Raw genomic sequence first — 144,179 nt, 5'->3', positions numbered from 1 at the left:
TTTTGAGAACGTTAAATACTCTAGCAAGACAATTTCCAGAATTATGTCCCCCTTGAACTTAGATTTTTTTTTCTTTTCACTCCAACGTCTTCATTCCTTATAGAATTTACTTTAAAATCCCACATCGTAATAATATGACAAGGTTGTATAAACATAATTTCCTTACAAGGCAGGGAAACTTAACACATTACTGTGATATGAACAAACTTAGAACTCAAAAGATTTAGGTTCATTCATGTCATTCATTCACTGGTAAAATTGAATGGTCAATGGCCTATCAGAATGTTGCTGGGGTTCTAACCGGTAGGGGACTTATGGATTGCTTGCAATACTGTGATAATTGCTTGTTTCATATATTTTTGGTTAAGGTTTTGAATTTAGCAATTCATTTACATGTATTGATATAGGCTGTATAAAATGTATCTTTGAATATAAAATTTGTTTATTGTTTAAAGATATACTATGCTAATCCTTGGATAAGATATTTTAATCAAAGAAATGTACTGAACTCTATGAAATTCTTACTTCATATGTGTCATTTTAATAAATGAATAAATAAACTACTATAGGCAGGTGTGTTCCCTATTACAGGTCAAGTAAAGTGAGTCATTTCTTAAAATCTGCCAGTGATTTAAATGCCACTATATATTCATATTGTGACCACCTATAGTGTATACAATTTTAAACATAACATATCTACTTTGTGAGAAGTCAAAATATGTTTATTTTATATTTACAAAGAAACTGTGTAGCAATTATCATTATTTTCTAGTATAAAATATGAGCATAGTATATCTTTAACTACCATGTTTAACTGAGCATTAAATGTTACAATATCTTTTGTTTCTGCAGGAATGATACATTTTATGTGAATTTTTATGCCCCCACATAGTGGGGGCATATAGCGTTGCACTTGTCCGTCCGTCTGTCCGACCGTCAGTCCGTACGTCCATCCGTACGTTTTTGTTGCGACCAAATTTAAAAGAATTATGGCCCTTTGTTGATTTTTTCACTATATACTATGTAGAAATTTTGTGAACGTAACTCCTCTTAAACCGGATGGCAGATTTGTTTAAACGTCCGGGGATGAACAACCTTAAAGGAACTCCACTGAGGTTTATAAGCCTAAAGCATAATATTTTATTTTTTCAAATAGATAAACATGAGAACTTCAAACAGAAATATAAATAAAATATAACTAAGAAAAACACAAGAAATACATTGAAAATCATATGTTTGTGCTATTTCCAATCCGATTTGAGTGAAACGCTTTTCAATTCTGGGTCATTTTTCACTGTTATAATATTTATTCTGGAAAAATGAAAGAGCGAGAATTATCTTAAAAATTACACATAAGTTTTTAGTATAGATCTACATCAAATGTAGTCATAATTTAAAAAAAATATTTCCAATCCCTTCATGTCAAAAAAACTCAGTTGAGTCCCTTTAATGTGTAGATGGTAGTAAAGGAAGGAATTTTTGCTTCTACCAAATTTAACAGAATTATGGTCCTTTGTTGATTTTTAGTTTTCAACTTGTGGCACTTGTAGTCAAATAAATATTTGACCTAGAGTCATAAGATTGACAGAACAGTGGCATGTGGGTGCATCCGTGTCCCATAGACACATTTCTATTTTTTCTGCAAGAATAATTTCCGAAGCCGACAAATCAAGTATTGATTTTTCTGCTTCTTTTTGTATTAACAGTATATGTTAATTTACCTTGTACACTATCTGTTTTTCGATAATGTTTTTTTGGATCGATTGTTGTTCGACAATGACTGTATACATTTTCTATTTGTATCTAAAGATTTTTTTTCTTCACACTTGACTCAAAAAGTTCACTACAACAAGGTGATTTGCCACAGATGCGTTTGCTAATAGGTCAATGTCACACTTGAAGGTAAAATGACAGACAAGTTCTTGTCCTTTAAAAAAAATATTCCCCATAAAAGATTTATCTTCATCAAACTTGGCTCAAATATTCACATCAACAAAGCAATGTGCAGAACTCATGCCGCCGTTGTGCCGACTCAAGGTCACATTTTAAAATAGGCGAATTAGTATTAGCTGAAAAGATCTTTTTGTCAATTTTAACGAATATTTTTCAAACTTTACTCAGATTTCAGTCAATAAAGAAAAGGTGAGCGGTTAAAGTGTGACATTACACACCTTGTTTGTAAATTTTACATGATATGTATTGTGTTATATTATTGATACAATTTGTTGTTCATATTGTTGTTCTAAGAAATGTTGTTGTTGTTGATGCTATGCTGTTCATCTTTGACAGATTAAAATGTGAAATTGAAATTGCTTTTTTATTTATAAATCATTATGTCTCTGCATACAGTAACAGAATCATCCGTCCCTATTTACTTCCACGGAGTAGAAATATTATGGATATCTCTGGTTCTTCAAAGAGCTTCTCTTACTCCGTCACCATCCCACTTTGAAAAGAGAAGTGTCTGTTTATCTTTTAGCTCACCTGTCACAAAGTGACAGGATGAGCTTTTGTGATCGCTTTCGTCCGTCGTCCGTCCTTCCGTCCATAAACTTTTACTTAAAATGACATCTCCTCATAAACCACTAAGCCAATTTCATCCAAACTTCACAAGAATTTTCCTTTGGTGGTCACCTTTAAAAATTGTTCAAAGAATTTAATTTCATGCATAACTCTGGTTGCCATGGCAACCGAAAGAAAAAAACTTTAAATATCTTCTTTTAAAAACCCAAAGAGCTAGAGCTTAGATATTTGGCATGAAACATCTTTGAGTGAGTGTCTACCAAGTTTGTTCAAATAAAAGCCCTGGGGTCAAAATTGGATCCTTCCTAGGGGGTCATTGATTTTCCCTATATGCATAAAGAAAAAAATTAAAAATTCTTCTTTTAAAAACCCATGAAACATCTTATAATGAATGTCTACCCTACCAAGTTTGTTGAAATAAAAGCCCTTGGGTCAAAATTGGCCCCGCCAGGGGGTCATTGATCTTCCTTATATGCATATAGTAAAACCTTGAAAAATCTTTTTATAAAGAACTCAAAGAGCTAGAGCTATGATATTTAGCATGAAACATGTTCTAATGGGTTTCTACCAAGTTTGTTCAAAGAAAAGCCCAGGCGTCAAAATTGGCCCCGCCCCAGGTGGTCATTGATTTTCCGTACATGTGTAAGGCAAAAACTTAAAAGATCATCTTTGAAAAAACCCAAATAGCTAGAGATTAGATATTACGCATGAAACATCTTCTAATAAGTGTCTAGATAAAAGCCTTGGGGTTAAAATAGGCCCCGCATGGGGGCCATTTATTTTCCTTATATGTGTATAGCAAAAACTTAAAAATCTTCTTTGAAAAAAAACCCAAATAGCTAGAGTTTAGATATTAAGCATGAAACATCTTTTGGTAAGTGTCTACAAAGTTTGTTAAAATTAGCCCTGGGGTCAAAATGGGCTAAAATTTGTCCTTTTGGGGGAGATCATTGTTTTTCATTATATTGGTGTACTAAAAACATCATGAAATATCTTCTAATGGGTGTCTTCCAAAGTTGTTAAAATAAAAGTCCTGGTGTTTAAACTGGCCCCGCTCCGGGGAGGGGGTATATACAGGTGAGCGACCTCAGGGCCATCATTGCCCACTTGTTTGAAAATGTATTTTTAGTTCTGTAAGTATCTTAGCCTTATACTTTACTGAACAAAATGAAAAGAAACGTTTACAAGGTTTGAATATAAATATTTCTTTAAAGACCAGTTAAACCTTAGAAACAAAAATGATGGTTTAAAAGCACGTCTGGCAATTATCAACAGAAGAAAGAAATGCTGTAAGTGAAACAATTTTTCATAGAAGTAGCGAAAGCTAAGCTACTATTAGGAGGTATTTTGACTAATATATGAGATACTAAATCACTATATATTTACTATATTCCTAGTTGCAAAAGATGATCTACCTATATAATCAATGAGCACATATTTTTAAAGCGTTCGTCCGTACGTCCCGCTGTCCTTCCGTCCGAATTTTGCCGTATCTATGTCATTAATGGATGTATTTTAAAATTGCTTTGTATTAATGTGTAGCGCATTTGGACAATGTGTCATGTGTAACATCTATATCTCGAGTTCAAAGGTCAAAGTTCTAACTTCAAAGGGAATTTTATAAAAATGCACTTATGTTCGTGTCTGATCAACAATTCTGTCATTGATGATTGGATATAAGAATGTTCGTGCATAGATAAGTTGGACATATTGATGATGTGCAGAGCGCAAATATTGGGTCCCTACCTCAAAGGTCAAGGTAACACTTAAAGATCAAAAGTCACGATACGAATGTTTATAAGAGTATACTGATGTTCGTGTCAACAATTTTTTCATTGATGGATATATTTTAGAAGCATAATGACGACGTACAGAGCGCAAGAATCAGGTTCATCCCAAAAGGTCAAGGTTTGACTTGTAGATCAAATGTCATGAAATGAATTTTTGTAAAATACACTTTAGTTCATGTCCGGTCAACAATTATGTTATTCCTTGATTAAAACATTAGTATGCATAAATGTGTTGGACATAGTGAATATGTGTACCAAGCATAAATCAGGTCCTTACGTCAAAGGTTAAGGCCACAATTCCAAATTCATATGATTTTGTTCTATGAAGTGCATTGATAATTGTTTCCATTCAACATTTCTGTTTTTCTTCAATTGATTTCAAAATAATTTGACATAAATGTGTCGCGCAAAATTTGACTCAGCATCCCAACGACCAAGTGTATTCTCAAATGTCAGTACATTGTCCAGTCATTGTCTGCTTGTCATTCCGTGACAGATAGTCACAGATAGTAAAGATTATCCTGTCATCAATTCTGTCATCCTTCAAATGGATTTTGAAATAACTAGGCATACCTCTTAGGAACATAAAACACTTTCGACAATTAAATAGATGATGGCAATACAATGTCAAATGTCTCGCTGCAGTAGTACCTTGTCCTAACTTATTAGTTTCTACTGACTCTTTAATAAAACCCAATCCGCGTAGCTGGAAGCTAAGGGATTATAGGAATTGCCATCGTCTTTCAATCTGTGCCTCCATAACACTTTCGTTTCAGCTGCAAAATTTTAAAACCGCTAAAAGAAATTAAAGTAACTTGACACAAGTGATCACTATCATAAGAGGATGTACAGAGCGCAATAACTCGGTTGCTACCCTCAAGTTCAATGTCACACTTGAAGGTCAAGTATTGAAAAGTCTACATTTCGTTCCTGCTCAATAACTTTTAAACGACTGAAAATAATTGAAATGACGAAAAACAAGTGGTCACCATTATGAGATGATGTGCATAGTTTAATAATTTGGTTGCTATCCCATAATGTCAATGTCACACTTGAAGGTCAAATGTTAAAAGTCTACATTTCATGTCCGCTCTCGAACCTGAAAAAAAAAATATTGAGAATAACTTGGCATAATTTTATCACTATGTTATGACGATGTGCACAGCGGAATCATTTTGTTCCTACCCCCAAGGTCAAAGTCACATGTAAAGGTCAAGTGTTAAAAAGTGTAAATGTCATGCCTAACCCATAACATTTATACCGCTGCAATGTTTTTAAGATAACTTGGCAGAAATAATGGCCGTTATGACAGTATGTGCAGAACACAACAACCAAGTCACTACCCTCAAGGTCAATGTCACACTTAAAGGTCAAAGGTCTAATGTCAAAACATTATTTTTTCATGTCCCCTTTATGACTAAGTGATAAATTAAAGGTTTAAAACATTAATCTCCTTCAGCAAAGTGGGTTGTCTTTCATTTCGTCCGTCTTTCCGTCCCTAACACTTCTGTGTCCGCTCCATAACTTTGAAACCACTGATTTTTAAAATAGCTTGACAAGAGTGATCACCATTATGAGACGATGTCCGGAGCGCAATGATTGGCTTGCTTTCCCCAATGCCAATGTCACACTCAAAGATCAAGTGTTAAAAAAGTATACATTTCGTGCCTCTGAAAAATTCTACTACAGTAGCGTGTGTTGTGCCCTGTCGTTTCATTTGTTCCTGTGTAGTTACATGTGTGACCCTACAACTACATGTTTGACCTTTCTATTACATCATTCCCCTGCCCCTGTCGATACAGCTATGCCATTGTAGTTACATTAATTTTGTTTTCTGACTTTGTAGTCACAATTGTGCTCTTGTAGGTACATCTGTGCCGTATCAGTTATAAATTAAGTTATAAATAAACTACAGTTACAACTATGTCACTGTCGTAACATATATGTCATGGCAGTAACTTTTGTGTCAATTATATCCGTGACCCTGCAATAATGTCTGCAATTACAATAACAGGTGTTCCCCTTCAGTAATAACTATGTCCATGACATTACATTTCTTTTCCGGCAGCTGCATCTGTAGCCCATGCACTTGTGATACAAATGTGTCCGTGCCCTTTCATGTGTGTCCTTCCATATACATTGCTATTTTGTAACTGTTCCCTTACTTCTATACAATGTCCTTACAATTTTTCATGATTCGATAACTGTTGTGTTCCTTATGGCTTTTTATATGATATATGCACAAAGGGAAAAAATTACCATATCTTTTCATAAATTTAGCTTATCTTTTATAATTAAAAATATTGAAATAGAGGGAAATAGAATCTCTAAAAAGTCCAAAGCAGCAAAATAGAAATTGTTGAAGCCTCGGTTTAATTAAACCAGTCCAGGGACAGTTTTTGACAGTACAAGCCCGACTAGGACCGACTTTTAAGCAGAATTCAACATTTAACTATGGTAATGGTGAAATTTTGAACTTGATCTTCTAGTAGTGGTATTAAGTTCGTAGGGTAATTTTCCCAAGAAACAAACCTGATATCTTAATTTATCATGGCCGATAAAGTCATAACTCATTTTAGTCAAAGTTAATAATAAAATTTTATTAGTGCCTATAGCATGGTGCATATCCATATCGGTACCCTCTTTGCGAAATCTACAAAAACGGTTCACTTTTTGCAAATGCATAGGTATCTGCTGAAAAGAAGTAGGCGATATACACCAATCTAGTAAATGTTCATTCTTCTGACCAAACGTGTTATGTTGAATAAAAGGGAAGTGTGCCACGGTAAATTACAATATTTAAACAATGTCTTTCTAACGAATCTGTCCATTTATCAATTACTGCAACGCCACACTGAGCTACACTGAATCGTGGTTTTTCGCCACACCCACCGCCGCTTCGTCATGTTCTTTGAGCCTAAATGAACCAATGATTTGATTATTAACATACCATACATTTTAAATGTACTCGGAAAAACTATAAATAAATAGTCAAAAATTGTATTTTAAATTCATTAAAACATCATACTTTTGGTTTCTCAGCGACACCGGTTACCTCTTTGGTATTGATTTTTCCTGTCTCTTAATTTCTTTAGAGCATCTCTGTAGCTTTGTATTAATTAAGTAATAGCAATTACTTAAGAATAACTTTCTTGAGAATAACTTTAAATGGCAGACCAAGTTTATTTGTTCAAATGGCGGGTAATTAAGAACTTCTGATTGGTAGAAATGCATCTGCAAATAGCAACATATCGACTCTTCCCGTCAATCTCCGGATAAGCTCGAATAAGGAATAATCGACGAAGAGTTTTGAAGAAAAAGGAGCAGCAAAATTTCGGGACACTGTTCACTCGGTCATATGATAGTGATTGGTGATATTACATGTGTATGATAAGGGTTGGCAATTAAGTCAGCTCGAAGGTCTCTTTGCAACTTAACATGAATAATCAAAGCACTTTTGAAATTGAACTTTCGAAGTTTCGAAACAATCCAAAATGAATAATACAAATTTGTTTCAATTATGAAATCTGTAATTGATGCGAAGGGACCTTAATTTTTTAGGATGTGTGTATAAATATATGGCAATGCGTTTATTGTATTAAATTCAATTAATTTATAACAAATTTTGCATTAATGGCTCATGTAATGGATGTTTTCGGCTGGTATTCACTTTATCAATCAAAATTGATCTTCTCCAAACTTTTTATTCCATGATTGTTGATATTATGTATATATGTTTATGTCATAGACTGTTCGTTATTGTACATGATTTATGTCCGCATGGGCTTTAAAGCCTATTGGAATAAAATAAAATGTCTACATAGCTAAAGCAATTACTGTTTCTATTTTTTGAAAACATGAAATAATACAACGCTGTTTAGAAAATCATTTTGCACAGTTTAAAAGACTAAAATGGAATGAACCACTGTTCCTAGTGTTAAATGAAACATAAACGATATCTTTCAATATTTCCTTTTACTAATTTATTCACCTCCATGTTATTTTTTCGCTTTCGTAAAGTATTGCATGGGATTAAAAATTTTTGTAGATTGGTTCTTATGATTTATAACTAGAAATGAGATTCATTAACGCAACACGGGCAATATTGTCGCAAAATACGCCCGTCATAAAAGTTCTTGATGTACATGTGGACATTATAGATATGCATAGCAATAAGCATAAGTGTGACCTTGACCTTTGACCTGGATCATGTGTGGAGCAATACATTTAATGGTGGTGAATATTTCTTTAAAGGATCAGAAATTTCTTGCATGCATGTAAGAGATAATTATGCTCCAGACAAAATCCAGATATTCCATGACCTTTATTGACCTTGATCTTGCATTAATTGACCTAAAATACTAGTGCCATGACGATAATCATGATAATGACCATATTTGTGTTACAATCCCTCTATAAATGATGTCTTAATGGTCCCTATACACATCTTAATTTTTATTGAACATGACCTTGAATTTAGCAACAAGGACCTGAATTTTGCGCTTGACACTCTGTCTCACAAAGGTGAACATCTGTGCCAAGTTAAATTGAAATCATTCTATGCATGTAGAAGTTTTTGTCCGGAGAAGCATTTATTTTTCAAGTGTGACATTGACATTTGACCTAGAGACCTGATTCATGCTCGCGACACAGATTCTCACTTCATAGAAATCGCTTCATGCACAGGAACTTGAAATTCTATCAAATAACCAATATTAATTATAATTTCCAAATATACCCCCTATATACTATAAAAAATCATCTTCCAAAATTTTATGCAACAATATCTCCATGTCAGTGTGAGACTCTTGAGTTAACATTATGTAGCTAGACTCTGATTTTGATTCTAAATTGTCTTCATTACATGTATTTGATATTGGTAGTTCTTTATTAATTAAACTTTTTTTTTTTTCAATTTGTTGATCTTCATTTGAAGTGTTTGATGTTAGTCTTTTAGTGAATCTATTAAAGGAATCTAAACAGGTTTTGCAAGTTTCAGTTTTGCCAAAGTATGGGAGAAGATTTTTACATGACTTTGAACGAGCTATCCTTTTTGAAGAGTTTTCATCGTTTACAGTTGATATGATTTCAGTTTGGAATGTTTTTGGAACTCCTCCATCATAACATACACCACTGCAGAGTCTTATATTTTGTAAGCCTATGATAATACCATCAATACTGTTTTGATTAAGAGTAAGCACATATTCAAGGGATATTGGTTGCTTTTCAACACAAATTTTTGTATGAGAGCTGGTTAATATTACAGTTGTTTTCATCTGCTTGCCATTGATTATTCTGTACATAGGCAGTTCAAATTTTAATATTGTATTTGTATGTTCTATTAAACTACAGTATGATGGTATGGTAAGAATGTTACTTTCTGACTCTTTCCTTGGTCGTATATTCTTATACACAATAGTCTTTTCTCCATTATGGTTTAAAATAGATGGTTGTACACCAAACAAACGGCTCACTACTTTTCCTACAACATCCTTGCTGGGAATGCATGAAAGACTTTTGCAAGTTTCATAAATTTCACCAATGGCTGTTGTGCTTCCTTGATGTACTTCAAAATGTACCCCCAACCTGTAAAGAATTAAATATAATTATTTGTAATTGTTTCATAATTATAAATTTCCTAAGAAGGTAGAATCCTGTTATATATGAACCCAACATTTTCATGATAGCTTAAAAATATGCTTTCATACAAAGATATATGTAGTAACAAGATAAAAAAAACAGAAATTGCAAATTTGAGCCGCGTCATGACAACACCAACATAGTGGGTTTGCGACCAGCATGGATCCAGACCAGCCTGAGCATCCACGCAGTCCGATCAGGATCCATGCTGTTCGCTCACCAACTCTATTGCAAGTAGAGAAACTGATAGCGAACAGCATGGATCCTGATCAGACTGCGGGGATGCGCAGGCTGGTCTGGATCCATGCTGGTTGCAAACCCACTATGTTGGTTTTGTCGTGACGCGGCTCATATCATATATACTCTATTAGATGCTCCTTTAGGGTGGGGTTATATTATTAAAGGTAGGTGTTTAAGTACAAAATGGTGAATATCTTTCAAAATATTTAGCGAAAAAATCTGTTTATCCCAGTCAGTATGTGATTACAACAGTCTAGGACACTGGCATAGTGTGATGATAAAATTCATTATGATTGGTGCAATGAAATTGCCTATAATAAGTTTACATATTTTCTGTTTTATGTTCTCTTAGGTTGGATTATGTATACTGGAAGTACCAGTTGTGTTTATTCTGTTTTTTTCCTGGGATTTACGAAAAATACAATGGTTTTGGTTAGTCAATTTCCTTCTAAATTTTGTCAAAAAGGGAGGGGGTTGTTTGTTAGGGGTTGGGTGTTATTAATAGAATATATAGAGTTTTTCATAGACATGGCATCTCTATTTCAAATTGGGTGATTCAGTTGGTGATTTCAGGAAATATATATTTTATCATGCTATTGACATTAAGAAATCAAAATCATCTCTTATTTGAATAGTTTAGATTTTCCCTTATCTTTTCAGACAAATAATAAGGCAACTATCTCAGTTGAAAAGAACAGTTGCTGTTACTGCTACCACAGGTATGGCTGCATTGGAGCTAGGTATGAACACATCCACTCTGCATCATTGGAGTGGCATTCTGGATGGCCGATATTCTGTAGAAAAATTAGAGGAGCTTTATCAGAATGATGACAAATTCTCTGCTGCTAAGCAGAGAATATTAGAAGCTGACTGCCTTATCATTGACGAGATAAGCATGTTGACACAAAAAATATTTGAACTGGTTGAATGTGTTTGTCGCAGTGTCAGAAAGAAAGATCAATGCTTTGGAGGTTTGCAGGTATTATTTTATTGAGTTTTTTATTTTCATTTTGAAATTAAAGAATTTCAGCTATAATGCATATAAATATGACTCGGGGTACTATTATATTTTACCAGAAATATTGCCTTTATTCTTATGATTAATGGTCATAAAGTAAAGCCTTAACTAATAGTAAATAATATGCAACTAATTTAATATTAAATTTAATACATGCAACTGATTAGTGATATTGTGCTGGTAACTCTGCCAGTCTAAAAAACTTTATTGATTATGATTGAAATACTGTACCTAAATAATACTAATTCACATGATTACTTGAATACATATCATTTTCAATGAAATGCAAATTAATGAAATACAATTCAATGCAATTTGTTCTTTTCAGGTCATTGGCTGTGGTGATTTCAAGCAGTTACCACCTGTTCCAGACAAGTTCTTAAATGATGAAGGGAAACATTGTTTTGAAAGTTCAATGTTTCAAAGTACATTTCCACACCATGTAAACTTAACAAAGGTACATCAGTTATCTTGACTTTTCGGATAAAATATTTAAAGATATTCAAAATTCGTATTTTAGAACAAACTTGATTTTTCAAACATTTTAAAGAAATTCATATTGTATAGGTCCAATTTCTACTGAATAATTTCTTGAGATCAAACAGAATGGAGGATCCTTTCCATACTATAAATGAAATGATGATAAAATACTTCTTTTGTACAATTCATTTTACATACACATGCTTATGCTTTTAATTTTGAGCACAACTATTCAGTAAAAATAAGTAGAGCTATCTTAGTCACCTGAGCGTCAGCGTTTTTTGAAACCAGTTGAAATTTTATTCACTTCTGCAGTCAATGAATTTAAGATTTTGAATTTACTAGCCTGAATTCCAGTTTTAAATTTATTCTACTATATATTTAACTAAATTTTCTTAAAATTTTCACTGGCCCGAACTATTTTTCACTGGCCATGGGCCACCTGGCCAGTGCTTAATTCGATGACTGCTTCTTTGAGAGCATAACAGGACTCTCTCCAAGGCCTATAACTGTAACATGGATATGAAAAACAAAATTGGACATTTTGTGAACATAGAAAATTTTACATTATCAAGGCTCTTTTACTATCAAGCACAAAGAATAGTTGAGCATGCCGTCCTACCGACAGCTCTTGTTCCATGTGTACTTTTTAAAATGTTTAACAAATTAATTCTAGGTTATAAGACAGACTGACCAGGATTTGGCCTTGGCAGTGAAAGAACTTTGTGATGGGTCACCGTCAGAACAAACAATACAGCTACTGAAAAGTTTAGACAAAGACCTAGACAGACCAGATGTTGTTAGACTCTATGGTACAAATTTTGATGTACGCTATGTCAATGAGGAGATGCTGGACATGATTGATAAAGAGGCTTATGTTTTCAAGGCAACTGATGAAGGTATTTATGTAAATATTTCACTTTCTTGATTCTTATTAAAGTAGTTAATTAAACACAAGTATTCCAAGGACAATAATTTATTTTCAGTTTTTTGGCATTAACAAAATATTTCTTCAATGAAATGTGATGAAACACATACAAGTATATGGACAAATGATCAGTAGCAAGTTTATATGTATTCGTTAAAACTGTTTAATGGCCATGATGACAGAACTTACTACTGTTAATGTAATCATATAGTTCTTTAGATGAGCACCAAATATGAAATAAATACCCCCAGGTAAAAACATAAACTGCACAAAAAGCCTCTTCTACAGAGTTTTTATTTGAAGCCATCTTTGTTATATGTAATTTAAAAGTAATTTATTTGTCAATTATTTTCTTTATCATAATTATTTTTGATTGATAAATTACAATAATACAGTTAAAGTCATTGATTATATTTATATATAATTAATTACTTTCAACTAACAGCAAAATTGTAATTAATTAAATTGTAAATGGACCCTCGACTGTTCTGTTGTGAACTCATTATATATAAGTGGCAGCATGGCCCAGTGGTTAACGCATGGGACTTTTAATCTAATGATCACTAGTCGCATGGGTTCAAAGCTCATTAGGGATAAGTCGTCGTTTCCCTGAGCAAGAAAATTTACACTCATTGCTCAGTACTGGTTGGTTCCAGGAAAGAATTGGAAAGTGTGTTTTTAAGCTTATAGCTATCTACACAATGGAACTGAAATGAATTCTGTATAAACCAACTCATTATATAATGTTTCAAATTTTCTTTTAATTTTCAGGATCCAAACAGCTTCTACTTAAGATGTCTGTTCCCAAAACTCTTCTGCTTAAAGAAGGAGCACCAGTTGTTCTTGTTAAGAATATAAGTAATCAGCTATTAAATGGACAAAGAGGTGTTGTTCATCAACTTTCAAGAGATTCCCCACCAGTAATTAATTTCAATGGTAACTTACATCAGGTGCATCCAGAAAGATTTGAGGTTTTTGATTGTACACAAAATAAGACTTTGGCATCCAGATTACAAATACCTCTCATGTTATGTTTTGCTATGACTGTTCATCGTGCCCAGGGACAAACTATAGAAAACCTATATGTTGACTGTTCTTCCTTTTTTGCACCTGGTCAAATGGGTGTAGCGATTGGGCGAGCAACAGCTAAAAATACACTGTGCATAAAGAACTTTTCTTTGGAAGCGGCAACATTAAAGCATCCAGATTCAGTTTATGAATTTTATACACAGCCATTTAGAGCAGTGGAAGAAGATTTGTCTTGTTGTTCTAAAAACATACCAACCACTATTTCTACAGTGTCTTCAGGTACAATTGTTTCATCAAGTGATGACTCAAGTGATGATGATTTTAGTATGGAAGTGATGCAAGGTAGTCCTTGTCCATATGATATCAAGGATTTTTTAGATGTCAATCATTCAGCCCAATTTGTATCTATTATTTCAGAAGATTTCATTTCTTCTGATGTATTTAAGAAGCATCTTGAATTTATATATCATCATGTTCAATTATTTGCTGGTAATTCTGAAACAAAAACAGTTTGGATGGAATCTTTCAAAAATCTTAATATGTTCTTGGTAGGAAATGATCATTTGCAATCAATTAAAACTCTATTCAGGACTTCAGAAATTTCAAAACTTCAAAACAAATTTTCGTCTAAGTTAGCTTTTTGGATTATGGATAAAATTATAGAGGATAAAACCAAACATTTAATATCAGAGCAGTCTTCATCAGCATCCTCCTCTACTGTTTCCGAGACATCAGATGTCGGATCGGCTAAGTTAAGATACATAGCAGGAGCATGTGTTAGAAAAATCAGGAAAAGGGTTAGAGAAACTGTTGATAGGACTATAGGAAAAACTGATAACAAAAGTAAATTAACTCGACAGTTGAACTACAAAAAGGACAAAATGTTAAAAATGCTTGCAGTTTCTGAAAGCAATGTTGATAGTAATGATGTGTCATTATCTGAAATACAAGTGAAACAGAACAAGTCTCATGGTTTAACAATAGTAAATGATGAAGTTTTTCACTTTTTTAAACAGTTAAATGGTGCATTACAGTTGCTTTTGACAAATGAAAGAATGCATTTAACTATTGATTTTATTCACAGGTCATGTCGCTCAAGTATAGATAGTAACAACAATTTATTATCAGATTGGATTAATTTGTTCTCTTCTGTCAACACTGAAACAGTTGAAGATGAAATATTTTTGGTTTTAATTGCAGATCTGTTTCAGTCTGTCACAGAACATTTTTTAAGGCTTTCAATTGTTGATAGTTTGAAACAATTTAAACGGACTCTTCCTAGAAAGAAAAAACAAGCATTACGTACAAAAAGTCAGGCTATTGGGGAGCGACAAAGTAAAAAAAAAGAAAATTGATGAAAATGAAACTTCACAGAATGTTACTGTTTGTCCTGTTTGTGAAAATGTTTGTGAAGAGGAGCCTTCTGATCAAAGTGGATACAGTATTGGCTGTGATATATGTAATAGCTGGTATCATTATGGCTGTGTAAATTTAACTGGAACTGAAGCCTTTCTGAAAAGTTCAAGGAGCAAATGGTTTTGTTCATCCTGTAATAAGAAAGGGAAAGGTAGGGGTAAAAAGTCAAAACAGTGATTTGTTAGAATGACTAATGGAAGAAAGTAATCGTGGTAGCCTGGTCTCCTGTGTTATTGGTTAAGGTTTTCATTGGTATTTATTTCTCAAAAACCATCAAAGACATACACTTGAAACCTTAAATTCTAGCTTATTCTATAAAGAGAAATCTATTTCAAAAGGGTGGGTAATCTTAAAGCAGCATGCCTTGAGATTCATGCTAATTTTTATGAAAATTTTTAAAATGTATTTGAATGTGTAAACAGCTCTTGTTTTTTTGATATTTGAATTAGAGTTAGACTCATACCTTTAGCACATATTTTTATCGAGTTAAATTCCTTTGGGTACTTTTGAAATTTTATATGTGTAATTTTTTTAATGTAAATTATATTTCCAAAATAACTAATTATATTCACATGAATCTCCATGCATGATTTCAGTACATGTATCATAATCATAAGTTTATGAGCAAGCATTATAACACTAGCATGGACTTTCCATTCAAAACATAGTTTGATAAAATTTGAACTTGAAACTTTAAAGCTGGATATACCTCATTATGTAGAATTAAGTGCCCTAGAGCCTTAACTGTCTTTGACATTATTTTTGGAGTTTTTGTCCTTTATCCAGAGCAGAACTCTAAAATTATTGGAGGTATACAACTTGAATCTTCATAGTTGGATAGATAGTAAAGAGAATGAAATGTATTGCTTAAGAACCATTATTTCCTATGGTATAATTTATGACTTACTATGTTTTGCAATTTTTCATACTTCATTTTGTTTACAGAGAATAACTTTGTCAATATAATGTATCAATAATATATTACCCTACTGACAAAGTGGCATGTGTATTATTGTAATTAGAAATAAACACTGTAAAGGTGTTTACTTTAAACGTAAATATATCATTGATATAGAATTTGGGTTATCATCTTATTAATAGTATAGGATTTTAGCTAAGAAGACATACATGTATCAGTTAAAAAATCTCATGAAATCATGAATGATGTTATATAAATTAGAATCATTTGGCACAACATTTGATATACAGATGTAAACATGTCAGATGTAGAATGTATTCATTGAAAATAAAGTACTATAATCCATTTATTAGTATGTAATATCTGACTGTCTTAAATCTTTGAACATAAGAAACTTGATTAATGTTTTGCAAATGGAAAGATTTAGGAAAGCAATGTGGTAATAGATGTAATGCATGTAAATAATACAATAGCATTTTACACATTTCTTATGCTAATTTTGTTGTATACCATTTTGTGGAAAATTGTGATTTGATATATCTTGAGCTGTGAAATAAATAAAATTAGATAAATTGTATAAATAATACAGATACATGTAATCGCATTCAAGTGTTTGTTTCTTTTTTATCCCCATCTTTTTCTTCTTTTTTTATTTTTTTTCTTAGTCTGTGCCATAACAGGTTGAAATAAACTTGCACTTTAGACAAAAGCTTCAACATGGCCTATCAAGCACTGCAAAGATTTAGCCCTTTAAGATCCAAAAAGGATAGTTTTTTCCTATCTAATAGTGGTTTTCATTGTTTTCTATGAGCTACGTGGTCGAGGGGTTAGAGTCAATGACTTCTAATCTAGGTACCTCTCTGGCGTGGGTTCGATCCCCGGGAGATGCTTTGGTAGTTTAGCGCGGAGGAAGGTTGTCTAGTACTGGTGTAACTCTCCAGGAACGATGGTTAGGAAACTACCAGCCTATATGACTGAAATACTGTTGAAAAAAGGCGTAAAATGAGACAAACAAACAAACAAACAAACAAACAATTTCATTTTTGAATAAGTGAAATTCAGTACTGGGTTAAGGCAACTATAATATACAGTCTACATTTGTTTAAAGTTTACCCAACTGTACCTTGCATAGACCATATATGGGATCAACTTCAGCTTGGTTAAAAATAGGTTTTTCTTTACACTTCCAATATTATTCAGGTAAGTAATTTTATAGAAGACATGTACTGATCATGTATATCAAAAAAACTTAATATAAGCCGTTTTGAAAAAAAATCATATTTCAACATCTATAAATAACATATTTCTATCAAATATATCTTGGAAATCACACATATAAATTTACCAATTCCCCAATTTTAATATCTGTCCTATAATGCAATCTATACTTTGCCAAACCTGTATTTTAAGCTGCAATTAACCGCTGTACAAGGTAAGACATCTAATCATTTTGGGTTCCCTGTCATTTCTTATTATCTTGTGATTGAATTGCAGCTTGTTTTGTTACAATCATTCAAAGGCACTGGGTAGAGTTAAACAAACATTCTAAGACTCTTTCATAAAATGCATCATAGTTTTGTTGACAACATTTATAAAACAACATGACACCAGCAGCACATTCAAATAGAACAGGGCCTTTCTATTTGAAAGACCCTGCATCACATAAACATCAAAACCATGTCATATTCACAGTAGATTTTACCACTCAATTTCGGTATATTATATCAATATTGACTAAAAGAATGGGTTTAAATTAGGAGTGACTGTTTTTATACATGTAGGACCAATGGGCCACCGGCCTGTGCTGATTTTTATGAATATGCAATAATAATTTGGTAACATGTTTGAAAGTAAAATACTGTCAAACTAGAATAAATGGCTAATTTCTTTCTTACCATATGGCTAAATTTATTTGTTGTGCCATATCAATAGAGAACTCAAAAATTTGTTTTAACGTATTTTGAATTTCCCGCAACTAATTCATAGAGTTGTCGTTCTTGTTTAGGGTTTCCCTTCCAAATGTATTTATAAAAGTAATTTGTTAAAAGGGTTTTACATAAAGATGTTTAAATTTTTTAACATAGAATAATTTATATAAAAAGTTTAATACATACCTGTTATTTTTTTGGAACTTGTTAAAAATAATTTTAAATAAATATTATTCTCCTCGAATCAGCATCCAGTGACGTCACGAAATGGAGTCGGCGACAAACTCGGATAGTGAGAAATAATCAGAAAATGTTGAATTATTCATTATTAGGTACGCGATTTAAAAAGTTATCAGTAGTGTTTGATGTATTTATGTATTGTTTATGGAAATGGCCCGATAGATTATTTTGATCCGTTGTTTTGTTGCTTTGTTCGAGGTAAATTATGTTGGGGTGGGGAAAAGGCGTTTCATTCCTTGTGTTTTTTTATAGTATATAGGGGGTATATTTGGATATTATAATTAATATTGGTTATTTGATAGAATTTCAAGTTCCTGTGGACAAATGCATAAGCTTTCAGAAAAATGTATTATTTTACCGATTTTGATATCTGGTTAAAAAGTTTTACTTGCTACAAGTTTTTGGTTTAGTAGGCACGCGTGATATTTTAACTGGCTAGGAAGTAGCCTATCTCTGTTATCTATGTCTCTGGATCTACCAATAATCTCTCTATGGAAAGGAATTTCACATTGAGTTGTTTTCCAGAGTGCGATAAATTTGTATGAATTATGCGAATTTATGGACAGGTCGGACCGTGAGACAGGGCAGACCGTACCAAGGCGGACCATATGTTTAGACGGGATGGTCCATATTTTTGGGACGGGGCTGACCGTGGCTCGAGACAAAGCCTGGCTGTGCTTAATTTCATTTCAAAATTATATACTTGCTATTTCACTTATCTTTTGATATCAATGTCATCATAAACATGTCATATATTTATGTCATAGATTTTTTTTTCTGCCAAAATATGATGTGATGTCATACAGTCATGTGACTTAAAATGGGATTTATGATGACAGGTCAGGACCTGTCATTTTTGTTTGTTTAGAAAGACCGATGTATGCAATGGTGGAAAAGGATAATATTAAATGAAAAATAAGCAGTCTTTGAAATTAAAGTTTAAAAATGGTTGTCATTTGGGCAGCCAACTCAAGAAAAGCTGGTTGTCCGAAGTAAAAACTGGTTGCCCGAATATTTTCATCAGAACATCTCCAAGCAATTATTGATCAAATCTGCAAACTTATCTTTAGTGTGAAACTATCATAAATGTAAGCAAACTAATTGTATTTGATATTTTGCATTTTTATCACTATTCGTTGACATTTTGATGAATACTTTCTGCAAATGTTAACTTGTCCATCGTCCATCGGACAAGTAAACTTTTAAAAATTGGTTGTCCGGATCAAAAAATGGACAATAGGACAGCTGCAAATTTCGCAGACTGAATAAGGAAGGATAAGTGAATTATTTTCATTAGAAACTTAACAAAAATATTGTAAAACTTTGAGATAGTGAATATTACTAGAGCATGTCAATGTAAACAGTTGGCAGGTTATGCTATCACGACAATATGGCGAGATATATGAATACACCGGTACCGTGGAGCCACTGGTATAGTGTGGTTTGAGTATACTATGCTCCTCTTAGTTCACAGCACTTAAAGCTTTGAAACAAGTAGGAGAATAAAAAATAAACTTACAGACCAGAAAATATTCATAAGCTGTAACATTTAGGTATTTTCTATTGTATGACACAAGGAAACAACAACATATTAAATCAATCAAAATCTAATTTAATGGGCAAGATGTAGACCATAGGTCGGCAATTTTGAAAACAGTATGTCATCATTTAAATGGCAGTAAGTGGTAATACCATGCATGCCTCTCTGCTGGGGGACAAACCCAACCCCCCCAATTGACATTGTTGGGCTAGACATTATATGAAATTAGGCAAAGCCTATGAACGGGGAAGTCAGTTAAAAAAAATCTTTAATTTTTATGTACTGCTTCCGTTTTCACTCAGTATACTTGACGATTATTATTAATCCGAAGAGTTGCGATTGTTCATTATCGGAATATCCCGTCTATAATCATTGAGTTACATTGAAAATGGCGGTGCTAGACTAGAACTGACACTGAAAATTTCATTGATATGTATAGAATTCTATATATTCTTAAGTATCTAGTGATAATTTTTTCTAACGCTGTTTATTTTCAGGAAGCTCTGAAACGTTTGAGAGTTGATGATGATAAAATTATATATCAGCTGAATGAAATTATACCAACCCCATCATTTTCTGGAAAAGTTAACACCACTGAACAATGTAAATCTTTGTATGAAAGGGTAAGATCTTTTCCCCACAAGATAGACTATATTTTCTCAAATATATTTACTAGGGCTGTGCATTGCCATTTTTTTCTGTCACAATACATATCACGATACTTGCATTTCCAAACGATGCAATTCACAATATGTATTGCATAATTTGATATTATGCGATGCATATTGCGATTCTTATGTTTCGATGCAATACGTATCACAATACTGACTTTCAGACTTTATCTATATAAAAAACTTGGTCATTTGTTCACAGCATGATTACGAATGTAATATAAAACTATTACAATAACAAAACAATAAACTCTTCAACTTGTTATTACAACTTATTTTCAAGTTTTGATCTTTCAACAATTTACATTACTTATTACTTAAGGATTTTTACTTTTTACTTAAGGATAAAGATATTTTTCATTATACCATAACTATTTGTGTATTGCGATACTTTCCCGCTATATCGATGCATCGGGTGGTGAAATGTGTATTGCATCCTGATATATTGGAATTTATAAATTCATTACGATGCATACATCGAGGACAGGGCAGATCGCGATGTATCAATGCATCGATGAATCGTTACACCTCTAATATTTACTACATTTTGATAAAATGAAAGCATAAATTTCTTTGAAAAAGAAAATAAAGGAACAAATCTAATATTGTTTTCTTTTTTACACCAAATGGGAGAGTTGTTTAAATAAATAAAATGTTAAGTATTGGATATATTTGTCAAGTTAGAAAACAAAAAGAACCAGCGATGATACAAATGTATGCTTTGCTCTAAAAATTACTGTAATGTAACAATGCATTTGTAAAGCTTTCATCCATGATATTTCAGTTCCATCTCACTTTCTTTCAATTAAGTATTAGAGAAGACCTTAAATGACTGTTTGGTATAGATGTTTCCATAGAAACAATATTATATTTAAAGATGGCTATAATTCTGCCTGTAGAATTTGCCCTAAGAAGCTACTGGTAATGACTAAAAATTTATATAGTATATATAAATTATATCAAAATACATTGTAAGGTAGAAAAGGTAGAAATACAACACGTCAACACCAGTGCAGGTTCAGTAATTCAATAACCTAACGGTTTTGGTTCGAATGAACCTTCATCAGGATATTAAAACATTTTACAAATTTTTGAGCTAATTATATGATAAAATGAACATATGCAAATTGATACACATATATTAATTTTATTTTATAGATGATGAGAACATATGATGGTCGTGAAAAAGCTATTCAACATTGTGTAATAAAGGCAAGAGAGGAAGTAGAACATTGGAGAAAATGCAGACTAGAAAACCGAGATGATGTAGAGGCTGAAAATATGCTCCGAAAATCACAACATAAGGTTAACCAAGTTTTCATGCTCGATTTTTCTTTCATATTTTTTTTATTCATTTGCAAACTCTTAAACATAAAGTAAACCTGAGTTTTCTTATTCATGTCTTATTCTTTATTCTTAATTGTTTGCAAAATCCTTAACCAAATTTTTCTTATCATATAAGATATTAATAGTTTTCAAAAAAGATTTTTAGAAAAGTCTTAGAAGAGTATAAGTAATGGAAAGAACATCCAAATATGAGGCTATCTGATTTGCACGAGGCTAAATGTGACCAATGAACAAGTATTTGAATGTGATAGATCTCTAGTCTTTTCTTTGTTGTCACAATAAGTAAACCCCAGAAAAATGGGCCAATCAATGGGCATACTCTTGAGTGCGGGTAACTAATACCTGCACTCCAGTTAACGCACTGTTCATGTTTATGTATACAATTTAACTCTGACACATTTTCAACAAATAGGTCCCCAAACTATGATACAAGTATGGTTAACCAATTGCTTAAATGGCTCATTTTTATTCCAGATCTGATTCAGGAATCACATCACCATTCTCTTTAAAATCATTAGTTTTAGTTTCACATTGTATGATGTTAGCTACAAACTTTTTAAAGCTTTGAATCAGTAACAGTGATTTCAGACTAGTGGCTTAATTGAAATATTTAGCTCTAGTATTGTTGCACAGTTTCCTTAACCTTTGGAAAACTTTTTTTGTTATTTTGATTAAAATGATTTATTAACACTATAGCAAGTGTGTTGTATTAACTATGGTGACAGTCATTTACCAGATCTAGACTCTATGCAAGGTTTAATTTGTTTTTATATTTGTTCACTTTCAGTTACGACTTATGCAGAGAGAGTTAGACATAGATAAAGTTGTGAAAGATAGATCATATAAGGTACTTTACAATACATTAATCACATATTTTATGTCTATACATTTGACACAGGGTCTTTCAAATATTTGAAAAACCCTGTTTGATAAGGCTAATTTCAAGCCCCAAATATTGATATTTTCCCCGAATCAAAAACAGAAATTCAAAACCCAGGATGTAGAGTTGTTGATAGATAAGTTATGTGCTTATTAGTCCCCTACCGGTTTAACCGGAGGGGACTTTAGGTTTACCCTCCGTCCGTCTGTCTGTCTGTCCGTCTGTCTGTCTGTCTGTCAGTCCGTCAGTCCGTCCGTCCACAAAACTGGATCCCGCGATAACGCAAAATGTACTGAAAATATTTTAATGAAACTTGATATATGGATAGATGGCAGTATGGAGATTATGCACGTCTTTTTTTTTTTCTTCTATGTGAAAATTCTGGTTGCTATGGCAACAAATAGCCTGAAAATATGGCAAATTGAACACATAAACTGGATCCCGCGATAACGCAAAAATTACTGAAAATATTTTTATGAAATTTGATATATGGATAGATGGCAGTATGGAGATTATGCACGTCTTTTTTTTTTCTTCTATGTGGAAAATTCTGGTTGCTATGTGGGCAACAAATAGCCTGAAAATATGGCAAATTGAACACATAAACTGGATCCCGCGATAACGCAAAAAGTACTGAAAATATTTTTATGAAACTTGATATATGGATAGATGGCAGTATGGAGATTATGCACGTCTTTGTTTTTTTCTTCCTATGTTGAAAATTCTGGTCGCTATGGCAACAAATAGCCTGAATTTCAAGATTTCTGATTTAAATTTTTTCAGCTTTTTCACTATAAGTTCTTTATTTCTTAAGGTGTTTACTTCAAACTTTAAATATAAGTTCTGGTCATCAACCACATCATATGTGACAAGGTTTACAACTCTAGCACAAAAATTATCAGTATTACCTCCCCGTGAACTTAGAATTTTTATGAAAACAATGTTAACTGTCTTTTTTAAATAACTTCTTTATTTCCTAATGTATCTCTAAAATTCATATATATTTTTCCCTTGTTATTTACTACAAACATTTTTGAAAGGTTAAATATTCCTGGCAAGAAAATTTCCAGATATTTCCCCTTAACCTTTAAAATTTTTTTTATTTGATCTAAAAGGGATTTATTACACTATCAAGTGTGTTTATTACTTATTTACTTTTAAATCGCACATCGAAATAATTTAATGTTGTCTATTTGCATTAAGTAACTTACTATGAAAGGGAGAATAATACAATGTTGTGATATAGGCATATAACTTAGAAGCCCCAGATTAATATTGATGTCATTCATTTCCACGCGGTTTTTAAAATTGAAAACTGGGCAATTTGCCCTCAGAAATTGATATTCCCGATCAAAACCGGAATAAAGGATTAGAGTTGTTGATGAGATAAGTTTAATGTGCTTATTTTTCTATGGCAAATAAATAAGAATATTTTATTAATTTTGTTAAGTTACCTATATATAAATTTAGTAAAACACCTTTAATTAATTATTTAAGCCAGTATTACAATTAAAAAGATATTTTCTAAAGTCTTTGTTAAATTTTATAACTTGACCTGTTTTGTGTATAAGAATATTTTCACAAAATACTGAGAAAAAACATGTTCAATCATCCCTTTCTATATATTTAAATCAAGCATTGCATTTCTGCATCTTAAAGACAATTATGAAGTCGCTACATGTATACATGTATATGTAACCGAAGAAGGTTCTACATGTATGTATCATTTATAGTCAAATTCATGTATGACAAGATTGATTAAAATGGTGTTTACCCATTTAAATCACTTATAAAAACCATGTAATATACATTATGTTCATTCAAAAAGTCAAATTAGCATGTTTTTAGCTTCACTTTTATAAGAAAAATTAATCCATTTTTGCACCAAAAAGTCAAAGGTCAAGGTCTGTTAGAATTCCATTTGATTTTATTTCTTGATTTGATAATGTACAGTTTTGATTTCCAGCACTGAGTAAAGGTGAACAACTAACAAGTTTTTCTTTTCATGATAATGTTTGGTTTAATTTATACTTTAATTCTAATAATTAATTTTGTTTTATTTTCAGATATTTTATGAGCGATGTAGAAATGCCTATACGCCCCCACATCGTCCGGTTGTATGACAACAGCCAAATCTAGGAGATTTTATAATACAATCAATGAATTGAAGTTACTGCCAAAACATGTAAATAGTGTTCTTTATGTTAAGTTCATTATTGGAGATGATTTGTTGATGTTTTGTGAATGGGCAAACTCACAGAACTGTTTAAGTATCCGAAAAGAAATACATAACATAGTTTACTCAGGACTTCAAAAACTTAAATATTTTTTTGTTTATCATACTTGTCACTTCTTCCTCTTGTCAGGATTCTAGTTTAAATTTTTGTTTTCTAAACTTTTGTTCAAATGTATTCAATACATGTGCTTTGAACAGATGTTTTCAATACATGTACTATGAACAGATGTTTTCAATACATGTACTATAAAAATGTTTTCAATACATGTATTGTTAACAGATGTTTTCAATATATGTGTTATGAACAAATGTTTTCAATACATGTACTATGAACTTAATACATGTACTATGAACAGATGTTTTCAATACATGTACTATGAACAGATGTTTTCAATACATGTACTTTGAACAGATATTTTCTGTACTATGACCAGATGTTTTCTGTACTATGAACAGATGTTTTCTGTACTACAAACATATGTTTTCTTTACTATAAACAGATGTTTTCAATACATGTACTATAAACAGATGTTTCAATATATGTACTATGAACAGATGTTTCCAATACATGTACTATAAACAGATGTTTTCAATACATGTATTTTGAACAGATGTTTTAAGTACATGTACTATGAACAAATGTTTTTACATGTACAATGGACAGATGTTTTTAATACATGAACTATGAACAGATGTTTTCAATACATGTACCATGAACAGATGTTTTCAATACACATACTTTAAACAGATGTTTTCAATACATGTACTATGAACAGATGTTTTTAATACACATACTATTACTTTAAACAGATGTTTTCAATACATGTACTATGAACAGATGTTTTCAATACACATACTTTAAACAGATGTTTTCAATACATGTACTATGAACAGATGTTTTCAATACACATACTATTACTTTAAACAGATGTTTTCAATACATGTACTATGAACAGATGTTTTCAATACACATACTTTAAACAGATGTTTTCAATACATGTATTATGAACAGATGTTTTCCATACATGTGCATGTGCTATGATGGACCAAAAATTTGAATTTAAAAGAAGTGAAAGATTAGTGTATTATATTTATTAAAAGAGTTGCAAGTGTATTGTGTGCTCTGCACAAAGTGAACATCATACCTTTAAACAATTTTGTGAGTTATAAAAGATAAATCAAAATTGACATTAATATGAAAATGCCATTTTCCAGGTTAAAAGAGTCTCTTTTTACAAATATTCATTTCTTTCATGTGAGGAAGCTATCCAGCTAGCTGACAGAATGTCGGTTTTTCTACTCATGTGCCTGTTTGTGCCTGAAATAATACAGAGAAGGGCACCAGAGGTCTTCACCAGTAAAGCTGGAAAGTTGCCATATGACCTATACTGTGTTGGTGCAACATAAAGCCAAACCAAAAAACAACACAAAAAAAAAACCCCAAAATATTCATTGGAAATGGCAAGTCCCTAATACAGTTATTTAGAAAGAAATTTGTGTAAGCATGTTTTTCCCCTTACTGTTTATTGCCTGTTCATAAAGTTTAAAGCAGAAAAGTCATACATCAATATTGAAGGCTTTTCAAGTTTTTTTTTTTTTGTGATTGAATGAAAATGTGTGAAATGTGTCTATTTGATACAAATTATGAATATAATTTCATTGTGATAATAAAAAAATGTTTATTTCTAGTTAGTTTTGTCTCTTGCTTTAAAACAGAGAACAACATACATCTGCTTAAAAAAGACCCTAAATGTGTACAAAGCTATGGAGTGTTCAGATGAAAAATGTGAAAATCAGAAACTACACTAGTGTTAAAACAGCATGTCTCCACATTCATGCTAATTTTCACGATTATTTTTGAAATGTATGAAGTGAACAAAGAATGTTATTTACACATTACAAACGGCACTTAAAATCAATGAAAATTCAATTGTCAAACATTGGTCAAAATATGCAAATTTAGTCCTTATTGCGGTTTTAATACAGTATAAATATGGTTATAAAAACTGCATAATCAGTCCTGAATGGCATATACATGTAGCACGTGAATCATTTCTTGAATTGTAATTATTTTTACTTTTCTTAAAATCTTAGTACATTTTTCTCAAGGTAGATTTTATTGAAATAGTTTGGCTCATCTGGAGGCATGCAACTTGTTTAAACCAAGACCGGAACAAATTCATTGGATAATAAAAGTAATGATGTTACAATTTTCAAATGGGGTTGATAAGTTGCTTATAGGGCTTTAGATATGCCAATGTTGCATTTAGTCTTATGTAATAATGATACAAAATGAACTGGTACTTCAAAATGGGTTACGACTTTTTTTTAGATTGAACTCTACTTCAACACATGCATGGATATCTGGTGCAAATTAAATTATCTATGGCCCTGGTTTAAGTTGTGAGGGTACTATTTTAGTGGATGCTAATGTACTAAGTTCTCTTACATCAGCAAAGCCCAATCCATTACACAATCAATCAAAACCCTAGGAACACTAGTTCAAGAAGTGATTTCTTGGTGACACTGTCATACTCTCATACTGTTGGTTTTGTTCCCTTGAAATTGCATGCATACTTTTGAAACGTTATACACATAATCTAAGAAAACACCTTGCGTGTCCACACAGGTGTTTTCATTGTTTTATATCAAGAAGTCTGAAGCTGAAGATAAAACTGATGTCTTGTAGCTCACTTTTCGAACAGATCTGGGGACTGTCCTTCAGCATTAAACCAACGTGACCGTTGGTTAAGGTTTGTGCGTACTTCATCATTAACCACGAACGCTTGCACATGTCTTCGGGATAAAAACTTCTTACCCATGAATGTTTGAATTATACTTTTGTGTGAATATTGAAAATTCGGGTTTTGCATGAAAGTTCATTCTCAACAAGTACTGAATAGTCCATTTGAAACTTTATACAATGTATATATATTCGGTCACAGTAAGGTGTAAACCATGTTTCACCAGACAACACCAGTACTGGTTACATTCAGGAAGCAGACGCAAGAGTGATTCAATGAAATTTTTTAACCTATCAAGCTCAATTAGTATGTCGAGTTACGCTTCTTTTAGTTCTGTTATTTTAAGCTTAATGTTTTGTCAATTTTAATTAAAACCCAGCATTGGCTTTTGATATAGAAGATATCAGTAATAGATCAGTTTATAATTGTAATAATTCATCAATTTGTTTGAGAATTTATCTAGTAACAAAATTGTTTGTAAGAACGTCTAAATTAATTGCCACAATTAGATTTAAAATGTGAGAACACAACTACGCATGCTGTATTTTACTTTCTGTCTCGGTTACTTCCCTTGCCTTCGCAAATGTTGAATATTGCTTAAGGCGGTGCTAGGGGGCGTGGACGGTAGTTTGCACTTGACAGTACCGTCCATGAACAGACTCAATCAAACCGAGCCTGCAACATTTTCAATTTTGCCGTTTTGGACTTTCTTTAGGGATTTTTATAACGAGCGTATTTAAACATTATCATGATGCATAACTTTACAATATCTAAACAGGGGTTTTCAATTTTCTATTTGAAAGACCCTGATCTAAATCATCAATTTTCAATATCTAATGGCATTTTTGATACAATTGACATTCTGAAGTGAAATCGATGCATATGTACTCGTAAATGAAAAATTGTGATCACTTTGTTTTCTTCAGATCACACTGTTAGTCAGTTGGATTTTTTCCAAAACAATAAGAACCTGAGAACAGCGTTGTCTTTATTGTAAAATAAATACTAGATGCAAGATTCATAATGTAGTTTTATTTGAATGAATTTGGTCGATCATAACTTTAATTAACTTACGTGTATATCAAATATCTTTTTTTAAAATAATAGGATAGGACTGATTATTCAGAAGAAAATCTGTAAGGTCTTACAATCATTTTTTCTTAATAATATGAAGGTATTGTATCAAAATTTAATTTAAAAAAAAACTTAACATATTCCTACAGATGTTTTTTTTATAAAATGAAATGTAAAAATATAACAGTAGGGTTCGCCAGATTTACTTACATAAGCCGTAAAGCAGTCTGCAACATCTTCAATATTGGCGAGAATCAACTTTTTCTTTTCTTGTCCTTGACCCACATTTCTCAGAATCTGACATTAGACGCAATAAACAGCTTGGTTATTGTTCACGTGTTTTCTAGATGATGAGTCATTTTACCTGTATCTTACCTTCTCTCAAATCCACACACCAGTCAATGTTCTACTTCCCACCCACCTGTTTAGATAATGCGCCCTGTTTTACACAGATGTCGACCACTTGCAAATTCATTTTTCATGCATTAGCACAATTATTAGGTGGATAGGTGTTAGTTATTGATATTGTTGTAATGAAAAATGACTTGTTTGGAAAATCCTTTACGAATGTATTATGATGATAGTTTGATAAAAATATATGGTAAAAATATAGAACTTCATTATTTTTTCTTCAAACTAAAAATTGTATAAAAAAAGATGTTGTGTCCATCTACCCATTCATGACCAAATCCTACAATATTTCCAATCCAATACTTACCATTACATTGATTTTCAGTTCAAGCATAAGCGCATAATTATTATAATAACCCTTTTACTGTGGTGATCAAATCTACTTTTGGGCGTCCGCGGTCGAGTGGTTAAGGTCGTTGACTTCGAACCACTTGTCCCTCACCGGCGCGGGTTTGAATCCCGGCAGGGATTCTTTCATGTGAGGATCCAGCAGGATTAATGAAAGTCGGTGGTTCTACTCAGGTGCCCGTGCCTGAAATACTACAAAGAGGAGCACTTGAGTTCTTCCTCCATCAGTAAAGCTGGACAGTCGCCATATGACCTTTACAGTGTTAGTGCGACGACCCCCCCCCCCCCCCCCCCCCAAAAAAAAAAAAAAAAATTAATAAATAAATAAAAATAATTATAATCGTGTACTGTTTAGGTTTAAAAAAAATCCAAGCAACAAATGAATCCAAAACAATAAGAGAATTAAAAAAATGTGTAAGAAGAAAAAAGAAATAATTATGAAAGCTGCTAAACTTGAATCAGTTTATTTTGTTGACATTTCCGCTTAATTGCATTGTCGCCCAGAGGAGTTTTGTTTTGTTTCAAAATAGCAACAATTGCCTCTATTTTACTGTTAGAGATTGTATTCTATTTTAAGATATCAAGTAATTTTCACTAGCTAGAAGTGCAATCTGTATCCGTTTCTATTTATCTTAGAAATATTTTTAGAATAATTACAATATGGATGCATCAAAATTTCGCCTACGTACGGTTTCGTTTTTTAATTAAGTCCTGTGCATGCAAGAAAGATGAAAGTTTTCTTTTCTCTATTTAAAGTTTTAAGCTATAACCAGTCACAATCGTCATCATGGACACATTTATGTTATCGTGTAAAAATAATATCCTTACAGATTTTTTATAGGGCACTTTTTTTTAAAGCGTCACGCCTTAAGCTGAGTTAAATTAATCTTAAAAAATTTAAAATTTAAAGCGTTGTCAAGTGGAGTTTTGTTTGTTTGTTGATGTTATATTCAGTATCGAAATTTTCTTATTTAACATAATTGAGCCACACCATGACAAAACCAACATAGTGCGTTTGCGACCAGCATGGATCCAGACCAGCCTGCGCATCCGTGCAGTCTGATCAGGATCCATGCTGTTCGCTTGCAAACCCTATTATAAGTAGAGAAACTGATAGCGAACAGCATGGATCCTGATCAGACTGTGCGGATACGCAGGCTGGTCTGGATCCATGCTGGTCGCAAATGCTCTATGTTGGTTTTGTCATGGCGTGGCTTATATAGATATCTCTATTTTCATTTACACCAACAATTTGACGGATTGCGACTTAATCTAATGTTGTAAGAACTTGTTGCCCAACCCATTTGCATTTTAATATATACTCATTATTTGTATGATATGTTTGTAAACATGTATTTAATGCAATAAAATATGCTTAAACGTTAAACATAATTACAATTAAAAGTTTCTAGATATAATTCTTATGCTGGACAATTTATTACATGTAGAATGATTTTAGGAATCAGTACACTCAATGCAACCTCTATATAACATCTTTGGAACATTTCAAAGCAAAACATAACAGTATAAGTTACATATGAATATTTTCGAAACATAACCATTTTCATATAGGTACTTCTATGTTTGAAAAAAAAGTCGTTTCGGTGTTTTGACCAATTTATGTCAACTTTGCTTGCATGCATTACCGATTGTTTTCATTCAGCACGTCCCACTTATCATCTTGGTAAAAACAAGTCAATTTTTAAGAAAACTGCAAAACTAATGCAATAAAATGACAAGAATACTATTACTTGACATAGGAAGAATATAATCATCAGAGTATCACGTGAACATGAATAATCTGAACACAACCTATTACTGTCCTTGACATAAAACATACAGCCTTTATTTTGGTTCTACTAACCTTGACATTGAAAGGCTTTTAATAAGGTTCTGTTGATCGTGACATAAATTGCGATTCTATTAATATTCAAGGGACGAGGACGGTAGCCTGCACCGTCCATGAACAGGCTTATTCTCACCGAGGCTGTAATATTTTTAATTTTGCCGTTATTGGCGTTTTTTAAGGTTTCCATTTCTTACTTGATATATAGTGATGCTTTATTCAGGTTCTATTGACCTTGACCTAGAACATGGCTTTTATTCTGGTTATGCAGACCGAGGACACTGTCTTCTATCACGGTTGTACTGTCATTGATATAAAGCTATACAAGTTAAAATTATGCTGATTCCATAACGTTATGGTCGATTCCCGACATTGTTGTTACAATGAATGTCTCGGCTATTTAATACACGTGAATATTGTAGGTAAACATAAAAAATTTTGCGGAACAAAATATTATGCTACTATTTTAAATAGAACTTTAATCGTTAAGCAATGATTTCATGCATGCACCATTCGCACTTACCTGCATTTCTTACATACGGGTATTTTGGATGTATTTTTTTTCCAAATAAAAACAGCAATTTGTAAACTTTTCTTATTGGCACAGTATTGATAGAACGTTTTGGACGAGGTTTTGGATGAGCTATAAGAGCTGTGACACCCGTTGCACGGCGTAGACGAATGGATTCCACCTCTAAAGGACTTCATATTTGCTGCGTTTTCGTTCTTGATCTGTTAGGAGGCTTAAAACAAAACACTTTAAACATCTTCTCATGTTCAATGGAACGATCATCTCTATCATTAATTAATGGTTTTGTATTAAGTTTGCTGATATGATTTTTATCCGTCTTTCGGTTCTCAGAAGATGGATTATCACCAAAGTTTGTGTTTATCATTCTTAGATTATGGCAACATACAAAATATATTGTGCATAGTGAGAACAAATAAAATAATGTGCTGCCAAGAGAATGTTTAAAAAAAAACATCTTTGACTTTTTTCATTGGCTTTAGGTTTCTTCTCTCTCTTTTTTTTTTAAATACAATGTAAAACTCATATTTACAGAATGCACACCTTAAGTTATTAACGGAAAATTTTCTGACATATCTTGGTAAAACATCAAATGTCTTACAGACATAACTCTTGACGTTTGATAGTCGTCGGCATGTAAAGGCCTTGTCAAAACAATTTTAGGAGTATGCCTTGAAGGTAAATCCACCAGGATTATTGTTTTATGTTGCAAATAGCAACAGTATTTCCCAGGAGCATGTATTGCTCTTCTCACAGCTAATGAACACTAAACACCAACCTTTCATCTGCTTAAGTATGTTGTATGTTGCAAGATAATGGTATTAAATATATCAAACATAGACAATATATAAAATATCAAAAATATCTTTATAAAGTAATTGCACTAAATGTATAAATATGATACGTGGCTTTGAAATGTCGCATTGGATAAGTCGATGTTAGGGGGCATGGGAGATGTTGCACTTTCCATTAACGCTCGTGAGAAGACTCGATAAAACCAAGCCTGCGATTTTCAGGTATTTGAGCCGCGTCATGACAAAACCAACATAATGGGTTTGCGAACAGCATGGATCCTGATCAGACTGAGCGGATGCGCAGGCTGGTCTGGATCCATGCTGGTCGCAAATGCATTATGTTGGTTTTGTCGTGACACGTTCATATTTAGATTAGATAAAACTATCATGAAGATAACAAGTGAATCAGACTCAATCATTCATAGTCTACAAGTTTCACATTTTCTGTTTGCATTTCTGTCAAGAAAACTACCAATGGAACCATTTTAAAGCTTATTTTCTTTCTGAACTAAATATTCAGATTAATATTCAAATGTTAAACCCAAAACATCCGAATGTCAAACCAAATATGCCCAAATGTGCAACCAAAATATTCAAATGTCAAACCAAAAAAATATTCAAACGTTATAAAATTAATCGAACAGCACTTCTCGATCTATAAATAGCATTGTATTGTAGTATGATACTAATCTTTAAAGTGACATGGACAGTGTTAAAGCAGATATTTTCAGACTAATTTTCTTGTTTAATAGCCATCCAGTAACTATTGTCTTGAATTACAGCTTTCTAATACATCAAAACGCCAGAATAAGTGTAATTTAGGCATTTCTTTCTATTTTTTTTAGTTTCTTTGTTATATATGCAATAACTTTACATTTTCGCTTTGTTTTAATTCAGTAGTAACACCCTTTGTTTATCATACAATGTTAAAAATATTACTCTAAATAAGAAAGGAACGTTTGATTCTTCTGGGAGGACAGGTATTTTATATAGCGTTGACGTCATGGATGACAATATGACATTTTATACTAAAACAATGAGCAATGTTTATTTGCTATTTTAAATATGGACTTGTTAGCATTATATAAACGATGCATTTGAAGCTTGGTTTAGTAAATGTGTTTTTCTTAATTGTAGGATTTTAATACCTGTAACATATTTACCATATCTAGGGTAATCTTAGCAATATTTTTGGTGCATTGAGAGGATTGTTTCGTGTTCAGAATTAGCTTGTTAATTTCCATAAGCCCTCCTGCTTAGCTAGCTCAGACCAAAGCATTCTTGAAAGCTTAAAAACACCATTTTTGAAATAAGTGTCTTATTCTAGCATTAAGTAATTGAGGCAAAATACACTTTTCTAGTACATCTTAGAAGCATTATTGTTCATAGATAAAGAAAACTATACTTTACATAAACAAAATTTTCTATTTTTATAAAATGAAGAACTGACAAAGAGACGTCGATTTTGAATAGTAGTCTTTTGTATTTATTTTGGCATATACCGGCAAGAAACCGCATAGTGCAGAAAATGGAGCGCGTTGACATATATTTTATCATCTCTTTTTATCTTATTTGACTGAATGATGCCAAACTCCAGGACAATCAACGGTATTCCTTGTTGTTTGTTTCAATAAATCTTTAATTTAGCACGTATCTGAACTATTTACGACTCACACAAAAACATTAGGATGAAATGGACTGTACTGTTAAAGCAGCAGTATACGATGTTGATTGGGAGTTTAGAGTTTGTTTCTTTTATATGCTGGCTAATGGTTTTTAAGATTATTTGATGAAAGAAATTAATGCAATCATTTTATTTCAATATGGATTATTTAATACCAAGATGCAACAAAAATAGCACAGATTAACATCTCTAAAGCATAAAACTAAATGTGTACGTTTTCTCTTTTTTCCGCCAATATTATACGTATCTTATTTATTTTCCTTAAGTCTTAGACATATTGACACTTTAACATGTAAGATCCTTACCCATAAAGCAACTGCGCTTTGACAGTTTAGCCAGACGAGCAGGTTATATGCCCTGGATACTAAGAGACAGAGTGATAGACATTTCAGGTCAAATTATGTGGAAATTTTACTGTTAATGAACATTGTTAGCAAAATTTACTGTAAGTTTCGACATCGACTACATCAGACAAAAATTATTTTAAGCATAAGAGTTAGTATTTCAAAAAAACAAAACAAAACAAAACACCCCTTTGAACCTGGGGTTTGGTAAGGCTTTGACCCATTTATAACACATATGTAGTATGTTTTATTAACAACGGTACTCATGTTCAGCTTCCCGTTTTGGAACTGTTTATTGTAAATTTTGAAATATCAAGATGAAAATTTAAAGGTAGTCAGCAAACAGTATACAGCATTGTCAGCCCACAAAAATGTGATAGCTTACGGAACGTCGGAGGTTCTACTCAGGTGCCCGTTCGTGCCTGAAATAATGCACGGAAGGGCACTCCACCAGTAAAGCTGGAACGTCGCCAAATGACCTATACTGTGTCGGTGTAACGTAAAACCCAAACAAACAAACAAACAAACAAACAAACAAAACAAAAATGTGTATGGTAGCCTGGCTTAATACTAGTGCAGTGGTAAAAGCTGTCCACCATTTGAAGGCAGGGTGAAATCAAGAATAAATACAGATAACACAAAACAATGATGTCAATGTATTTATTGCACTGTAAAGATTTTTCAATGTCTGTAACTAGCATGTCCAAATAAATGTCAAGTCATGTTATATTGACTGTTATACTTATTATATGGCTGAACACTTATTGTTATACGTTTATCCAAATTCTTTGGAGACGTGCTAACGCGTTACAACATCTGAGTCATTTCCTTAGGATGCTGACATTTTATGAAGAGTACATCAGATATTATAGCAACATTTCCCAGAGGACATGTACTTGGAAACAACAATTTGCGGTTGTTTTTGAGAAGAAAAAAATGTTTATAAAGTACATTTCTGTTCTTGGTATATCTTGTAAAAAAAACTTAATAGGGTTTCCTTACTGACGGTAAATGGAAATTTGTTTTCTTGATGTCAATTTAGATATACCGATAACTTAGTGGACATTACAGTTCCTTTTAAAATGCCAGCTTTGAATAATTAAGTTAAACAATTACAAACTAATATTTCCTCGAAGTTTGTATTTCAACCTTCATGCGATTAGCCAAAAAAAGTAAAAGGGCAATGGTGTACAGAATTATTAATTTTTTAAGACATGTAGATAAGAATATGTTTACTCTGAGGTCTAAAAAATATTACACATCACCTTTCTTCGAGACATCTTTGCCTCTATAAAACATGCAATTAAAAATCATTTTATTAAGACTAGCGAGTTCCCTTTTTTAATGCATTGTCTAATGCCCATATGCTAAAAAACCGAGAATGCAATTTTTTTCATTTTGTGGTCTCCCGCGACCTTCAGTTTTCTACTTTCCACCGCGGAGTTTACCTAGTTGAACACGGACAGGAGCGAAAGGGACGGGACACGAAAGGCGATGCCATCTTGTTGTTCGTCTTCATTCTGATATCATCGAATGCAAACATATTCCTTTTTTAGAGAGAGAAACATAACAACTTCGGACTGATTCCAGTAGAGACTTTTGTTCTTTTGCAAAATATACTTATATGTATGACTTTTTTTATAATAACATTAGATCAGATTGCATTTAAAACTTTTGCATTAATTGATTAACTGCATAACCCAAGTTAGCGACAAATTATTGGCTCGATATTCAATGAAATGTAAATCAAGTTGAAATGTTGGCAAGATTAAATTCTTTTATTTGGCTCTGCCCTACACATTTTCACTATATCCTAGACAATAAATAAAATAACACATCTTATATATTGTACAGCTGTCTTTTAATGATTAGTCATTGTTGCACCTGTATTATATAAGTTCATCGAGACCTCATGTGCTTTACATTTATCCACAGTTCATATTATGTAGTATTCATCAGGGTGAGTTGACACTATATTAAACTTAATCAAACATAAATAGCTGTAGAAACATTTTGTGATATATTTACAATATATTGATCATGAGTTACCATATTCAATATAAAACTTTTATAGAAGTAATGTTAATTTTTCATTTATATCTGCTGTATTTCAGTCCGATCCATTACTTGAGAATTTGATCAAGATAACCATAGTCTTATATCATTTTTTTTTCAAAAATCAGTTAAACATTTTTTCCCACTAATTTACTTTCTGTTCCGAAAAATCTTAAAGATCTCGGTTGATACATTACTAGTATTCTGGATACGGGATTTCGTCAGAGTTTTTCTTTCAACTTGGCATTAGTTCGTAACAGATTTTCTTTTTAACACGCCCCACTTATTTCAGTATAAATATGTCAAATAGATTTTTTGTATTGCAAAACAGATGAAATATAATGGCAAGAAGAATGTTAGACACACTAGTAGGTTAATTCAAGTTGTCAAATACAATGTACGTCAACCAAAAATGTATTTTTACTGGGTAAATACCGAGCGTTTTGGGCTTTCTGTAGTTCTGTTTTTCTCTATTTTGACATAAATATAAGCATTTCTATGATAAGATGTTATTGTATAGCAACTAAATGCTAGATATCTATAACAAAATTTATTTGCCTTTTGATTTGTTAATGCTCCGCGCCCACAGGCGCGGAGCTATTTGTGTTTACTATTTTTTTGTCCATGGGCCCGGATTTGATCAATAAATCCCTTCGATTTACAGCTAAAAATAAATCCGCATTCAAAAACTCCTTTCGATTTCTATATTGGTTTCTCCGTCGGTGATTCGCAGCATGTCATATTAATGAATGAGAACCGGAAAGCAGTTCTGCTGTACATGAATTCGAAAGCTATAAATAGCTATAAATGCTTTGATTTTTTACACTTAGGTTATAAATTTGTTATTTCCCTTTTTTAGTAGTACATGAAATTATAATTTGTTACATTTTGAATTACATTTACACACAGCATATCAATTATACTATTAGTGATTGAATTTGTCAATATAAAGAAGATTTCAGGCATAAAACTTTAACAATTTTGCTTTTGATAATTATTCTTAATTAATATTTATGAAATTAAATGTTTAATAATAACATGTTGATATATTGGTTGTTTTGAAATAATTAAACTTTAGTATATAAGGTTACATTTCATTCGCATCATTGGCATTGCATTTAAGGGCATGACTGGTGATATATCCGGGGTCCGTACTCGACAGCGAAAGCTGCATCACATGCGGCCTTACGAGCGGATGTACCCTCATTAAGCATAGGCTATAGATAGATATCATGATAACAACAGAAACTTTGATCTGCAGTTTGAACACGAAGTATAATGTTTTTTTTATGAATGGTTTTAAAGCAATTCAACAAAAAATATATATTGATCTCCCAATAAATCTCCCAATAAATCAATTAACAATAGCTTTTTATATATCACCAATGTCAAGTAGATTTTATATGTTTGACTCCCACGAACATGATGTTATTGAATTTCCTCATATCTGCCTAAAATTCAGGTAACAGTCTTCTCATGCTTCTATTATATTGATAAATACTGTATCACCATGTAATAAGTGTATAACAAACAAAAATTCCTGAATTTGGTCTTTTTGAAATTCTTCCATTTTTCCATTCCAGAGTGTGTTCTACTTTCAGTATTGAAAGAAACCTTTTTTTTTTATTTGACATGAAAAAAAATGCATGTAATACTATATTATAATATTAGTCCCTTTTGTTACTATTTGTATATGTGTTACAATTATAATAATAAAAAAACAGACTTTGATATTTTTATCATCTTATGTTACTTATTACAGTAGTGACACAAACAGAACACAGTACAGTCATGTGACATAACATTTACAAGTCTTGTAAGTCTTGTTTGTATTCAATAGAATTACTTTCCTTACCAGGTAGGCATCAGTGAAGCATTTTTTATATTAAATATCTTTCCCCTCTTTTTAATTATGGACAGTGCATAAGATAAGTATAATTATGCAAAAAATGGTTTACAAAACATTCGGAAAAAATCTACAATAGTACTTAATCTGAATATAACATGACCTGTGCGTAGGAATGATTTGGTAAGGTATCTGTAATGAGCGAATATTTTGCGCGGAGCTTCTCAATTGCTGCATTGCAGCAACATTTGTACTTGTCTATCATAGATAATTCATTTCAATTATTTTATCTAAAAGCGTAAGTCAAATGCGTTAGCTGTAATCTATACTTGATTAAAAGATATACACTGAATTAAAGTATGACATTTTTGCAAATGACTGTCAACTTTTATTGAAATATAATAAATTTATATACCAGACTCGGTTTGATTGAGTTTTTTTATGACTTGCACTGGTATATGCAAGCTACCGTCCAAACATCCTAGCACAGGTTTATGATATACGTGACACTGCCATTTCCAAACATGTGCTATAATATGACGTACTATATTTAATACTACTGTTCACCGTAGGAAAAATAACTCTTTTATAAACATTTTATCAAGTAATGATTTCTGACAATGAGATTAAATATGTGGTAAAGCAAAACTATTTACCGAAAGTCTTTTTGACAGACAAAAATTAGCTATTGTTATTGCAACACACATGTGCAAGACAACAAACACTTTACAGAACATTAACTGCTGTCTGTTGTTATGTTACAGTAATTTGTGGTAACTTCGTCGTCTCGAAAAACAAAACCATACAAAAAGCTTGTTGGTACAGTTATAAAGTCTTCAACAGACTTGGCAAGAACTCTTGCTCTGTCTGTGGAAATACTTTTCACTTGCAATATTAATACACCTGCCAGAATATATTGTGTTATGACGAAATAGATTATTGAAATATGATTGTTTTAGCGCTAGTTTCTTTACATTTATAATTTTTTGTTTTTTGTTTTCATAAGGCTCACATTATATAAGCGGTATGTTGGCTGTGATAACTTTGTTCACTATTAATTTTGCTTGAAATATTTTTATCTAAAGTATTTAAAATTTCTTTTAAATATTTTAGTGTTAATTAAATTAGAAATAAGGAAAACAGTTCCCAAAAGCGTTTAATGTTAATTGATTTGAGAATACAAGAAAACTATTGCCAATTTGGAAAATCATTTAGTATTACTTAGTTGAAGATGATATGCCTTTAATTATTCATCCGATTCCTAAAAAAAAGATTTTTACTTTTTTGAAGAAGCTATTGGTTGAGTGTATGGATTAGGTAGCTGCCAAATGCTATATACATGTTGTAGAATTTGTTAACAAGTTAAGATTGGCATTTAATCAAAGGAAGCAAGTTTCTTTTAACATTAAAAGGATATAATTTGATTAATTTCCCATTAAAAGCTATTTTTTATTTATCTTTAACTTTTTATCACTGTTTACTTGTTCGAGAAATTTGTGATTTTGTCTACATTTATCATATAAACTAATTAACATCAGAAGAGTAGAAGTGTTTATGTACTTTGATATGATTATGGTCTTTTCAACTTTATTGCTTTTTTTTTTTTGAAAATGAAACATTAATATAATTGTCGGAGAGTTCATTTAATAAATAATAAGTTGTACTATAATGAACGTAAATTCACGTCCCGAAAGTTATAAATCATATTTAAATATTGAATTCTGATTAAGTCGGTGCTAGGGACATGATCAGTAGATTGCATTAACAAATGTCGTTATGCACAGACTCAGTCCAACCAAGCCTGTTACTTTTTCATTTTGCAGTTTTAGTCGATATTCAATAATACTTTTCTCTCTTTTCTTGATAAAACGAGTAAAAATTAATTTCTCGTAAAGTTTCCAGAAATATATTACTGTCCAGTACCTAGTGTTAGGTGATATTCAATAATACTTTTCTCTCTTTTTAGATAAAACGGATGAAACGAGTGAAAATAAGTTTCTTGAAAGATTCCAGAAATTTATTACTGTCCAGTACATAGAGTTCAGTCCGTAAAACATTTAAGTGTAGTTTTGCATAGTCTTAGTAAGTTAAATAATCATGCAGTGCAGTCTGTAAACATAATTATGTAGTGCAGTAATACAATTAGAATTAATTGTACTGCACTGGACCACCTAGCTATAGGTTTAGTAACAGTTAATTAATTCTGCTAGACGGTGTACATGATCAGCCAGATTTACGAGGGAGACTTATCATCATGATCTATCAAAATGCACATTATCTCATTCTGATTAAGAAATTTAGACCTGATGTAATTTGAGAGCTTGTAATCAGAACAATATATATATATTCAAATATATATATATACTGTTGTTTACATATATATATATAAACTGTTGTTTACAGACTGCACTGTATATATATAAATATAAAATGGTCAGTCATTCTTGAGATTACCGTTGATATTCAAACCGTTTTTAATTAAAAAAAGATAAATGTTTTGTTTAGTTCCGTTTGTTTGGTAATGCGGCACACCAACACAAATTAGGCCATATGGCAGGAAAGATGATTTTGCCTTACTCTAGGTGTTACAGTCTTTAAACAACACCTGACAACAAAAACGCAAACATGTGTATGGTAGCATGGCTTAATAACAACTGTAATTACGCTCGGGTTAGGCAGGGTGAAATCAAGAAGAAATACAGATAACACACAATAATGTTTTCAATGTATTAAGTGCAGTGTAAAGATTTTTCGATGTCTGTAACTAGCATGTCTAAATAAATGTCAAGCCATGTTATATTGACTGTAATACGTTTTATATGGCTGAAAAATTATTGTCATACGTTTATCCAAATTCTTTTGAGACGTTCTAACGCGTAACAACATCTGAGTCATTTCCTTAGGATGCTGACATTTTGTGAAGAGTACATCAGATATTATAGCAACTTTTCCCAGAGGACATGTACTTAGAAACAACAATTTGGCGGTCGGTTGTTTTTGAGAAGAAGAAAATGTTTATAAAGTACATTTCTGTTCTTGTTATATCTTATAAAAAACTTAATAAGGTTTCATTACTGACGGTAAATGGAACTTTGTTTTCTTGATTTCAATTTAGATATATCGGTAACTTAGTTGACATTACAGTTCTTAAAATGCCAGCTTTGAATAATTAAGTACAACAATTACAAACTAATATTTCCTCGAAGTTTGTATTTTAACCTTCATGCGATTAGCCAAAAAAAGTAAAAGGGCAATGGTGTACAGGATTATTAATTTTTTAAGACATGTAGATAAGAATATGTTTACTCTGAGGTCTAAAAAATATTACACATCACCTTTCTTCGAGACATCTTTGCCTCTATAAAACATGCAATTAAAAATCATTTTATTAAGACTAGCGAGTTCCCCTTTTTAATGCATTGTCTAATGCCCATATGCTAAAAAACCGAGAATGCAATTTTTTTCATATTGTGGTCTCCCGCGACCTTCAGTTTTCTACTTTCTACCTCGGAGTTTACCTAGTTGAACACGGACCGGAGCCAAAGGGACGGGACACGAAAGGCGATGCCATCTTGTTGTTCGTCTTCATTCTGATATCATCGAATGCAAACATATTCCTTTTTTAGAGAGAGAAACATAACAACTTCGGACTGATTCCAGTAGATTATTGTGTTGACGGAGACTTTTGTTCTTTTGCAAAATATACTAATATGTATGACTTTTTTTATAATAACATTAGATAAGATTGCATTTAAAACTTTTGCATTAATTGATTAACTGCATAACCCAAGTTAGCGACAAATTTTTGGCTCGATATTCAATAAAATGTAAATCAAGTTGAAATGTTGGCAAGATTAAATTCTTTTATTTGGCTCTGCCCTACACATTTTCACAGATATCCTAGACAATAAATAAAATAACACATCTTATATATTGTACAGCTGTCTTTTTAATGATTAGTCATTGTTGCACCTGTAGTATATTTATCGAGACTTCATGTGCTTTACATTTATCCACAGTTTATATTATGTAGTATTCATCAGGGTGAGTTGTCACTATATTAAACTTAATCAAACAATAATAGCTATAGAAACATTTTCATTTATGATATATTTACAATATATTGTTCATGAGTTGACATATTCAATATAAAACTTTTATAGAAGTAATGCTAATTTTACATTTATATCTGCTGTATTTCAGTGCGATTCATGACTAGACAATTTGATCAAGATAACCATAGTCTTAAATCATTTTTTTTCTTCAAAAATCAGTTAAACATTTTTTCCCACTAATTTACTATCTGTTCCGAAAAATCTTAAAGATCTCGGTTGATACATTACTAGTAGTCTGGATACGGGATTTCGTCAGAGTTTTTCTTTCAACTTGGCATTAGTTCATAACAGATTTTCTTTTCAACACGCCCCACTTATTTCAGTATAAATATGTCAAATAGATTTTTTAGTGTATTGCAAAACAGATGAAATATAATGGCAAGAAGAATGTTTAACACACTAGTAGGTTAATTCAAGTTGTCAAATACAATGTACGTCAACCAAAAATGTATTTTTTTCTGGTTAAAAACCGAGCGTTTTGGGCTTTCTGTAGGGGTTCTGTTTTTTTCCTATTTTGATATAAATATAAGCATTTCAAAACTTAAAATCTATCATAGATAATTCATTGAAATTTTTTTATCTAAAAGCGTAAGTCAAATGCGTTAGCTGTAATTTATACATGATTATAAAAGATATACAATGAATTAAAGTATGACATTTTTGCAAATGACTGGCAATTTTATTATAATAAATTTATATACCAGACTCGGTTTGATTGAGTTTTTTATGACTTGCACTTGTATATGCAAGCTACCGTCCAAACATCCTAGCACAGGTTTATGATATACGTGACACTGCCATTTCCAAACATGTGCTATAATATGACGTACTATATTTAATACTACTGTTCACCGTAGGAAAAATAACTTTTTTTATAAACATTTTATCAAGTAATGATTTCTGACAATGAGATTAAATAAGTGGTAAAGCAAAACTATTTACCGAAAGTCTTTTTGACAGACAAAAATTAGCTATTGTTATTGCAACACACATGTGCAAGACAACAAACACTTTACAGAACATTTACTGCTGTCTTTTGTTATGTTACAGTAATTTGTGGTAACTTCGTCGTCTCGAAAAACAAAATCATACAAAAAGCTTGTTGGTACAGTTATAAACTCTTCAACAGACTTGGCAAGAACTCTTGCTCTGTCTGTGGAAATACTTTTCACTTGCAATATTAATTAATACACCTGCCAGAATATTGTGTTATGACGAAACAGATTATTGAAATATGATTGTTTTAGCGTTAGTTTCTTTGCATTTATATTTTTTTCTTTTTTGTTTTCATAAGGCTCACATTATATAAGCGGTATGTTAGCTGTGATAACTTTGTTCATTATCAATTTTGCTTGAAATATTTTATCTAAAGTATTTAAAATTTCTTTTAAATATTTTAGTGATAATTAAATTAGAAATAAGGAAAACAGTTCTAAAAGCGTTTAATGTTAATTGATTTGAGAATACAAGAAAAAAAAACTATTTCCAATTATGAAAATCTTGTCTTACTTAGTTGAAGATGATATGCCTTTAATTATTCATCCTATTCCTAAAAAAAGAAGAATTTTACTTGTTTGTAGAATCTATTGGTTGAGTATATGGATTAGGTAGCTGCCAAATGCTTTTGTAGAATTTGTTAACAAGTTTAGATTGGCATTTTATATCTTGTTAAATTAAATCAATGGAAGCAAATTGTTTTTGAAATTAAAAGAATATACTTTCGTTAATTTCCCATGAAAACGCTTTTTATTTGTCTTAAATTTTTTTTATCAATGTTAATTGTAATTTTGTGTAAATTTATCATATAAACTAATTAACATCAGAAGAGTAGAAGTGTATGTACTTTGATATGATTATGGTCTTTTCAACTTTATTGCTTTTTTTGAAAATATAATTAATATAAGTGTTGGAGAGTTCATTTAATAAATAATGAGAGTTGTACTATAATGACCGTACCTTCATGTCCCGAAAGTTATGAATAATATCTAATCATTAAATTCTGATTAAGCCGGTGCTAGGAGCATGATCAGTAGATTGCATTAACAAATGCCGTTATGCACAGACTCAGTCCAACCAAGCCTGTTTCATTTTCATTTTGCGGTGTTAGGTGATATTCAATAATACTTTTCTCTCTTTTTAGATAAAACGGATGAAACGAGTGAAAATAAGTTTCTTGAAAGATTCCAGAAATTTATTACTGTCCAGTACATAGAGTTCAGTCCGTAAAATATTTAAGTGTAGTTTTGCATAGTCTTAGTAAGTTAAATAATCATGTAGTGCAGTCTGTAAACATAATTACGTAGTGCAGTAATACAATTAGCACTGGACCACCTAGCTATAGGGTTAGTAACAGTTAATTAATCCTGCTAGACGGTGCAAATGATCGGCCATATTTACGAGGGAGACTTATCATCATGATCTGATCTTGTTTCCTAGCAAAATGCACAATACCTCATTCTGATTAAGAAATCTATATCTGATGAAATTTGATGGCTAGTAATCAGAACAATATATATATATATAATTGGTCAGTTCCGTTGATATTCATACCGTTTTTTAATTAAAAATAAGATAAATGTTTTGTTTAGTTCCGTTTGTTTGGTAATGCGGCACACCAGCACAGTTTAGGCCATATGACAGGAAAGATGATTTTGTCTTACTTTAGGTGTTACAGTCTTCAAAACAACACTAGGAGTCAAAACCACCCCACCTGCGGGAGCTAAGAGACTCCAGTTATTTAAACCTATTAAGTCCCCTCTTACGACCACACAGGAAGAAACGGTTGCTGCAGTTTTGATAAGGCAACCCATGAGCTACAAGGGGAAGATAGATGCTCCATTTAACCTTGAACGAATTAAATAATTGTTTAAAAAAACTATGTGATTTTCCTTTGTAAAATGTGTTTCACAGTCGTCATATCAGGATAAAACCTCTCGAAAGAAGTAAAAATCAAGCAATTAGTGGTTTGGAAAAAACAGGTATAACAGTTTCATTTTTTATAAAGACACATGAAAATCAACATCTATCACCGTCACGCTGAAATCATTTTATTGTTTGTGTCTGAGTTTTCCCCAAATATTATTCCATATGTCAATCTGCACTAAGAAACTAATGTAGTTAGTCGACTTAATTTTTTATTGTTGCATAAACTGATAATATTGAACAAAATCCCTGCACAGGAAAGCTACACACTTATTTCAAACATATTTTATTACAAATAGTCCGTATTTATTCAATTCGATTGTTAAGATAAACTGTTTCTTAGGGGATGTAGGGATCAAGTTAGACACAATTTGCTTTAAAGTAACCATTTACAGTGATTTGTCTTGAACTGACGCTTTTTAATATTTCAGAATGTCATAATTAAGCAAAATTTTATCCTACAAGATATCAGATAACGAATGTTTCTTCCCACAAATATAATACAGTATATCCGTTTAATTCATTAGGGACAGCAAAAGATCTATTGACCACATGTTGGGCATTGAATAGACAATTATATCTGCGAAATTCCCATATGACCTTTTGTTGAATGCAGTTCTTTTGGACTTCCCTCTGTCAGTCACCACCAACCCAATTGAAAACATAGAATTTTGTACTTTTAAACAGGAAATAAATTTATTTTACAGCAAAACTTTATAACTTTCAATTAAAATTCATCTATCTGAAGAATGTGTGGCCAATGATGACATAATATATATTGTTATGCGCAAAACATTTGAATGCAAATTAATTATGACGGTTATGACACAATGTTAATTTAAAAGATTGCAAACGTCATAAATTAAATTTTCGAATCAAAACCAGAATAATAAATGGCGACGACTGATATAAGTCATGTAAAAATAATAGTAACAAAGCTCATATCAATCTACTTTTATATTCATGTCAAATATTTATTGATGAGTTACGGGATGTAGGGAATTAATTACATATTTCGAGACAACAAATATACTATACGAAAATAAAGCTTTTTATTAAATGCTATATGAAATGACTTATAGAGGTTTTGTCTTGAATGGGTTATCCACCTGTTGATTCTTTTATAGTCAGTGTAGCTGTAACCTTGTTTTTTATATTGTGATATACTCTGTGACTTTGCTACTGTCTATTCCAAGGCGGTGTTCATCTATTTATCTGTGTTCATTCAAGTAAACTGTCTTGTTTATAAATAGCCAATCGTTACCCTGTGTGCTCATACTTGTTATATGTAGAATATAATGAAAGTCAGGTGTAATGCTGTTTGATATACATAGTATATATTAGTATATACATGCATATTATGTATTTATTCTTTATATTTTATGACTTTTGATCTATTTAAATTACAATGTCCCGCAATCATTTTCATTATTTTCATAGCTTTTGTCTCGAATTTGTCTCTCTTTATTACTTCATAGCTTTTGATTCTTACAAAAACAAGAGTCTTAATGCGAATCTTATACATAAGCTTTTAAAGGACAAGATACATATTGAAAATATTGGTACTTCTGCATAAAAAGATGCGGCAAATATCATTGACCTTTTGTATTTGTTAATGGATGAGGCTAAATGAGTGCTTGTTTGATAAAACTTTTTCTTTGATCTTTACACATATCACACTGACAATGTAAGATTGTTTCTTTGTTAGAGGAAAAACTACATAAAAGCAAAGACGTTTTCTTTTTACAAATTATTCCAGTAAAATTTTTCTTCTTTTTGAAAAAAAAATCATTCTTCTTTTATTAATTTTGACTAATAGTGAAATCAAAAATGTATAAAGAAAATATGGACATAATAAAGAATGATCTTGTTCCAGAGAAAAATATATACAAAGCGTCTGTTACCATGTTTGAAAGGTTATATTACAATAAAGTAAAATTATTTATTTATGAACTGTCTTAGTTTTCATTATATTACTGCTACTAATATTGCTATTATTATATTATATGTCTGCCAGCTGTTGACTCCGTAGACTTTTACTTGGATATTTGAGTCACTACCCAAATATACTGACTTTGTTTAAGAGAGCCTTTGAATACTCTTGTACTGTAGCCGGGTACTTGGAAAATTCTTCTTAGACTATACATAATTCAATACATTATATGTACATCTGCTCTTAATTTTGTTTAAAAATTAAACCTAAAGAGTTTTTATAATAGTGCTTTCCAATGGCTCATTTAAGCTGTACATACAGGAAAGGCAAATAATGACTAGAATATCAAACTTTTGGCAAGATGAAAAAGGGAACATGCTTTGTACATTACAATGTTTGGCAAGAGAATATATATTACATTCTCTTGCATGAGTAAACTGCACTTAATCTACATTAAGTGTGTGTAAAACACATGCTATTTTGTTGTTTGTTTGCAAGTTGAGGTGCTTTGGTACATTTGCTCATTTCTGGTTACTTAATTATCATTGTTAAGGGCGCCAAGGTTGATTAGAAAATAAGTTATCAATTTCTACATTGTTATTTCAAAACTACGAAAAACGCTAGCATAATTCAGAATAACTATTTCTTTCAGTTACACTTTTCGCAAATATTACAAGAAACGTCCTACTTCGAAACATATTGTCTTAAACGTTCAATTTGACTCAAAGCTGCAGACATTTCAAGCTGTTTCTTAAATGAATTATCAAATTGATATTTTAGCGACAAAGGTGCCAAGCTTTGATTTTTCAATTTAGCTATGAATAAACATTGAACAAATATTCGAATGGAATAATAAAAGAGAGTTTGCTCTTAAGTTTTACCCTCTTGAAAAAAAAACAAACAAAAAAAACAAAAAAAACAACAATCAGCAACAACTTCATTTAACGTTCACCTATTGCCATATTTTCACTCAGTCTAAACAAAATATATTTTAATCAGAACCGTAAGTATATGAAATGATATATCCGTTTCTAGTGCATCAATTTGGCACGAAACACAACAAGAGATGTGCGCAAAAGCAGATATGATTTATCAGAAACTAACACTATGATATCTTTCTTGGCAGTACTATAATATCTGGGCGATTCATATCGAGTGTTGGCAAAGTAGTACTAAATGGTTCAAAACATGTTCAGGTCATGTGCACTTGTTTACAATAATGCTGTTTATCCAAAGACATTATTGTAAAAGATAGTACATAAAATGATGACACAACATGTTATTTTTCTATTCACGTAAACAAAGCCATAGACTTTTCTTTTAAATATTAATCAATATTTCTTTATTCATTTCATGAATCAAACGTAAAGCCAAATTAAAGTCAGATCAACAATGATATTTTTGACGTAATATTTTTGACGTAAATGTAAATTATTTTCTCTTATAAAAACAGTGTTTGTATTGAACAATTTGTTGTTTTTTTATAATATAAATAAAACATAAATCTTTTGAATCGTATCTTCACTTAAAGAAACTTAATTATATACCTCATGCTACCTGTCATAATCCTTTAAACGTTTGTTTAGCTATCTAAACATAAACATAAATTATTCATTACGTTACAATGACGTGATATTTAATTGTATTACGAGGTGAAGATTGATAAAACACGGTTTAACTTAACTATACGTATGTTTGTATCCCCTGTATGCAAAGCCTTTAAAGTACATGGCTTATGATTAAAGTTACTTATTTCGGATGTAAACTTTTGAGGGTGTGAATTGTTTTATTTGAAGGTAAGCTTGTTTCTATGATTCAGCTATTTTCTTTTTTGATATGGTAAAATGTATATTATTATTTATTCACACTGCAACTTTTGCCGTTTGAAACAACTGTTTTTATACAGTTGTATTTATAACAATCGTTTTCATAGTCGTATTTACATGTATAAAGTCGCAGATACACATGATCTCTGTATTGTATAAATGTGAATCTACAACTATGTACATTACTCATTCACCAGTTTATTGTCATAGTTGTTTCTCTTCTAAACTACTTCTTTTAATCTTGCTTTTGAAATATACAAAACTGGATTAACTCATTACGATAAGTACATTTTGACCATTATACATGTATATTTACAACATGCTAATCTTATGTGTCTGTCTTATTAAAATGTTTATACAAATCTGTCTTCCATGAATGTTTTACTGGAGTTCAATGTATATAAAAAACAAATGATACAGTCAGGACTCAATACATCGGAATCCATTATACTGACAAATTCAAATAACGACAGTAAATTTGGTGGGAACCAAATTTTCCAACATTATTATAATCCTTTATAACGGAAAATTCGTATTCCGACTCCGACACAATAAAATGGGAAACCACACGTGTTAATTTCTATACAATCAGTACCCGTTAAACTGACACTTGGTCAGTCAAGCGCGCAAGGTAGTAGTAATCTTTATTTACATCTCATCATTGTACAGACATATACACAATGTTAAAAAAGTTACAGCATAAAAGTACAATGCCACTCCAGCATGGAGTTATAAGAGATGAAAAATCTATATCACAATATTAGAATATAAATATATATATAAATGTACATAAATCATTAGAACAACACGTTTAAGTGATAAAACTGAGAAACCATTGCTATACATAGACTAATAAAAGGAAACATCGTGACTACCTGAAAGAAGCAATTTAAGATAGTAAGCATACAACATTAAAACTGAGAAATCGTATAAAAATAACTAAAATAACGATTTTATTTCAGTTAAAAAAACAACAACAAATTAATAAGAATAGCTAAGAAGAATAGCTGTAGTATTTCATACAAATGTGAAAGATAGAAATATTTACATGAATAAGAAGCTATTTACATAATAAAAACCGGCGTCTTTGTAAAATATTAAAACAGGTTTTGGCACAAATACGAATCATATCTATGTTTGAAAAAAGAAAACAGTATTTGTCATCATCAGACATTGTCGAAAAGCTGTTATTTAAGGAACATGCTTTAGCCAACAAATCCCGCCTTATATCATTGTAAAGAGAACAATTCAAGATTACATGTAATTCGTTTTCTATCCTATCAGTATTGCAAAAAAGACAGATCCTGGCTTGCTCTGGTAAGCCTTCATACCTCCCAGTTTCAATCCTTATGGGAGCGACCCCAATACGGAATTTACAGAAAGCAGATCTATGACTTGGTGGTAATACAAGTTTACAGTATTTTTCTACTTTATACTCAGTTTTAAATTTCCTATACACTCGTAACTTATTACGTCCACGACCAGAGGGCCCAATAACATTGTTGATTTTGTTATACCAAATACTTATACAATTATTAAATGTTTTCATTTCAACATTATGGGCAAAAGAGCGAGGTATAGGACTGATAAAACTGGTGTACAAATGTAAATCATTGACATCATAATAACTTCTAACATGAAAATACCAGTTTCTACATGAGCGACTAGCTTTATTATAAGACCAGAGTGCCAAACGTTTATTAATTCTTGCCGAACTTATACATGATAGCTTAGACCAGTATAAAGAAATACATTTCCATTGTCGGACAATTGGGGGTTTCCAACCAATATCGCCTGCTACACCATCATTAGGTGAATATTTCCCGACACCAAGAAAGAAACGCATAGCTCTGTTATGAACGGCCTCGATACAAGAATATGACCGGAAACCCCATAATGGAGCGCTGTAATTAATAACTGGCCAAACGACGGTGTCGTATAATTTTGTAAAGACATCGTATGGTACACCACCAATGACTTTGCATTTAGCAATCCTAAAGCACGACTGGCACTCTGGGCAACAGATTTTACAGTAATATCATAATCTAAATGTTCATTAAGTACTACGCCTAAGTAAGTATATCTATCAACAATACAAATCTGATTCGTTCCGCAAGTAAACATAAATTGGGTACATAATTCAGATTTCGGTCGGAAGTGTACAACATTACTTTTATTGGCATTAACATTCATATTATTAAGCGAACACCAGCATTCTAGAGCATTTAATAACACTTGCAGATCCTCTGCTGATTCGGACAGTATAACAATATCATCGGCGTACAGCATAATACAAACATTCTCGGTTTCAATGTCTATACCTTTACCAAATGATTTAAGATAAATGAACAACTCGTTAATGAATAAATTAAACAAAAGAGGTGAAAGGATACATCCCTGACGTAGGCCACAATTAACATCAAACCAACCTGTCCTATGATTGTTAACCCTAACACATGACTTTACCGATACATATAATGATTTTACAGCTCCAAACATTTTACCACTTATGCCTATATCAGATAAGCGCTTCCATAAAATACTTCTATCTATAGTATCGTATGCCTTTTTAAAATCTATGAAAGCACAAAAAGTGGATTTACGTAACTTTTTCCTAGTTTCAATTAAATTTGTTAAGCAAAGTACTTGGTCTGTAGTACTCCGACCTTTTCTAAAACCATTCTGTTCGTCAGAGACCTTATCATTGTTTTCGGACCAAGCATTTAACCTACTATTTAAAATAGAACAATAAATTTTATACATAGAAGGGGCTAGGGCAATACCTCTGTAAGACAAGGGGTCTCTGCGATCCAATGTGGATGATTTAGGAATGGGGTTGATAATGCACTTACTCCAAAGCGACGGGACAATGCTATTATCAAAACATATATTAAATAAAACATGTAAAAAAGAGATTGTTGCATCATTATTAAGTACTTCAACAGGAATATTGTCTATACCACTAGCCTTACCTTTATGAACAGATTTAATAGCTTTTCGAACTTCTAACAAAGATATATGAGTATTAAAACTGAGATTGTCATCAAAAATATCATTATCATTTGATGTATCCGTAACATTATTTGTCGTTTGGAACAGGGAGCTAAAATCATTTTTCCATTTTGATAAAACAATATCTATATCACTTGAGATTGACCCATCCTCTAAAACAACTTCCATTGGAATATCATTATTTTTTTTACAATTCACTCCAATTTTGCCAATAGATTTCCAAAACTCTGATGTATTAACAGCGCACTCATCTAATAGCTGAGATTGTAACGAGTACCAATGGAAACGCTTAGCTCTCTGAACTTCGCGATCAAATAACTTACGGGTACTTACATAATTAGACTTTAATGTAGAACAATTTGCTTTGTTTTTACGTGAAAGCCATGCCTTTTCAGACATACATACGTTATTCCACAAATCTGATAACCGGTCAGTCCACCATGGCTTTCCGGGGCGCCGTCTTTTATTACAATTACCATATTTAATCTCCCTAAATGGTAATTTATCGTGCATGTTCTGTTTAACAATGCCACACCAATCATTATATACCTCGTCAATATCAGATTGTGTACGAAAACTACATTCAAGTTTAGAAATTGCTAAGTTAACATCATATAAAGTGTCTTGATTAATCATAAAATCAGCTGGAACATTAGTAACATCATATTTATAATAACTTTTATCATGCGGTTTACTCTCGCAAAATACATGTTGAATACATTTATTATCAAGTAAAATGTCCCACATAAGAAGCGAATGATCTGGAAGAGTACTAGATGCTATGGAAGACACAAGTTTAGTTTTATTAATAAGATCTGTCACTCTTAAAACATTGAATTTCTCAAATTTATCAAAATCATCATGACTAACAAAACAATAATCCACTACAGATCTACCTTTAGTGGAAATAGAGGTAAAATCGTTGTGCACATTGCCACGACCATTTAACATACACATATTTACATTGATTAAGAAATCTATTAATAAGTCACCATAACTATTAAGACTAAAATCAATTACTTCACGGTCAATTACATTATCAACTCCTCTAATAAAATCATCAGTATCCCCGCATCTGCTATTGAAATCCCCGCAAATATACATAGTTCCACAATCTTTATACTGATATACTATAGAGAGTAAAGTATCATAAAATTTATGTACATCAAATAATCTAGAAGAGTTTTCCGGCGGAAGATAACAAACACATGGTAAGATTGTAATATTATCTGATTTATGACACAATTTAAGAAGTAAAATGCCTTCATTAGAACTGTCAACAACAGATACCGTAAACTGTTCAAGTAAAATGTTCCTAATGAAAAAACCGACCCCACCAGAACCGGTCTTGGCATTTTTGTGTATTATGACTCTGTTGTGGCCATACCATGTGTAACCCTCTAGGTGAAGTACTTCGTCGGCAAGAAGATGGCTTTCGGCGATGCCTAAAATGTCTAGGTCATTTGTTAAAGCACAAGAAGATCTTACAATATAATTGTCAGAATTCTTATCTGTTTTCCACCCTCTAACGTTCCAAAACCCGGCATGAATCTACCTACGCCCACGGCTGTTACTACAGGATTGACCACGATTAAGAGACCCCCTCGGGGTACCTCGGTTACCAACTACGTTCCACTGACTCTTTGAAGGGACTTCACCGCGGCGTCCCTCACCATTACGGCGGTGATCATCGCGACGATCAGCATATCGATCGCCTCGGTAGTTGTCACGGTAGTTGTCTTCACGACGATCACCGTTAAAGAGTTGTGCATCAGTCTCTGTACCACGAGACCCAGAGGAGTAGCTATGTTCATTGCTATGCTCGTTCTTCCTAGCCACAACACGTGAGCCTCTCATGGAAAGACTGTCAGAGTTAAGGGCACCTAAAATGGTTGCAAAATTCAAACTAGCTTTACGTTCAGCGGGGCTTTGATCGTGATGAATGAACACTTTTGTATACCTGTTACTATGCCTTAACTGAGGTTTAGCCGACATTATCGCCTGTTTGTCTTTCTTAGATTTCAAAGTAGCAATGATCACACCTGGCTTAGCATCATTGTATGATTTTTTGCGATCAGCCTTGCTAACACTTACGTGTGAGAGCTTTAATCCATCCCTAAGCAACCCATTTACTCTTTCAGCCGTACTCTCGCTATTGCTCTCGGCCATATTGGGAATAACAATGTTCAGAGATCGATCATGAGTTTCGCGTACTTCAGGGACAGTAGAAGTAGCAGATTGCATTGATTCAATCTGGTCGCGCAGAACAGCGAGGTCAGTCGTTAGCTCATTCTTAATAGATTGCTTAACCGATTCAAATTTAGAATCTACCGTATTGTTAACATCGCGCTTAATCTTGCTAAGTTCATTATTCACCCGCTTATCAAGTAGCTGAGATACTTTAGATGCAATTCTATTTTCTAAATTAGAATTCAGTTCATCAAACCGCTCATTCAAAGACATGAACATCATGTTCACGTCCGCAGATAACTTGTCGAACATTTGCTGGAGTGTAGGCGAAGCACTAACGTGAACGTCCGCTTGTGACACAACAATCCTTCGCGGTGCAGGCTCCGGGTGAGTAGTTTTGTAAAGATTTCGTTTAGCTCTTAAAGGAGTGCGTTCAGATACAAAGTCTGGTGAAATATCATTTCTTGCTTTCTTAGAAGTGGTGTCACAAGTACCAGACACTGAGCGATGTCGTTTTCGACTACTCTCACAAGGGGTACCCACTTTTGATACCAATTGTGATAACATTATTGAGTCCACATAGTCTGCAGCCTCTGAAACCACTGCACAAGATGGCGATTTCCAATCCATTTCAACCACACTAGGTGAGCCAAAATCTCAAGATAATCGCCTGTAAAGAGCGCGTCACTAGACCGTAACACACTAGTCACTATTTATATGTATTATATACACAATGTAATACCGCTAGTACAATTGACCATCAATGCTGCCAAATCATGCGTGACGAAATTTTGTCGATATTCCTTCTTCACTCAGGTAAATATCAATGGTCAAGAATTAAAGTTAACAGTGTTACTATAAATAGTATCAGGTCAATATACACAAGATAACTTTTTCATCATATACATCAAAACGAATCTGGAAATGCAATTTACTAGTCACTAAATCAAAAAGTACCTCTGCTGAAATCAATAAACTATCACACAAGTTAATTCCAATATATATTAACTCCAAATTAACTCCAAATTTGAAAGTTTTATACACAGATCACAATTGTCAACACCGTCCGACATTGACCGGCATGTCATAGAGCCATGAACAAAAGCCGCAAGGTGTGAAAAGAGGTATTGTAGCTTGGTCAGTTGATTGTTACACCTTATTACAATACCAAAGTGTTGTTGTCAGCTGAATTTTGTTACACTTGCCAACTTGTGACTTTTTTAATTAAAATAATTGCAGAACCTCCAGCTAAACGTCAACGGACTAATTTAACTTTTGAACAAAAAACGAAATCATTTCATATAAAGAAATTGTATGTGCTTTTTATATTATAAAGTTTTATAATTTTCATGTCAATCTTTACGCTCCCTTCGCAGCTTATTGAATGCACTCACGCTACTTCAGAAGTGAGCGTTAGTGAAACATTAGACCGATGCGCAGGAGAGTAGTCAATCTTTAAAACTATTTTAGTTGTTATTATTCTAATAAAGTTGTTATAATGTATTATGTGTATGATATGTAATGTGTATAATAAAGTGAACACATACACACAAAATGTTTTTCATTATAGATATTATTATAGATATAAATACATAATGTTCAGATACCAGTGAATAAGCATATCATTACATGATGAATGATGAAATTCAATATACTAACAAATTCGATATACTGACATATTCTTTGGGAACCAACAGTGTCGTTGTAATGAGTCCTGACTGTATTGGAGAGTAAGTGCACTCTTTCTGGTGCAATAACATCTGCAAAAGTACTTGGATGCATTTAATTCCAGAGTCCGGGAACTATTCTTGCTTATAAGTAATTCCTTAATTGGTAATTCCTTATTTCGTGATTTGTATTTTGTATTAAGAAACCACTGCTTGCTATGCTTTCCACGTATTAGTCATTTGACATTTTTGTTTTGATAACATTCATGTCTTAAGGTTATTTTATTATTTTGATCCTTCAGAATAATTGATTCAATACTTGAATGTTGAGGATTGAATGCCGTATGATATGATGACTGAACGCTTAAGCCATGCTGAGGGGCAAAAGAAATATGTTGCACATTACACTGTCTCTCATTAACAGTCTGAATAAAATCACCAAGTTTGTAATAATCATCTATTCACTTTGAAGTTGCTGTCAAGAGATTCCCCTATTCTATTTTTAACGTCTTTCGACACTGTTAAAATATTCAGGCGATCTGAGAAATTACGCAGTTTGACAAAACTTCAAAATACGCTTGAAAACAGCACTTCCTTGATTTCTAAATGCCACCGGGCATAGGTCAACTTATCAAAGGCAATACACAAACGATTTAAGCAAATGACACTTTCATATAAATTGTCCGTTTTATGTCCAGAACAAGTCTCAGAACAAATTTCGCGAAAGAAAGAAAGCAACAACAACAAAAAAAAAACGCTTTGGTACAATATAATGGTTTTAAAAAATATTATGCAGCCTTTTTGATAGCGTTTTTAAAACTGAAACAAGGGCAACATTGTCACAAAATACGCCTGTCACAAAAACTTTTGACAGAGATGTCGGCATTATAGATAAGCATATAAGAGAAATGATATGGGCATTATCCGGACAATTTTATTCATCTCTAGTGACCTTAACCTTGCACATATTAACCTGAATTACTTGTGTCACACTTGTAGTCATGATATCATTTGTGTTACAATCCATCAATAAATGCTGACTAAATGGTTCCTATACACATCTTCTGTTTTATCATAACTTTGATCTCTCTATGTGACCTTGACTTTGGTAATATGGACTTGGATTGTGCGCGCAAATCTTAGCCTCAAGATGTTGAACATTTGTGCCAAGTTATATTAAAATCTCCCCGATATATGTAGAAGTTTTGCTCCAAACAAGCATTTTATAATAATACCCAAATGTGACCTTAACCTCTAACATAGAGCGCTGGTTCATGCACGTGACATTGCTTCTCATAGTGGTGAACATTTCTATGAAGTATCATTAGAATCCCAACATGCATGTAGGAGATATGCTCATATACACATTTTCATATCTTTTTTCTGAACTTTGACCAGTATGTGTGACCTTGACCTTGGCTGCTGGGACCTGAATTTTGACAGTCCTCCTCACTGTAGTGAACATTTGTGTCAAGTTATATTGAAATCCCTCTATGCATGTGGAAGTTTTATTCCGGACAAGCGTTTTTCAATGTCCTCTTAGTTTGACCTAAACCTTTGACCTAAAAACCTTGTTTATGTTAACATTTCTCTTAAGTTTCATAAGAATCCCTTTATTCGTGTAGGAGATATGCTCTGGACAAAAACTCTATATTTTATCATCTTTAGTGACCTTGACCTTGCATATATTATTTTACACCTGTTCTCATGATAATGACCATTTGTGTTTCAATCTCCTAATAAATGATGACTAAATGGTCCGAATACACATTTTTATATAATATCCTAACTTTGACCCATATGTGTGACCTTGACTTTGGCCGCAGGAATCTAATATGCACGCGACACTCCGCCTCACAATGGTGAACATTTGTGCCAAGTTATATTAAAATAACTTAATGCATGTAGAAGTTTTGCTCCGGACAAGTGTTTTTCAATGAATTCTAAGTGTGACCTTGACCTTTGACTTAGAGACCCGGTTCATGCGCGCGACACAGCTTCTTATAGTGGTGAACATTCCTATGGAGTTTCATTACGTTTCCTCCATGCGTGTAGGAGATATACTGACGCCGCCCGTCTGGGGGAACTATAATAGGAGATGTTTTTTCAAACGGGCGTAAAAAACATAGTTATCAAATAAAAAACTTTATTATTTTGCTTTGCCCAAAAAAAACAACATTAAAATTATGGTAAATTTTCATTAACAGCACATATCATACAACTGACTATGTAGTATTCCATTTTTGTAAATACAAAAATGTATATTGTTTACCTAACTCTATCATTCCTTTAATGGGTTAATATTCTCTGGCACAAATCATACTGTTTATACTACAGTCTATTTATCAGAATAGCAAAAATAAAAGTTTCTCTTAGTTTTTTTAGTACTAATTATAACTTTTTTTTCGGAAGAAGATTTTTATAGGTTTTCCTTATTGTATGTGTCTTAACACAATATTAACAATCCGTTGTCTGCACCTATCAAGAGTTCTGTTTACTCTTTCTTGTTATTCTGAACTTCTAATTTGTAGCCTTGGAAAACTTCTGACATGTTATGGATCATAAACATAAAAATGATATGTCTTTTAAACAAAGATTTCTTTGTTTAATTCTACGTTTATGATATGCAATGAATTTGTAATAATTGTAGTATATCTAGACGACAGCAGAACGTATAAAAGTTATATTTTCATATCAGATGGATTTAAGCTTTATTTGTCCATTGCCTCGATTAATCTCAATTCAATTTAAAAAAATCTAATTGTCATATTTTTTATTATATTTTTGACCTATTATTTGAAAAAGGAAATGATTGCGCTACATCAGCAACAATATAAAAAGTAACGCATAATTACTTTTTATTACAAACATCAAAACGTTTCAAATGCCTGACATTTAAAACAAAAACAAGTCACATGACATATTAAACAGTTGCTGAAAATATGTTGTAAATGATTAACTGCATGCATGCGTAACAATGCATTGGTTTTGTACTTTTAAAAAAATAATCTTTTGAATGTTTGTAATAAAAGGAATTGTGTACGGGTTTCCTTTACAATTGGGTTTGAGTCTTCTTAGACGCCAAAAGCATACCGGAAACTATGCAACTTGAACGATAAACAGTTCAAAAAGTAATGATACTCAAGTGATATGAAAATTTACAAATTTATATCTAAGTAAGATGTGTATATGAACTTTAATAATGCATAAAATAACTCTGCCAAAGAATGTAAAAAAAATTAATTAACAAATATATATTTACTTTCTTTTTTTATTAGATAAAAAGAAGTTATAGAAGTTTGATATTTATATGTCTCTTAGTACCGCATGAAGTTACATATGTTTGGAAATGTTCATTTGCATTTCATGAAATAGGAAGGCAAAAATATAAGATAATTTACAGCATTTTGCTGTCAGTAAATACGTTGTTCATCTTGAAGTAAGTTTTTTATGTTTAATATGTTTTAACATTTTTATTTATCACTTTAAGATTTATCAGACAAAACAAGTTTTTTTTAATAGTGCTTGTAGATTATAATCATGACTGAGAAAATAATGAGTACAATGGTTTTCAGGCCATGCATGTGAAAAAAATCTAATTTGTTAAAGTAAATAGTGCTGCAAGAACTGTTCTTAACATTCTTGTCTGAACGATACGTCTAGAATTAGCAACATAACGATGAAGCTGTCATTATAAAAATGAAGTAATTTCTTTTCAACGACGTTGAAGATTCAGATTGGTTAAGATTGAGGTAAACAAGATTGATTGAAACACATTTGGTTAAAATGTATTACATAGATGGTGAAACTGCTGTTCATATGATTGATTAAACTATAATATATGAGCTTGCAAATGAAAGATCTGTTTGCCTTACAAGTCCTTTGATGAAACGATTTCAACCTATTGGATTTTATGTATAAAACGGATTGAGTGATGTAACGTGTATGCCATTATGAGATAAAGCTGCAACAAACCATCATTCTGTCATTTTTCAATTTTCATGTTTACCTGGATATTTATTGCTTTAATCATGTTAAGATATGGACGATACAATCAGTTACGATTAGTTTTAATCTATTGTTTTATGTATGTGCAACATGAAGCCGTGTTTCAAAGGCATAAAAATCTTAATATCAGTCTCCATAAGAAATAAAAAAGTAGTTTTTGAATAAATTTCATTTGACTGTATAACAATAATCAAACGTTAATATTACAATGCCACAGGTGTTTATTTTTGAAATGATTATATAGGCGTGTAGAAAACTAACAAAAGCCCAATCGTTTCTTGCAAGCGTTCTCAGAAAAAACACACCAAATTTCGATATTGATATTAATCTTTTTAATGTTATCGTTTTTCGTTCGTTCGCAGAAACAGTATTCTGTTTTTGCTTATCTTGTGATAAAAATGCAATCAACAGCATCAAAACCGTAATGAAATTAACAATTACATTTTTACTCATTTAATTTTACGTTTGAATGACATTGCAATAAAAACGAACAGGTATGTAATATTTTAATTAAGTTCTTGTGAAACAGGTATGCATACAATCTGGCAGTGTATAGTTTAATTAAAGTTAGTGTAAGTTATATGAACTTGCACCATATAAAGTAGGTATAGCTGTAGGATTATTATGAAATATAGGTTGTAACAATAAATATTGAATATCATGTAGAAACAGACAAAATATTAATAAAATAACTTTTATCTCATTTTTTTCTTCTTTATTATATTGATCGCCTTTACATCTGACAATAACAAGAGTCTTAATAACATTAGCTTAAAATGAACAAAATATATATTGAAAACATTGCTACTTCTGCATTAAAAGATGCAGGAAATAGCATTGACCTTTTGTATTTGTTGATGGATAAGGATTATTTAGTGCTTGTTTGATAAATCTCTTTTCCTTGATCCTCACAAATATGACACTGATAATATAAGATTGCTTTTATCGCTTTTAAATAATTTCCTTTGTCAGAGGAAATATTACACAAAAGTCATTTTCATTTTATGAGTTATTGCAGAGAATAATTTCTCCATTTTTTCCCCAAAATATATGTTTTTTCTTTATTTTGAATGACGAAGAAATAAGAAAAATGCAATTATAAAGAATATATGGACATAGAATGATCTTGTTGAAGAGCAAAATATATAGGAAGTGTTATTGTTGTGTTTGTAGTATTTTTAGTTTCAACTTTTCGGCAATTTCTAGTTGGGTGGTTCCAATATTCCTACTTGAATAATGTTGAATCACCCTTAGGATATGTTGCCTGCTTTTTAAATTTGTCTTTTGACGTCTTATCTGTGATACGCAGGCTTCATAACCTCTGATCCCCTTTCAAAATTCCATTTTATTTAGTTCCGCCCATTGTTTTCTCGTTTAGGGCACACGCTTTTTATTACTTGGGGACCATACGCCGCTTTTCATGGAATGGCACGGAAGTGTCACATTGAAGGTTCCATGATAACCGCCGTATGAACATATCTGCGGATGTTTCTAAATTCAAAATTTTACTATTTCATGTTTAAATGTTGAATTCTGCTTAAGCCGGTGCTAGGGGGCGTGGACGGTAACTTGCACTTTCCAGTACCGTCCATGAACAGGCTCAATCAAACCGAGCCTGCAACATTTTCAATTTTGCCGTGTTGGGCTTTCTTTGGGGATTCTGTATTTATCTATTTTGTTACCAATGAGTGAAAGGTTATGCTATAATAAAGTAATATTATTCATTTATAAACTGTTTTAGTTACAATAATATGTATATTACTGTTTCTAATAGTACTATTATATTACTGTCAATTTTTGGCTACGCAGACTTTAAGTTGGATGTTTGAGTCAAGACCTAAACGTTTTGCCTTTAAATACTCTTGTACTGCATTCGGGTACTTGGGAAACACCAGTTAATTTGTTTTAAAATTTACTCCTATTCTTTTAAAACTATACATAATTCAAAGCATTATAATATGCTGATGTGTTCTTAATTTTGTTTTAAACAAAGCCTATCTATAGAGATTTTATAAAAATACTTTCCAATGACTGATTTTGTAAGCAAATATGTTAACTGTAAATGCAGGAAAGGCAAATAATGACAAGAATATCAAAATTTGGGCAAGATCAATAAGGCAAGAGGTTTTGTACATATCAAGGTTTGACAAGTGAATATATATTACATTCTCTTGCATTGCATGAGTAATCTTCACTTAATCTACATTCATTGTGTGTAAAACACGTGCTATTTGTTGTTAATTTGCCAATTGTGGTACTTTGGTACATTTAATCATTTCTACTTTTACCAAATTATAATTGTTAAGAGCGCAAAACTTGATAGAGAAAAAAAGTAATCATTTTCTACATTATTAATTCAAAACTACGAACTACGGTATTATAATTCAGAAGAACTATTTATTTCAGTTACACTTTTCGCAAATATTACAAGAAACTTCCTACTTTGACACAAGTTTAAGTTTGAACGAACACACATTGTCTTAAAGTTCAGTTCAATTTGGCCAAAAGCAGACAATTCCAACTGTTTCTTAAATTAATTTTTGAATTGATAGTATAGCGACAAAGTTTATGGACTTTTATCCTAGCTTTGATTTTTCAATTTAGCTATGAATAAAAATCAAACAATTATTCGAATGGAATATTTAAAGAGATTTTGCTCTTAAGTTCTACCCTCTTGAAAAAAAACAACAACAAAAAACATAACACAACAACTTCATTTAACGTTCACCTTTTGCCATACTTTCACTCATTCTAAACAAAATATATTTTAATCAGAACCGTAAGTATATGAAATGATATATCTGTTTCTAGTGCATCAATTTGGCACAAAACACAACAAGAGATGTGCGCAAAAGCAGATATGATTTATCAGAAACTAACACCATGATATCTTTCTTGACTATAATTTCAGGGAAATTTGTAACGAGTGTTGGCAAAGTAGTACTTAATGGTTCAAAACATGTTCAGGTCATGTGCACTTGTTTACAATAATGCTGTTTATTCAAAGACATAAATCTAAAAGGTAGTACATAAAATGATGACATAACATATTTTTCTATTCACGTAAACAAAGCCATAGGGCTTTCTTTTAAATATTGATCAATATTTCTTTATTCATATCATGAATCATACGTAAAGCCAAATTAAAGTCAGATCAACAATTATATTTGACGATAAATTATTTTCTCTTAAAAACAGTGTTTGTATTGAACAATTTGTTCTTTTTTCTTTTAATTATATGAATAAAACATAAATCTATTGAATCGTATCTTTACTTATATCGAAACTTAATTATATACTTCATGCTATCTGTCAAAATCCTTTGCTTTAAACGTTTGTTTAGCTATCTAAACATGAGATATATTTTAAAAGTTTTTGCAATTATAAATTCATGAACAAATGTGAGAATGTCTAAACATAAATTATTCATTACGTTACAACTGACGTAATATTTAATTGTATTACGAAGTGAAGATTGATAAAACACGGTTTAACTATATTATACGTTTGTTTGTATCACCTGTATGCAAAGCCTTTTACTTTACATGGCTTATGTATAAAGTTACTTATTTCGGATGTAAACTTTCTTTATTTGAAGGTAAGCTTTTTATATGACACATCTATTTTCTATTTTCTATCTATGTTGACATGGTAAAATGTATATTATAATTTAAGCATACCGCAACTTCTGCTATTTGAAACAACTGTTTTCATTTCTCTCATTCAAACAGTCGCTTTTATTACACTAGTTTTTATTGTCATATCTACATGTATATAGTCGCAGATACGCTTGACCTTTGCATGGTATAAAAGTGAATCTCAAATTATTTTCATTATCATTCATCAGTTGTTTCTTAACTATATAACCACTTCTTTAAATCTTGATTTTAAAATATACAAAATTGGATTAACTCATTAAGATAAGTTATAAACATGAATTAAGTTTAACATTAAACATGTTAAATCTAATGTTTCTGTATTATTAAATTGTTTATACAAAGCTGGCTTTAATGAATGTTTTAACTGGAGTTCAATGTATATAAAACAAATGATATTAGAGAGCTAGTGCAATCTTTTTGGTTCACTAACATCTGCAGAAGTACGTGGATGCAAATTCACAGTCCGAGCGCTATTCTTCCTTATAAGTATAGGTCTAAATCGGTAATTCCGCGTTTCGTTATTTGTATTTTCTTTCAAGGAACCACTGCATGCCATGTTTTCCATTAGTGCGAAGTCAATTGACATTTTATTTTAATAACATTCATGTCGTTAGGTTATTAAATAGGAATCATTCCTTCAGAATGATTGATTCCAATACTTGAATGTTGAGAATTGAATGTCTTGTGATTTGATGATTGAACACTTAAGCCATGCCGAGGGGCAAGAGAAATATGTTGCACATTACATTGTCTCTCATTCTGAATAAAATCACCAAGTCTGTAATTATCAACTATTTACTTTGAATTTGTTATCAAGAGATCATCCTATTCCATATTTAACGTCTTTCGGCAATGTAAAAAATATTCCGGCGATCTGAGAAATTACGCAGTTCGACAAAACTTCAAAACATGTTTGAAAACACACTTCCTTTTTTTTGTTTATAGAATGTCACAGGGTAAAGGTTAACTTATCAAAGGCAATACATAAACGCACTAAGGAAAAATCCTCTTTCAAAGAAGTTGTCCGTTTTATGTGCAGAGCAAGTCACAGAACAAGTTTAGGCAAAGAGGCACTATAATGACAATGAAAGACAGAAAGAGAGAACCCCCTCCCCCCCCCCCAAAAAAAAAAAAAAAAAACAAAAAAAAAACAAAAAAAAACAAAAAAACAAAAAAAAACAAAAAAAAAACAAAAACACAACAAAACAACAACAAAAAAACCCCAAACGTTTTAAAATACAATGTTTTAAAAGATATTGTGTAGATTTGTTGAACACTTACCTACTTTCAATCGATATTGCACTCTATAAGTCTAGTAAATAAGAGAGAAAATGAATGTCATCAAGGTGATACGAGTAAGAATACTTGATTGTTGGCAAAGAAAAGGAAAGCGTAATGATGAAACGCAACTACAGTAAAAAAATATTTTGCAAAAATAATAGCTTTATTAAAACTTAAAAAGGTGATATCTTATGTATCAAATAATAAACTTGTGTTATTTTGCTTTGCCTAATAAAAATTCTATTTTAATTAAAAGTATTTCTAAATCCCTATTTATTATATATTTTGTTATTCTTATTTTTTTTTTTATTCTTGATTTTATTTAATAAAACTGTTTTATATTATTTATATATTTTTTATATTTTACTATTTACTTAACTATTTTTTTCGATTGTAAATTTTTTATGTTTCTTTATTTTATTTGTTTTTTTCATTCGTTTATTATTAATCAATCTATTTTTGTTCTTTTAAATTTTTTTTTCTTATTCTTTTATTTCTGTTATTTTTTTCTATTCTTTCTTATTGTTTATTTCCTTTGTTAAAATTTATTTATTTTTAAATTTTAAAAATATATTCTTTAAAAATATTTTTTTTTTTTTTTTTATATTGCAATGAATTTTTTTTTTTTTTTTACCACGAAACGTATAAAAAGTTAAATTTTCATATAATAGATTTTTGCTTTATTTGTCCATTGCCTCGATTAATCTCAATTTAATTAAAAAAATCTAATTGTCATATTTTATATTCTATTTTTTGATCTATTATTTGAAAAAAAAGGAAATGATTGCGCTACATTAGCAAAATATAAAAAGTAACGCATAATTTCTTTCTATTACAAACATCAAAACGTTTCAAATGCCTGACATTTAAAGCAAAAACAAGTCACATGACATATTAAACAGTTGCTGAAAATATGTTGTAAATGATTAATGCGTAACAATGCATTGGTTTTGTACTTTTAAAAAAATAATCTTTTGAATGTTTGTAATAAAAGAAATTGTGTACAAGTTTCCTTTACAATTGGGGTTGAGTCTTCTTAGACGCCAAAAGCATACCGGAAACTATGCAACTTGAACAATAAACAGTTCAAAAAGTAATGATACTCAAGTGATATGAAAATTTGCAAATTTATATCTTAGTGAGATGTGTATGTACAATAGTTATGAATTATAATAATGCATAAAATAATTCTGGCAAAAGAATAAAGAAATAAGGAAAACAATTAATTAACAATTATATATTTACTTACTCTTTTATTATATAAAAAGAAGTTATAGAAAGTTTGATATTTATATGTCTCTTAGTTACGCATGAAATTACATTTGTTTGGAAATGTTCATTTGCATTTCCTGAAATAGGAAGGCAGAAATATAAGATAATTTACAGCATTTTGCTGTCAGTAAATGCGTTGTTCATCTTGAAGTAAGTTTTTTATGTTTAATATGTTTTAAACATTTTTTATTTATCACTTTAAGAATTATCAGACAAAACACGTGTCTTTTTAATAGTGCTTGTAGATTATGATCATGACTGAGAAAATAATTAGTACAATGGTTTTTAGGCCATGCATGTGAAAAAAATCTAATTTGTTTAAAGTAAATAGTGCTGCAAGAACTGTTCTTAACATTCTGTTCTTAACGATATGTCTACAATAGCAACATAACGATGAATTCTGTCATTATAAAAATGAAGTCATTTCTTTTCAACGACGTTGAAGATTCAGAATGGTTAAGATTGAGGTAAACAAGATTGATTAAAAAGACATTTGGTTAAAATGTATTACATTGCTGGTGAAACTGCTGTTCATATGATTGATTAAACTATAATATATGAGCTTGCAAATGAAAGATCTGTTTGCCTTACAAAGTGCTTTGATGAAACGATTTCAAACGATTGGATTTATGTATAAAAAGGATTGAGTGATGTAACGTGTATACCTTTATGAGATAAAGCTGCAACAAACCATCATTCTGTCATTTTCATTTTTCAAGTTTCATGTTTATATGGATATTTATTGCTGTAATCACGGTAAGATATAGACGATACAATCAGTTACGATTAGTTTTAATCTATTGTTGTATGTATGTGCAACATGAAGCCGTGTTTCAAAGGCATAAAAATCTTAATATCAGTCTCCCAAAGAAATAAAAAAGTAGTTTTTGAATAAATTCCATTTGACTGTATAACAATAATCAAACGTTAATGTTCCTAAAACGATTCTAGATTTGCAATTATGAAAAAAAAAAAAAAAAAAAAAATAACACGAAAATATTTACATAGGTGGAAAATGGTAAACCGTGTTTTGTATTTTCATCGCCATATATCAATTGGTTGACATCTTATTTGATCTTTTCAATATTTGTATGTAAATAATGTTTGTTTTTTCTTTCATAACGGTATTTGCTTCTATAATAGTTTCTGATTAAGTAAAAATATAAAGTGTTTTGTATTTCCTTTACAAAATATCTTAATGATTCAAAGATATATGTTCGATTGCTTTAAATCGTTTATAAAGTTATCTGGATGCAATTTGTTCGTGATAAAAAACAAATTAAAATGAATTATAAACATTGGACAAATAATATAAATCTTGGAAGATAATGTTTCTTAGGAAGACATACAGGTTTCTCCATAATATTACTATGCAACAGGTGTTCATTTTTGAAATAATTATATCGGCGTGTAGAAAACTAACAAAAGCCCAATCGTTTCTTGCAAGCGTTCTCAGAAAAAAACACCAAATTTCGATATTGATATTAATCTTTTTAATGTTATCGTTTTTCGTTCGTTCGCAGAAACAGTATTCTGTTTTTGCTTATCTTGTGATAAAAATGCAATCAACAGCATCAAAACCGTAATGAAATTAAACAATTACATTTTTACTCATTTAATTTTACGTTTGAATGACATTGCAATAAAAACGAACAGGTATGTGACATTTTAATTAAGTTCTTTCAAAATAGGTATGCACTAAATGGATGCACCTTTATAACAATTCTTTTTTTGTAAACGAAATACAATCTGGCTGTGAATAGTTTAATTAAAGTTAGTGTAAGTTATATGAATTTGCAACATATAAAGTAGGTATAGCTGTAGGATTATTATGAAATATAGGTTGTAACAATAAATATTGAATATCATGTAGAAACAGACAAAATATTTTATCATAACTTTTGTCTCATTTTTTTCTTCTTTATTATATTGATCGCCTTTACATCTGACAATAACAAGAGTCTTAATAACATTAGCTTTTAATGGACAAAAAATATATTGAAAACATTGCTACTTCTGCATTAAAAGATGCAGGAAATAGCATTGACCTTTTGTATTTGTTGATGGATAAGGATTATTTAGTGCTTGTTTGATAAATCTCTTTTCCTTGATCCTCACAAATATGACACTGATAATATAAGATTGCTTTTATCGTTTTTAAATAATTTCCTTTGTCAGAGGAAATATTACACAAAAGCAAAGTCATTTTCATTTTATGAGTTATTGTAGAGAATAATTTCTCCTTTTTTTCCAAAATATATGTTTTTTCTTTATTTTGAATGACGAAGAAATAAAAAATGCAATTATAAAGAATATACTGACAAACTATATAGAATGATGTTGTTGAACAGCAAAATATATAGGAAGTGTTTGTTACCAATGAGTGAAAGGTTATGCTATAATAAAGTATTATTCTCATTTATAAACTGTGTTAGTTACAATAACATGTATATTACTGTTTCTAATAGTACTATTATTATTTTATATTACTGTCAATTGTTGGCTCCGCAGACTTTTAGTTGGATATTTGAGTCACGACCCTTTAAATACTCTTGTACTGCATTCGGGTACTTGGGAAACACCAGTTGTTTTGTTTTGTAATTTACTCCTTTAAAAAAAAATATACATAATTCAAAACATCATATGCTGATGTGTTCTTAATATTGTTTTAAATAAAGCCTATCTATAGAGATTTTATAAAAGATACTTTCCAATGACTGATTTTGTAAGCAAATATGATAACTGTAAATGCAGGAAAGGCAAATAATGACAAAAATATCAAAATTTGGGCAACATGAATAAAGAAAGATGTTTTGTACATAACAAGGTTTGACAAGTGAATATATATAACATTCTCTTGCATGAGTAAACTGCACTTAATCTTCATTCATTGTGTGTAAAGCACGTGCTACTTTTTGTTTATTTGCCTATTGAGGTACTTTGGTACATTTGCTCATTTCTACTTTTATCAAATTATCATTGTTAAGAGCGCAAAGCTTAAAAGAGAAATACGTTATCAATGTCTACATTACTAATTCAAAACTACGAAAAACGTATTATAATTCAGAAGAACTATTTAATTCAGTTACACTTTTCGCAAATATTAAAAGAAACTTCCTTCTTCGACACAAGTTTCAGTTTCAACGAACATATATTGTCTTAAAGTTCAATTTGACTCAAAGCAGGCGTTTCAAGCTGTTTCTTAAATTAATTCTTAAATTGATAGCATAGGGACAAATTTGATGGAATTTTATCCTTGTTTTGTTTTTCAATTTAGCTATGAATAAAAATCAAATAAATATTCGAATGGAATTACTAATGAGATGTTGCTCTTAAGTATTAGCCTCTTGAAAAAGACAACAACAACACAAAAACTTCATTTAACGTTCACCTATTGCCATACTTTTCACTTAGACTGACAAATATATTTTAACCAGAACCGTAAGTTTATTTATCTTGGCAGTACTATAAAATCAGGGAGATTGATATCGAGTACGTTACATGGTTCAAAACATGTTCAGGTCATGCACTTGTTTACAATAATACTGTTTTTCCAAAGACATAAATCTAAAAGGTACTACATAAAATGATGACACAACATGTTATTTTTCTATTCACGTAAACAAAGCCATAGACTCTTCTCTTTAATGTTAATCAATATTTCTTTATTCATTTCATGAATCAAACGTAAAGCCAAATTAAAGTCAGATCAACAATTATATTTTACGATAAATTATTTTCTTTTATAAAAACAATTTGTTCTTTTTCTTTTAATCATATGAATAAAACATAAATCTATTGAATCGTATCTTAATTATATACCTCATGCTATCTGTCAAATCCTTTGAACGTTTGTTTGGCTATCTAAACATGAGATATATTTAATGATCAACATTATTTTTTGTCCAATCACATTGTAGTATTTTTCAAATTTCTGCTAAGTCTAACTTTGGTTAATGTGTACTAACTAAATAAAATTTACTTAATCTGTCGTCTAACCAGTCTAACAAATTTCAATAATGCATTATATCAGGGATGAGTAAGAGCTGTGGTTTGCACTCTGAATTGTAAAATTCATTTTTAACTTTATATTTTCTAGAAAAAGTAACCAAAACATTATTTTTTTTCAGTCGATAGGAAATGAACTGCATTAACAATAGTTGATATTAAGAATACAATGATTACATTTTTTGGCTGGAAAACTCATTGTTTCACCTGTATACCTAAATTGACACACAGAAAAAAGTCAACTGTTTTTTAATGGAGCAAATCAATAGGGATTTTAAAATTTAGTGAATAACTTGAAGCTAATAACGAATTTGTATCAATTTATAATCTCTTATGTATTTTTCATAATTTTCCATTTATTTTAAAAGGATGTACACATTTCATTAACTCCATTGTTTTACCTAATTGCATTGTTTTAATCGCTGTTTTTCTTCAGTTATTTTATAGAAACATGATAGTCTTATTGTAGATAAAGGTATAAATTCTGTGACATTTCAGTAAAAAATGTGCCTTATTATATGTTGAAAGGGCCATTGATTTAGCTTATCTAAATGTGACATGTTAGAAACTTGACAAGGTGTAGACATCTTGTAGAGCGAAAGGGCTGAAAGGGCGGAGCTATCGGTGATTAAGAGAAATGCCTTGTTTTTGGTTGAAAAAATAATGTTGATCATTAAATAGGTTAATGTTTAATAATACACATTAACAAAAATAATTGGTCGCCTGCCTGCGGCAGGCTTGATCAATTATTTTTGTTAATATGTATTTTTAAACACTAACCTATACTTAAACAGCTTTTGCAATCATAAATTCATAAACAAATGTGAAAATGTCTAAACATAAATTATTCATTACATTACAACTGACGTGATATTTAATTGTATTACGAAGTGAAGATTGATAAAACACGGTTTAACTTAACTATACTTATGTTTGTATCACCTGTATGCAAAGCCTTCACTTTACTTGGCTTATGTATAAAGTTACTTATTTCGGATGTTAACTTTTGAGGGCGTGAATTGTTTTATTTGAAGGTAAGCTTTTTATATGACTCAGCTATTTTTTATTTTGATATGGTAAAATGAATATTATTATTTAAGCACACTAAACTTGTGCCATTTGAAACAACTATTTTTATTTCCTTCATTGATACAGTCGTAAGTATAATAACCATTTTCATGATCTTATCTACTTGTTTATGTATATAGTCACAGATACACATGACCTTTGCATTGTATGAAAGTGAATCTCAAGTTATTTACATTATCATTCACCCAGTTTATTGTTATAGTTGTTTGTTTACAGTAACTATAAAATCTTGCTTTTGAATTACATGTATACAAAATTGGATTAACTCATTAAGATAAACATAAACATAAGATGATGTACATTTGTACATTATACATGTATATTTACAACATGATTATTCTAAGGTGTCTTTGTTATTGAATTGTTTATATTTTATATAATTGTTTTGATAACATTCATGTCGTTAGGCTATTAAATAGGAATTATTCCTTCAGAATGATTGATTCCAATACTTGAATGTTAAGAACTGAATGCCATATGATTTGATGACTGAACGCTTAAGCCATGCTGGGTGACAAGAGAAATATGTTGCACATTTTATTGTCTCTCTTTAACAGTCTAAATAAAATCAACAAGTTTATAATTAACAACTATTTGTTTTGAAGTTGCTGTCACGAGATCACCCCTATTCCATTTTAACGTCTTTCGACAATGTAAAAGCTATTCATGCGATCTGAGAAATTACGTATATGACAAAAATTCAAAACATGCTTGAAAACCACACTTCCTTGTTTTATATATGCCAAAGGGCAAACGTTAAAATATCAAAGACAAAACACAAACGCACTCAGCAAAATGACACTTGTAAAGAAGTTGTCCGTTTTATGCGCAGTGCAAGTTTTGGCAAAGAGGCTCCGAAAAGACAACGAAAGAAAGAAAACCCAACTTTTATATAATATAATTATTTTAAAAGTTACTGTGCATCCTTGCCAGGGCTTTTTTACCTTCTATAACAGGGGCCGGTATAGGGCTGCTTCCCCAAAGAAAATTTCTTTAAAATCATGCAGATTTCCCCAAAAATTGAATTTACATCAAGTTTTTTCTTCCTCTTTTGCAAATATTCCATGTAATTTTCCCCCAAAATTAAGGGCTGGGCTGCTTCCCCAAACTGTGAAAAAAAGCCCTGCTTGCTGAAAACCGACCTACTATTGATCGACATGCACATTGAAACTTTTAAATAACAGAGAAATGAATGTTATCAAGGTAATACCAGCTGATATACTTGATTGTTGGGAAAGAAAAGGAAAGTGTTATCATAAAGCGCAACTACATTTTAAAAAAATGTTTTGCAAAAATAATAGCGTTTATAAAGCTGAAAAAGAATCATTTATTATTTATCAAATAATAAACAAGTATTATTTGCCTCATAAAAATATTAAGTAAAAATAACAGCGTTTATAAAGCTGAAAAAGTATTATATCTTATTTATCAAATAATAAACAATTATTATTTTGCCCTCATAAACAGCAGCACTTACGATACTATTGACTATGTAGTATTTCATTTTTGTAAATATATTGTTTACCTGACTTTATCATAACACTACTGGGTTAATAATTTCAAGCTGTATCTAAAAAAACTAATTTAAAGTATGCGCAAAACATACTTTTATTAAAACTTTTGTTTATATAACAGTTTGTTTAATCAGAATAACAAGCAGCAAGGGACGTAAGACACTTATGATTTGCATTTACAACTTTTTTTTCGGAAGGAGAATTTTTCAGGTTTTTTCCTTATCTTAATTGTCTTAAAAAAAGATTAACAATCCGTTGTCTGCACCTTTCAAGTGTTCTGTTTACTCTTCCTAGTTATTCTGAACTTCTAATTTGTAGCCTTGCAAAACTTATCACAAACCTAAAATTATATGTCTTTTAAACAAAGAATCCTTTGTTTAATTCTACGTTTATGATATTCAATAAATTTGTCATAATTGTATTATATCTAGACGACAGCAAAACTTAGAAATGTTATGTTTTTATATTAGATGGGCTTTATTTTTATTTGTGCATTGCCTCGATTAATCTCAATATAATTTTAAAAAGTCTAATTGTCATATTTTATATTTTATTCTTTGATCTATTATTTGAAAAAAAAAATGAAATGATTGCGCCACACAAGCAAAATATTAAAGTAACGCATCATTACATTTTATTACAAACATTAAAACGTTTCAAATACCTTGCATTTAAAACAAAAACAAGAAACGTGACATGTTAAGCAGTTGCTAAAAATATGTTGTAAATGATTAATTGTATTCATGCATAACATTGCACTTGATTTGTACTTTTAATAATAATATTCTTAATGGAATTGTGCACGTTTTTTTCCTTTACAATTGGGTTTGATTCTTGTTAGCAGCCACAAACATACCGGAAACTATGTAACTTAAACGATAAAAAGTTCAAAATGTAATGATGATAAAGTGATATGTAAATACAAAAAAAAAATTGCTTAATGGGATGCGTATTTTCAATAGTTATCAATTATAATCATGCATTAAATAATTTTGCAAAAGAATATGAAATAAAGAAAAAATAAATCAATCAATAAACAAATGCATTTACTATCTTTTTTCTTATCAAATAAAAAAAGTTATAGAAGTTTGATATTTATATGTCTCTAAGTACCGCATGAAGTAACATATTTGGCAATGTGCATTTGCAATGTATCAAATAGGAAGAATAATTTACAACATTTTGCCGTCAGCAAATAGTTTGTTTATCCTGAATTGAAGTAAGTTTTTTATGTTTAATATGTTGTAGCATGCTTATTTATCACTTTAAGATGTATCAGTCAAATCAAGTGTTTTTTCCTTTACATATAAGATCATGACTGAGAAAATATTGAGTACAATGGTGTTTCAGGCTATGCATGTGAAAAGAAAATCTACGTTTATCAAGGAATTATTGCTGCAAAAAGTGTTCTTAACATTCTTTTCTGAATGATACGTCCAGAATTAGCAACATAACGACGGAGCTTGACTTTAAAAAATAAAGCAATTTCTTTTCAACGGCATGTTTAAATAAGATTGATGTAAACAAATTGATTAAAACATATTTGGTTGAATTGTATTACATTGATGGTGAAACTGCTGTTTATATGATTAATTAAACTCTAATATATGAGCTTGCAAATTAACGATCTGTTTGCCTTAAAAATGCTTTGTTGAAAGTTGATTTTATGTATAAAAAGGATTGAGTGATATAACGTGTATGCCACCATGAGATAAAGCTGTAACAAACCATCATTCTCTTTGTCATTTTCATTTTTCAATTGCAATGTTTACATAAATATTATCACTATAATCATTGTAAGTTATGGTCGATACAATCCATCACGATTAGTTTTAATAATTTTTTGTATGTATGTGCAACATGAAGCTGTTTTTCAAAGGTATTAAAGACTATCTCACTCTCCCAAAGAATAAAATGTAGTTTTTGTATTTATTCCATTTGACTGTCTAACAAAAACAAAACGTCCATGTCCTTAAAATGATTCTAGATTTGAAACTATGTCTCCTAGATGTTATGTTTTCCATGAATGTAGGTTAAATGAACCAAATTAATTAAAATAAGAAATAAGTTTATTTATCAGGTGTCGACGAACTGGTGTCAAACATAAATGTTTTAGATAATTGTTATATTACAGGAGGAATATTTTATTTCAAAATGAATTGTTAAAAATGTTTCTCCTTCTGCTGGGAAAGTTAAAAAGTGATACAATATACATGACTTTAAAATGGTAAACCGTATTTTGTATGTTCATCAATATATTCATATATATATGTTTTCTTTTTTGACATCTAATTTGATATGATTTGTATGTAAATAATGACTGATTTTTTTCATTCATTGTGATATTTCCTTATATACTAGTTAACTGATATGAAATAAATGTAAAGTTAATTTGAATTTCCTTTACAAAATATCATATTGCTTCAGACATACTACTTTCCGGCGGATCGGTCGAATGTTTCACTATCGCTAAAGTAACGTAGGTGTATTCAGTGAGCTGCAAAGGGAGCATAGGCATACATGTTCAATTGATTTAGTTAGCGTGATTCAATCTGTTCGTAATAAAAAGCCCATTTAAATGAATATATAAACATTGGACAAATGATATTAATATTGAAAGTAAATGTTTATTAGGAAGACTTACAAGTTCCTTCATAATTTTACAATGCAACATGTGTACATTTTAAAAATAAATATATAGGCGTGTAGCAAACATATTCCGATATTGATACTAGTCTTTATAATGCTATCTTTTTTGTTCGTTCATGGAAACATCATTCTGTTTTCGCTTATCTTGTGATAAAAATACAATCAACAGCATTTTAATCGTAATGAACTAAAACTATTACATTTTTTTATTTATTTAATTTAATTTAACGTTTGAATGACATTGCAATAAAAACGAACAGACATGTGACATTTTAATTAACTTCTTGTGGAACAGATATGCACTCAATGGATGCACCTTTATAACAATATGTCTGTATGCGTCGGCCTGTACGTAGTTTAATCAAAGTTAGTAAACAAATACATTAACATGCAATATGTAATCGTAAAATTGTAGCTGTAGGATTATGAAAAATAATTATTACATTAAATGATGAATGCATTGAAGAAACAGACATTTCTAAATTTTAGTATTTGACTAATTGCTGACATCGAAGTAGATCTTTTGTAGTTTTTTTTTCGTTTAGCTTTTGACGAATAACAACAACACGTGCATGTTCCTCAAACAATCTTTATAAAAAAAAATAAAGCAATATCCTTGAACTGGTATTAAATGTTTTTCAAGAATGACGTAAATGTAAACATAGTTAATTAAAACACGTTTAATAAATCTTTTTGACAGTGAGTTGTAAAACCTTTTAGCATACCGTTAATTGTTGTAGATGAAAGTTAGATAAGAAATGTTCTGTTTCATTTTGTTATGCCATGCTTTTATACCTATTTAATTATAAAGGATATGCAGATCAGTTATTTGTACGACATCGGAATGTATTGATATTAATTATTCTCAACCATTTACCTGCATATGACGTTTTAATATTTCAACATTTCTTCATACCTAGAGCAATCCAAAACCAACAAACTGGAAATCAACCTGGTTGAAAATTCTTAACGGACAGAAACAGTCTTATTAAATAAATACCCAATTGTGTGTGCTTTTGAATGTCTTTCTTAACAATGTTTGGGAAACATGTACGCACAAAACAACATATATAGTTGAATTCAGTTGAATTCAGTTTAAGTTAATAGCTACATTTGAACTGATATAGGAAATAACCAGATTACAAGAAAACACATTTGCGTTGTGATTTAACGCTTCGAAGAGCCAGCTTCTAAATGTTAATCAAACATTACATAAATTCTTCTCACACAAAGCTAAACATATCTATGGCAATGATTACGCCATTTGTATAGATAAAACATATATTGTCATTCAGATTATGTCATGTTAAAAAAGAAAAGAAAAAGAAATATTATTTTATTCTTGATATAACGTAGTTAAATTTATTTGTTTCTTATACTTACTGTTCACTTTCTTATATGCATAGCTATAACTATGACATTGCAAAAGCTATTTTGGTAATAACAAATGATAATTTGAGTATTATAAAATAATAATTATACCATTAAACAAATAACAGCATTCATGAAATTAATAACATCACTCTTTGACAATAAAGCTTTTCCATTTACTTAGATCACTCCAATGGCATAATGTCAAGGACATTTTCAATGATTTTAGAGTAATTAAATATATCTCTCTTGTGTTTTGTTATCTGATATATTGAAGACCTTTCTATAGTAAGTTGTTTCATGGCTCAATAAAACGTTTAAAGGAAAATAATTACTTCCAGCTGCTATTGTAAGAAAGTTCTTTCATTGATACTGTTTATGTGTAATCAGAATATACCTGGTACTACCTATTATGTACCAATGCATATGATGATCACGTTATTCTCATTATTATTATTATTATTATTATAATAATAATCATTATTTTTTCCATGTCTTCTCTGATATTGTTATTTATTATAATATTCACATTTATCCAATGTATCAAATTATGATTTTGCACATAATGTAGTGTGGGTAAAACAAAAACATACACAAAGACATACACATTCGTTTGTAACTGTTGTTGGTTTGGCAACTTGACATATTTAGCGTTAACGTATATAGGTGCACTTACACTAGTTATAAGTGTAATGAGGGATGTGCTAAAATAAGTTATGCCGTAATAATACGGAAAGGATTTACAACAAACATATTAGACCAGTAAATTGAATAAGAAGAATTGCTGAAATGATTCGCTGATCATAAAATACTAAACGAGAACAGTATTTCTCACATATTGTAGAGATCATATAGTGTTTGTAAATCTACAGGTGTTAATCATAACGATTATTCATAAAATGATAAATATTAAGAACATTTATTACTTGATAATTTACAAGTAATTAGTGCACTAAGGGTGCGTTAACAGTATGACACATTCTAAAATTACTGATACAATACCAATGCTATATAATTATTGTTTTTTTCAATATGTTGATATACATGTAGGTTCAAATAATATTTACAGAAGATAATTAAACAGTTAACTGTCGTAAATGCTGAGACCTGGATATGAAGAAGAACCTGATTCACATTTTCTTGCTGACATAAATACAGGAAAAAAACTTACTGTGATAAAAATCACGAACTCATTTCATTTGGTTTTCAATTGCATAGATGCTAAAAATACAATACAGATAAATGCCATACAAAATCGTCCTATCTTGATTCTAGACAAATCACAACAGATTCATTTTCAAACAAAATAATGATTACATTCTCGATGTTTGTTCAAATCCGATAAATTTGTCTAGCTATTCTGCAAGCTTTTAGTTCATGATAAAATTATAATCTCTCAGTAGCTCAGAGGTGCTTTGAAAGTTTGCCATTTTATATTTACAGTCATTTGTTTTCAATTTTTCAAGCAATTTATTTAATTAAATTATTTTAGATAGCAGGACGCCATGATAAGAAGGTAAGCCATACCAAACCGTAAACTGTTGTAAGACACAAATTGAACTTACCTTTACTTTCTGAAGTTGTGTTAAGGCATCAGATTTACAGACACCGTATATCCTCATTGTTTTTCTGTTTCGGCGCTATATGGCCTAAATTGTGTTGGTGTGCCATAAAAGCAAACAAAACAAAAGAAAAAACCTGGTCAGTAACTTAAAGCTTATTGGAATAAACATTTTCATGGCATTTATATGCGTTCGAACATAATAACTCTTTTTGAATTATAAATCAACTTGCAAGTTAAAATGTTTGACATTTTTATTAATAAGACAATTAAAATAAACAAAGGAATTCTAGAAAAATTGTAAAGGCATTCTAGTTGTCTTTAGTGTATTTTCCTCCTTTATTACACTAATTGATTTGGACAGTCGGGTTATAGGACATCTATTGAAAATAATAGTTAGAGACACTCCACTTAGGATTTCTGACATGAAAGGGCTGGTAAAATCTTTTTCAAGATTTTTATATCATTTAATGGATGTATATATCAATAACTTGTGTATAAAATTTCAGAGCATTTGCTGATTTCGTTTTCTTGAAATATTGATTTTATTGTGCAAATTGTGCTTTGAATCTACATATGAATTCCAAATGGTTTGTTTTAGGCATTTGGACTAAGGCTTACACGCATTTACAAATACGTTGCTGATCTAAATGGATCTTCTTTTAGTGTTTGGCAGGCAATAAAGTTGTTATTTGGTTGGCTTTCTGATTCTGTAATCAGTGTACGAAATGAAAGCCTTCTTGGGAAAAAAAACCATTTGTTATTCTATGCATTAACCAGAAATCAAAAGACAAATTATCATTGATCTGTCTAGATACGATACATGGGATTCAGAAACGAGACTGCACCTATTTATATGCAATTTATATTCAGTGCCTAACATTTTTACAGTTATGTCTCATTTTGTAAGAAGACGTATCGTGATGAAATGATGAAGTTGATATTTTCATAGATTCTCCTTTGGTAATGTTGCTATATGTTTTGTTGCTCTACTTTTGATTTATTCTAATAAAGTCAGTTACATATATATGTTATACATATATATGTACTGTACCAAAAGTCAGACAACAGAAATGTTACTTTCACAACAAGCTATTTTTTCAAATAGATGTTAGACTCCATTTGTGCAAAAGCAGTTTGTCTTATAAACGACGCAAGCATGTTCTTTAAAAATTTAAGTTGAGGGAAAATGAATCGGAGGGAAAAATGTTTAACAATAATGACGTTTACACAAAAACGGTTCATTGAAACATACACATATTTTATTGAGTGCAAACAATTAAATCGTTCAGGTATAAGTTTGTTTCAAGGAGATCTATTTAACCTTAAGGAGAGTTGATGAAATGCTTAAAATTCTCTCTTTTTATGCTGCATAAATATACTGTTAGTTTGAGATAGTAATTTTTTAAAGAGTGAAAATGTAATAAATGCAAATTCAAATTACTTTCATGGCATAAAAATAAAGTATGATAGTTTGCTATAAGTTAATTTGTCACTCTGATAAATTGCCAATATTCACAATTTCATTAATACTAAAAAATTAAAAAACTGGTAAGACGATGTGTACCAACACTTAGAGATCACTCTCTCAAACACAGATACCGTGTTAAATAAGGACACAACACTTTACTTTTATCTGCAGCTAAGAAAGAAGTATGCAGACAAATTATTGTCTGATTCTTAATTATTTTGATTATTTTATGTAGATATCAATGCTATATAATACCCTTATTTCCATCATAATAATTAGTTTTGAAGAGGACCGTCTGCTAATCTAAGTATTCAAAATCTTGCAGTCATTCATTTTTCTTTCTTTTAAAACGCAGACAATTGCTTTTGAAATTTTATTTGCTAAGGCACATAAAGAACATTTCTCATTGTATTTTTGAGGATCGTATCGTTTGCATCATTGCAAGGAAATACTTGAGTATATTTCTGTAGAAAAAGAAAATTTATGTAATTGTAACATCTTTATTTTATCTGTTCAATTTGCATTTTACTACCATGTTCAGCTTGACTTTAATGAAAAAACAGATTCCATATATTGCTATTGTCATGTTCTCCGTGTTCGTACACGTTGCCGTTAACATTGTTCATATCTCTTATGGAATGCTTTTTATTTTGGCCTATGGAAGGAGCTGTTATTATTAGCAGTTAATGTCGTGTTGTGTTAATTAGTTTTATTTTGATTAGTAAAAATCAAGTAAACAAGTTGTTATATTTGTATTTAAAAACTTTATGTAAAAAGCATGTGCATTGTGATATTATTTTCACGAAATTGCAGGCTCAGTTTAACAGCTTGTCCCTCAGCTTTATTGGCAATACTAAACCCGGATTTCGAATATCGTTGTGGTCTACATTGATGCCGTATTCTTGTTCATTCATTCATTTATATATTTTCAAAATTTTCCTACAAGAAGAACGTTCACCTGCAAAAGTTTATAAGGATTGGTAATGGAACTGTTGTAAACAATTATCCTATTGATTTTATCCATATTACGTTTATCTATTGCACAGAATGATTCTTTTGACAAAGTGTACCAGTATCCATATGTTGAAAGCTATCCGGTTTTCTGCAATTACTGCTGTCACTTGGCCATCTAACTTTTTATGAATACTTTACCATTACTTTGCATGGCATAATAAAACTGAGCCTGCAAAAATGTAGTCAAAGAATGAATAGCCACAAATTTGATATTAAACACTTTCCTGACACTATTACCAATGTATCTGAACATTTTAATTCTGAAGGGCATTCTATCAAAGATTTTTCATTTATGCCAATTGATAAAGTAAAGAATAATTGGCAAAGATTATTAAAAGAAACTTCATGGATGTATGGTATGGCATGAATTCCAAAATACTTTATTAATTTTGTAGATTATAATTCTTCATTTTAATATTTTTTTTTATAAAAATTGTATTTTCTATTTTTTGATTAATATGACTTAAAACTAATTTCATGTCAATATGTAGTTTATGCTGGTTTTCTTATTTTACATTGCTTTTTACTGCATCCTCACCAGTGTTTTGTATCTTTTATAAAGATCCTACATATAACATTTATACGCCAAATTATGTCTTACATTTTGACGTCGTTGTCCTTGACGTCATATGACGTTGACGTCATTTCCTGTAAACATCGTATACCTGATGAAGACTTTTGAGTCGAAACGTTGTATATTTTTCAAATAAAATAATTACATTTTTTATTGAAACTGGAGTTGATTTCTATATTCAAACTAACATAGTTACTCCAGAGAAGAAATTGATGTCCTTTCGGGGTTTAACGTCGAAAATAAGAATGAATCGAGAAAAAAATAGCGGCCCTTTTATTTTTAATTTCATTTAGAAAATAGACCAGATTTTATACTGTTAAAAAATACTGTTACCTATGTAACAGTACAAAATTCTTAGTCACGTGGTACACTTGCATTAACAGTAAAAATAACTCCCAGAGGCCTATGGGAAATTAGCATTACGAAAAAAGTGAGGGGTAATAATATTTGTTACTGTAAGAGATATGCATTTAATGTTTAGACACTCACACAGCTCAATCTTTATTATACATGTATGATATAGACTATTTGAGATTTTTTTTTAACTTTTATACTATACATTATTATAGTTTTCTTTCTACAAGATTATGAATTCCATCCAAGTACCAATGTTCATAGGATATTATATTTATTTTTAATGGAACCTGGGAATTATTAATGTAATGTGCATACATGTATATCATGGTATATGGATATAATGTGACTTGAAATATTTCTGTATTTAAAGAAATACAGTTATGATGGATGAGACTTGCATTTAAATTTATAAATTATAATATATGTATTGATTAGTCTACATGTTATAGGTGTTTATACCCAGCGTTAGCTGGCTAATAATAGTATCTATAATAGAGATTATACATGTAGTTTTCTTTCTACTAGATTTTGAATTCCACCCATTAGTGCCAATGTAATGTTAGGATTTCATATTTATTTAATAGAAACTGGGAATTATTAATGTTATGTGCATACATGTATATCTTAGTATATGGATATGATGAGACTTATAATATTTCTGTATTTAAAGAGTGACAGTTATGACATTATTATTAAAGATTTAAAGTTATAAATGATAATACATGTATTGATTGATTGAAAATGTCCTTAAACTTGGATCAAGCAATATAATTTATAAAGTCATATAAAAATCATATGGTATTCTGAATTGTTATTCAATTTTTTTCTAACATGTGCATAGTTTGAAAAGGACAGCTTCTGTCTTATCTTTTTGTTAGCTCAACCCCTACAGCCGCGGTACATTATTCTGTGGGTCACAGGTTTGAGTTCTGGTCAAGCTGAAAGTATCTCTCATCCTGTGACTGCATATAACCCTGTGTTTAATTCACTATGCTCTGTAAACATCAGAAATTCAAGGACACAAATCAATATTGTGGGGAAATATGTTGTGGTTTAGAACTGTTCATTATTAATTTAAAGAGAAAATGTGTAGCCGGCCGAATAGCCCAGTTGGTCTTCTGAAAGTCATGGGTTGGAAATGGTTTTTCAACTGACAAATGTTTGATTCATTTAACAGATTGTATTAAATTTGAAATGGACAAAGGCAGTATTGTATGTATGATACTTAGGCATATGATACAGTTGATAACACTATACTGCACATGAAGAAGTTCTTCTTCTTCATGGAACCTCAAGAGCATCTGCCATAGGTAATGACATTCTTACATGGTTCAAGTCTTATTTCTACTACTGCTCCAAGTACCTATGGTGTCCCCCTGAGGTTCATTTTAGGTCCTCTTTGATGTCAATGACATGTCAATAAGCTTTTATTATATGCTGATGACTCAGGTATCCTTGTATCTGGTAAAATAAATCTGAAGAAATTATATCTTATGGCATGAGTTTTATAAGTGATTGGTTAATTGACTATAAATTGTCTTTTCATATTGGCAAAACAGAGTCTATTCTTTTTGGTTTAAGTTTCAAATTAAACTGGGCCTAGCCTCCAGGACACATGTAATGGCACTGCTATGAATTACAAATCTTTTGTTAAGTATTTAGGTGCAAAACTTGATCAATTTTTTTGGCGTCGCCTTTGATGCTTTGCATCAATGCTTTTCTTGTTTCTTCATGGATTGTGCCATACATGGACACAATGACCGTTTGATCAAGACCTTCAAGTATACCAGGCTGAACTTAAACTAGTACGGCACTGACCTTCAATTGCAAATCTTTATTTGTGCTTGATGTTTGCTAGATTTGTTAATTACTTTGTTATTTATAATATGTTTTGTTTCATTCTTTGACACAGTAATCCTGTGAATAAGACCTTAAAGTAGATCAATTTGACCATGACCTGATCTCATCAATGACATTGACATTGAAGATCAAATTGTTGCATTTTTCTTGTTATCACTTTTAAACTTTGTTATTCATATATGAATTGTCTTAATACTTGAATACAACTAGATTTTGGACAATGTCTTGAAAAAAAGACGTACATGTAAAGAATGAATTGTCTTCATAATTAGGCACAAAAATCATTGTGACTAGACGTTAAGGACGATTTTATTGAACTGACCCTTCTTTGACAAACTATTGTTTTTGTCCTTCTGGGCTCTGTGTCTGTTAAATTGATAAACACACGAGAGTGAAAAACACAATCCAAAAGTATTGCCATTTCTGATTCATTAATTGTGAAAGATTAAATTACTGGGACTAGACATTAACCCATTACTTCATGAGCATTTTGTGAAAAATGGCTGTTTTCATTGAAAAGTCTCCCGTTACAAGTTCAAATTGCTATAATACTAAAAAAACTGCTTCAACACTAATCAAACTTGGCACAAATGTTGACTGGACCATTGCCTTTGCAACAACATGCTCAGGCTTAAATTTTCTGTTACCATGGCAATGAAGGGACATCTCAGAATTGTCAAAAATCACTATTTTGCGTTGATTTTTCCACCAACTGATTTTAAAGTGCTGCAACTTCTCAATGGATTGAGAAAGAGTCAAAGGCTTTTCAGCGTTGGTTACACGTTACCTTATGATCAATCTGGGGTCATTTACAGCCTCTCTCACAAGTCCAAAATTTTCTTGGCGATGAGGGGACTGCCGCCCCCCTTCAAACCCCCCAAACAGAAGGGGGCACATCCCCCTTCTGGCAACCCCCTGATGTATCTTTTAGTTGGGGGCCCGCGCCGAAAAAGAGGTCACTTTTTTTAACAACATTTCTCAAACAAAAACAAGTATTTGGGGCCTAAATAAGGCATTTTTTCATCATTTGAGACAACAAAAAGGGGGGGGGGTGAAAAAGGCGTTAAAAGGCGTGTATATGAAGTAATGGGTTAAAGATGATTTTATTGAACTTGACAATCCTTTGACCGTGACGCTCACACTCTTAATTGGATATGACAAAACATAAAAAATCTGTTGTATCCAGTAAGTAGCCCAATTATGTCCATATTACATGTGTGATTGCTATGTTTACAAAAATGTGGCCACATGGTTATTTACATAATAAACTCATCCCCTTAGTTAAAAATTTGAATTTCTGTTATCAATTGTTCTGAAATTATAATAACCTGTTTCTTCATACATTTTGAAATGTCTTATCTAGACAAATAAATTTGATATTAATTTTCATTTAAGAATTTCTTCATTGGTAAAACACACCAATATACATCAACTATTTTTAAAAAATCTCTCCTTGAGCTGAAAACGTTAACAAAATTAAGGGAAACCACCCACCAGTCATTACCTCCCTTTTATACCGATGTTGAGTCTTTAAATCATCACTGAAAGGTACATGTAAATAAGTGCAATGGTGTTATAGGCTACTTGAATGTGAATTTTTTTTTAATTTTGTTTGAAGAAATATTGATGCAAAAACCTTTCTTAACATTCTTGTCTGAGTGATATTAGCAGAATAAGCTACAGCATGACGGAGCTTGACTGTATGAAAAATAACGCAATCTTTCTTAACGAGATTCTTAAATAAGATTGATATAAACAAGATTAATTGAAACCATTTGATTAAAATGTATTACAGGGATGGGTGGTACATATAATATAATTAATTAAACTATAATATATGAACTTGCAAATGAAAGATCTGATTGACTTAAAAGTGCTTTGATGAAACGATTTAAAAGAGGATCAAATGATGAATCGTGTTTCTCATTATGGTGTAACCATGTAATGAACCATTGCTTATTCTTTCTGTCATTTTTCTTACATCAATTATATGAAGTTTACGTGATATTTTACTTTAAGAATGCTGAATTATTATATTAAAACAACAAGTTACGATTAGTTTAAACAGACAGTTGTACGCATGTGCAACACAAAGCCGTTTTTCAAAGGTATAAAAATCTTGCGTGTTCTGTTCAGATTTGCAAGAAGTAAAAAAAATGTGAACTATATAGAAACAAGTTATTTTTATATTTTTTGCACCAATACGTTTACATGTATACCATTTTCAAAAGTATAAAAAACTTACGTTTTCCGGTAAAGACAGCCACGTGACTTGCACTAAAATTACATTTAACGAAAAAAAAATTTCAGCATTCTTGTATCAAAACACAAAGTCGAAAGATTGCTGATATCTCAAAATCTGAAATAAGATTTTAAGAAAGGTGATTATAAAACTTAATCATTTTCCTAAAGAAACAAACATGTAGCTTTCAGGTCATATCAGTTTAACTGTATAACAAAAATAAAACATTAATGTTTCTTTAATAAGTCTAGATTTGGAATATTTCTCTACATGACTTTATGATTTTCATAAATGTCGTTTATATGAACCAGTTTAATTTAAACTTGTTTAATTTATTAGTGAGACAGGTGTCGAGAAACTGTTGTGAACATAATTAAATGTTTCAGATAATTGAAAGTAGGAGAAAGATCTCATCTGTTCTCAAATGTAGCTCTAAAAATGCTTGAGCTAGAGTCATGATACTTTACAGAAACGTTGATCAGCATGTGAAGTTATGCACCTGGGGTTACACGTTTAGTTTCATTCAGGTTTTTATCTTGTGTCGCTAATATCCCAAAAAGTATTTGACATTGAGTCATGAAACATTACAGGAATGTTGGTCAGCGTATGTAGTTGTGCACCTGGGGGTTTGCTTGTGGATTTATTTGTAGAGTTATTGCTCTTGGTTTAGTAAACTTTTTCAATTTTTGACTTGTGTAGCCAAATAAGTATTTAAGCTAAAGACATGACACTCTACAGAAATGTTGGTCAACATGTGAAGTTGTTTATCTTGGGATTTGGTTGTATATTTATCAGATTTGTAGAGTAATTGCCTTTAATTTATAAAAAAACATTTCTAAAATGTTGTGTACCTCTAAAAGTGCTATATTTATAATCAACAAACTTTACAGGAATGTTGATTGCATTTAGAGCTGTCCTCCTGGGGTTTGCTTGTGGATTAATTCAGTTTTGTTAGAGTTCATACCTTGACTTATAATACATTTGCAATTTTTAACTTTTGGCTTGCGTAACTAAAAACGTATTTGATTTGTATTTTGACATGACGGGACAGGGAATATTTTTTCGAAATTAATGGGCCATTCGATGTAAGTCTAGACTCATAAGTTGTGTGCAAAAGTTCAAGCCATTCGCTAACTCTGTTTTTCCAGAATTATTATTGTAATGTGAAAAAGGACCGAAATTGAAAAGCATTGTAACGCTATTTTTTCAAAAAGGGCTAAAACTAGCGCAAAAACTACTTTCAATTTATTTCTGAGTATATTTTTTTAGTTATATTTTACATATCTTCCTGTTTCAAGTGTCCCAGTTTGTCTATGTTCAAATTTCTAGTGGACTTCCTTTAAGTAAATATGAAGTTTATTTGAAATCTTACACTATATTATATTGTTTTAGACATTTTTGATTCATTTAAATCTTGTATAAATTTATCGTTATTCACTCTGTTCGTAATAAATAAAAAAATATTTATAAAATTATGAACAATGGGAAATTGATCTTAATCTTGAGAGATGATGTATTAGGCTAACTACAAACATCGAAGAACATTTATATTCTTTTTCTCGTTTAGCTGTATAGAAATAACGCCACGTTCATGTTCCTTATACAATCTCAATTAAAAACAAAGCAATATCTTTGAACTGTAAAAGAAGTTAACATAATCATAGTTAATTGAACGCGTTTAATAAATAAATTTTTTTGACAGGGAGTTGTAAAACCTCTTTGCATACCGTTAAATGATATGATGATTTTAGTTTAATAAGGTACCGAATATTCTGTTGCATTTTGTAAAAATTGTTATACTTATTTTATTTTATACTTATTTCATTGTAAATGGAATTGCAGAACAGTTATTTGGACGACATTTGAGTCTATTGATATTAATAGTTTTGATATGCACATAATGAAATATCTGAAGTTGTTAAAGTAAAGGCTATTTTGTAAATAACAAGTTATTACGAAACAATTATGTAAGAAAATATTATATAACAATAGCAGCATTAATTGATGTTATACTATCAGGATCGTTCAAAGGGTATTTTATCCGGGATTTTTCCAAAAATAATTCATGAAAGAAAATATTCTAGTCTTTGTCAATCTTATATACTGAATTTCTTATCACAGTTAGTTGTTGTGTGGATTAATACTCCTATTGTTAAAACGAAACGTATTACTTACAGCAAAAAATGTAACAAAGTTCTTTTATTGATACTGTTTATATGTAATCAGAATGTATTATTTATTATGTACTGATGCATCTGAATGCATTCATATGTTGATCATATCATTCTTGTAATAATAATGATAATTAATGTAATTATTCTTATTACTTTCGTTACTTCCATGTTTCTGATCTTGTTTTTATCATAATAATCACATTTATCCAATCTGCCAAATTTTCATTTTGCAAACAATGTATTTTGAGTAAACATAAAAAACTTCATTTAATGAGATTCCTTCGTTAGTTACGAAGATTAAGAAGTGTTGATAGTTTGCCAATTTCACGTATTTAACGTTAATTTATACAGGTGCACTAACACTAGTTTAAAGTGTAACGAGAGATTTGCTAAAACAAGTTATGCCGTATTAATACGGAAGGGATTTACAACAATCATATCAAAGAACAGTAAATGAAATAAGACGAATTGCTCAAATGATTCGCGGATCATAATGTACTAAACGATGCTTACTTTGTTCAAAGACTAGTATTATACAGATTTTTGCTGAGATCAGTTTCTCTTACTCACCCTACAGGTGTTAATTATTACGATTATTCATAGAGTGATAAATAATAAGATCATTAGTTACAAATAATTAGTGCACTAAAGGTGCGTTAACAGTATGACAGTCTCTAACATTACTTATGCATTCAGGAAACAATGCCATATATTTATTTGTTTTCAATTTCAAAATGTTAATATAGGTTCAGACAACATTTATAGAATTAACTTATTAATTATTACGGTTATTTATAAAATATTAAATATCAAAAACATTTATTAGCTGATAAGTAAAAAAGAACAAGTGCACAAAGGGTGCAGTATGTCAATCTCTAAAAATAATAAAGCATACAGGTACCTAAACCACAAATTCATTTTTTTCAAAACGTTTAAATAAATTTAGAACTAAATTATATAAGATAATCAAACAGTTAGATCTTGTAAATGCTGACGCCTGGTTGTGAAGAATAATCTGACTCACTGACGAATATTATATAGATACATAAAATAGATCTTGAAACGAAGCTCGGCTGAAATAGATTGATAAAAATCACAAACTCATTTTAATGGGTTTTCAATTTCGTAGACGCTGTAAAGACTAAAAAATGCAATATAAAATCGTCTTTTCTAGATTCCAGACAAAGAAAATAATGATTACATTATCGATGTTTGTTCAAACCAGATACACTTGTCTATCTATCCTGCAAACTTTAATTAAAAGTGATAAAATTATAATCTCTCAGCAGCTAAGTGTTGCATTGAAGTATGCCATTTCTACTTTTTTGTCTTTTTGCAGCGTTTTATTAAATGTAATTATTTTTGTAGCAGAACGCCTTGCTAAAAAGATATGGCATAAGAAAACCGTTACCTTTACTTTCGGAAATGCAATGGCCAGTAACTTACAATTGTCGATTATATTAGAAATTTCGTTGCATTCATATGCGTTAAACCATCATTTAAACGACCTTGGAAGTTAAAATGTAATAATTGACGACGGCATTCTAAAAGAAGGTTGTTGTCTTTTTTGCATGACGGGACTGGGAATATCTTTTCGTTCGAGATAATAATACCGTTTGATGAAAGTCTACATCAATTTGACGTGTGCAAAATTTCAGAACATTCCGTAATTTCATTGTTCTAGCATTATCAATTTTATTTTGCAAAATAACCTATTAAGGAAAAGCGTTTCCACACTTTAATCTCAAATCAGGCATACAAATAAATATTGACATTGACTACTGCTGATCTGAACGAATCATTTACATTGTATGTTTCAATTCTTTGTTGACAATTTCATTGTTTTTGGTTCGGTTTGTAATTATCAGCATACAAAACATGAGCCTTCTCGGAAGAAAAACATTTGTTATTTTATGTTAATGTATACACCAGAAATCAAAGGATAAATTGTAATTTATTTGTCTACGTGAGATTCAGAAACGAGACAGTACTTATTTATATGCAGTTTATATTCATTATCTAATAGATTTGTCACAGTTCTGACTCATTATGCTTCAAGAAGTATCGTGATGAAAAGTTAAAGTTGATATTTTTATATGTAGATTTTGTGTTGGTAGTTTTGTTACTTTTGATATATTTTTACATTGTGTGTTACATATATATATTAACACAAACTGTACTAAACGTTAGACAAAAGAAATACAATTTTCACAACAAACTTCATTTTAAGATAAATGTTAGACTTCATGTGTGCAAAAGCAGATAGTCATGTAAACGACCAAACTTAGCACTGTTAAGGGGAATTAAAGCAATTTCCAAACACTTTACAAGAATTACTTTAACACAAATATTGTTAATAAAAACAAGCTTTATTGCATGTAACCATTGTTGTGATAACATTAAATTCATCCAATTAGATGTTTGTTTAAAGGACTTCGGTTTTACCTTTAAGACAGTTGATGAAATGTTTAAATCCTACTTTTGTGCGATATAGATAAACTCTTTGCATGGCAACGTATTTTTCTAAGAGTGAAAATGTAATAACTGTAAATTGAATGATATCCATAACAGTTTTAAGTATTGAAGGTTGCTATAAATTAGTTTTTCACACTGATAAATTACCAAAATTCATTGGTCTTGAAGAATATTATTGCGACTTTTAGATTTGATAAATTATGTGCACGATTCCCTTGCTATGCTAAATAACAGGATATAGCAATTGTGTAAAATCAAAACTGGTAAGAGGATGTATAATAAATCTTATAGAGCTATTCTGCATAACCTCATGACAGGAACATTCCCTCGGATATTTATGTTGTTTATACAGAGTGTTAAAAAGAACACTGAATTTTACTTTAATCTGCAGCTCAAAACCCATGCAAGTATCGTCTGGTTTTACGTAGATATCAAGCAAGTTAATTAATAGCCTCATTTTCATAATAATAATAAAAGCCATCTCTCTATGTTTTCAATTTTTTGCAGACGGTCATTTCCTTCTTTTCAACACGCGGACAACGGCTCCTTACTTTTCTTTATTACAGACACGTAATAAATTTCTCCTTGTACTCTTGACGATCAGATAATTTGTGTCATTGCCAGGAAACATTTCAGAATATTTATGTAGACATGGTGTATATCTATAATTGTAACATTAACATATCTGTTATTGCCATTGCAATTTAATTGTATTTCTTTCAAATCGTGTGTGTTTAAATTTTTACTAAACTACTCAACTATGTTGATTGGACAGTATTCATTACATTTAAGCACCATTTTCAAATAAGAATTTCCTATTTCGAACGAACCAATGAAAGTTTTCTGACATATTAAAAGAAAACACTGATATTGGTAATCATCAAACATGATGCAAGTCTATGAAATTATATCTTTTCAATTGTTTTTTTTCCAAGCAATAATGAGTGGTCTTCGGCAGACATACAACGGCCAAGGTCACCAACGTTTTAATATAATTATATAGTTTGTTCAACACGACATTATTTTTGTGTTTGTGGTATTTTTAATTCTTAGTATTTGGCCTTTCCTAGTTGGGTGGTTCCAATATTCCTCCTTGGATAATGTTGAATCACCCTTAGAATATGTTGCCTGCTTTTTAACCTTTTACCCCATGAGCATATTGCAAAAAATGGCCGTTTTCATTGAAAAGCCTCCTGTAACAAGTTCAAACTGCTATGAAACTATGAAAATTGCTTCAATACTAATGAAATTTGGCACAAATGTTGACTACACCATAGCCTCTGTAACAGCATCTCAATTGTAAATTTCCTGTTACCATGGCAACGGGGGGACGTCACAAAAGTGCCAAAAATCACTATTTTGCATTGTTTTTTTCCATCAAAACTGATTTCAAAGTGCTGCAACTTCTCAATGAATTGAGATAGAGTAAAAGGCTTTTCAGCGTCGGTTACTAGTTACCCTAAGATTGACCTGAGGCCATTTTTAGCCTGTCACATGTCCAAAATTTTCTTTGCGATGAGGGGGACTCCTCCCCCTTCAAACCCCCAAACAGAAGGGGGCACATCCCCCTTCTGGCAACCCCCTGATGTAATATTTGGATGGTGGACGGCGCCGAAAAAGTGGTCACTTTTTTAACAACATTTCTCAAACGAAAAACAGTGTTTGGGGCCTAAATAGGGCATTTCTTCACTGTTTGAGGCCTCAAAAAGGGGGGGGGGAGGGCAAAAAGCCGTCGAAACACGCTTATAAAGGTTAAATTTGTCTTTTGACGTCTTATTTGTGATGTGCAGGCTTCATAACCTCAAATCCTTTTTCAAAATACCATTTTTTAGTTCCGCCCATTGTTTTCTCGTCTAGGGCAAACACTCTATTAATCGGGGACCATATGTCGTTTTGTCATGGAATGGCACTAAATGTTCCATGATAACCGCCGTATGAACACATCTGCGGATGTTTCTTAATTCAAAATTGCACCATTTTCAGGTTAAATTGTTGAATTCTGCCTTAGCCTATGGGGCGTGGACGGTAGTTTGTACATGACAGTGCCGTCCACGAACAGGCTCAATCAAACCGAGCCTGTAACATTTTTAACCGCGTTGGACTTTTTTAGGGTCTTTTCTTTTATATTTTACCTCTATTTTACGCATGGTGTGTAATGTGCTTTGAAAGATATAAAATATTAATACGAACGGGATTTCCGGTGCACATATCAAAGAACAATGTAAAAAAACACATCGATCCTAGCGCAATAACTGATATATACACTTATATCGTTTAAAGAGCAGTCATGGTGCTTAAAATAACGTATTGACTGGTATTGATCACCTTAAATATTTTGGAATGTGCGCAAATACAGCTTAAATATGACAACTTTTAGAAAACTTCTTAGAAAAAAACGTTTTTAACCCTTTGTCTGCTAAATTTACAAAGTCAGACTTAAACTCTATTTATGGAACTGTCCATGGATACAAATACTTTTGCAAATAAAATTTCAAGCGAGAAGAATACAGAGCCTGGTCAGACTGCACGGCTTTTGAAGTTAGCAGGGAAAGGGCTAAATAGGCTCACTATAACTCGTATGCTGTTATCACATCGGAGTGAATTTTATTTTGACGATATCATTATTTAAAGCCATACCAAACTAAATCGTAAGTAATAATACACATTCAGTAGTTTTTGTTTGTACGGGAAACAACCTGAAACAGGATACATTATTAGAGTATGACATCAAGAACAATATCAGTCGGAAAATCAAATATGGAATTCTGTGTCGGACATCTGCTTTTAGGTTTCACCAGCTCTGTTGTTTCTGGTGTCTGTGTTGTGTTCAGTTTGATGGCGTTTCTTTTGTTGTCTATGTCGTTGGATTGTATGTTGATGTGTTTGGTAAACGTTGCTGTCAATTCTTGATCTTTGCTCTCATTTTTGTTGGTGGAAATAACCTTTTTCAAAGAGAATAGCAAAATAATCTATATCATTCATGTCTCTTGTTAATATTTTGCAATTTAGTGTAAAAAGCTACTTACATAATGTTTATTTATAAACCCTTTGAAACAAGGAACAGTTTGTTTTATTGTTTGTTCAATGATGTGTCAATTAACATAATAGTAATTGGAATTTATTTTCAGACCGTGTTTAACTAAATAGCGCCAGAGAAATTGCATTATTGCAGACATCACACCATTTGAATATTCCTTATTGATTTTCAAGTATATGGCAAAATAAGATATAGAATCGATGTTGCCAGCGAAATTGCAAAATGCTGCACTGAATGAAGGGACAAGCTTTACATCTATTATGTTATTTTTGATTATCAAAATAGTATTTCGGTTATTTGTATATTTAAAGGTTAAAAAGAAAAAATCGATTACCAAAAGAAAATAATAATGAAAAGCTGATTTTCACGTTTTTTTCATTTTGGTAATTTTCAATACATACATACATGTGAGAACCGGCTCTCGGTAATAAAATGTACTTTTACTGAATGTTAAAAGCTCGTGTAAGCGAGCAAACATGAACAGATGTAACTAAATATTTTGTTCTTCATCTGACAAATCATTTGATAGCTTAGGGGGCAATACACAGTTTTCAAGGCTTCTCGGCAAACAACTGACTGCGCCACAATCAAAACCTCACACACAAGTCTGTAATCACACACCTGAAATAAATGCATTTCATATTTAACATATACATATGTATCTCACAGCAAACAATTAAAAATACATGTCCACCTTCTAGTTTTCTGGCACATAGCCCTGTGTTTTTCATTGTTTTGGTCGCGAAAATCAACGACAAAAATAGCGGATTACCCCTATTCGCAAAATACAACAATATATTAACGTCAAAAGATTAAATCACAAGCTATAGTGATTCTTCCTTCTTAAACAATGCACAATCTGAAAATAACATCCAAACGGGGAGTCATGCACCTACTTTTTTCACTATTTTAAGTCTTCTGCATACCCTTTAAATTGAAGAGCTGATTCACCGCCTAGCTCCAAAAACCACATGTTCGCATCCGACAGGTGCTCTCTCAAAAAAGCAAGGGTTAACACCACTAAATTCAATTTTACTAAATAACTGAAACACAATACTAGTCATTGAAACTTGAAATATAGTAACTATAAACATTTAGAACCTCAAATATCCACTTCAATTTCAAAACTGTCTCTTATTTGTGAATTCCACCCTGGCCAATTCGAAACTAAACAGCCGAAACTGTGTACTGCCTCCTTAAAGCAGATTCATTTCGAGAGAAAATAATACTCATTTTTTCAGTATTTGTGCAAACGTGATAAAATCATCTTGATACAAGGCTTCATGTTCATGGTTTAATCGTGTAAAACAGCAGCAACTTGATGTTTTGCCATTTCTTAGTTCACTTTCATTCCTAAGGCTTTTTATATGATACATTTATACACCAGCAAACCGTGATAAAAATGAATAAGACTAATAAAACCTTAAAACTGTAAAGAAAACGTACAAGCAGTATTGCTTTTCGTCAGTTCTCTCGTTCGTACAAACAAAGTGAAGTATTTAGATATGTCACACACACAATCGCGTTTGATACATACAAACCTTCTTCACTGCACTAACAAAGTTTATATGATAATGAAAAAAAAAATTCCTTAATGTTTTGCACACTTGTATAGTTTTAGGAAATATCTCCTGATTATCACTTCTCTCTCTTCCCCTTGGTACGTGCACGTCGTTGAGATGACACAGGGCATCGGCAGATGGATGATTTAAGATCCACTTTAATGTGTAACACGGCAAGTTCGCATGCTCTTTGCCGCTCGGAGTAACGGTACGATTTAGCTTGTATAAAGTTAGATGCCGATGTCCTGATTAAAGCAGAGGGGAATGGCCCTACAATGTAGACAGGAACGACGAGGGAAGTGTGCTTTGGTGCGTCTGACATAGCAGATAGAGTGACTGCTTGAAATGCAGTTCATTTGCTGGCAGAACAGCCCTTTTCAGGGCTACCCTCTTTCTGTATTGTTTCAGGTTACCGTACATGTAGCTTCTCATTGGCCGCCGTACAGTGAACTACTTTTGGCTCAAAATTCATATATTTGCCAATACTCTGTGGAAATTGCATAGAGGTATATTATCACCACTTTGTGCTTAAAAATTAAAACATTACGTATATTACTGGTGATTTATCCGCAGGATCCGTACTCGACAGCGAAAGCTGATTTTTTGCACCTTAACGGGTTGATAGATCCTCATAAAACATAGAATTTGTACATACGTTAATGATTATCATAGTGGAATATAAAGCTAATGTATTAGGAATGATAAGAAACGTTTTAACAGCTCGAACCAAGAGCTAAGCTGATCTAAAAGTGACTGTTTCGACATAAAATTTTTATTATCAATATGCATTCTTATCACTGATAATATTGTCATCCCTTTAGAGAAAGGCCTATGTTATTCTCTGTTAATGTTTTAAAACAAATTGAAAAGATGAAATGCACTATTGTAATTGATCCTTCCAGATACGGAAGATTTTGCAAAGAAGTTTATATATTTATTTGCAATCTATATTCATCACTTTATAATTGATATAGAATGGTGTCTAGAAAGTTGAGTGGTTAATTATTCATTTATGTTGATTCTGTGTTTCAAATTTATCCTATATTTATAAACAATTAATGAATATTACATTACATATGCAAATTTTATACAATGTATAATCTACAAAATAAATCATGTTTGAAATATATTACAAATATAAAATCTTCATAATATTCTGCATGACATTTTCATTGCTGATTAGCACATACAGTATTACAGTAAAAAGCACTTAAAGCAGTCAAGGAAACCATTGTTTTCATTTCAAAACGTATCATTTATATATACCAGATTAAGTAAGTTCGTATCTAAATAAACCACTGTTTAATTTCAGTCAGTATCTACAAAATGAAAGTATTATTTAACTAAGGAGAGATAGAGAGTAAAACGTAAGTTCTGGAACATATAATGTGTTTACCTGAGCGGATAGTATTGGAAGATTACCAGGTTTTGAAGCTTGCAAAATGTTCCCAGGAATGTAAGGATGTATTATTGAATGTGAACTCGCGGTGGAATATTGTCTGTTCACAAGGATAAATGTTATAGTTATGCTGAGGTAAATATGTATTTTATTAGAAAAAAGTTAATTCTTTAGTTGTTGTTTCTTTAACACATACTTTGTTTGGATAGGCAAGTTCTTCAAACATTAAATTTTACAAATACAAAGATTTTTAACATTTAATGACCAGTCAGACCAATTGCATAACTATGACATTATTCTGTCATATCAACGACAACAAGGTTATAGGTAACGTAATTTAGAAACCTGTAATAAATAATGTGATTATTAGATACAGCATTTAAAGGAATGTATCAATTAGATTGTGTTTTATCACAAACACAATATAAAATGTATCAAAATGCAGTTTATGTAAATACCTAGGATGTAAGTGCAAATATGTCACCTGAGCAATTTGTGCTAACAAAAAGTTTGAAATATGTTAATGATGTAAACAGTAAAGTAGTGTGTTTATAAGAACTTGTTTCTGAAACAAGTAAACATTTAGCTATGTCCACCTAGCGACTTAAATATGGTTAAACGGAAAGGAGTTATCAAGATATAATTATACCTAAGATAAAAATATTGGATTATTCATAAATTGTAACGTGAAAGGAGCTCAAAATATGACGTCAGTATTGTTTGTTATCGGATGTTTTTACATTATATAATGTTGCCAAATGTACACGATCAATGGCAACTTGGTAGTTAACATTACGTTTTATCAAATGCATCTTGTAAACCAATACATATTCATTTATAAAAAAAAAATCAAGTAAAAATTAAAAAGGGCGTTTTTCTTTTTCAAGGGTAATATTTCTGTGTCAATATTTATTGGAAATAAAGCAGACAATTACATATTAAGTAACCATAGAATGCAGACGAGATTATTACTTATCGATAGATATAAAGCGAAATCATTAATGCGTAGTTTCTAAGCACATGTCATACATTATCTACAGGCGTAATTGTAATTATCATAGAAATAATATGACGCGTATATGCTGACGCGTATTTATCTGAAATGTCGAACAATAGAAATTTTGCTTGAACTATTAAATTGTCACCATTTAAAAAAGTGTCTCCTTAGTAGCGTAGTTAACGCTGAATATTATAATCATTTTTAAAATGTCAAACGCTGTTTAAAGTTCATTGACAGTCTGTTGACATTATATGGTAACGTGCTTTCTCTGCTAATCTTTCCAAATTGCCAAATGTGCCACGATAGTCATAAACGTATATAAATACAGAAAATTTTAATGCTCTTATACAGAATGAAAGAAGCTGCAATTATTCTAAGAAAATACAATTGTTCTAAAACATGTGATATCATTTCCCGAATGTGCAACTTATCATAAGGAAAGCCTATCAAAGCTAAAAGAATGTCATTATTTCTACTTAGGTACTTGTACATCCTTTTAAAACAAGAGAACAAAAATCAAGCAGGAAGAGCGTCATTCAGCAGATTTATATAACTTTAATTTCTTTATTTTTTTATTGATAGGACGTTTAATATTTTTGTCAGTTTATAAATCATTCGCCTGCATTATAGATGGTTTTATGGTAACATAGTTAAAATAAAATCAACTTTGAATAACAAGATAAATAAAGAAACGCTAAGCTACTGTTTCAATGCATGTTAATTTCTGATATAAAAGTGAAACGTGGTTTTGTGTGATAAGTGCGCAATAACAGAGTATTGTGTTTACGTTTTACATTGTATTGGAAAATAACCACATGCCAATGTTTGCAAGAGTCTGTAAGACTGTTGGGGAGCTGTTAATGCAGAGATATAAAAAGAGCCTCGTTTAATTTGGATATAAAGTAGGATATACTGTTGCTGAGGTGTAAATGCTTTACGTATAAACTTCTTCTTGACTTTAAGTCATACAAAATTTAGTTTTTGTAATTCAGAAGGATTTTGTATTTGACAATACAAACAAGGGATGGATATTGTCGTATGTCTCTGACAAAAGAAGTGTACTATTTAACTGATTTATATGATTTGCTTTAAAGCCAACAGACATCGTTGGACAGAGATAACTCTACTAGGAATGCAATACTATTTGTGAGTATTCTTAAAGAAATCTTCACATGCTATTGTATGGTATTTCATCCGCTACACGTGATAAGGGTTTTATATATAGTTTTAATCATACCAGATGTATTTTGTCGAAACATTCAATAATTGAAAATTTCTCAAATGTGTTTGTTAATGTTGTACATGTATATCTTTAGTTATGATTGAATTATATTACATGTACCACTTGTTATAACGGTTGGCTAAAATAAACACTGCAAGTCCGAAGGGAACAACCGTCAGTCCCTTGTGTGGTAGTTTTGCAAGGTGACTATTTTGTTAAACAAAACTACATGTGTATAAGCATTCAAGGTCGTTGGTGTAATTCTAATGATAAATTCATTGCAAGGATATCATGGTGTCATTTATAAGAAAATAGAACATCGAATACATTACGAAAACAAATGAGGAACACATTATACACTTTGCAGGTTTTGACCAATGTCCTCTTCAGTTATAACACATAATATTTTAATTGTTATGGTATTGTCCTTATAATGTTTATTCATTACCGTAAAGATCCTCTGTTAAAAAGGTTTATTTAAGAAGAAATCAGATAGGAATTTAGAGGTTGTCATTGATATTTGTATATAAAGATATAGGTCAATGGAATTTGTACAAATTTTATTTTGTTTATCTTGTGGCCGTGGTGGCCTTGACATTTTGTCGATTGACTTGATATAAATGAAAGTTCATTGTAAACTGTTACTGTTAGTATACTTGTAATTGCTCTACTCAATTTCACTTCTTTAGTAAATGAACTTTAACAACGTAAAAATACGCATTTAAGTTAATTCAGACATGTATAAGCGGTAACAACAGTGGTGTTTGAGATTTTATCAACATTCACAAGGTACACACATCTAAAATCATATTTATTTTAACAGAAAAAAAAACATCTGCATTTTTTAATAACAGGGCCGTGATAAAAAACTGTCTTATGTTATTTCTGTTATAAAATCATTCATCTCTGAACTTCAAAATATTTTGTTTACTTTACATTTCATTTATGTTCTTGAAATAAGACATTAACCTCTGGCAATTCTAGTTAGATTTTTAATTAATACTTTTTTAAGACGTGATTATATTTCTATCTCATAAAATACATTACTTTTAATGAATTCTCAAGAAAAGATCAACATAATATAAAGTGAAGATGTTAAGTGGTGTTTAAGAATCAAATTTTAATATCAATATTCCGCCAGCGCTTTATTTCTCCTCTGCCAAGGTAAAATAATGAAGGGCGTATACATGTTTTTTTTTTAAATTTTGGCAACTTAACAAATCTAAAGCAATGTTTGAAATAAAAGTAAATCAATGATGGTCTGTTTCCCTTCGGAATCATCTTTTTTAGTGAAGTCAGGAAATGGTATTCCACTCTTTTTCTTAGTTTTCGATATAAGGACAATCTCGTTTAAATTGCCTCTCAGCTTTATCTTTGATGTTTGCTATATTTACATGTAATAAGGAAATAAGTGCTAAGCCTCATCACCTTTTTAGTTTTGTTGGAGTTAATCAATATTGATAAAATTGTAGTTTTCAATCAAATAAAAATAATGTTAGCTTTAATGAAATGGAAATCTGCGTGGAAGGTAAAACAACAAAGAATACCAGTATCGTATTTTTACTGTAACTTAAATTACATCGTCATAAACTCTGGTGTTCATTGTCATTCGGACTTGTTTGGAACTTCATATATACATTATTTAGTCGCTGAAGACGGATTGTAATGTCTTTTGTGCGTTATGTTCAATTTCTTATTATGAATAAATGTGTACTGTTCTATTCAGAAATATTTACTATTGTAATAGGTCTGAATAAAGAACAGTCATTCGTTCAGGGAACAAGTATATAGTATTCTCAATTAAACATATTGTTAAATATAAGATACTCATATGTTTGAACCTCGTATTATAATAAATAAAAAAGTCATTGTGAACGTCGAAAGAATAGTTTTGTTTTCTTTGAATTTATAACCTAAATAATTAAATAGGGAAATTAAAAACTGTCATAGAATTACTACTTACTTGTTGAATTATTGGAAACTTGTTTTCATCTAGTATAAAAAGGCTTGCTTGTTGCGTGGTAAATATGTAATAACAGAACACCGGTATTATATGACTGCCAGCGCTAAAGTGTAATTTAGCGTGTTTTTGAAAGATACCTATTGTAACAATATGAAATATGAAATACTTGTTTATTGTTTTTGACTTTGTGTATTTAATGCATAGTTTTAAATTAATTTTGAACTTTGTGTACTTAATGCATAGTTTTAAATTAATTTTGAATCATGCATTGTTATACTATAAGAATTTCTAAATCATTGACAGACTGTTCTTACTGTTAACCTAGAGATATACCTTTGATAAAAGCTCCTTGTTTTCTGAGAATGATATGTTACTTGAAGTATTTATATAATCGTAAATATTGTTTTGAAAAATAACTGTTTACTGTTTTGTTTTAATTTCTTCTTTCTTTTAACTACTAAAGATACAAGCTATCTCATAGTTCTCCAACGACTGTAAGCGTCAATTGATGCTTAACACCTGACTTGTTCATTAACAGGTCACCAGTAAGTAATGATAATCGAATTGGTCAAATGTCCAACTGACCGACAAAACACCTAATTTACCTTCGATCGTTTAACCGACCTTTTAGTAATCTTCTTTTCGTCAGTCAGACTGAATTAGAGAAAATTTACGAAAAGAAGATCCGTTTTATATCAGGTGGTTATCAGCGTTGAATGTAGAACTTTTATCACCTAACTAATATTATGATAATAATAATGAGTCTGTTATACATATATGTGTATGTAATTCATATTGTATGTTTTGTTTATAGCATATTTTATGCAGTATTTATTGCAGATGGTTGTAGGTATACAATGTAATTAGGACATATAGCAGTACTGTTATGTAAGGTGTGAAAACGAATATTCTGAGAGGTTGTGTTGCGGGAACATTCCACATATGCTATATTCCAATCGGCTATAATAATGCTTTTACTCGTAACACAAAACTGCAGAGTAGAAAAAGAAACTTGAGATAATGAAATATAACAAAAATTGAGTAAAAAATACTTCTACCACCACTACGTACACTACATCACAACAACGCCTAATAAAAATTTGTATGAGAGATAATTACAGGAAGTAACAGAAATTTCTAATATAATTTATACATTTGTATGCATGAACAAACTTTACAAGTTATAGTTGAAACACAAAGTTTAATATCAGCATTTCATTTTTTTTTTCATTTAACTCATTTACATTTTATGTTTTTTTTTATTATATCGTGTAACGCGGAACTATACTGACAGGTTGAAAGCGTAAACAGACAATTAATGTCAGTTGTTTCTAGGTAAATATTTGATAAATAGATTTGGCTTTGTACCTGGTGTTTACTATCTCCATTTTATAACTTTGCGTTACAAAATTAGAACATTGAACTTTAAAAAGGAAGTTTTTAAGTTCAATGTTATTTAAGTTATATTTTTATGTGGAGTCGAATGATCATATTTTGATGATAGTTCATGTATATGAAATTATTACTTTGATGGAATTGTAACAAAATACAAGCTCATGCTCACATGCTCACGTTTATTCGTCGTTACCACGACAAACTTAATAAAACAATATAAACACAACAATATAAACACATTTTTGTTCATTCATTGAATGACATAGTAGTCTCTTTTTTTACCTTTTAGTAGAAATAAGTCTTTATTTTTTTTAATAAAAGATGTAAGGATTGATTGTTTTATGCTGTGATGTATCAGTAGATACAGATTTGCCATAATATTGATCTTCTATTATTACATTTTCATATAACATATGGTGCCTGCAGCGTGCAATGGATTCTATAGCTAATATAAATGAAATAAAGTAAATATTCATTTTGGTCTAGACACTTGCGATATGTTTGTACTTTATATATATATAACGTATCTCAGATATAAATAATTTCTAATTAATTCGCAACATAACCTTACTTTGTGCCATTCACTGAATGTACGAATAAAAATATTCTTTTTGCTTAATTTGATATTCATGAACATTCGTGTTTTGTAATCACACTAGTGGTTAAATTGCCTGTGTGTTTTCTAACGAGTAAATTGGTGTGGCTGTAGACGAAGTGCGTAATAGCAAAATATGATGTCTAAAGCCCCAGTCACACTAGAGCTTACGAGCAGTGAAGACCAGTTCACAATCACCAGTGACCTCTGGTCGCAGACAATCTTTAAAACGTCTTACGACGGTCATCTGTGATCTTTGGCAGTCGCAGGTTATCTTATTTAGGTCCCACGACCAATTTCAGTCGTAGAGAGGTTTTTGAGCTTGCACAAAAACCTCCTTGCGATCAAACAGGTCGCTAGTGATCTTAAAAAGTCTTAAGGCTGTCGCACGATGGTCGTTCGGAAGTGCGACAATCTTACGACAGTCTTTACAAATTGCCACTAGTCACTGATAATCCTAAGTAGTCTTTAGTAATCGTGTGATGGTCGTACGACAAGTTGTAGGTGATCGCATGTTATGTCACGGGTAGTCGTAAGTAATCCCAGGCAATCTTGAGACCATCGTACGTTTACTTATGACCTGTCGTACGATTGTCAATGATGACTTGTCTTACGATACTCGCAAACGTAAATTTATCTGTGCAAAAATGGTTTTGGTCGCAGACAATCGCTGATGATCGTCAGTTTTACAAGTCGCCGGTGGTCGCAAGTAATCGTAAGCTCTAGTGTGACTGGGGTTTAAGTTGACAAGATATTGGAAAATAACCGCCACCATGTATAATTGGCGCTATATTTTGTCGATCCTAAATGACCTCTAGTCTGATAGTATTCAAAATAGGATTTTAATTGCAATAAATCTTTATCTCGCTGAGTTTGTTTACTGACATTCTGTACAATGCTATACTTTCTTTACTGTTTAAAATAGACTTATTTACATATGATATTCCTAGATGTAATGAACGTAATTGTATTTTCTCGCAAGTTTACCGATTTAATTAATGTACTGTACAGTACAGGAAACTGACATGTCAATTTTTATAACTTCATATGAAAGAATATTTGGTTAAATAACATAAGTTCTGTTCAATGTTTCTAACGTATTACAAAGTATATAAAATTCCTGATATTGGCGATAAATCAGTGTCAAGTTGGTAATGTATATTTTGTATTTTGCTATGCAGAATGATTTATTAAGGCTGTTATATAAACAGCATGCAAGGTAATTTCAATACTCAACTATAATGCTGTATTAAGTGCAAAAACATGCATTTTATTTTTCCCATTATAATTATGTTCTCCGGATTTTCAGAGATGTCATAATAAAATTGCAATGTGTATTTAATAACAAAATACCAGTAACACAGCCAACATAGGTATTGCCTGGCACTTCATTAATTTCCGTAAAGGTCAGGTGATAAACAGTGGTATCTAATGAATATATCGATATCTTTGTCAACTTCACACGTCAATGAGTTGTAGTGTATTGGTATAAATGCCTGACTACTGATCTGAAGTTCCCTGGTTCGATGTTATGAGGACATGCTTTTTTATTTCATTTTGAAATTTACTGGCAAGAATTAATTTGAAATCGTTTTACTACATCTGATTTTAAGGATACCTTTTAAGTAGTGGTTTTTTATACAATTTTATTTTTTATTCATTACATTATCTTTAATTAATAAAAAGGACAGCACGTTCATAATACAAATTGAAATACTGCACAGATAGAATACACAACCAAAAATCAAAACCAAAAATGGCAATTTAAAATAAGAAAAGGAAAAACATAAAAGTGGCTAAACCAGGATTTGAACCTACGAGAGTACGTCTATATTCTTGAAGTGATAGCGCTAAGAGGGATTTGTAATTTAGACCATTTAACAACTGGTTATATACATTCATATCGATTTACAAATATATAGTAACGTTTACGGAATTTACCGAATATGGGGTCAAATGCAAGAGTGCCAGGTCAATGTTGTTGGACAATAGAAACAGTGGGGTTTACAGTGCAGAAAATGTCTGTGGTTATGTACTTTGTAATACGTTTGTGCTGGAAAACATTTTGTTAGAATTGACCAGAAACATTTTCTTTAGGTAATGGAACAATGCAAATTAATCTATTTTATATCATTTCCAACCACAGTGTCTTTCTCAATGATAAAAAGAAAACAAATAAAAATACATGTATAGACATTTCTCTACCTTAGAAATGAATCTTTAGTCTCTTTTAGTCATAAGTCATTTAAAATAAGGAAATAAGCATTGTTGCATTCAAGCAAATGATTTGTTTTCAGGCACTTAATTGTATTTTATTAATTTACTTATTTCAAATTTATTATATGTTGTACTATTCATACAGATAATGTATTCTGTATACACAATAAAGGCATTAAAAAGAAGAATGTGAATAGTAATTATGTAAAATACAAAATATAAGAAATAATAATAAGACGTACTATGTTTGACAATTTATTAACAGATAATTCATTTGTAAATCTAACGACCGGACACAAACTCGAACATTTAATGATAGAATTTCCACGTAATATGTCTAAATGTATTATTATTGTATATATTTGATAAACAATTTACTTACGGTACTTACACAAAGATAAAACATGTTACATGACCATGTTGTGTCGGGATGTTGGCATTTACCAATACATTCGCCAATATTTGGTGACCAAAGTTTTAAAACTATTTCAGATACATTAGTGTGGTAAATTCAATTACAATGTAATCTGTTTTGATTGCTGTTAATTTTAGCATATGTTACCGTATGTAAACTGTTACAATCAATGCTTGGGATGCAATATAGAAACTTGTCGTACATCCTTGTCATATCTCACAACAGATTTCTCTGTTCCTATATTAATCATATCATATGTTAACATTTCATAATAAACATTTCATATCAACTGTGTTGTATATGGTATTAAGTAGTTTATTAATGCATGAAAAGTGCATTTAATCTTATTATCAAGATAAAAAAGATATTGCAGAAGATTGTACAATATCATTGTTGCTACCTTTTTATTTTGTAACTTTTCTTTTTCAAAACATTGATTCTTTTTATGTGCAGTATACTTTTCTCCAATCAGCCGAAAATCAAAGTGATATATATTTTATGTATGTATATATATATATATATAACATATCTTGAATGTGTGCAGTTAGCCGTTATTAGAAAGAGAAATCTACTCAGCTGTCAGGTGTGGTATATAACGAAGTCCATGTACTTCATTTTTTAAGTGATAGATAACAACATTGCTTATTCCGTTGAGACAGATATACAACTGTTATTCAGTTAGATATAAAAACTTGCATCCTGTTCATATAAAACATAAAAAATGAAAATAATTATGACTGGTATAGACCGGTTTTATAGCATCACAAACTATTTTTTCTTTATCTGGACTTGCTTTTAAAACTTTTCAAACTGTAAGTTCTACATTTACAACAAATATTATGAATATCTAATTAAAATAAGGTAAGAAGTAGTCATAAATCGTAGCGTGATGATAACGATTTATTTGGTATATTATTTATGAGTTATTTACCCCCACAAGAGATATTCATCTCACAACAAAACAAAGTAGAACATGTGTTGTTCATAGTTTGATGAACTCTAATGAACACCGTCAGTTAGGCTGATTTTCAAAATGTTCACATATCAGCATATTTTCTTGAGAAGGCAGAGTTAATTACTTACATGTCGAATTCATTGTATCGCGTAAGTATGATATTTGAAATTCGTTTTTGAAATCAGAGTTTTAAAAATTCTTTATTTTGTTTTCGTTTCGTACTCTACTTCTTGTAGATGAAATTGGCAATCGTTCAGAAATTATTGAAAGCTTCCATGTGCTGTGACAGATAACTTTCCTTTATTTATCTATTAATTTATTAATGAGAGTCCCTTTTTTACTCATTTTCTTTTTCTCTTAAATCTAGATTACAACTTAGCATAATTTACATAGTGTTGTCACCCTTTACGTTATGTCAATTCATATTTTCATGTGACTCAAACTTAAAAGAGATAATAATTGAACTTTGTATGGAATATTTTGCTTTCTAACATACGACTTCTTACATCAAGTTATATCTTCACAGTAATCATATTTCTTTGGCACTGGTATTATAAAAATCAGTACACAAGACAATTTAGTTAAAAAAACATACTTCAGTTAAATTAGATAAAATATTTTAGGATTTTCTTTTAAATGACATCTTTTGGAGTATTTACCTATATCACTTCACAATGTCTGTTCAAGCATTTAACAGCAGCTTATTGCCTAGTTGACCAAGGTCTGTCCATCTTTCTTAACTTGATAAAAGTTCGTTAACAATAGTCATTAACATACATTCTCGTTGACACCTTAACAGTAAGAAAACAACACAATGAGGAAACGCCGGAAATCGGGAAATATGTAAATCACAAAAATGCGTGTCTTGTTGGATTAACTTGTTTCCTTATTCAGTCGGGAATTTGAAGCGTGTAGACGTTGTTCAGATCGCTCAATAAACAAATGACGCAGTAGAATTTACAAATCTATCTTATATCTCGGCAGCTGTCGTATCATTTAGCTGTTTTGCCGAGGTTTAAAATCTGTTTAAATGATAACCTTAAAAACAACAACCTTAAAAACAACAATATTTTAGCTGATATGAATTAAAAATAAGATAAAGTACATTTCAAACATGTTTTGAAATAACGGTAAGATCACCTTCACAAATGAAGAATTAATGTTGAATTAGAAGTGGTGTTGTTTCGATGACGCAAACTTATATTAAAGTATATGTTATTGAAAGGAAAGGGAAATAAAATCATTATATAAACGTATAAAACAGCTGTTTTATTATTATGTGGATGTTGCTTTGACAATTGAAAACAAACTGTTTTGTTTCTGAGTTCCGAAAGGTTAGTTGATATGAGTTTAAATAAATGCTAATTTATTTAAAATATAAAAATAAAAAGTCTCTTGGAGATATAGGGACTATTGTTGAGTGTTTTGATGGGTTGTATCACTCGAGTTGATTTCGCAAAATTTTATTCCAACAAGCCCGTACGTGCGGCAAGTGAGAATTTATCTTTACGAAGCCGATGATAGTGATACGATGCAGCAATCATAAACAAGACACCTAATAAGTCTTTGTTATTTACATAATATCATCATATGGTGTTCATTTGAAGCATTGTACCATTGTTGATATCTCGGTATCTGTGCATTAAATAATTGTTAATGAAATCATTATAGGCAATAAATAAAGAGATTGATGTGAGCTCATTGTGTAAACATGAAATCAGACAACGTTAGCCTTCATCTAGCCAATTTATCGCTAGAAAAACACTGTTCTTATAAAACTATTTTGCTCGCAAAACTTGTAGGCAAATATTATTCTAAGGACCATCCGTTCCCTAATAAAAATCCATAGGAAAAGATTCATTTTTAATCGAAGATTCAACAGTAGTTCTCTCAATAATCTACCAATCTGAGTAAACTTTGCCTTTTTAAAAAATAATGTAATAAGAAAAATACATACATGTATAGTGCTTTGCAAATGTATGATTTTGTGTGTATTATTTAGGGCCACTGTTATTATATCAAATGCCATTGTATTTCTTAAATACTTGAATTATTGTTTGCATTGTACAATAAACAGAAATAAAAAAGAACGATACGTCGGCAACAAAAGATATAAAGGTAACAAAAAAAAAAATCTACCAATCTGCCCTGTCGGACACTGATGTTTATGGTGTCTAGAACTTTTTAGCTCACCGTCGTACGTCCACAATTGCTTGTGAACACTCTAGCGGTCGCATTTTTGCCTCAATCATCATCAAACTGGTCAGGATGCTTATCTAGTTGAAAGCTCGGATGAGTTCGAACATGGCTCATCTCGGATGAAAAACTAGGTCACAAGAGCTAAAAATAGAAAAACCTTGTGAACACTCTAGAGGTCACATTTTTGACCCAATCATCATCAAACTTGGTCAGGATGTTTGTCTAGGTGATAGCTCGGATGAGTTCGAACATGGGTCATCTCGGATGAAAAAGTAGGTCACAGGAGCTATAAATAGAAAAACCTTGTGAACACTCTAGTGGTCACATTTTTGAACCAATCTTCATCAAACTTGGTCAGATTGCTTGTCTAGTCAATTGCTTGGATGAGTTCGAACATGGGTCATCTCTGATGAAAAACTAGGTCACAGGAGCTAAAAATAGAAAAACCTTGTGAACACTCTAGTGGTCACATTTTTGACCCAATCATCATCAAACTTTGTCAGGATGCTTGTTTAGATAATAGCTCGGATGAGTTTGAACATGGGTCATCTCGGATGAAAAAGTAGGTCACCGGAGCTAAAAATAGAAAAACCTTGTTAACACTCTAGCGGTCACATTTTTGCATCAATCATCATCAAACTTGATCAAGATGCTTGTCTAGGTGATAGCTCAGATGAATTTGAACATGGGTCATCTCGGATGAAAAAGTAGGTCACCGGAGCTAAAAATAGAAAAACCTTGTTAACACTCTAGTGGTCACAATTTTGACTCAATTGTCACCAAACTTGCTCAGGAAACTTGTCTATGTCATTGCTGAGAATAAATCGAACATGGGACATCTCGGATGAAAAACTAGGTCACAGGAGCTAAAAATAGAAAAATCTTGTTAACACTCTAGTGGCTACTGTTGTGATCCAAATATTCTGTTAATTGGTCTGAAAGTTTGTTTTGATGATTTCTAAGTCAAGATCGAACATGGGTCATCTTGGATGAAAACCTAGGTCACACGGCCCAAATATGGAAAAACCTTGTTAACATTCTTGAGGTCATATTTTCGACTCAATTATCATCAAACTTGGTCAGGATGCTTGTCTAGGTAATTGCTTGGATGAGTTCGAAATCGCATGTGAAACTAGGTCACCGGAGCTAAAAATAGAAAAATCTTGTTAACACTCTAGTTGCTACTGTTTTGATCCAAGTATCTTGGAAATTGGTCTGAAAGTTTGTTTTGATGATTTCTAGGTCAAGTTTGAATATGTGTCACCTGGGTAAAAAACTAGGTCGCACTGCTCAAATATGTATAATCCTTGTTAACACTGTAGTGGTCACATTTTTGACTCACCTGTCATGAGACTTGGTCAGAATGCTTGTCTAGGTAATTGTTTGGATGAGTTTGATAAGTCAGGTGAGCGATCTAGGGCCATCATGGCCCTCTTGTTTTAAAAAATGTTTAAAGCCGGCGAAAAACAGTTATAATAATGAGACGAAAACCTTCAATTCGGCGTCACGTTCATTAATTCTCAAATAAAAGTACAAGTCTGATAGACAAGGTCATTCCTTTGAGGATATCAATTTATATGGCATTACACCTTACTTGAAATAAATAGCCAGTAGATACTTCCAGACGAATTTAATGACATTTGTGCCATATGTTACAATTACAATTTCTATAGTAGACGACGTATTCTTTGTAGAAGAATTAGCTTTTTTTCGTTCATATATTTGTTTGATTTCTTTACATTTACATTAGGCAGACAAAAGAAAATCATATAATCTGCCATTAATTAGACTTCTCAAGACAGAATGAAGCCTAGAGATATATTATTAAAACAAGTAATGTATAACACGAAGTTTCATGTAAAATATAATTGTAATCTGATAAATCATATCTCGTTGTAAGAAGTAGCTAAATGTATGTATTGATAGATAAATTTCGTTATCTTTTCCTGTCAATCTTAGCATACAATCGATTTTTATGTATATAATACTTAACATAAAATATCCGTTTTCACCTTGAATTTGTTTAGATAGTTATCATGACAAACAGATTTAAGGCCCACTTGATCTTTTAATGTTTTAATTGTAATATGAATGATTATCCTGTAATTTAATTTACATTTTCAAAACTGTGATTTACAAATCAATAAATATAAGTTTCATTCGTGTATACTTAATTTTGTAGGCTTATTTTACGATCCCTTGTAGCAATTAAGGAACTGTTAAGTTTAACAAAACTGCATAGACAACTATATGGTTGTTGTTTTTGATACGTGTTGTATTCAAAGAAGGTTTTTCTGCAACAACATTTCAGTATACATACAAATAGACTATACTTTCCTATTTAAACATTTTCTAAGTAATGTATTCTATAGTGGCGTTGTTGCTTGTTGTATTGTTCTGGCTACACTGTAGATGTAACATCTGTTGTTGTTAACGGTATGCCAGGTATGTTACATCAATATTATATAGACAGGTTTTTCACTGGCTTATACGATATTACATGTTAACTGTGTATCGGATAAAGATGTTGGGATATATTCTATTATAGAATTTGTGTAAGACAATTTACGTAGTATACTACTAGTATTGTTTCATGAATTCTGAGAAAAATACAAAGTGATATTATTAATTAAAGGGATAAATATTGTGTTTTAATTATCAATGGTAAGATAATTCATCATTGATTATTCTAAGGTTGGTCACAATGAATATTAATTCATCATGATGCACTTTAATCAAATGATAAATTATTTATAAGATTGCTATTAAAATGTGGTATAATTTAGTTATTTGAAACAAATCAAATGGCACATATATCATTTTAATGGTACTTATTTGCAGTTGTTGCGAATAATTTATAAATGTTCATTTTTAAACAATGTGTATCATTGGAAATATGTTTTGGGTATTTGAATTTCATGACTATATTGTGTATATTGATAATATTGATAAAGTTAATTGTTTATGGATCGTTTTGAGGATGTATATAGTTATTCTATATTTTAAAAACATCGAACATCAATTATTTACACCACTTGTCGCTTATACATATATTCGCATTAAAGCATTTTAGAGACAAAATATACATGTATACAGTTTAAGATCTAAATAAGTTTTGAAAATATAACACCACATTCATCTTTGTTTTGCTGTCAATGGTAAAATGAATAAATATAAGGTATTTATTCAAGATGACCTTGAAACATGTTTATCTTATATAAAAGACAAAGAATATGCATAGAGTACTTTTAACAGCGAAGATAAAACTATAAAATTGGTTTGTCTTTCATAGTTAACTAAGACGATTGCTACTTTGTGTATTGTTTGAGAGTATATGGTTATTCATCATTCAGTATATTTTATATGTTAATTCTGTTATTGTAAAACAAAACGAATGCATTATCAAACAAGTCAGGATAATAAATGACATTATTGCATGAATGTTAGGATATTTTCTTTTGTCTTCATTGTTGCTATGGCAACGTAAATCCGTCTTAATAATCTTATAATGATTATAAAGACGATATGTAATATAATAATTATGTAATGTCAGTGGGAAATTATACGGTAGTTTGGTTTCAGTTCTTTAAGGACCTTCATCAAAGTATATTTGATATCAACATTTATTGAATTTCCTTCATTGTTTTAATGAGTACACGCGATATTAGTGTCTTGGATTTAACGGTAATGACGATAATCCCCCCTTTTTTTTGGACCCAATTCTTTTTTATAAAATATATTTATCATTTGCATTAAATCAACATAATATGATATAAATCATTGCAAAATGAAAATCCATACACACTTCTGTAGAAGTCGCAAAAATATTACTAATTGTTATCTCTTTTGTAAAAGTAGTTTTCCGCAGATATTATTTTTCAGGTCTATTCTAATTCATAGCGTCTAACATTTAATTCATTTTTAGATGTGTATATATCTCAAGAAATTTTGTATTGTGGTGACAAAATGATGGCGTTTTTTTAAAATGTCTGTATTTAAAACATGTTTTTAGGTGGTTTATAGAAATATATAAGTGAAATATAAAACTGATAATTCCACTGTTTGAAACAGTGAAATTATCAATTTGGTAATTTCACTGTTTCGAATTTAGGCCCCTTACGTTGTTTCAGTGAAATATCAGCATGCACAGTGCTGGAAACCAACTTTATATATTTCATCTCGTGAACACCAAAAGTTTTAATTTCACTCGTGACTGCGCCACTCGTGAAATATACCTTTTGGTGCTCACTCGATCAAATATATTCCGATCTTACAATGACCTCTATATATTTTGCAACGCTCACAAGTGTGCAAGCAAGTACAGTCTGTACTGTTGACATACCATTTTTTAGAAGATCCATGCTAGTAGAATGATTAGTTTGTTACTCAAAATTCAAAAGATCTCAAGTGCATTACACAAATTAAAAACGAAACCACATGTAAAATAATCAAGGATAAAACGTTAATATTTTATGTCTGGGAAATGGGGCAGATATATTGTTCACATATTATACGCTTTTATTGGTTAATGATTCGCTGTGTTCTCTATTTGTGTTTAATGTAGCAACTGGTAAATTGGTATGCCAGGTATGTGTAGATTACATGAATATTATATGGAAAGTGTTCACGTGCGAGCTATTGCGTAGAATAACCACAAGTAGCTAATATACATGGTACAAGATTACGCGTTGAATAATGTTTATAGATTACTACTTCTGTAGCATTTTCACATTTCTCGTTATATATCATAGGATCTGAGCAGAATCTAGGTGACTTTTTACAGCTAAAATATATCTTTAATGTATTCAGATGTAAGTCAAGTTACTCAAAGATGTTTTACATAATGAACTTGAGAAATGTTTTGATACTCTATACACAGTGGTTGAAATGTTATTCTTGTATATAAACCTTATTTTTAAAAGATGTTTCTAAAACATAATCATAATAACAGAGTAAGATTTCTACATAATATGAATGTATCAACGGTACATATGAGATATATATTATATCAGAGTTATCCTTCTACAAAAGAAATGATAAAAGCAGAATAAAAGTATACATAGTAAAGCATTTTGTAAAGCCTTTAAACGTCTTTTTAACATACATAACATGTACTTACAAGAATATGAGATGCTTTTGATTTATGTTAACTTCATATTACAATGAACATGATAATCGAACAAAAACAGAATGTATGACGTATTAACATGAAGTCTCTTTTACTAATTTATATGGGAGACAAGTAAGATATCGACACACTTACATTGTATTCTCTCTGGCAGAGGAAAAGATATAAACGTTATGACGTTATAAACTTGGCCTTCTGACAACGTTTTCAAGTTTATGGCCAATTTATACAAAAAAAACGTTATTATAATGTTTAACAGATGATAGTATCTTGAGAAAAAATATTTTATAAAAATCTTTCTTTTGTATATTCTAAAGGACTTTTACTGTCATGTTTGTACGATTTGAGATGTAACATTGCAATATAAATTATATTAACATAATTCTTCACCTAAGTAATACAGTATTTTATTTAGAATGCAGGAATATATTTTGTTGTTCTCGCTATTTATTTGCATACACCTGTATGGAATATATTACTGCGAGCAATTTATAAAATGATCGGGCTTTTATTCTTGTTTAAATTATCATTGCTAAAAAGTGTTGTATGGTGAGCATTAAGATAAATTAAAATGAATTATGCCAGTTTGATAGGAATATATTTGCATGAAAGTCGAACTAATCAAAACATTAAAAATTGAATCTGATTACCTCAACATTTATACTTTTTACCATAAATTACTTCAGGACGTGATCCTATTCGCAAAATAACATTACCTGTAATATCAGATGTATCTCATTGTGCTATTTGTAGATAAAATGAATCGGTCATGGAAAACGTTTATGTAAATTTGTTTTAGCTAAAGTAAACATTGTGTTTCTAAATGAAACAGAAACAATATTACAATATTCTTTCTTTAACATTTCAGGTAAATAAACATTTGTGAAAAGAATTTTTGGTGGATAAAATATGAACAGTATGGCAATGCAGGGTAGAGTAAACGATCCTCTCTTTCACTTTGAGACACATTTTCCAGAACGATTGTCTCGTTTACATCTCAATCCGGAATTTTCTGGTGGTAGTCATCCAGCTCAAAGAAAGAACAAACGCTCACGTGCAAGACATGGTACGCGATACAAGACTCAGCCAGTAACATTTGATGAAATCCAAGAGGTAGACGAAGAAAGCATTAAAGAGGAAGATAAAGAAAAGAAGACAGACGGATTAAAACATCAGTTCGCAGCTTTCTCTAAGTCAATGGACGGTTTAGTCCCTAGATTTAGAAGTAACATTACCGATGATGTTATTCAAGAAGTGGTAGATGATACCACAATTGATGTGAAACCAAATAGGACAAAAATTGGAAATATAGGCAGAATTCATTCAGACTCTCCAGAGCTAAGATTACAAATAGGAGAGACTGAAGAAAGTTGTAAAGAAAATAAAGAAAATGAGCCTAACAATGGCACAAAATCGGAAAATGCGCCATTAGGATTACCGCCATCTGGGCCGAATACGCGAAGACAACGAACAACGGCAAAGGCGAAGAAACGTCAAATGCAAGGCGAAGTACAAGGTGGAGGTGATAAGGGAACGTAGGAAACAAATACTTTCGTTATTTCTTTTATTTTTGTTTAGAATTTTAAATGTCGTAGCGTGTGAGTTAGTCATGGTATGCGTTATGAAATACGTAATGTTCCAGTTATTCATATGTGCCTTTGAGATGAACAAAGAAAATCTGAACAACCGGATCATTAGTTTAAGCTGTCATTTTATGGACATTGATATTTTTAAATTAATAAAGAAATTGTCGAGGAAAAATGATTCATTATATTAAGTTGTTTACATTTAAGACTTTGATTTGAAGAAAAGTCATAATACAAAATTATGATTATTGTAAGCAAAACTGCGCTCGAATGATTCGACCGCTAATGCTTAAGAGCAACTGAAAGCGAAGAAAAGTGTTAGTGAAAAATGAAACAATAAGAAACCCGTTGGCTGGAAAATTGCTGAATATCTTAGTTGGAACTTACAAGAATGTGATATCATCTTTACATGATTCTCTATTTTGTGTTTGTTTAAAATAATAATATAATATAAACCTTAAAGTGTATTCATTTCAATGAAAAAACTTCATATAATTTAAAAAGTGAACATTCTTACTTTTGCATCGAATGTATATGAAAGGGAAATAATATATCAAAAGGACTATGGTTTCAAATTACCGAATAAAACAGACACCATAAGAACAACAAGGGGCAAAACAACCATAGTTTCTGTGTGTTAATAAATTTTTAAGTTTTAAGTATCATTTAATAATTCAGATAAGAGAATATCGAAGTAAAACTTATATTTGCTCGGTTAGATTTGATATTGTGATTAAAAGTCAAAACTGGATAATAATTTCCTTGAAATATAAAGTATATTTTATCATTTGACAACTATTTAGATGAAGTCAGTTTCTTTTTAGTAAAAATAAGGCATCACATCATTCAGTAGTGTCTTGAAGTCTGGATTCTGCTTTTGGATTAAAGTAACACATTGCAATTTCTAACTGTTGTGTTAAAACATGATTCCGTTTTTTGGATTTTAACAATTTCAATCTCCCGATAATTGCTTAATGACTTCAAATCATTTCCCTTTGAATTAAAGTGGCACAGTTTCTAGAAAGTATGTTTTCGTATTTTGATTCAGTAACATACTGCAATATCTAGTTATTTGTGATGATATTTTAATTTAACTTAGAGTTTAACATACGATATAGCCACTGCAGAGCAACACTTTTTGGGAGATAAAACAGTGGTTGTTGTTGTTGTGAGGTGTTGCTCTAAGCAGATAGTAATAATAGTAGTAATAATATTTCACTTTGGGGGAAAATGATACAGTCGCTGTAAAGAGGTTATTGCTGTTTAGAGGGCCACTCTGCAGAGGTTACTGTGTAACATTTAAATTATGTGATTAAAGGGACTCCACTGAGGTTTTTTGACGTGAAGGGACCGAAAACATTTTTCAAAAGTTTTTTTGTATAAATAGTACAAATTTTCAGATCATTCGCTTATTTCGTTTCCTAGAAATAATCACATTTATTGTGCAATTGGCCCAAAAAATGAAAACGCTTTTCACTCAAATCGGCCAAAATGGCATAAAAATCGATTATCTATACTTAATACTGTGTATATTTATATATCATGTATTGCTTTGTTTCAAATTTAAATGTACCAGTTTATTTAAGAAAGAATTTCAAAATTTATTTTTTAGGGTATGGACCTCAGCGGAGTTCCTTTAAAATTAAATTCTGAATCTTAATTCCTTCATTTGAAAGTTACATATCTTTACTTGCGCTTTGATTCTGAGTGGCATGGCAAAAAGCAAACACTTCTTCAATTAAGTTCGGTCTCAAAAAAGTATGTCTAATAAACGGAAAATTCAACTATTGATATATCAAACCTTGCTTCATTGTTATCAATATTTGTTTTATAAAAGTTTGTCTATCACATTACTGTTAATTTCGTTACATTGGTGCTAATGAGATTCTGTAAAATATAATCCAATTACTAGATGCACGTGCTTTGTTGTCACATGATTCAGAATATTCTCATAAGACATGCCATATAAAGTATACACGAGGAAACGACCAAATAAGCAAACCTTAAAATTGAAAAAAAAAACAACAAAAAACATGTAACAAAAGAACTAATAAATGGTAAGGATTGAAAAAGAATTGAAATCATGATTTGCTACTCTTGACTTTGAAATAATGATTACTTTTACTTCATAACGTTATTTGAGTGAGTATTAAAAAAAAAACATCTGTCAAATGGTATTTCTGGTTTGCAAACTGCATAGTCAATATATCCAATTTAGCAAGTTAAATATACACGTATTTGCAATTTGCGTTTCTTCTTGAGCCAAATTCATACGCATTTAGACAGCTTCTTGTGTTTAGATATTACTATCGAAATCTAGACGCAGGGAATTCTTGATCAGAGATTGTTTCAGTCAGGAATCAAGAGTTAGATCTAATAAAAAAGGACGGTGACATTACAGACCTGAGGCAGACAATAGATGCTGAGATTTTATATAAAAACAAGTACTAAATATTCGGGAATTACTCTAGATGACAAATTTTTACTTCCTTATGACAAGAAGATGTATCCCTGTGATGATTATAAATTATAATAATAACATTATGTTACCGACAAAGCATTGCTTATTTTTGAATAAGAAGTTTTGTAAAAATAACAGCGAAATAAGACTATCAACAATGTTACCGACAAAGCATTGCTTATTTTTGAATAAGAAGTTTTGTAAAAATAACAGCGAAATAAGACTATCAACAATGTTACCGACAAAGCATTGCTTATTTTTTAATGAGACGTTTTGTAACAATAACAGCAAAATAAGACTATCAACGATTCTGTCGTTTTAAATTCATACCAAGCATTTTTTTTTTGAATTTCAAGGTCTTATTAATAAATGTAACGGGAAATAAAGCCGACATGACATTCAATTAACGGTTGCGTAATTGGATTTACGAGATGACTAAGATGAATTATGCAATAAGGAAACATTTCAATCTGCTATTTTATGAGAGAAAAAACCCCACTATAAAACACAAAAATAGAATATTTAATAGAAAAGTGTGTTTTTATTATGTTTCCATTTGTTATAGTATTTTTCTTTCTAATTGTTAGGCACCGTTACTGTAAATGAGCTTGCAGTTATACTGCAGAGAAAATGTTCTATTGTGTTGACAGATGTAATGATTAGAGTTAAAAAATAACGTCAAACAAATTTGATCTAAATACCTTATTGGGAATATTTTGTATCGCACCAGTCTTCGTCCATTGAGAAAAATAAAACGAAACAACAACAAAAGACATCAATAAAAGCCATAAAACAAACAACAACAACAACAAATAACCACCAACATTTGTTGAAGTATATAATTTACAATACTCCCCATTTATATCTGCTTCTAAATAGTTAATAAGTTTTATGAAACGTCGTTATGAATGTACATCAGCTAAGGGTACGCTTGTTTAGTTTTAAAACAACAGCATGGAATTCCCGTTCTTTTTCATGCCCCGCAAAAATGTATTTATTTCTAGATGTACGGATAGGTAGACAGCAACTTTACACTTGATTACATGGTATCAAGTCTTATCAATGTATCTGACTACAAGTTGATCTGTACGAAGTATGCTTATAATTAGAAGACAGACCAAGGTATGTGCAATTTATACATGCAGAGTGAAAGACTACATCATAGCCAGACATATTTTAGTGTTAAGTAAATACCTACCAGTCTCACGATGTTACAGCATCAGATCTGGACATATGAAGTTGTGAGAACAGGATTTTTTTCCACAGCAACATGATGTATGTGTTAAATTCAAAATAGATTTAAAATAGCAATTTAATGGAAATGCAAAACAGAATTCAAACCCACTCTTTGGTGAAAGACAATTGTACGCCATACGTGACACCGCTATGAATTATGGTAAATCTACACCTCAGTTGGATTGAAAAAAAAAACCATTAAAGAGATATAATAAGCGTTTATAAAAAAAAACAAAACAAAAATAACAACAACAAAAACACACACAAAAAAAACAACACCCACATACACAAAAGCACTAAATGCGAAATAGACAAAATGCTAAGATAAGCCTCATATATCGTTTCTATCTATTGAATCTAAGCAGAGCATAAATTGAAAATCTGAACTACTTACAATCTCCCGAATACAGAAAAAGCATTTGAGACTCCCTATAGTTTGATAACAGTAATCAAATCTTGGAAAATGAAGAAAAAGAAACTTAAGATTTATTGAATGATGAATTTACAAATATTTATATCTCAAACCTTGCACATATGTTGCAGGTACTTAAGTATTAAAGGCTGTAACCATTAATCTAATTTCAATCTCTCTTAAAACGTTTATTACCTCGCTATTGAAATTTTCCTGAGGCTCATTTTTTATATTAAAGTAGATTTTTGCACCTTGCAAAGACATTTCAGATAGTTGCTGAAAATGAATATAGATTACTGTATTAAAGTTAAACTCTAGATATATTCAATGTGTTCTATTTTGTTGGCAATTGACGTAACAAGACATCCTATGACCTCTTGGGAAATATATTAACATTAGCATCAAAATAAATGAAGTATAATAAGAAATTGTACAATAAAAGCAACTGGTGTATATATTCTTTAACTTACTTTTAAACGATTGTTCGATATAAACAATCATTATTTTAAATATTACAATTGGTTAACATTATGATCCCTTTTTTTTACCCAGATATTTTCTCTGATCAAAAAGCTATTTAATCAAATTACTAACTTTTAAACAAAACTTTTTGTTTAGTTTGTTCAACTTTTTTCGTACAACAAATTTGAAAATTAGGAAGGAACACCATCTTTAAGTAACAGTCTGAGAATAATTGGCCGATTGGTTGACAGTTTTAGTAAACTTGAATAATCATGGAATTTTTTTTGAAACATGCATGCATTGTTATACCTAGTAACACGGAAAACAAATGTGGTCATTATTAGTTAAGTTGTTATAAAGTACTTATTATACACTAAAATTGTGTGTAAAAATACTAATGATTAATTTTTATCTTTATCCAGATTGCAAATATGTATAAAATATATCTCAGACGGATACCTTTAGTGGTTTAGTGTTCCGAGGGAAATGGTTCATTATCTATCAGGATCTGTTAAGTGTAAACAGTATATATTTGACAAAGAGTGACAAAGAGTGTTCAGCTTCACTAACGAACTCTTTTATTTAAAAGCAGTTCAAAATGATATCAATCATTCTCTTGATAAGTAATTGGAAGTGAGATGTATGTGAGTAAATAGGTCTTATGAAAGCCATTAGCAGTATTGTTCTGATATGTAACCATTATACCCGACGATTCGACGGCTCATTTATGGACGGGTTTCAAATCCGGATGTCCCCTAAAATACTTTTATTCTTACTCATCAAACAATTTTTATTTTATTTCTATTTCATTTTTCTGTAGCAGCTTCTGAAACGGACCACATTGGCCATGCAACTAAACCATTTCTGCTTCTTTTCTTTTTTGTCAGTGGTAAAGTAAAGAAAGTGATTTAATATTATGTATAAATGATAACGTAATACATTCTTTACTTTTTGCTACATTTATTTCAAATCATTTTGCATTCAAATAAAATACTCTTCGTCAATTTATTAAACTTATAAAACACGCTTTGTTCTCTCTTCAGGGAGAATACCATATTCATTTCAGACATAAAACAAGCATATTGAAGTGCTTCTTCCTGTCAAATTAGATACTTATATTCAATTTGTTTTGTCTATGTTGTATTATGTATATTAGTGCAAAAATATTGTTCAATAATTGCAGTATTCAACAACTGTAAACATTTTGAAATGACTGTCCTTTTTGAAAGAGCACTTTCATGTTTTTGGATGTCTATCCCAATGAATCCGTGTACAATGTCTTACAGTTGATTTATGAATCAACGAAGCAGAAATGAACAACAGCATTTGCTATTCACGGCCGTCGATGAATACACATATTAATCGAACTAGATTTTGTCATTATACATTTTCAGGCGATTGTGACGGTTCGTATATCAATGAAGAAAGAATCCAGTGTTTAAAGATACAATGCATTCTTTTAATAGTCACATATCATTACAAAATAATTTCCAAAAATGACTTCTCATGTTTAGTAAAGATGTTTTAGACTCTTAGATTATATATATGTAATATCCAGTAGTGTTCACTTTTTCTATTTACATTTTCAACAAAGTTAAACACTGTAAGCAATGTAAAACAATGTAAAGCTAGAAAAATGTTCTAGATAGCGATTTAAGTATATCATTTTCGTTATTTCTATATAACTTGTAAGCAATGTAAAACAATGTAAAACCCATGTTCAAGTCTAAAAAAATGTTCTAGATAGGGTTCAAAAAACAGAGTTTCCTTTGTTTTTTACATACATTGACAGAAATGTAACAAATTTTAAAATCGTGTTCAAATCAAAACTAGAAAATTGTTTAAAGTGTTTTTTTTTCTAAATTAGTTGCTGAACGGACAAATGAACTACTTATACCATGTATTTCATAACTTGTAGTGTCAAGCAAAATGGCATCCTTTTAAGATATAATAACATTTAGATATTATTTTGACATTATTTTATCTTATTTTATCATTCAATTTTATCAGTATTATGGTAAAAGAAATGCAATCATACGATTCAACTTTTATGACTAGAAAATTAATGAAAAAAGGAATGTTGAATAGGTACGTCAAAAATGCTTAAATTTGTGACACATCTATACTTTCCATTAAATTCCTTTTTCAAGATATATCACCCTATCATTAATATTTTTTTTTTTGAAATTCTTCCTTTTAATATTTATTGTTATATATCATCTATTTTTCTTTCTTTTGTATATGCTTGCAAATTAAAAATCCCTCACATCAGACGACAGACGTTGTGATTAACGAAAAAAGAAGTTAATTGATATTCGAGATGGGTTCTTTATGACATATTTACAATAAATATGTCTCCTTGCAATTTGTGATATGTCTTTTTATAGAAATAACCGGTCATTTCAAGTCATACTTGCATATAAGAGACTGTGTCTATTCAAATAAGAAAGTTATTAAATGATAATAAATAGACAAATAAGGGGATATCAACTGTGTTGCCGTATTAGTATTCCCAAAGTGCTTATCACATGAATAGTTATTACATTCTGTTTTTAAAGCCTAAAGGAAGAAAACGGACACTACATCCAATTAACGGTTGCGGTATTTGATTTACGAGATGATTAAGATGAATTATGTAATATGAAAACATTTCGGTCTGCAAAAATATATCAATTTGATGTTATATAACATGATAATAGAATATTCAAGGAAATGTGTATTTTGTCATATTTCGGTGCGGAAGTAGCTTTTGTAATTGATAGGTACAGTTTTTGTAAATGGTTTTGAATTTCTATTTTAGACAGAATTTTTTTTCCACATAAATGTATTCACTACTAGATACAATCTTCGCACTTTGCACAGTTTTACAGTATTTGAAATGTTCAGAATAACAAAAGTATATCTTTTCTTAAAGTATTAAATATCTATAATGTGTACGATACAAAACTACAATTTTATAAGAAATTAGCTACCAGGCGACAATACATCTATTTAGAGAACCTATAAAAATGCTTTTAACTTATATGGTACTCTTTTACAGATTTGTATGATCCGCTTTAAATAATCAGCCTAAATTGAGAGATCTGGATAACCATTTATGTGGTCATATTGCTATCTCCTGTTTAATAACATACGTTGTCGGTGCTCTTGCAACACTATGATATGATCCAAAGGACATCAAAAATGTGTGTGTGAAATATCGGACATACATAACACGTGTAACTGTTGTCGGTGCATATCATTTGCGTTAATTTTGCAATATTTCATATTTGACTACTCATCGCAGCTGAAATTTAACATAACGTTTTTTTTCTATTTGCGACCGTTGTGTATATGATGTGTATATAAAGTTCTAAAATTGTTTTTATACTCAGTCATGATGGAAATTATTCGCCAAAAGAAATAAAAAAGTTATTACAAAGTTACCTTGGATTAATCTATAACATTCTATGTACTCTGTTTACTTATGAAGTAATGTCTAACATTTCAGCTTTTGATGATTTTTCATCTGTTTAAGATTACATCTGTGAATGAAGTTCATTTTAAATAAGATATTATTAACGCTGAGGACTGACTGGTAGCTAGAAGTGTGATAAAAGGACACGGACGCATTCCCAAGTTTTGTGTCTAGCGATGGACAGTGTGAAAGCAAGACTTCGTCACCTAAATAGTGTGGGCATAAAAAACCATGTCAACAGTCACACAAAAGTAAATCCCTATTCAGATAAGAAAGTATTAAATGATAATAAAAAGACAAATAAGGGGATATCAAGAATGTTGCCGTATAAGTATTCCAAAAGTACGTGAATAGTTATTACATTCTGTTTTTTCTCAAAGCCTAAAGGAAGAAAACGGACAATACATTCAATTAACGGTTGCGTTATTTGATTTACGAGATGATTAAGATGGATTATGCAATATGAATACATTTCAGTCTGCAATTATATATCAAATTAATGTTATATAACACGATGAATTAATATTCAAGAGAAAGTGAATTTGATCATATTTCAGTGAGGTAGTGCCTTTTGTAATTGATAGGCACTGTTTGGTTTTGTAGATGGTTTTGAATTTCCATTTTAAAAAGAAAAAGGTTTTTCCACATAAACGTATTCACGACTAGATACAATCTTCACACTTTGCACAATTTTACAGTATTTGAAATGTTCAAAATAGCAAAAGTATATTTTTCTAAAAGTACTAAATATCTAATATGTGTAATACAAAACTACAATTTTATAAGTAATTAGCTGCCAGGCGACAATACATCTATTTAGAGAACCTATAAAAATGCTTTTAACTTATATGGTACTCTTTTACAGATTTGTATGATCCGCTGTAAATAATTAGCCTAAATTGAGAGATCTGGATAACTATTTATGTGGTCATATTGCTATCTCCTGTTTAATAACATACGTTGTCGGTGCTCTTGCAACACTATGATATGATCCAAAGGACATCAAAAATGTGTGTGTGAAATATCGGATATACATAACACATGTAACCGTTGTCGGTGCATATCAAGTTTGTTAATTTTAAAAATTTTCATATTTGACTACTCCTCTCAGCTATAATTAAACATGGTGTTTTTCTATTTGCGACCGTTGTGTATATGACGTGTATATAAAGTCTAAAATTGTTTTTATACCCAGTCATGATGGAAATTATTCGCCAAAAGAAATAGAAAAAGTTATTACAAAGTTAACTTGGATTAATCTATAACATTCTATGTACACTGCTTACTTATAAAGTCTGTCTAACATTTCAGCTTTGGATGAGTTTTCATCTGTTTAAGAATGAAGTTCATTTTAAATATGATATTATTAACGCTGAGGACTGATTGGTAGCTGGAAGTGTGATAAAAGGACACGGACGCATTCCCAAGTTTTGTGTCTAGGGATGGACAGCGTGAAAGCAAGACTTCGTCACCTAAATAGTGTGGGCATAAAAAGCCATGTTAACAGTCACACAAAAGTATATTCCTTCTGTCTATTATGTTTATAAACATATTCCTATTTTTTGTATAAACGAGAAAAAAATTGCTGTATATGCTGTATATATTAGATGTATACGTCCTCCTCGTCTATGTTTCAATTACTTTTCTTCCACAAAAAATAAATCAACTGGTGACAAAAATAAAAAATTTCAGGGTTTTAAAATAAAATCTAACTTACTATTTTTACTAAAATTGAGTTTTACCGTTTTCTTTTATCTTATTAAAAAATACGCATAAACAGTTCCAATTTTATGAGCCCCCCCCCTCCAAACAAAAAAAACAAACAAAAACACAACAACAAACACCCCCAATCGACCAGAAAAGACAATGTAAACATGTTACATGTATGTTAGTTTGAAAGACAGTCAGATGTCAAATAAATAACCGACAATGTAGGTAAATGAGAACATTACAAAAGAGAGAAAACAGAAAATTAAACGCCTTTGTAAATATGATCTATCAGACGAAACCGAGAATGCGTTTTGCCACGTATTTATATAATCAATATCCAGTTTATTTAGCAATGTAAAATCTGACAGCTTGTTAGATGACATAAAGGGCATGCATTGAACATTTGTGAAAACGCTCGATACAATAATACTAGATATATGATTCTTCTTATCTTCTTCAAACATTCTTACAATCTTTACTGAACAATAAAACAGATTGTTTATAGCACTTTATAACATTCATAACATGTAGTTGAATGCTGAAAGAGAAACATATCATGTTAAAATCGACTTCATTTTTCAAACGAATGTACCTTGCATTGATTAAAAAAGGTGAAATGATGTGAAAGTGATATGTTTCATTATAAGAGTAAACATTACTGCAATAAAGACCGCATAGACTGAGATTCATTTACTCTAATAACAAATATTTCATGAATAAATGAACTAAGAATTACGGTGTATGAACTCATACAATACTGTATTATTTTCTGGAAATGCCTATATTAGGGTTTTATATCTTTCAACAGTCCCTTCTGTTTGTTTTTGTTACAGATAAACAATTAGATAAGTGGTAATTGGAGAGTTATGTACAGTTAAATTATTAAGTGACTATTTTTTTTTATTTAGTAACCAAATACATTTATACAATATAATTTTACCGTATACTGTATCCCTCTTAACTTGGTTTATTCAACAGCGTTGAAATAGTGCTTACAACATAACTAAGCAAAAGTGCTGAGCAGAACCAGAGACATATTTTGATAGTTTTATCGCTATCTGAAAGACTATAAGCAAAGGAAAAGGGGAAAAAGGGACATACTAGTACACCTTTAACACTTTTGATATAAGTTTAGATAATAAGCTAATTAATAGTTAAAAGCAGAATCCATTAATTATGTAAAAATTGATATAGAAATAAAATAATACTAAAGACAATAAGCGATGTGAGACTATTACCTTAGAATACTAACCTATCTTTATTTAATCAACTTGATGTTCCTTTCCCCACCTGAAATTCCTCCACTCCATCAAAGAAATAAATTATCATAGTATTGCAAGCAATCCATACGTTCCCTACCGGTTAGAACCCCAGCAACATTCTAAAGGGGCATTAGTGATTGAAGAATGCCCTTGAATGAATGAATGAATGAATGAATGAATAAATGAATGAATGACATGACATGAATGAATTTAAATCTTTGAGTCTTAATATAAAAGTAATGTTTCCCTGCCTAGTAAGGAAATTTTGTTTATACAACAGATAATCAAACGATCCAATTTTTTCAGAATGAATATGTATAACTAATGTTATAACTTTTCTCTATTTTAAGTAAATTTGCAGGAAAAGTTCTTTAAAAGTGATCTCAGGAAACAGTTTTTAGGAACGGACAGATAGACGGACTGAAAGACACTCTGATGGTAAATCTTTAAAGATCTCTGGTTGTTACCAGAAAATAACAGTTTTTAAAGCAAAATATTGTAACTAAGAGGAGATAACACTTTAGGTATAAAGATGCTAGACTTATGAACATTGTCAAACATGATGTGAGGTTTACAAAGAAAAATTATCTTAAGTATGAAGAACATACCATTTTTTTATGTGAATTGTGCTTAAGCCGGTGCTAGTGGGGGGGGGGGGCGTGGACGGTAGTTTGCACAATAAATACGAACCTGCAGCAATTTTAATTTCGACGTTTTGGACATTCTTTAGGGATTCTTATTTTCTCTATTACCTAATTTTTCTTAACTTAATTTAATTTTTCTCTATTGAAATAAATTTAAATTGTTCTATGTTCACATAAATTATGAAATGAAAATACTCAAAATTTTACTATTTCATGTTTAAATGTTGAATTCTGCTTAAGCCGGTGCTAGGGGGCGTGGACGGTAGTTTGCACTTGAAAGTACCGTCCATGAATAGGCTCAATCAAACCCAGCCTGCAACAGTTTCAATTTTGTCGTGTTGGGCTTTCTTTAGGGATTCTGTATATATCTATTTTATGGTCACATCCGTGTTATTTGTGCCGTGTGGCGGCTGTAAAAAGTCTCCCCGTACATTTAATCAATGATGTTATACTTTCGATCCCTGAAGATCGTTCAGCACGACATTATTGTTGTGCTAGTGGTATTTTTAATTTAAACTTTTCGGCATTTTCTAGTTGGGTGGTTCCAATATTCCAACTTGAATAATGTTGAATCACCCTTAGGATATGTTGCCTGCTTTTTAAATTTGTCTTTTGACGTCTTATCTGTGATATGCAGGCTTCATAACCTCTGATCCCCTTTCTAAATTCCATTTTAATTAGTTCCGCCCATTGTTTTCTCGTTTAGGACACACGCTTTTTATTACTTGGGGACCATACGCCGCTTTTCATGGAATGGCACGGAAGTGTCACATTGAAGGTTCCATGATAACCGCCGTATGAACACATCTGCGGATGTTTCTAAATTCAAAATTTTACTATTTCATGTTTAAATGTTGAATTCTGCTTAAGCCGGTGCTAGGGGGCGTGGACGGTAGTTTGCACTTGACAGTACCGTACATGAACAGGCTCATTCAAACCGAGCCTGCAACATTTTCAATTTTGTCGTGTTGGGCTTTCTTTAGGGATTCTGTATTTATCTATTTTAAAAGTTTACCTTTAATATTTCTATTGATTTTCATTAAATGAGTAATCCTCTTACTAGATATATCATATAAGTGTTGTCTCACGATTCTGGAATATACTCATCATGTTAACAGAGAAACAAAAATATGTAAGACTTTGAAATAAATTTAAATTGTTCTATGTTCACATAAATTATGAAATGAAAATTTGTTTAACTCGAATAAGTAAATTGATATCAATTGAAACTAAAATTTAAAGTTTGAAGATGTTACAATTTCAAAAACTAAGGCCAAGTGCTATTTTGGTCTGACGCTTTTTAAGATATTTGTCCTTTTCTTTCATGTTCTATTTATTCATACCTTCACAATTGTATATTAACCGAGTCGAGTGCGTGTAAACTAGATATTTTAATGACATCTAGAATAAGAAATGGCAACAAGTAAGAAAACAATGGTCCTCATATTTTAGTCTAATAAACAGCGTACTCTAATGATATAATAACATTTATAGTTACGTTAAAACCCTTAAATTATATTTCATTTAGATATCTCGGGGTTTCAATATGATTTTTTTTTATTTCAAGATACATCATTATGTTATGTATATCGTTTGTAACAAAAACTGTTTTTATACTCTTCATATATCTTTTGGAATCTCACATAGTTTCTATTTCACATTTTCCACATCATTTTCAGCGGTCAGCAAATCTAGAAAAAGTTAACGACATACGATAAAGGCTATGATAATGAAAAAAGAAGGAATAAAATACTCGGGATGGACTCTTAATGACATATTTGCTAGATTTATGACAATCAAATGTCTCAACTTAATTTAAGACTGATCCTATAAAAGCGATAACTGGTGATCTCATACTGGTAAGGGAGTGTTCCTTTTTCAAAAAGAAAGTACTAAATAGTAACAACAGAAGGACAATGATACCAGTGCAGCCGTATCAGACTGATGCCAAAGTGATTATCACGTAAATATTTCATCAAATCCTTATTAATAAATGTTAAGGACGAAAACGTCGACACGACAACCACGACAAACGGTTTCGTAATCAAATTTATGAGATGACAAAGATGGATTATGCAATATAGAAAATTTTCAAACTCCTATTGTTTATTAAATAAATCCTTAACGATAATATTATGTGAACTAGTGTAATCTATCATAGTTTGGTACGGTTGTAACTTTTATCATTTGAGGATGTTGTAATTTACATTTCTTAACCAGTTTTTTTTATCATCTACTATTATCAAAATTACATAAATGGTGCTTGATGGTCAGAAATTTAGTACCAGATACCACTCAACAACGTGTGCTATTTTAAAGACCTATAAAACAGTTCACCTTCTTGACATTTCTTTAGAAGTAAAATAGTTTCCATTATGATTGTCGCAAAGTTGTTTTCTAAAAATGACAGTTATTTGTTTATGGTTAAATGCCAAAGATAAAAAATATCTTCCTACGCTGTTTTTGATATAAAGATAATGTCTTTTGATATTGGTTTTATCACATTGTTTTCTTTAGATAACAAACAATTCTTGAAATTATTCTGACATTTTTATTCATTGATGTTAAGATTCCAGCAAGAAAGTATTTCAACAGAATATGGTTTAATAAACTTTATCTTGACACTATCTCAAGACAATTTCGTTTAACAACTATTGGTTCATGGGAGAGAAAAGCAGCAGCAATAACAATAACAACAAAAATAATTAAAATCAGCATTTTTACATATTCTTATTATATTCAACACGTCAAGTAATGCGTCTATATAAAATAAAAAGAAAACAACAGAATATCTAAAGAAATCCCTGCGCGTCCAAATTGCAGGCTCGGTTTGAGTTAGCAGGTTCATGGACGGTAGTGGTAACTGCAAGCTACCGTCCACACCCGCTAGCACCGGCCTTAGCAGAATTCAACGAAAGTTTGGGATTGATTCGTATTCATTAATGCCGTTTTACGCGGATCGAAACCGAGATCCTTAAAAACTATATGTATAATGTTGCATAAGGTGTATTTAATTTTTGTGCCATATTCATGTTTTATTTTGAATTGTTTTACACATTACATAACATAATTGTTATCCTATTTGTACATATAAATTGGTGTTTTTTATTTGGTTCTTACGGTGCACCAACACAATTTTGGCTAACCTCGGGTCTTACAAACTTAAGGCAACACCAGGGGTCAAAACCACCTCACATGCTGGAGCTAAGAGATGCATAGGCACCAGTAATTCGATTCCATGTAGTAGCTTCTTACGATAACGAAGGGACAAACGGTGGCTGTAATTCTCATGTCTCAACTCTGAAAGGCAACCCCTCAGCCACAAGGCGGATACATTTGTGACACATGAATTTCTCTCAGACGTATTTTTCTTGTCTACATGATTTATTAGAAATATTTAAATTTATAACTGTCGTTTGATTGAAACGTTAAAAAGAAATCTCACTAGCATATAAAACTAACCTAACTTTTAAATTTTGGAACATTTTCAGTAGAAACATCTCAATAAACCTAAACTATCCCTTAATGTAACAAATCTGACAACATCGATGAAGAAGATCTGATTTAAACAGTTTATTTGTATTTTTTTGCGTTTGATGTTGTTCATTTAAAATCAGTAAAAGGTATAACAGAGTCTGTACAAAATCAGACTCGATAAAAAGAGTACAGAACTTACTGTTTATTTGATACCATCATAAATTCGTGTGTATTTGTAATCTATTTTCAGTCCCTTAAAACATGAAAATAGCAAAATTACAATTTTCCTGAGGCCTGATTATTGATCAAAGTGAAGAGTAACACCTTACAGACACTTGATAAGATATTTTCCAACAATAAATGTTATCAGTATTAAATTAAACTTCAAATAGAGTGAAATAAGAATCAAAGTTTTTTCTAATTAAGCCTTGAAGGAAAACTCTAGTATGCATATACTCACACACTTGGGGTGTGGAGCTCAATACGCATTTAAATCCAAATAAAATGTATATTTGTTAATCCCGTCACATCCTCTTATCATATATGTCAAAAATCTTAATATAAGCTCTTTTGAAAACAGAAGGCCCAGGACCTTAAAGGTCACCTCAATATTCTGTTAAGTAAGTTAAGAATACTAATACAGTGGAGCATTGCTAATACGAACACTTGTAATTCGGAATCCTTTCTTATCCGATAAATATAGATAATTGTCAGTAAATAGTCAGATTTAGGTCAGAAACTGGTTAGATAATGGTTACATTCTAACGTCTACTTGACGTCAGATTATGACGTATAAAATCTTTCTATTCAAACCATTTATAACCATCCGAAGTCAGAACCTGACTTAAATCTGACGTCAGTCTGATGTCTTGTGTTTGCTGGGTAATTATGGTAATTATGCTCTCCGAATCATGAGCAAATAGTCGCCGCTTCGTCTGTCCGTCCGTCCGTCTTGTCGGGGACATAGCTCTGAAACAAATGAAACTTTATAGGTAGATAAATCTCATTCGGTAGATATATAGTGCAAAAGAACCATAATTCTGCCTTGCCTTATTTTTGAGTCATTGCCCTTTGTTCAATTTTACTTTGAACTTTGTCAGGAACATAACTCTGCAACTATTAGAGATATCAACATGAAACTTTATACGTAGATAGATTTCATTGGGTATATGTGCAGTGCAGAAGAACCATAACTCTGCCTTGTCATAATTTTAGGATTCATTGCCCTTTGTTAATCTTTACACTTTGAATTTTATCCGGGACATAGCTCTAGATATGAACAAGAAACTTTGTAGGTAGATAGATCTTATTTGGTAGAGTAGGACAGTAACTCCGTCTTGCCTAAGTTTGAAATAATTGCATTTTGAACTTTGTCCGGGACATAACTCTGAAACTACAAGAAGTACACTTTTCTGTGTCCAAAACCTGTTCAGGGAGCATCACCCGGTTCAACCGACTCTTGTTTATCATGATGAATGTTTACACGCTTTGTAAATACACAGAGCTGGTAATTTTTTGCAATTTAGGACACACATATGGGAACCTAGATTCATGACAGTACCTTGCACAGTCTCCTATCTTGTATTTATTTTCTGATTTTTTTAGCATCGCAAATGTATTTGTTTCGAAGAGATGCTTTACCAAAATTATGTTGCGCTAACTTATATAACCATAAGATGTTGCTGACTTAATGTACAGACTCAATCAAAATAGTCTGCATTTTTCATGTATTTTTGCTGTTTTCAATGCAGCCCAGGGATCACTTTTTCCAGATATATATATATATCTGAGGCTCTGAATAACTTAACCAGGAAAAAAAATCAAGTAACATTTGATAAAATATCTACATACTTTAAAGTGTTGGAATCAATGATCCGAATGACCAGAAAAAAATAACAACACTGAAGTGAAATTAAGACACATTTACTAAGTACAGGGTCAATTTGTAAAAACATTGCTGTCTTCTGAAAGGATCTGAAATTCTACATGAGTGCAATGACATACTTAAGTTGTTTACATTTTATTATATTATTTTTAGATAATGTAAAAATGGCATATCCTGTTTTCTTTTGTTTTCCATATAGCTTCTTTGTAAAAGCGAAGCAGTATGTTTCTAAAAGATATATAAAAGTAGCATCGGTGCAAATAAGCTAAGATTAAAATATATTGAATAAGATTAACTGATAGATAATATAAACACAGTACTAAAATAAATTGACATTTGGATAATTTCAATATTAACTTAATTGAAAATCTTTCACATCTTCAAAGTAATAAATTTACTTAACTATTGTTAATTACCACGTTTGAATTTCTCGTGAATTGGCATTATAACCTGTCTGATAGATGATTTTTGTTTGTTAACAAGGACACCGACCTACTGCCTTCACAAAGTGCAAACATTTCTCTACAACTAACATTGTTTTACAATTTGTTTGCCAATAATCTTACCAATTACGTACAGTTTATTCAATTAAGCAACATGTCTAGAATTACTTATGACTTAGTTTACCACTCAAGATTATGAAAATAAAATGTGAGACTATTTTCAAATGAAAAGTTTACAAATGTATCGTCTCATTTTTGCACGTTACACTATTTGAAACACAGAATAAATATATTGAAATAATAGAACGTGTAATGTGCAACAAAAAAAATCCCGAGAGAAAGAAAAGTAAAAAACGTCAAAATTAAAAATATTGCAGGCTCGGTTTGATTGAGCAGTCTATCATAAGATTTATTGCGATACTTTATTTTCATATATCATCGTTTAAATCGTCATCAACAACAACAATAACCGGACAAATGTAAAGTGGTTAGCTTACTCTTAATCATTACAAGTTGAATAAATATTGGATATACTGTTAGAGTCTGAATATTCATAACCATTGCGTGGCCTCTTAGCAAGATAATATAAAAATGAAACCGAAATTCCTTTTACACGCATTGGAACAAAGAACAAAAAATGATATAAGAAAGCTTTCCAACATATAAAATGTATATCGTTAAAAATGTATTATGACCACCATACAATGAAAATGTTGTGAACCAATCCAATATAATTATCAACTGAAGTTCGAAATCCAAGTATTTATTAAAAATCGAGACAAACAGTAAAGTTAAACTTTTATGCTGAAGACTATGTCTTTATTTGTTTGTAGTCAATTCAAGGTTCATCAAGATGTCTAGTCTGTAACAAGTACAAAATGATGAAACCTTGATATATGTTAAAATTATTTATATTATTTTCCATTAATATTATCTTCAACCGCCTAAATTAATTAAAACAAGTCATTTGCCTTTTATGCATCTTAAGTTACGATTATACGATAACGCGACACTGAAAAAACGATTGTACGATTTGAAGGAAACCGATACTTTGGAGGCATTGCTATTGTATTCCAAATAAGCCTTAAAAACACGATTATATGATATTAGGGAAAGGTGTGTTTTTAATAATTTTTATTTAACTGAAAAGTATCGTTGGTGCTGAATTTTTACATAATACATTTTTTTCTTTTGCGATGTTGTATTTCACATTTCGGAAACCAGCCATTCATACATTACAGTTAAATTGTAAGAAATATACCTGTAGGTAGCATGCAGCCTGTGCACCATTATAATATCTGTTATCTCCCAAGACACATTTGCGAGACATTATTTTTGACAGGATATTATGTTTTTAATTTCTGAATGTTAATTTCTAAATGTAAGTGATTTATTTATTTTAAAAGGATAGTGAGTTAAATAATCTTCTTAGGTGTTCTTTTACAATGTACTGGCTAAAGACATCAGCTCTCTTCTGATTTTGTTTGGCGTCTTGCTAGGCTAGTGGTCTGTGCTTGGTTTTGTTGATGATGTGTTTATTGAAAAGTGACCATTCGTTCTTGATCTTTGTTTTCATATGTTTAATTTCCTGATAATTACGTGAGACTTTGAAAAGCACTTGTTGTAAGCTGATTCTGTATTAAACACTATATTCAGATTATGGATCAGATACGGAGAGTATTTTCAGAGAAATGTTTTGTTATTCAGTAAAGACAATTTGTTTGACAGCGTGGTTAGCTTCACTTTCGAGTCATTATATTTTGAAGAAAATCAATCGAATAACAATCAATGTCTTGTTATGTAATTGAAGATGAGCTGTTGGTGGGTTAAACTGATTTTATGAAGGAGATAAATGGTAATTTTGTGGCATGTTTCAATCATATAACGGACGATATTGTATTAAATTAAAATAATTTTGAATAAATGAAAATATCATACTAATTGTGTTTGTCTTAAATTGAAGACAGACTTATCGAACTGCTTTTGTCTGTCATTCTTATGAATACATCTGATTAAGAACTTCACAATGTCCTGTTTAAATGTTGGGTACAGCTAAAGCCGGTGCTGCAGGAGGGTGAAAGGTAGCCAGTATCTGCTGCTATCGTTCATACACTGACACATGCTAGATTTTCAATTTGCCCTTTTGTACGTTCTTTTGGATTCTGTTTCTTCTGTTTTCTTTCAGGAAGGCACATGTATATTATTTTGTTGATCAATTTTGTTTAACTGTAATTACCAATTGCTGCCAAAGATGACGAACCTTATTCTGAATGCCAATAATATTATCAACGAGCATTTTACTTTATTTGCTTTGTGGATGTCTCAAAATCCTAAATTACTTTGTATTTTGCCTTTCTTATGCATTACAAAATAATAGCAATGGACACCTGGTGGAGGCGTGGCCGCTTGGTTTACGCGTCAGACTAGTAGTCTTAAGGATTGCTATCCGAATGGATTCAATCCTTTCTAGGGCAAGCCGATGTTTCTTTGAGCAAGAAAGTTTACATTCATTGCTTAGTACTGGTTGGTTCCAGGAACGGATTTGAGAATTGTTCAATAAGCCAGCTAATATCTTCAAACACAATCAAACTAAAATAAATTTGTATAAACTAATGAACACCTATACGTATTAATTAAGTTTGTCCATGAACATTTCTTATTAAACTGAATCTTGTTGCTGTTGTGAGATCATAGTTTTGTCGTTTTCAGTAGCAAAAACGTACTCTTAAATAAAAAATTAAAAGTCCGGAAAGATTGTCCAGCATGCTAACTTTTGCTTCAGTTTGAATCGGTTTAAAACTACTTCTTTAAATGACGTTTATTGATTTGGCTCAATCAACAGTAACATAATTAATGTTTTCCCCATTCTGTCTGTTATGATTATCTCTCAGATACACGTTCTCCTTTTACACTGAAACAATTATGAACTTGATTTGTATGTTCTTGTCATCATACTTCTCAATGACATTTGTTTGACAGTTAATTAATAAATTGGTGACAAATGAAAAGAGAACTTCAGTTATTTATAATTAAAATGTCCCTTCATCTTTTTACAATAATCACGCTATTTTGCCTATTATTGATTACGGTAATACAATACACATACTAGGTTCAAGTACAAATAAAAGAGAAACAAGTAATATTTTTTGAAATATCAACATTTCTGATGTATACTTTGATGTATAACTTTACAAAAAAGAGATGTGATTTAAGTAAATGAGGATCTTGCAAACGGAAGAAAATAGGGAAATTTAACGCCTTCATAAATATGATATATCAAACGAAAAGGAAAGTACCACGTTTATAGAATCAGCCATTTATATAATCAATATTTGGCTTTAAGTAGGAAGACAGCTATTTAAAGCAAAATATGACAGCTAAACCGTGCAAAACAAATGCCATTTATAGCACATATATTTTAAGGTTTCATTATAATTTCACCGAAATGTCACAATTGTTCAACTGAACCTATAGCAGATATCTGATAATTCTGATAACAGTATATCATGTACAGGACATGGTTATCAGCAGATATGCAGAGAGATCATATTATTTAGATATTTAAAACATATCAGTTCATCTTTGTTAAATTAATTTACAAGAACATTATGCATTTTAAATATTCCCCACTGCTAGGATTCCGCTCGTAAATACAACCAGAGAAATAATTTTGTAACGTCTGTATCAATTGAACAATTATATAAATATCTATTTGTACTATTGTTAAAGTACTTTCATTTGTAACAGTTTGCCTATTTTAGACACTATCAAAAGTTTTATGCAAAATATTTGGAAGTAGTGTGTGGAAACGCATTTCACATTAAAGGCTTACAAAATATATTTATACTTTATTTTATCGCTACAGTCAATTCAAACGTTAATGGCCAATGTTTAGCCGAAAGGTAAAAGGAAAATAACATAGTACTTCCACTTGAACTCAATGGAGATTGGTTGATGTTTAACTTATCATTAAACATTTGCACACACCTCTTTATTTAAAACATCGTTAAATACTAAGAACAGACGATACATAAGATATTCATAATTAGTAAAGGTATATAAGGAGAACGGAGAGGTCAAAATGTTCTTTGTAATATTTGTGCCAATTAAAACAACATCACATGGAATTGCTAACTTTTATCAGTATCTATTTTGTATGCTTTGGCAGACAGAAATAAATGTTTGTTATGCTTGTCGTGGAATGGCACGGCAAGTACGGTGTTATATTGAAGGTCCCATTATAACTATGAACACATCTGCGGTTGTTTCGAAAGTTAAAAATTTACCATTTCATGTTAAATGTTTAATACTGCTTAAGCCGGTGATAGGTGGGTGTGGACGATATCTTGCACTCTCCAGAATCGTCCATAAACATGCTCAATCAAACAGAGCCTGCAACGTTTATAATTTAAATCATTTAAATTATTTTTTCCGTTTTTGAGCTTCCGGTTTGTTCCATTATTTTCGTCCTTTGGACCATAAATTTCAATGAATTTAGTGCTTTCATGGACAAAGTCAACAACACAAGTTTTGCGTCTACAATATCAAGTTTGGGAAAACTTTACGAAAGAATCGCACTATTTACTTATATTAATTTACTAAAATTACAATTGCGTGACAATAAACAAAAATATTTGTACATTTTTTATCTGTATATGACGATGGAGGCGCGGCTTAGTGATCATTGATGCCGGTCATGTTTCTGCATGTATAACTAGTAAAATTAGTCCAGGAAACGAGTTTGAGGAAATGTAAATAAACTTCCGTTAAATATTTATTTTATGACAAATTCATTCAAACGTAATGATTATAACCATTTACATCAAGTATTTATCGAGAGCAAAAAAGATTGTTGATAAAGGTGCCTTTGTGGTTATAAAATTATTGGTTAGGTTTACATAAAGGACAATAACATGGTTCTGAAGATTTCGTTTATAAATTTATACTTCATGAAAAAAATCACAAATTCTAAAGAGATATGCCAAAAATAATTGCTCCATACCTCTCCTGATATTTCTGTACATTAATTACTCTTGTTTAGCATAAATAAAATAGAAACAGATTAAAAACCTTCAACAAGAGTAATTGCCTACTAAACTCTTTTCAGATCATTACAAGTTCCGACAACCAATCATGCCGTACATTCGCTCCTTCGTTTGAAGTACACGCTTACAAATTAAAATCAGGTAAAATAATGGTTAGCCGAGATTAAATATTATTTGATTCAATGCTGTTCATAAGGTAGACATCAAATCGACAATTATGACTGGGTCTTCGGAAAAAGAGTTGAAATTTAACATTAGTGCACTGGCATAATAACGTTCTTCACAATTTGTTATATTATTTTTAGATTATGTAACTATAACAAGTTGTATTCCATATCACGTTTTTTTGTTTGCGCTTCCGTATGTTTCAAAAGGGAACTGCTGAAAACTGATTTACAAGTAAAGCTTTGTAAATAAGCTTGTACTAAAACGTATTCAACGAAAGTAACTGAACGATGAATTAATACAGTATAAAGCAAAATTGGCATTTAGATAGTAAGAACATATAGCTTTCACATCTTTTTAAAGTTATTCATTTACCTAATTATGGTAAATTACCGCGTATTTTATTCTCGTCATTGGCATGATTACCTGTCTGACTTTGTTAACAAGGCAACCTCCTATAATCATTTCCTTCCAATGTATCCAGAGCGCAAATACCTCTTAATAAATAATCTAGTTTAACTGTTTTTTTTGTTGTAATTTTCCACTTACGTACAGTTTATACAATTAAGCAACATTTCTAGAAGAACTTGTACACCACTTTCATGGTATTTAAACGTTAGACGGTTCTCAAATAAACGTTTACAAGCTTATCTATCATTGTTGCGTGAGAACAAATGATGAGGTAATATATTAAGGAATAGAGGGAAAGAAAGATATATAAACAGGATAAACAGAATATGGAAATTGAACCAACGGAAAGAGATAACAATACATTTTTGACGATCAGACTTTATTCGAATTTTGTGTACTTTAAATAGAAACATTATAAATTAGGCCTGCAACGATTTCAGAAAGATGACGAGAGAAAACGTTTGATTCTTTAAGAAATCAAAGATTAATTAAGATGAACCAATTTTAATTTTCTTTGTAAGTAAAACATATGTTACATGTCTGTATTGCTCTGTTTATCATGCTTTTAGGGCTTCTATATTGACAAAAGGCAAATTTTTGTTATACCAGATGAATAAATTATTTATTTGCAAAATTTATCCTCTGGTTGTATTGCATCTATACAATTATTTATTCATGTATTTTTTTTTTATAAATATTTACATATATTTGTAAAGCTCGCCATAAAGACAGACTCTGTTGAGCAAAAAGAAAGAAAAAAACAACAAAAAACACAACAACAACACCAAAACGTTTTTTCCCCCATTTCTTTACAGTTGATTTGTATTCTATCGGTGAAATACTTAAAAAGGTTAGAAAATTCATTGACATTTTTTAAGGTTAATATTGACGTAAGTTGATTTTTAAAAAAAGACTAAATAAAGACGGAATTAACAATTCCTCATACATTTAAAAGACCACATGTCCAAAGTGTTTGATTTTCTATATGTACTGCTTTGAAATTCAATAAGTTTGCCGCTAGCAAATCTATAAATAGCGTCACGATAGATGACAAATGTTGAGACTGAATGAAGGTTATAAATATTCGGAAATGGCTCTTGATGACGTATTTACAAGTTCTAATCGATTATAATATGTCTACATGTGATTTGTGATCGGTCCTAGAATAACAATAATTACCATAAGTATAACAACGGAGGATTGTGTTTGGTTGAATTAGGAATTGTAAAGTATTAACAGCTTATAGACGATGTCAACAGTTCTGCCGTTTCATATTTATATCAATGTCTATATCACGTGTAGAGTTTCTAGATTCTGCCTTTAATGCCTTATCAATAAAACTAACGGGGAAAAATCGGCATGGCATTCAAGAAAGTGTTGCCTAAGTTAAGATGTTATGCAATATGGAGACATTTTGTATATTATCGCAATTTGTCTTATCTGTGATATGCAGGCTTCATAATCTCTGATCCATTTTGTTTAGTTCTTTTATTTGGGGACCATGCTCCGCTAAACATGGAATGGCAAGAAAGTATCACATTAAAGTTTCCATGATAACCGCCGTATGAACACATTCGTTACAGTGAATGTTTCTTAAATCAATATTTCAACATTTCCGGCACGAACGGGTACCTGAGTAGAACCAACGAATCAACAGCGGATAGGGGCAAATGGTTTGAAGCCACTCGGCCACGAGCCTGCAGGTATTAATCGAATGGATCTTTCAGCATTTTTAACCAAGCTGAACATTGTCGCTGTCTTGACAGTATTACTACATTTAATACTTTTAACTACTGATAAAAGGGTTTACCGAAAGTTTACACAGTTTCCTTTTTTCTGTTATGTTTATGCACACATTTTTTTTAAATGAAACGAGAAATATTTTTTTTTTGGTTCACTATAAATAAAGAAATGGTGACAAATGAATTTATTCAGGAATTTACAAATTTAAATCTCAGATTATATTTTTACCATATCACATTATTTCCTCCTAATTGATACAAGAAATACACACTGGTTTTAAAACATTCATTTACTTGGGGACCATACGCCGCTTTTCATGGAATGGCACTACTAGTACTGTGTCACATTGAAGGTTCCATGATGACCGCCGTATGAACACATCTGCGGATATTTTTAAATTCAAAATTTCACTATTTTCGTATTTAATGTTGAATTCTGCTTAAGCCGGTGCTACGGGGCGTGAACGGTAACTTGCACTTTCCAGTACCGTCCATGAACAGGCTCAATCAAACCGAGCCTGAAACATTTTCGATTTTGACGTGTTGGGCTTTCTTTAGGGATTTTGTATTATCCTGCTACTGTCTATATCATCAGCTGGATAAAGCCTTGCCTGATAAACTTATCTATCTCCAGTCATTACGTCACATGATGACATCACTTGTTTAGCAGCAAAACAAAACTACATAAAGATGCTATTTTATCGGGGAAAAAGTAAGAATGAAACCATTTAATTATTCTAAAAACATGACAAAAAGAAGGATAAATCAAATACATGGTTGAAGTCGGGATGGAGAAGGTTTATCCGGTTTGCTCTGAAAGTGTATCTTGGCTAGCTAAAGCTCGCCAAGATACACTTTCTCGCTCACCGGATAAACCTTCTCCATCCCGACTTCAACCATGTATTTTCTGTTTCTCTATTTAACTCTTATATGAAACAGATAAATCAATTAACCAGATGAAAGAAAAAAAACTATTTTGGAGAATAGCATCATGTTTGATGAATTATTAATATTTTAGACAAAATTAGATGCAATTTAAGTAATTGAGGATATTGTTAATGGAAGAAAACAGAAATTTAACGCCTTTATAAATATGATATACCAAACAAAAAGGAGTGTGCATTTTCCCGTTTATAGAATCAGACATTTATATAATCAATATTCTGCCTTTATTTAGAAGCGTAGCTATTTAAAGCAAAGTCTGACAGCTAAACCGTGCAAGACAAGTGATATACATATAGCTTATGTACGTTTAAAGGTCAGGTTCAAAGATATCAGAATATTTTCTTTCTTTTCATTTGTATAGAATCTCCGACATTTGTAGAACAACAGTTTTTTAAAAATATTATTTGAAGTACAGTAAATTTGAATTAAGAAAATTTATGCATGTAGAAAGGAATCATTTTTTAATGTAATAAATCTATAAAAGTTACTTATGGATGTAAATACCCGAAATCATTGGCGACGCCGGTGAGCGGCGTCGTCTCTTATGGAATGCTTTTTATTTTGGCCTATGGAAGGGGCTGTTATTATTAGCAGTCAATGTCATGTTGTGTTAATTAGTTTTATTTTGATTCGTAAAAATCAAGTAAACAACTATGTTGTTATATTTGTATTTAATAACTTTATGTAAAAAGCATGTGCATTGGGATATTATTTTCACGAAATTGCAAGCTCAATTTAACAGCTTGTCCCTTAGTTTTATTGACAATACTAAAACCCGTATTTCGAATATCGTTGTGGTCTACATTGATGCCGTATCCATTCATTCATTCATTTATATATTTTCAAAATTTTCTTACAAGAAGAAAGTTCACCTGCAAATGAGTATTATGATAGGTAATGAACTGTTGTAAACGATTATCCTATTGATTTTATTCATATTACGTTTATCTGTTGTACAGAATGGTTGTTTTTTACAAAGTGTACCAGTATCCGGATGTTGAAAGCTATCCGATTTTCTGCAATTACTGCTTATGACCATTTTTTTATGAATACTTCACCATTAATTTGCATGGCTTAATAAAACTGAGCCTGCAACATTTCATAATTTTGCTGTTTATGGTGTTCTTTTGGGTTTCATGTTTTCTCTATTTTAAGGGGAAGTAACTTATGTTTACTAAATTATTTGTTCTTTTCCGTCTATCTTAGGTATTACTTACTATTTTTGTTGTATAAAATGTACCAGTTGTAAGGTCATCAAAAGCATAGAGGCCCTGATAAGTGAATATTGATAGATTTTTTTTACTGGCTTTAAGTGAATATTGATAGATTTTTTTACTGGCTTTATATACCTAAGACCAGGATTTTTCTACATGTAGTTTATTCAGTTAGTACATACCTACAGGTATTCTGCTAGAGGAATCTTCTAATCAATATGTGAAACTAATTATTATTTTCTATGTGTTTGTATATAAATTGTTAATAAAATAACCTTTGGTGAAAATGAAAGGTAGACTATTAAAGCTATACATATAGGTGCTCATTTTAAACACTTGATATATATGCGTTTAGTTATATAGTAAAGTCTAATGGAAGGTTAAAAGAGGGATTCAATGTTTAGACACTCACACAACTCAATCTTTATTACATGATATAGACTATTTGAGATTTATTTTCACTTTTATACTATCATTATAGTGGGGAAATATGTTGTGGTTTAGAACTGTTTCATTATTAAAGAGAAAATGTGAAGCCGGCCGTATAGGTCAGTTGGTCTTCTGAAAGTCATGGGTTCGAGTCATGGTCAGGCAGTTTCAGTCAGGTTTTAGAAGTGGCTTTACAACTGACACATGTTTGATTCATTTAAAAGATTGCATTAAATTTGAAATTAACAAAGGCAGTATTGCATGATACTTTTAGATCTACAAAGGGCATTTGATACAGTTGATCACACTATACTGCACATGAAGAAGTTCTTTTTCTTCTTCTTCATGAAATTTCAAGCATCTGGCATATGTAATGACATTCTTACATGGTTTAAGTCTTATCTCTGATAGACAGCAGCTTGTAGATGTGGCTGGTACTCATTCTACTACTGCTCTGAGTACCTATGGTGTCCCCCTGAGGTTCATTTTAGGTCCTCTTTTATGTCTAATATATGTCAATGACATCTCTGCAACCCAACCCTAAGTAATAAGCTTTTATTATATGCACAGGCACAAGTGTCAGACCTGGGAGAAGAAGTATGACCAGATTGATAAAAAAACTGTGTTCATCTTAAAAGTGTCAAAAACAAAAAAAAAATGTAAATCATGACCCTCTTTTAAAATATACTATTAACTTAAAGTATATTTTTAAAGGGGGTCATTAATTACATTTTTTTGGGGGATTTTCACACTTTTAAAATGAACATAGTTTTTTTTTATCAATCTGGTCATATTTTTTCCCAGGTCCGATACTCGTGCCTGTGATTATATGCTGATGACTCAGGTATCCTTGTATCTGGTAAAATAAATCTGAAGAAATTCTTTTTTATAGCATGAGTAATATATAAGAATGGTTAATTGACTATAAATTGTCTTTGCATCTTGGCAAGACAGAGTCTATTCTTTTTGGTTTAAATTTCAACTTAAACTGGGCCTAGCCGCCAGGTCACATGTAATGGTACTGCTATAAAGTACACATCTTTTGTTAAGTATTTAGGTGCAAATCTGGATCAAATTCTTTTGGCGTCGCCCTTTGATGCTTTGCATCAATACTTTTCTTGTTATATATTGCATTCTTTCTTTTGGGAAGACTAGGAGAGTGTGTAGATGACGGAAGAAGATCCTGATGGTGTTGACCTTATAATCATAAGTTTGAATTTATATTGATCTCGGTCGTGTTTTAAATATATATTACCAGTGATTAATGCAGAAAACAAGATAGAGATAAATGTAAATAAACTCAACATTTCACAAGAAAACTAATTCTTTAAGTTAAACATAACTTTAAATAAATTTACTGAA

At 31.0% G+C, this 144,179-nt stretch overlaps 3 protein-coding genes across 7 annotated transcripts; all 3 read left to right on the top strand.

Annotated features, from left to right (window-relative positions):
* Positions 1-10,195: 10,195 nt before the first annotated feature.
* On the top strand, positions 10,196-17,041 carry LOC132745267 (uncharacterized). The gene is made up of 4 exons (XM_060734140.1): positions 10,196-11,172; positions 11,540-11,668; positions 12,368-12,590; positions 13,391-17,041. Exons 1-4 carry the CDS (start codon positions 10,915-10,917, stop codon positions 15,001-15,003), a joined length of 2,223 nt encoding a protein of 740 aa, XP_060590123.1. The 5' UTR covers positions 10,196-10,914; the 3' UTR covers positions 15,004-17,041.
* Positions 17,042-20,107: 3,066 nt separating this feature from the next.
* Positions 20,108-26,136, top strand: LOC132745266 (protein MIX23-like). Its single transcript, XM_060734139.1, has 4 exons — positions 20,108-20,314; positions 21,521-21,667; positions 22,497-22,556; positions 24,656-26,136. Exons 1-4 carry the CDS (start codon positions 20,123-20,125, stop codon positions 24,710-24,712), a joined length of 456 nt encoding a protein of 151 aa, XP_060590122.1. The 5' UTR covers positions 20,108-20,122; the 3' UTR covers positions 24,713-26,136.
* A 23,062-nt stretch (positions 26,137-49,198) lies between these two features.
* On the top strand, positions 49,199-117,330 carry LOC132745265 (uncharacterized). 5 transcript variants are annotated; one of them, XM_060734135.1, is made up of 2 exons: positions 49,199-49,266; positions 114,700-117,330. In XM_060734135.1, exon 2 carries the CDS (start codon positions 114,741-114,743, stop codon positions 115,368-115,370), a length of 630 nt encoding a protein of 209 aa, XP_060590118.1. In that variant the 5' UTR covers positions 49,199-49,266; positions 114,700-114,740; the 3' UTR covers positions 115,371-117,330. The 5 variants fall into 5 exon arrangements, with proteins under 5 accessions (XP_060590118.1, XP_060590121.1, XP_060590115.1 ...); XM_060734138.1 differs by lacking the exon at positions 49,199-49,266 and adding an exon at positions 71,406-71,427; XM_060734132.1 differs by lacking the exon at positions 49,199-49,266 and adding an exon at positions 96,725-96,877.
* Positions 117,331-144,179: the final 26,849 nt, after the last annotated feature.

Source organism: Ruditapes philippinarum, unplaced genomic scaffold, assembly GCF_026571515.1.
Source record: "Ruditapes philippinarum isolate M1 unplaced genomic scaffold, ASM2657151v2 ctg3751_1_1_1_1, whole genome shotgun sequence".
Taxonomy (NCBI): Eukaryota; Metazoa; Mollusca; class Bivalvia; order Venerida; family Veneridae; genus Ruditapes; species Ruditapes philippinarum.
Note: the sequence above shows the minus strand (reverse complement) of the source record. Positions and strands in the feature narration are given on the sequence as shown.

Coding starts and splice junctions, on each gene's coding strand:
- LOC132745267 (XM_060734140.1), top strand. CDS start 10,915: ATGGCTGCATTGGAGCTAGGTATGAACACATCCACTCTGCATCATTGG. Junction 11,173..11,539: donor AATGCTTTGGAGGTTTGCAG/GTATTATTTTAT, acceptor TGTTCTTTTCAG/GTCATTGGCTGTGGTGATTT. Junction 12,591..13,390: donor TTTCAAGGCAACTGATGAAG/GTATTTATGTAA, acceptor TTTAATTTTCAG/GATCCAAACAGCTTCTACTT.
- LOC132745266 (XM_060734139.1), top strand. CDS start 20,123: ATGTATAGAATTCTATATATTCTTAAGTATCTAGTGATAATTTTTTCT. Junction 20,315..21,520: donor GTAAATCTTTGTATGAAAGG/GTAAGATCTTTT, acceptor TTTATTTTATAG/ATGATGAGAACATATGATGG. Junction 22,557..24,655: donor TGAAAGATAGATCATATAAG/GTACTTTACAAT, acceptor TTTTATTTTCAG/ATATTTTATGAGCGATGTAG.
- LOC132745265 (XM_060734135.1), top strand. CDS start 114,741: ATGAACAGTATGGCAATGCAGGGTAGAGTAAACGATCCTCTCTTTCAC.